Below are 144,179 nucleotides of genomic sequence, written 5' to 3' on the forward strand. Positions count from 1 at the left end.
TGTGTGGGAATCTAGGTCCTTTTGTATGTTTCTAAGAACTTGCTTTATGAATCTGGGTGCTCCTGTGTTGAGTGCATATATATTTAGGATAGTCAGCTCTTCAAATGTTGAACATTTTGCCATTATGTAATGCCCTTCTTGGTCTTTTTTTTTTTTTTAATCTCTGTTGATTTAAAGTCTGTTTTGTCAGAAACTAGCATTGCAACCCCTGCATTTTTCCTGATTTCCATTTGCTTGGTATATTTTCCTCCATCCCTTTTTTTTAAATCTATGGGTGTCATTATGTGTGAGATGGGTCTTTTGAAGACAGCATAACATTGGGTATTGCTTTTTTCTTAATCCAGCTTGCCACTTTGTGTCTTTTAATTGGGGCATTTAGCCCATCTGCATGCAAGGTTAGAATTTATATGTGTAGATTTGACCCTGTCATTGTGTTGTTAGCTGGTTGTTATGCTGGTTTGTGTGATTGCTTTATTGTGTCACTGGTCTGGGTACTTAAGTGTGTTTTTGTACTGGTTAATAACAGTATTTCCTTTCCATATTTATTGCTTCCTTTAGTAACACTTGCAAGGCAGACCCGGTGGTAATAAATTCCCTCAGCATCTGCTTGTCTGAAAAGAATCTTATTTCTTCTTTGCTTACAAAATTTAGTTTGGCTGATATAAAATTCTTGGCTGGAATTTATGTTGAATATTGGCCCCAATCTCTTTTGGCTTTAGGGTTGCTGCTGAGAGGTCTGACATTAGTCTGATGGGCTTCCTTTTCCAGGTGACATGAGCTTTCTCTCTCTTTAATATTTTTTCTTTCATTTTGACATTGGAGAATCTGATGATTGTGTCTTGAGGATGATCTTATTGTGGCATATCTTACTGGAGTTCTCAGCATTTCCTGAATTTGAATTTTGATCTCTCTTCTTCTTTTTTTTTTTTTTTTTGAGACGGAGTTTCGCTCTTGTTACCCAGGCTGGAGTGCAATGGCGTGATCTTGGCTCACCGCAACCTCCGCCTCCTGAGTTCAGGCAATTCTCCTGCCTCAGCCTCCTGAGTAGCTGGGATTACAGGCACACGCCACCGTGCCCAGCTAATTCACCATGTTGACCAGGATGGTCTTGATCTCTTGACCTCGTGATCCACCCACTTCGGCCTCCCAAAGTGCTGGGATTACAGGCGTAAGCCACCGTACCCAGCCTGAATTTTGATCTCTCTAGCTAGTTTGGGGAAGTTCTCATGGCTAATTTCCTGAAATACATTTTTCAAGTTGCTTCCATTCTCTCCATTTCTTTCAGGCACACCAATGAGTTATAGATTTGATCTCTTTATATAATCCCATATCTCTTGACGGTAATGTTCATTCCTTTTCATTCTTTTTCTCTTTTCTTGTCTTATTTGAGAAAGTCAACCTTCAAGCTTTGAGATTCCTTATCTCAGTCTATTCTGACATTAATACCTGCAATTGCATTATAAAATTCTTGTAGTGTGTCTTTCAGTTATATAAAGTCAATTACATTATTTTCTATACTGGCTATTTTGTCTATCATCTCCTGAATCATTTTATGTGATTCCTACTTTCTTTAGATTAAGTTTCAACATGCTCCCACATCTCAATGATCTTCATTCCTATCCTTATTCTGAATTCTATTTCTGTCATTTCAGCCATCTTAGTTCAGGTTTCTGAATCTTTTCTGGAGAGCTAGTGTGGATGTTTGGAGGAAAGACAGCATTCTGGCTTTTTGAGTTATCAGAGTTCTTGCATTGGTTTTTTTCTCATCTTCCTGGGCTGATGTTCCTTCAGTCTTTGAAGTTACTGCCCTTTTATACTATTTGATGACCTTGAGAATTTGATCATGGTATAAAATGGTTTCAGTCCACTGGTTTCATTTATGGAAGACTTTAGGGAGCTATGGCTCAGCTCGCAACTCCTGGACTGCATGCTCTAACTCTGGGGAACTGGTATTAGTCCCAATGATTTTTTCTCTGGCTTCTTGAGGTTAGGAACCCACTGCACTGGCAGTGCTGTGGTGCTCCAGGACTGCTGGGTCACAGTACTCTGATGGGTGGTGCCAGTCAAAGCTTTTTGTATGGCAGCAGCAGCAGGATCTGTCATCATTTGCATGTGCCAGTGGCAGTGGCAGCAGTAACAGAGCAGGGTGCACTTCTTGTCTGCTGTGGCAGGGTGCTAGTGGGTGCTGGCCTCTGAGATGGCATTCACAGTAGCAGTGGAGGCAGCACAGCTGAGGGGGCTCCTGGCAACTATGTGCACAATGGTGCTGGTGGTGTTAGGACAGGGAGCAGGGTACTGGTGGGCATAGGAGCTGGCATGTCCTCTATGCACATTCACATGCAGAGATGTCTTCTCAGGATGGGAAAGGGCCCACTCTTCTCTGTGCCTAGTTTCACTCCCATGGCACTGTTGTCACAGTCATGAGGCTGGCAGGCTCTGTTCCTGCCAAGGATTTAACTGCAATGGAGATTTGGCAGGGGCAGGAGTGTCAGGGAGTATGGTGGCAGCAGCAGGATCTATCGTGGAGTGTACTCATGCCAGCATTTCTTCTTGGTTATCCAGTTTGTTGGGGGTGTAATTGTCCATAATAGTCTCAGAATCCTTTATATGTCTGTTATCAGTTTTGATGTCTCCATTTTCCTCTCTGATGTTGAGTCTTCATTTCTTAGTCCTACTGGCAGGTTTATCAATTTTATCTTTAAAAAAAAAAACTCTTTGTTTTGTTGATCTTTTCTATTGTTTTTCTAGTCTCTATTTTATTTCTGCTCTGATACTTATTATTTCCTTTCTTCTACTAACTTTGGGCTTTTTCCTTTTTCAAGCCCTTGAAGTGAATGAAACATTTAGGTTGTATATTTGAGATCTTTCTTCTTTTTTGATGTAGGTGTTTATTGCTATCAATTCCCACCTTAGAAATGCCTTTGCCGCATCCCAAAAGTTTTGGTATGTTTTGTTTTCATTTTCATTTGCCTCAAAAAATTTTTTAATTTTACTTGTAATTTCTTCATTGACCCATTGGTTGTTCAGGATGTTCGATTTTCATGTATTTTTTAATTTTTTAAGTTCCTCCTGTTATTTTTAGTTTTGTACTATTGTGATCAGAAATGATACTTGACATGATTTCAATCTTCTTAAATTTGTTAAGACTTGTTTTGTGACCTAATGGATGATCTAGCCCAGACAATGTTCCATGTGCACTTAAAAAGAATGTATATTCTGCAACTCTTGAATGAAATGCTCTGTAAGTCTATTAGGTCTATTTGATCTAAAGTGGAGTTTGAATCCAATGTCTTTGTGCTTATTTTCTGTCTGGATGATTTTTTCCATTGCTGAAAGTGGACTGTTAAAGTTCCGTACTGTTACTGTACATACTATTACTGTCTATCTCTCCCTTCAAATCTATTATGTGTTGTATATTTAGGTGCTCTAATGTTGGGTGCATATGTAATTGTCATATCATATCCTCCTACAGCATTAATCCGGTTATCATTATATAATGGCCTTTTCTGTCTTATTTCAGTTTTTTACTAAAGTCTATTTTATCTAATACTCCAACTGTCTTTTGATTTCCATGTTCACACAATATCTTTTTTTCATCTCTTTTCTTTTAGTTTACGTGTGTCCTTACAGCTGAAGGAGTCTCTCATTGGCAGCATACTTACTTAGGCAGGCAGATTTCCTGATCTCAGGAGTTTGAGACCAGCCTGGGGGAACATGGTGAAACCCAATCTCTACTAAAACATAGAAAAAATTAGCCAGGTGTGGTGCTGTGTGCCTGCAGTCCCAGCTACTTGGAAGGCTGAGGTAGGAGAATTGCTTGAACCTGGAAGGCAGAAGTTGCAGTGAACCCAGACTGCACCATTGCACTCCAGCTGGGCAACAGGGCAAGACTCCATCTCCAAAATAATGCTAATACTACTACTAATAAGAATTGTGCTATTACCAGGTACTATGATTGTTTACCTGATTCATTTCGATCCTGTTAAGATATTTTTATGCATGGATAGTTGTTCAAATTGATGTTTCTGCAAGGAGAAAGATCACTAAAAAGTCCTCTTCTGCTATCTTGCTTTGCCATCTTCTCCATTTCTTTTTATTTTAATGTGAATAAAGGACATAATCTACTCTGCCAAACTGGTCCTCTTGCAGAATAAAGACTCAGCAGAAGGATAGTCTTGACCATGAAAGCTTACCAATCCAGGAGCCAGAACTTGTTTAATACATTTGGATGGAGATCTCTCTACATGTTATTTAGTACCTAGTATACAGAATACAGAATTATAGTTTTCTGTTTTCCTAAGCACTGCATGAGTTTAATATTTCACATTATTTTTTAGGGTAGTACTTTTCAATCATTTTTTTAAAAGAATACATTTAAACATTTTTCCTGGAATCTTAGTGTAACAGAAAGAGAGGGTAACTGAGTAATAGAGTGGTAAAGTGTAATAAATTGACAATTGACAAAGGTACAGCAGAGTTAAAAGGAGTCAAAAATGCTGATAATCAGTGTGGTATTTCGCTGGAAGAAGCTGCTGTTGCCCAACAGACTTTCTGGAGGCTGGTTATTGGAGCAATGCACTTGGGGATCAGCTATAGTCTAGAAGCATGAGGCTCTCATGGGGCTAGTCTTACTTTCAGAAAACTAGAGTGAAACTGTCGTTGACTAGTTTATTTTCAATGGCCAATGTATGATGCCCTTGATTGATTTTCAGAGCTTGTGTATTTATTAAAGTCATCTTAAATTAACAGTGGTTACTTGTTCACAACTTGGGGCTTTGGCTAAAATTCGAATAGGCTTTTCCTTTCTCAAATAAGAAATATTAAATACTGTCAAGTTTTACTCCCCATGTTTGGTATTTGTTCAAATCTGTAGGAGAGATAAGGGATTGTTCACATGTTTATTTGTGGAGAAATAATTTTCAGCTGCTGTTACCATGTAAGTAATTTCAGCATCCCACATTACTGTGGAGTAAAAATAGCCCTAATTGCCAATATTCATGTAATTTATCCAGAAAAAGCCTAATAAATACAGGATATTTAGGGGACCCTAATAAAGTCAATACAGTATTCAAGACAAAATACTGTACAAGGAAGACATGGTTGATTTTCTACCTATATGACATTTAAAATGAGATTTTCATTTCCAAGGCACAATTTAAGATGGTTAGAATGTAATGGTATAAGCATAATTGATATGCTAAAATAATTTTTTTACAATGATGAGGATGAGAGTAAAAATAGAAGATAAAAATCATGAAAGGGATTGTTATATACACCATCTGGTTAGAGATGACCAAATGATTCACTCAAGAGAACAGAGCAGGAAGTTTGAAAACAACACCAAGAAGTCTTCACACTAATGCACATATAAGACTATGAACAAGAAGACTTACATACAAATCAGGGTAGTGTAATAAGACATAGAAATCACTGGCATGGTATGATTAAGTTTCTGATTGGAATACACACTTATGAGAAGGAAGGGATAGAGGAGTATACTGAGAGGCTGTATACTTGCAATGAAATTTAGTACACCCAAGGTAAATGCACCGTGGAAAATATTTGGGCAAAGATAGGGGAAATTAGGACACTTTTATGAAAGGACGTTTCAAAACGCCAGGCCAGTTAAAGAAAATTAGTATTTAAGCACACAAGCCATGGCCTGACAGAAGGTGTTCAAGAGAAGCATAAAATACTAAACATAAAGCTGAGTAGTAGAGACCCCCAATAGTCTGGAAATTTCTAATTCTTATTTTATTCCAACTAGAGTTTCTGATGTTCTCACTCATATGTGGGAGCTAAAAATCAAAACAATGTATCTCATGGAGAAAGAGAGCTGAAGGATGGTTATGAGGCTTCAAAGGGTAGTGGGGAGTGGAGGATAGGATAAAGTGGGAATGGGATTAATGGGCACAAAATATAGTTACATCAAGTCAGGTATGATAGCTCACACCTGTAATCCCAGCACTTTAAGAGGCTAAGGCAGGCAGATCACTTAAGATCAGGAGTTGAAGACCAGCATGGCCAACACGGTGAAACCCTGTCTTTACTAAAAATAAAAATATAGCTGGGCATGGTCTTGCACATCTGTAGTTTCAGCTACTTAGGAAACTGAGGCAGGAGAATCACTTGAACCTGGGAAGCAGAGGTTACCTGAGATGACGCCACCGCACTCCAGCCAAGGAGACATAGACTCCATCTCAAATAATGTGTGTGTGTGTGTGTAAAGTGTGTGTAATATACACACACATACTTAGATCGAATGAGTAAAATCTAGTATTTGGTAGCACAAGATGGCTATAGTTAACAATAATTTATTACATATTTTAAATAACTAAGTGAAACTGGAATGTTCTTAACACAAAAAAATGATAAATGCTCAAAGTACTGGATATCTTTTTTTTTTTATTGCATTTTAGGTTTTGGTGTACTTGAGCAGAACATGCAAGACAGTTGCATAGGTACACACATGGCAGTGTGTTTTGCTTCCTTTCTTCCCTTCACCCACATTTGGCATTTCTCCCCAGGCTATCCCTCCCCACCGCCCCCTCCCATGGCCCTCCCCTTTTCCCCCCAATAGACCCCAGTGTTTAGTACTCCCCTCCCTGTGTCCATGTGTTCTCATTTTTCATCGCCCGCCTATGAGTGAGAATATGCGGTGTTTCATTTTCTGTTCTTGTGTCAGTTTGCTGAGAATGATGTTCTCCAGATTCATCCATGTCCCTACAAACGACATGAACTCATCATTTCTGATTGCTGCATAATATTCCATGGTGTATATGTGCCACATTTTCCCAATCCAGTCTATCATCAATGGGCATTTGGGTTGATTCCAGGTCTTTGCTATTGTAAACAGTGCTGCAATAAACATTCGTGTGCATGTGTCCTTATAGTAGAATGATTTATAGTCCTTTGGATATATACCCAGTAATGGGATTGCTGGGTCAAATGGAATTTCTATTTCTAAGGCCTTGAGGAATCGCCACACTGTCTTCCACAATGGTTGAACTAATTTACACTCCCACCAACAGTGTAAAAGTGTTCCTTTTTCTCCACATCCTCTCCAGCATCTGTTGTCTCCAGATTTTTTAATGATCGCCATTCTAACTGGCGTGAGATGGTATCTCAATGTGGTTTTGATTTGCATCTCTCTGATGACCAGTGATGATGAGCATTTTTTCATATGATTGTTGGCCTCATATATGTCTTCTTTCATAAAGTGTCTGTTCATATCCTTTGCCCACTTTTGAATGGGCTTGTTTGTTTTTTTCCTGTAAATCTGTTTGAGTTCTTTGTAAATTCTGGATATCAGCCCTTTGTCAGATGGGTAAACTGCAAACATTTTTTCCCATTCTGTTGGTTGCCGATTCACTCTAGTGACTGTCTCTTTTGCCATGCAGAAGCTGTGGAGTTTGATTAGGTCCCATTTGTCTATTTTGGCTTTTGTTGCCAATGCTTTTGGTGTTTTGTTCATGAAGTCCTTGCCTACTCTTATGTCCTGGATGGTTTTGCCTAGATTTCCTTCTAGGGTTTTTATGGTGCCAGGTCTTATGTTTAAGTCTTTAATCCATCTGGAGTTAATTTTAGTGTAAGGTGTCAGGAAGGGGTCCAGTTTCTGCTTTCTGCACTTGGCTAGCCAGTTTTCCCAACACCATTTGTTAAACAGGGAATCCTTTCCCCATTGCTTGTTTTTTTCAGGTTTATCAAAGATTGTATGGTTGTAGATATGTTGTGTTGCCTCTGGTGCCTCTGTTTTGTTTCATTGGTCTTTATCTCTGTTTTGGTACCAGTACCATGCTGTTTTGATTACTGTAGCCTTGTAGTATAGTTTGAAATCCGGTAGTGTGATGGCCCCCGCTGTGTTCTTTTTGCTTAGAATTGACTTGGCTATGCGGGCTCTCTTTTGGTTCCATATGAAGTTCATGGTGGTTTTTTCCAGTTCTGTGAAGAAAGTCAATGGTAGCTTGATGGGGATAGTATTGATTCTGTAAATTACTTTGGGCAGTATAGCCATTTTCACAATATTAATTCTTCCTAACCATGAACATGTAATATTTCTCCACCTGTTTGTGTCCTCTCTAATTTCGTTGAGCAGTGGTTTGTAGTTTTCCTTGAAGAGGTCCCTTACGTTCCTTGTGAGTTGTATTCCAAGGTATTTTATTCTTTTGTAGCAATTGTGAATGGCAGTTCATTCTTGATTTGGCTCTCTTTAAGTCTGTTATTGGTGTAGAGGAATGCTTGTGATTTTTGCACATTGATTTTATATCCTGAGACTTTGCTGAAGTTGCTTATCAGTTTCAGGAGTTTTTGGGCTGAGGCAATGGGGTCTTCTAGGTATACTATCATGTCATCTGCAAATAGAGACAATTTGGCTTCCTCCATTCCTATTGAATACCCTTTATTTCTTTTTCTTGCCTGATTGCTATGGTTAGAACTTCCAGTACTATACTGAATAGGAGTGGTGAAAGAGGGCATCCTTGTCTAGTGCCGGATTTTAAAGGGAATGCTTCTAGTTTTTGCCCATTAAGTATGATATTGGCTGTTGGTTTGTCATAAATAGCTTTTATTACTTTGAGATACGTTCCATCGATACCGAGTTTATTGAGGGTTTTTAGCATAAAGGGCTGTTGAATTTTGTCAAATGCCTTCTCTGCATCAATTGAGATAATCAGCTTTGTTCCCTTGCTGGTTAGGAGTTTTGGTCCTTTCTAGGAGGCGAGCTGTTCTGGTTTCGGGTGTTTTCCTCCTTTTTGCGCTGGTTTCTTCCCATCTTTGTGGATTTATCCACCTGTCGTCTGTGTAGTTGCTGACTTTTCGATTGGGTCTCTGAGTGGACACCCAGATTTTTGATGAAGAAGTATTTCTGTTACTTGGTTTTCCTTCTACCAGTTTAGCCCCTTCACTGTACAACTGCTGAGGTCCACTCCAGGCCCTGCTTCTCTGGGGTGCACCTATAGCAGCTGCGGAACAGTGAGGGATGCTACCAGTTTCTTTTTCTGCTATCTTTGTCCCAGAATGATGCCTGCCAAATGTCAGTCTTTTGGATATAGAGGGTTCAGGGAGCTGCTTGAGGAGACAGTCTGTACTTTATAGGAGCTCAATTGCTGAGTTACGAGCTCTGTTGTTCATTCAGGGCTGTTAGGCTGCTATGTTTAATTCTGCTGCAACAGAACTCATAAAAAAAGCCCTTTTTTTTTCTCAGATGCTCTGTCTGGGGGGGATGGGGCTTTATTTTTGAGTGTCCGTTGCACTGTCCTTTCCAGCTAGGAGGCAGTCTAGTCACTATTTGCCTGCCGAGGCTCCGCCCTACTGGTATGAAGTTCGCCCTGTTGCTGCAGGCTCTGCCCTTCTGCTGCGGTCTCCACCCTGCTGCCATGGGCTACGCCCTGCGGCGGAGTCTCTCTGTTGTATCGGGTTGCCTCGGCAACGGCAGGCTGCATCAGCAATGGGCGTGTATCTCAGTAGGGGTGGATTGCCTCAGTAATGGTGGACGACCCTCCCCCATGGAGCTGCGCCCTCAGGGAACGTCTCCACCTGTAGCGTTTGGAATCGCCCTTTTGTTTGTTGCACTGCGCTACCCCAAACGCTGTGTCCCTGGGATTTCCTGGGCTGGCTCACTGTCCAAGTCCCATTCAGTCTCAAGTTCAGCCCTCTCAAGTCTCAGGTTGCCGGTTCAACAGGGCACCCAGACCAGTGCACTTTGTGCGGAGTGCTGTGTAGCGGCTGCACCAGCCAAAACCTCTGCCTGGCGTCCCGCATCTCTTTTATACCTGGGAATTTCCCCGTTCTGTGGGCAACAAAGATCAGTCTGGAAATGCGGCCCTGACTCAACTCTCCGCGCATTCACCGAGAGCTTCAATCCTGGGTTGTTCTCACAGCGCCATCTTGAGTCCTCTCCTCAGTACCGGATATCTTAATTACCCTGACTTAATTATTATACACTGTATGCCTGTATCAAAACACATGTACCCCATATGGATACCTATCATGTACTTGTAATAAATAAAAACAAAAATAATTTAAACCCAGAAATTCTGCAAAGCCTTTATATCCCTAAAACTAATCTTTCAGGAAATAGAGAATATAAAAATTGGAGATACTATTCTGGACAAAAAAAAAGACCAGCAAGAGGAATTCGTTGATAAAGCAGAAGGGTCAGGCACCTTGAGAGAATGTGAGCATCTTATCTTAACGTCTATGATACCTTGTGAAAAGAATTCAAGACTGATTTCTTTTCTGCAATGAAAAGTGATCCTAAAAAGAAAAAGTTTGAGAAAACAGCTTCCTTTCTAACAAGCTCAGGTTTTAAAAGGATACACACAAGAATTAAAATACAGTATGTATAGGAAATAAATGTAAAAAAAATGATAATATCTTTAAGGTTTCGTATTAGCTGGAGATTCTTTTTCATGCTAAAGCCAACAAAAAAGAGGCTTATAATCTGTATGTGGAGCCTTATGTAAAGGAAAGGCTGAGGGATGAGACAGAGAATGCATGGCCCAGCTTTCTAAAATCAAGAATAATCTTTAGCCTGAAAAGTAAATGGGGGAAAAAATGGCAAGAAGGAAATAAAATCCAATACTCATATCAAACTAAAACAAATTCCTTTTTTGACGGCATAATGAGAATGATAGGGCATGGAAATAGACCAAATGGTTTACCTGGATTTCAGCAAAGCTTCTGATAAATAGCTAATAGTAATTAAGTGGTGCTGAAGGATTACCTTACATTACAGAGAACATTTAGACATGTTACTGGTTCAATGGATTGATATTGACTTCAAAATAGATTACAGCTTCTTCAAATAGGACTTTGCCCTGGCCCTCTCCTGTTGTCATTTTTATCAATGAGAGTATAAAATTAAAGATTTTGAATTTGTTGATGTCATTAAGTGAAGCAGAATGGCAGCTCTACAAGATGACAGTTAGGCCCCAATATTTTGAAACAGATTTGAATAATGGTGTCAATATAGGAAGATGAAGTTTAATAAATACCAGGCCTTATTCTTGCCTTAAAGAGCAGAAGTGTACATGAGAAATCAAGGAGTCAGTTTTAAATTGTACATTTTATAAATGTAATGGTTAATGTATAAGAGCTATTATAAAGATCATCCATTAATCCTCGAAATCACACTTCAAAGTAGGCATTATCTCCAGTTTAAGGTGAAGAAACAGGGTAAGTGAGATAACTTTCCACAGTTCTCACAAGAAGTTTAGACTGAGATTAAATTTGTCTAAGCCTGACATTCATGCTCTTTCTAAGGCTGGACACTGCTACATCTAAGTTCATATGGGAGACTTAGACCTCACTTGATTTCTAACTCCTATACGTGCTGTGCTTCCATTTTCTTTAATATTGTAATTCTTGGTTCTATTTCAAAATGACATTTTCTTTTATAAAAGGAGGAAAGGTTATCTTTTGATAAGCAGTTTAATTCAATTAGGTAAAACTAATTTACTTCAAACATTCAAATCCTTCCAGTGTGGCACAGAACAAATGTTGGCAAACTATGGTCTGAAGGCCGAATCCAGCCCATCTCCTATTTTTGCTCAGCCCAGAAACTAAGAATGGTACTTAACATTCCTAAATGGCTGAAAAAAAATTGAGAGGGAATTTTACGACACATAAAAATTAAATGAAATTCAAATTTTAGTGTCCATAAATAAAATTTTATTGGAACACAGCCATATTAATTCATTTACATATTGACTATGGCTGCTTTCATGCTACAAAAGCAGAGTTGAATATTTATGACAGAAACCATATGTAGTTCTTTCATTGTTTTGCCTGCTGTTCAACATGCTACAAATCTGTGATGGCTATAAAACTCAACAGCATTTCAAGTGTCATATATATTGTCATACAGACATTTTATTTTTTTATTACTAATTCATATACATCATGTCAAAAAAAGTTTTTAAAAAGTGGACTTTGAGTGATGTACTTTTAAGGCACAGTGGAGTGTGAATTGTTGTACAACTATATGGCAAAGCATTGTGTTTATTATGCAATGACACTTTCACTGTGCTAAAATAATACATTTCCAAACTAAGCACTCATCACAATATTCCCAACCCACAGGAAATCAACAGATAGAACAATTAGAAAACTTAAAACATAATATCTCATCACAGCATACTCTACTAACTTAAAAAACTATAATAAGGGTGTAACCAAAGTAACTTTCTGGGTGGCTCATTTGTTAGCCAAGCAAAGACAACTATATACTGATAGTGAGTTAGAGTCAATTTAATTGTGTTTGATTGTAGCAATGAGAAAGTGGGCCCAGAGAAAAACTTCTTTATTACTACTACCTTTTCAGTAAGAATACTTGCTTGGAGACATGAGGACATGATGGCAACACCAATAGTCAATTAAAAAACAAGGCAAATTATTTTAAGTAGCTTTGCTTGGCTTTTGGTGAGTCAAAAATGTTACTAATATGGCCCTGTTGTATACTTGAGAAGTCAATGGTGAATACGAAGTGACTCAAGAACTAGCCTTTATGAATAGTCTGCATACAATAACTACAGGAAATAATATTTTCAAAGAAGTCAAGAAAACACCAATTCAGTATAAACTGAAGTAGAATCTGCTAAGATGTGTTGCAATTCATGGTGGTAAAAATATGCGTGAAGTGGCAGGAAAAAAAAAACCCTGCATGATTGAATAAATTAGTCAATGGTTATATGCTGCATTATTCATCAGCAGGTATTTGTGGGAAATATTTGAATTATATCATGTCATTGAACTAGTAAAGTCAATGCAATTTTTTGAGCTCAGAACCAAGACTGAAATTGTTATAAATGAGGAGAATCACCCTCAAACTATATTCAAACACTAAATAGCTTTGGAAATTAGCTTTTGCTATGGACTTGATAATGCTTTTTATCAAATTCAACCTACAATTACAAGGCAAAACAGCACTTATATGTGAAATATACTATGACAAGGTCATTTTGATGGCAATTCATGTTGTTTAAATCACAAGTAATATCAATGCGGCTTTATATGTTTCTCATGCTATCAAGGTAAGAAGCAAGATCTCCATTCCCACACAAACTTATAGTGAACACATTTTCCAAGTTCCACTATAGTTCAAGCTGCATTATTGGACCTTGATGTGAGTGCAAAAGACATTTTTCTATTTCAATATTCATTTTAATATACAATTGAGCATCCACCTAACCTTCAATAGGAAGTGATTAATCTGCAATGTAACGACAGCTAAAAGGCAAATAGCAGCAGCAGAATCCAACAGAATTCTATAAATACCTTCCAAAAATGATTAATATGATAAATTAAAATCACACAATCACAACTGATAACAGAACTTGGATGTATATAATCTGAGTGAAAAGATGTTTTCAAAGATTAAATACAAAAAAATGACATTATAGGCCAGCATTACCAAATGAATATTTATAATTTTGAACCCAATTTAGTGAGATACTATTCCCTCAAAATCACTCTATTCTTGTCATTAGTAGCCCTATATTACTAAAAAAAATTCAAGTATTAATATATTTTGAATTTTATCAATAAAATATATGTGAAAAGTTTTCTTTCTCATTACATAAATATATAAAAGCCTCAATTTTGCCTCTTGGCTCACAAAGCCTATATTTTACCAAAAAGTTTCCAACCCTTAGTCTGGAGAAGTGCCAGAGTGTTTGTCAGTTTAAGTGAAATCAAAGTATGATAAATATCCCAAAAACAATTGGTCTAACAAAACCATTTTTATATGCCAATAATACTACCTGATCATTCTTCTATATACAGTCCTTTCTTTGGTTATGATCCATGTCATCTTATGAACAAGTAAATTTCCTAAGAAAATAATTTATGTGGGTCTATATTAGAGCTGGGCAGAGAAGAAACTAGTTATCCTGAACAACAGCAAATCTTTATAATTCTATTTGCACTCTAGTAGAAAAAAATGTTTTTAACTCTTCTCAACCAATTCCATCACCAATGTGTCTCCTAATCAAACTATGACTCAGGCTCAGCCACTGGAAGAACAACACTCCCTTGTCCATAGTAATTGGCTGAGGGGTGGGCACATCAACCAATAAGGGAATGTCAGTCTTAGGCTGCTGTTGGAACTATTGAGAAAAATGGCCCTTTGTTTTTGCTGAGGATACTAACATGGTAAGAGTAGAAGTCTCAAGATGCTGGATGGCCATTTTACCATGACACATGGAAAGTCTACCTGACAGTGACAACAGCAGGGTAGAAAGCAAAACCAAAAAAAAAAAAAAAAAAAAGATATGGAAAAAGATTCCCGTCTTAACTACAGGATTAAGCATGTCTGAAGGCAGTCCTACCACTACCAGACTTTTCAGTTAAATGAGATAATGTACACTCTTATTGCTCAAGCCAGGTTAAATTTCTGTCACTTGCAGAACAGAACTTCAAAGAGTTCTGACTAATGCAACTATACATTCATTCAGATTGGAATCTTAATCTTTAGTCGAATTTTTCTAAATAAAGCCTTTAACAGTTTTGTATCATCTCCAGATTGTTCTCCTAATTCTGAAGGTCTCTGCTGCTTAATGGACACACTTTTCATAGGCCGAGTGTTGGCTTCTTTGTCTTATCTTACCTGTAGCATCCCTCAGTAAGTAGTGCACCATTAATGCCATTTTGTAAAATCCCTTAAAGTACCTAGAACAATGATAAACGATGAGATACTGTTACAAATACGTGCTCTCCATCTGCACTAATTTTAAAGTCATTCACTTAAAACTAGATTAATATTGGTTAATTTCTGTGAATATAATAGTATGATTCCATTTTCAAAAAGGAAAAATGATTCTATTTTCCTTAATTTATCGGAAGACATCTTTAATTACTGCTCTAGTAAACAGAGGAGTATAATTTTTTTTTAATATTAAAGAAAGCTTTTATCCTTTACCTAGCGTGTGCTCTTTACCACTGGATTTCAAGAAAGCAAAACAAAACATAACCAAAATAACAAAAGCATATTCCTTTAACTCTGCTTCTCACATATAACAGACTAAATAAACCAAATTTTTTAAATTCCTATCTATAATTAAGGAGTGGTATTATCTTACCCATCATTACAGGAAATGGGAAAGAGCAAGTTTAAAAAAAACTACGTTTATTTTTTTTATTTCTTTTTCAGTTACATACTTTTAAACAGGGATGTGTTTCATTATTCAGACATTCAGGCAATGTTGACTTCATTAGTGTTGACAGAAAATAAGCATAAAAATGCAAACATTGTTGGCTTAACCTGAACATACCTGCATTACCTATTATTGACCAGTTTGTGTTGCCAAAAGACTTATTCCTTGGCATTAAAATGGAGCACTTAAAAATATTGCTAAAAAGCAAATGTCTACACACTGGTCTTTGCAGCAAATAAGGGTATTTATAGTTTTAAAATATTTTAAGTCCATAATTGGATTAATATACACACCTTCTTATGTATAAGGAGTTCAGATCATATAAACACTGTACAATCCAAAAAACCCTACTGAGAATAAAACTAAATAGGCTTATGATAAGAAATACAGATATCGCATGTATTTACAAATATCAGACACACAAATTTGGTCAAATACTGTAAAGAAAGAAGTGGTTTCACATTATAATGGCCAAAACATCCATCTTCCTTGCTCAAAGCAAATAAAATAAAAACTCAGTATGTAACTCCTGCAGTTTAAGACATCATGACAGTATACAGATAGGCAGAATGGAAACTGTTGACCAAATTATACAGCAAATGTTTTCTAGGTTAAGTGTATGTCTTTAAAATCAAAAAAGATCATTCATAGGATTCATAGCAACAATGATAAACAATGTCCTGATTTGGGATGTTCATGTGGGTGCCTAATTCACCAAAAGCAATGCATTAAACTTTTGGCTAATAAGAAAAATAAATTACAAAGTACGATTAAATCCCTGTAAATGCAATAATGAAATAAAAAAAGTAGATATATTTACTTTAATATACATCTTAAATGTTACCTTGAGACAATAAAAATAAATAAGCATGCCTGGAGGCATACACTTAAAGACAACGAAGAGACTGCATGAAAGGAATAAGTAACAATTTTATAAATGAAAGATGAACATGAGATTTGTTCAAAATAATTATCTTTCTAGCCAGTATTTTTGTTTTAATCCTTCTTGAAAATTCTGGCTAGTAAAATGTGACAAAAGTACATGTGTGTCTTTATGGCTTAAAACAAAGCAGACTTGAAAAGTGAAGTGGGCTTCCTTTTTAACAGAATTTTTTTGTTTGTTTATATGCAGGCACTTCAAAAGACTATGGAGGCAAAGCACCTGACCCATCCTTTCCAAAATATTTTTCAACCATCAAAATTAAGCTAAAGAGTAGGAAAATTCCAGAGAATCAGCAAAGTTGAATATAAGAGACTAATGTGCACAGAGGGCATAGAGTGACCCACTTTTTATTGCTGGGGGTCCTTTTGTTTTTTTATCAAAGAGCAAAATAATTACACAGACACCAATGCATGGCACATCCAAAGTTTTCTGCTTACGGGAGAATGTAATCATTCAGCAGTAGGTTTCAGTGAGATTTCTTTAGGCTTCCACCATATACCTTGCAAAAAGGTTCACATTTACTACTTCTCCTTAGTGTATTTCTTTATAACTCCAACATATATCACTTCTTAAAGTATTCATTTCTTGCTGTCTAACATACATTATTATTTGGAAGCATAAAGTTACATTATACAAATATTTTGCATTTTAAAAAATAAGCGCTTTTGCCACTTCTGCAACACAGTACTTCACATAGTGGTGCAACAAAAGCAGAGCACATATTTACTGCACTACTTAAGATTCATTTTACCACTACCATCTGCTGAACCCATATTGCTTTTTCCTCAGTACCTCTGGGCAGTGACTGTACCATGATTTCACAGAGAGAATGTTAATATGACTTATGAATAACAGTACCATCAGTAATACTGAAATCAATGCAGATGTCACAAAATATGAACTTCTCAAGGAATAATTTCTTTTAAATATTTGGGCAACTTTCTTTTCTCTGTTGTATTATCCGCTGAGAAAAAAAATATTCCTTTTTGATTATGCTCTTACAGAAGTTGTAAAAAACCAGATTCGGTATAAACTGGTTGACATTTAAGATACTGTACTGCTTTCTATAACAGAAGAACTTCTGAAAAATGTTCTATGGAACTGTATTCCTCAATACCACCTCATTGTCCATTCCATTCATTTGATGGGCAAAGCACTCATGTTTTGACAAAACTTTAAAGCTTCCATAAAAGTTAAATTAGAAAAAAAATGAATGTAAGACAACCACAAAATGAAGTATGAAAGTATGACATTTTTGTTTCTAAGAGTGAGTCCTTGAAAATATATGTGGTCACTACAGAGATGATTTTAATCACAAGACAGCAGATGAACGTGTAAGTAACTCCCCAGGATCTGTCTGTGTCCAGAGTCATTTGTGGCGCTGTATAGTTTTCCTTTTCCTTCGTTTGAAAAAACAGCAGCACCTGCAGATGAGGGAAACACTCTTTTTATTTTAAAAGCACTAAAATGTCACAGAGTTGACTTTATTACACTAACTTAAATGGTCATAAAAAGCAACAGGCTAGTGCAAGATAAACAGTGATTACACCAATGAAGCATATGTATTAGTGAAAATGTGGCAGAATTATTACTATTATGTTTCATACACATGCCTTTTAAGAATAGCAAGACATTCTATGCAACATAAAAAGGAGCCATTAAATTCAAAAGGTTTTGTAGTAATACCAACTGAAAAGTTCGTCCTGTACATTATTTCCCTTTCTCCCTGATATTTATATATGATTGTTGAAGCCATTATTAGAAAGGTAAAAATGATCCTAACATTGGGGAGTTTATTCCCACCAAGAATCAGTTTAGACTTCAAAAATAAAAAGACACTCCAATATAGTCAATGACACTTTCCATCATATTTATAAAGTGGAAGACAGAAAATACAGTATATAGAAAGTCAAGATGGGCAATTTTTAATTCCTTAGGATTAAAGAAAGTCAAGCTTATTGAAAGTTTAGTTAAGGTAAAATTATGCTTAATATTTAAAGTAGCACAATTGAGGTGATTCTGTTTTGCAATTCAAAACTACAAAACACTGTAATCCTGACTTTTATTCCTAGGTGAAAAATGAATCTTGGCTGGACACACTGGCTCACACCTGTAATTCCAGCACATTGGGAGGCCAAAGCAGAAGGACTGCCTGACCTCAGAAGTTGAAGAATTCAAGACCAGCTTGGGCAATACAGCAAAACCCTATCTCTAACTCTTTCGCTCTCTAAATATATATATATATATATACATATACATAAATATCTCTAAATACACACACACACACACACACACACACACCGGGCCTGGTGGCACCCGCCTGTTGTCCCAGCTCCTTGAGAGGCTGAGGCAGGAGGAATGTTTGATCTATGATTTTGCCACTGCACCCCAGTCTGTGTGACAGAGCAAGACAATGCTAGTATAAACTGGAAACTGAGAATCACTGATCTGCTCCCATCAAAAAAAAAAAAAAAAGAAAAAGGAAAAAAATTAAATGCACACATATCTTTAAAGTCTCACAATCCTTCAAATAAAGGTATGAAGCTATGGCATTTTCCCTCCAGATATGAGTCAGTATAGCAGAATATACAACATGACAGACACATACAGTCAGACACCTTTTCTTTTAACTTTTAAACAGTCCACCCCTTCCTAAGGTTGAGTTTACTTTTGGCACAGGCAAGCAGGGTTGAGTATCCCTGGATTTTCCATTTAACTCCTGTGTGGGTGTGTGGGTATGTCTGTAAATCATATTTTGTAATAAAAGCAAAGTATACTTATATACATGGTGATTCTATTACCAAGAGCTGTCAATTCAAAGACTGTGTGTAATATGACCTTATAACGATGTTTCTATAATTCTTAGCAATCTGTATTCATTAAAGAATAGCTTTGGCCAGGCACAGTGGCTCATGCCTATAATCCCAGCACTTTGGGAGGCTGAGGTGGCTGGATCACGAGGTCAGGAGTTTGAGACTAGCCTGATCAACACGGTGAAACACTGTCTTTACTAAAAATTAGCTGGGCTGGTGGTAGGCACCTATAATCCCAGCTACTCAGGAGGCTGAAGCAGGAGAATCACTTTAACCTGGAGACGGAGGTTGCAGTGAACTGAGATCAAGCCATTTCACTCCATTCTGTGTGACAGAGCAAGACTCCATCTCAAAATAAAAAAGAATAGCTTCAAGTGTCCCACCCAGCAAAAGATTACAGAAAATGAAATAACTACTAGATGTTTTATAATGTTTTATATACTTCTGTGAAATAAATGTAAACAGAATCTACACTGTCCAGTTAAATTACATAATCTCTCTACCCACATTATCTTTAGTCAAAAATAATTTTGTATCATTTATTACTGATTTCTGCCATAATTATGAAACTGCTATGAGGGTACTAAAAACCAAATTACACAACTGCATTTTTTAAGTGAACCAAAAAGTATACACTGACTAGACCATGGAATGTAAATAATTTAAAACTGTGGATCAGCTGATAAAAATTCAACTAGAAATATATGTAATGATGGATGTTTGTAAACTTTACCCCTATGGAGGTGACTAGCAGAAAGAACTGAAATGAGTTACCCAGTCAAGAGCCTAGAGAAGAGCTGCTGCAGTGAAACAAGACCACAGATTTTAACAGCTTTGCTCTGGACTTTAAAACATAAGTCAAATTTATTTTTAACTGTCAGCTACCTAATATTTCTCAAATCTCAATCACTTTCTAAATGATAAAATCCTTTACTCCAAATAAACCTTTAAGATGTAGAAAAGAGCAGAAAAATATCCATATGGCAGAAAGCAAAACATAAAAATAGGTATTTAGAAGCGACAGACCAAATACTAAGAATATGGCCATATTTCAATGGAAATTATTAACTGTTTGATATAAAGTTGCTTTAATAATGCTCACTATTGTTAGATACTGTCTTTTCAAATTTCAAAATATATTCTTTCGAAAATTTTCTAAAGTTACATTAGCCCTTTGAAATGAGTGATTTAATGTAATACACATTTCAATGAACAAGACTGAGTCTCAGATTTTCTACACTTGTATTAGCAATTTACTTTGCTTAGTTTGTATTTTCAGTATTTGAGAGTTCTGAGAGTTGAGTTCTTTACACTTAAGTAATCTTTCCTTCAACAGCATTTTACTGAACTATGCCAAGCATTTATTTGAGACTAAATAAGATTTTCAAATAAATTCTAATGGCCCTTAAATTCAAACACAATCTAAAAAGGACATCAATTTTTCAGAATTAAATCCCACTAAATAAACACATCCTTAAAACAGATTTGCAAAAGTAAAGCTGGCATGCTATTAAAGTCACTACCACCAGAGGACAGCGTTGCTTTATGTGATACAAATGCATCCAAGTAACACAGACAAGAGAGATGCTCTCAAAATCTAACATACTTACAGAAAAAATAAATTGATGTTTTAACCTTATGGCTTATTTCTTAACATAAAAACAATTACCAAAATAACTAATTTATAGTCTTAGTGATTAAGAAATCAGGTCTCATCTCAATTGCTTCCTGTCCCCAGCACTCAATCTGAAATAGTGCTACTACCATGTAGCCACTCAGTCACAATACTGTTTTATTTTCCTGTAATAACTTACTCTTACTTTAAAATTATTTTATTTGTTATTTGTCTTTGCACTCTAATTTAAGCTTCATAAAGGACTGCTCACAGTTATAGCCCAACAAACTGGTACGAAGTTTGTACTTGTTTAATAACGGTCCTCTCACCTCAGCCTCCTGAGTAGCTGGGACTACAGGTGCTCAATTGGAAATTTTTTAATTTTATTTTTAGTAGAGACTAGATCTCACTATGTTGCACAGACTGGTCCCAAACTCCTAAGCTCAAGCAATCCTCCCATCTCAGCCTCTCAAAATGTGAAGCTATATCCTACTCTAAAATTCGTTGGGAATAAATGTTAAGTCCTACTTACGATGAACTTTAGAAACAATCAGTACAGTTAGGCAACAAACAGGCAATCATAACAGATTAGAATAACAAAACACACAAAACAAACAAAAACACACAAAGGCTTTTGCTATTGACACCACACCACCATTTCTCCTTTGTTCACTGCCATTTTCTCCATCTAATTTGCCTTATTTTCCTGGATATATGTCATATACTTCCTTCTTTCAGATCCACCCAGAAATGGAAGGATGTTTCCTGATTATCTGGACATGACGTTCTTATTTATCCCTTCTAAGATGACTCATTGCACATCCTTTGGTTGAGAGACTGTTGGTACCTCCTAGACCTACCCACATAGGATTCCAGAACCTAGCTTCTCCTGTATAGAAGTATCTTTTATGGAATCTAATCTTTAATTCTTTGACAAAGAATATTCCACTTAAGGTTTAAACCTGAAGTGTAATTTCATATCTCTGGATCTCTTGATTAAAAAAAAAAATGAGGAACCATTTAGTTAAGCAAGTAAAGTTTAGATCAGAGAATAAGATCACCCACAAAATTAATCCAACTAAAAGCCTTCAGGCCCAACTTCATCTAGAATTCCTTCCTCTCTATCCACTTAAGTCTGAAATGACTTTCAATTAATCCCTTAAGTCTGAAATGACTTTCAAAATTTCCCCATCTTCTCATGCTGGCTTAGTTCAGAACTTTTCAACTTTCCTCCACCATTGCTAAGCACCTTTTAAAGGACTTCCCAGTCTAAGTCTCTCCTCTTTCCATCCAAATTGCCCCCATCATAAATATGGCCATGTCCTTTTCATCTGAAATCTCATCAATGATTCTCCATTGACTAAAGCATTAAGTTCACACAGCTCTTCGGAATTTGGTTCCCAACCTATTTCCACTCTCCTCTTAGTCTCATCCTCCATGAGGCTTCCTTCCCAGGTAGCCTATACTACGGATGGAAGGGAGGGAAAAGTAAGAAAAAGCAAAAATCTCCTTGCCCTTCCCAGAACATACCATGTGGGATTTCTTACCTCTTTATCTTTGCACATGTTCTTCTTTCCACTTAAAATCTACATGCTCTCTTCCAAAAAACAGTTATACAGGTTCTGTCACTTTGTATTATGATTTTTATACCTCTCTCTTTCTCACTGAACTGATCTCCAGGAAACATATTATTCTTCACTCATCTTTATAGTTCTAGAGATTATCAAAGCCTTGAACACTTAGTATTATAGAAACTAAACAAATGTTCTGAGACTGTCATCTTAAAACATTTTTTAAGCAACAGTTTGTTTATTAGACACTACTAACCCAAAATACAAATTCTCCATCTAGTTTCATAGGAAAACTTAATTCATATTTTTAAACCATTTTCTGCAATCTGATGAACACCAGGAAGTGACATAAGCCTCATAACTGCTGCTAAATTAATATTCCTAAGGACCAACCTGATCATATTGTTTCTTGGCTTAAAAACTACATGATGCTTCTTGGCTTCCTTTCTTCTGCTGAGACAGATAATGTCCAAATTTGTTTACTGGCTACCAAGGCCCTTTGAGATTGGGATATTATTAGCCTATCTCGGTTTCCATTAATGTGTTTATATATTCTCTGCCTGCATAAGTTACTTCTTGAACTTGATCAATTCTGTCCTTGCTCTAACCTCTTCTCTCTTGACTTCCACCCATTTCCCTTGCCAAATCATACTCATCTTTGAAAACTAGTGTAAATGCATCCTTACCCATGAGGACTTCTCTGATCTTCCCAACTAGAAGGACATACTCCATTTTCTGAACTCCAGTAACATTTATCCCTCTCCTATAGTGCTAACAGCATAATACTTTTTATTAGAATGGTCCTTAACCCTGGCTGCTCCTAGAGTCACTTTGGAAGCTTTTTATGATAAGCATGTCCCACCATAGACCAACTGGTAAAATCAGAAATCTTGAAAGTACAGCCTAAGAATTATAGTCACCTAGGGAGTTTTAAAACTCCCTAGGTGACTATAATGGAAAACCAAGGTTGAGAACCACTGTATAAAAGTTGTTGGTATACTTTCCATCTGACCTAATGGTATACAAACTTTGACATACCTTAATAATCATATTACCAAACACATGATAATCTGTTCAGTAAATGTTGCAAGAAGAAAAGGAAGAGAAAGAAACAATAAAAGATGGTTTCATACTACTTAAAAAGTAAATAATCAAACTAAATTATTTTGTTCTCCCAAATTCCTGGAAAAAAATGATAAGGGTGCTATCATTTGTATCACTTGTCTTAAAATTCTCAACTACAGTAAACAAGAAAAACAAAACCTCATTATTAATAAAGGTAATTAGCTTTTCCATCATTCTACCTATGGGAGAATAGAGTATTTTCCATTATTTGGAAATCAAATGCTAAAATGTGCATTATATACATTCTATTTAATGGCGTGGGGTGAGAGGGATCTCTGACAATTATAGGTAAGAAGATAATGAAACAAATTCTCAAAGAGAATTCTAAGCAGGTCCCTAGTTATGTGTCAAATGGTGGCAGAGAGAAGACAAGTATAAGATGCAATTTAGAAAAGTTGCTGGGTACAGTGGTTTGCACCTATAGTCCCACCTACTGGGGAGGCTGAGGCAGAAGAATCACTTGAGCCCAAGGGTTCAAGGCCAGCCTTGGCAACATAGCAAGATTCCCATCTCTTAAAAAAGAAAAAAAAATCATGCTCAAATTTTTAGTCAAAGATTAAGAGGATATGAGAAATACAATAATAAACCTGTAGAAATGTTAGCATAAACCTAATTAAAGAAAAGAAAAAATCTTGTGTGTTTAAACAGAATGTTTAACAAGCAAAGAGACAGGAAAATTCTGAGAATTTCTGTAACCTACCTAACCCATCTGAAGTAAGGCTTCACTGCTATCATGAGTTGCTATCCTTTTTTTAAAACAACCATTTATTAAGATATAATTCGCGTGTTATAAAATTTATCCTTTGAAAGTATATCATTCAATGGCTTTTAGTATTCAGACTGAGCAGCTATCACCACTATCTAATTTCAGAACATTTCCATCACTCCATAAAGAAATCCCATCCTCCTCTTCTTGCCCTGAGCAATCACTAATCTTTTGGTGCCTATATATTTGCCTATTCTGAACATTTCATTTAAATGGAATCACATTACATGTGGCCTTTTGTGTTTGGCTTCTTTCATTTAGCACAATGTTTTCAATTTTATTTCTTTATATTGTCAAATGGCAGTCCACTGTATGGGTATACCACATTGTTTAATTATTTAGTAATAATGTATTAAGGAACATAGCCACTAGGTATCTGAGGATGAAAAAAATCCTTGTTTTCCAGAAATTCAGTAAGTTTCAAGAAGTGGGAGGTACATAAAGAGGATAACATAGCAAAGGCATATTTAAGGAATCAATGCTATATAAAGTTCAGAAAGGAAAACAGAGCTGTAAAGATAGACAGGGGCCAGACTATGACAGGTACTAGAGACCTTGGTGCCATGCGAAGAAATATGGACATGATGTGACAGGCAATGGAGAACCCTTCCTACAGGAATAGCCTTCCCACCACTTCCTTCTTTCACATCTTCCAATGCCCACAGATAGAGACCCAAACACACACCCACACTCATCCCAACTAAATAAATTACTATGCCATTCTTCAGCGCCAACTCTCTGATCATCCAGGTCAGGAAATAATCTTTATCTTTAAAAACCGTAATCATTTTTTCAATACCCTTTTCATAGTATTAATCATATACTGACATATACTAGTACAACTATAATCTTCCTGCTGGCTTGTAATCTACTTAAGAACAAGGACAGTATCAGGTATTTCAGAAACCTCAGCAGTATAATTGCTGAATGAATAAATAGATAAAAGTAATGGATTTGATTAAAAGCAAGCCTCCAGGAGGATGTAAATGAAGAAAAGCTAGTTTCAGTGAAAAGTGTGGGTATGGAAGTAAAAATATGGGACACTGATAAAAGAGGCACAAGCCTGGCAAGAAGAGAGATGAGAAATGTCATTGGCAGCTGGAAGAGAAGAAATAAATAGGGGTGATAATAGCTATTGAGTACCTGCTGTGTGTCAGACAAAATACCAGCACTTTATCACATTTAATTTTCTCAATCAATGAAGTAGATATTATTAGCTTCATTTTACAGAAAAAGAAACAAGCTTTCTGGAAGGTAATAAATATGTGACAGAAACAGGATTCTTCAACCTATGTTTAACTGCAAAAGATGTGTGCAGTAGAATCTGCCACACCACCACCCTACGTTCCTGTCTTAGGATTGTACCTAAAATTCACAAACATAAGTTGTTGTTTTTGTCTTTGATTTAAAATCATGCAAATAAGACTATACTTTCAGGGATTTATTTCTGCAGTTCATAAAAATACACAAGTATACAACTAGTTATATCCTAAAATACACTAGTCTTTGTCACACTGTCAATAAATTCTATAGTCAAAAGTGATAAAAATGAATTCTTAATCACTGCTCTTTAAGAAAAAAATCCACAAGTTTCCTAATTTTGCAGCCAGCAAATGGGCATTACTTTGAAAGTTATATACAGCGACTTTAGATATGAGTAAAATATTTCAACATTTACTAATCTAAGCAACTTCCTTTTACTCAGTCCCAGTCTGACTCAAAATTTTTTCTGAAACTGAGAGAAGCATTTTAAGCACAGTATTACAACTAAAGGCAAATGTCAGGAAATAACTTAAATCCAAAATTATTCTATTAATAAGAATATTACTTTTCATAATATCATGCGGATTTTTAAAATGACTTTCTCATTAAAAGGTTATCATAAAATTTATCAATATTATGTTCAAGGGCAGTAATTGGTTAGTAAATGAAATATTGTTTTAGTGATACTACTGTGGAGAATGAGATCTGCTATATGTATTTAACAATTGCAAACAGAAAAAAGAAAGCTTAATGCAAAAATCTATCTTTCTATTTAAATAGCAAATAAAAACTATTAGGAACAAACGCACAAGCACAAGCAGGGTTGGTGTATCATCTATGCAATTAAAAAGTGGCCCCGAATCTATGTCACTTGAAGTAAAAAAAGTTGCAGCAGGCAAAAGAGCTCCTCAAACAATTATTTCTTGCTTTTCAGAGCTATCTTAATGATATCAAATACTTTTGAATAACTTTTACCAATTATAATTGCTATGTTGAGAGTTTTGTTTTCAAAAGACACAAAATGATGCTAAATCTTTGAAATTACAGTCAATGGAGCTATTTCTGCCTGCCTAGACTTGAGACTCACCACATGTTCAACACTTTCTGGCAGCTATACACACACAAAAAAAAAATACAAGGGAAAAAAAGAGAGAGAATCAGAAACAGCCCACATTGAAATTATCACATTGTTTTTCATGCTTAATTTTTTCCAAGCAATATTGTTATAATTTATGCTTTAAAAAACAAATGCAATATATTAAAACATGCATTTTATAAAATTAATATGTATTCTTAACACTTACAGAAAAAAGATAGCACATATCAATAACTTTCAGGCATCAACACTCTTAAAACTCAAAAGCTAAAAATATGCTGTTAATTCTAAATAAGAATTTGAGCACAGTTCTTAAATATTTTGTATTATTAAAATGTTTACTGAAACAGCACTATTTTAAACTTACTACAGTGATTTAAATAAACATACCACTTGTTTTGCATGCACCTATTCCCTGAAAAAAAATTCCTGAAATAATTTTATGTAACTATAAATCTCAAACATGCATAATTTAAAAAGAAAATGTTACTAAAACAAATAAAACAAACACATACTTGGTTTCATCCATCACTTCTACTTCAGTAGGGGCTGTGATGGGTGCATTTGAACGTCCTGCAGTGGGATCATCTGTGTTTAACTCTCCATTTGTAGAACTTACAACCTGTTTAAAAAAAAAACATATAGTACACATAAATACCCATAAATATACATACACACTAAATAGGTTATACAAGAATAAACATAATTAAGGTTAAAGTATGTTCAATTAGAAAGTTAATGTGAGGAACACAAAACAATAGGTAGCAACTAAATATAGTAATAGGTCTAGCATTTTATTTAAAGATGAAGGTCATCTAATATGTGCTTTTCAACTTACTTCCTTTCCTTATTGAAATCTCTGTCTTCTGTCTCCTTCACTCTGGTTTTTAAGGCTAACTCCTACAAGTATGTCTCAGTTTCCTCTTATGTGGCTATGTCCTTTGGCACTTTGCTATATCATTAATTACTTTCCTTGAATATAGAAAAACTTCAATATTACTCCTTCGAGTGGATCCCTCACTTCAATCTGCAATTATGCTCAGGTCTCCTTTCAAACTGCCCATTTAAATAGAGACAACACCATTCATTCACCCAGTTGTCCAAATGCAGGGGTCACTGTGATTCCTCTTTAACTTAAACCCCACATCTAATCCATCAATCACAGATCCTGTTAAATCCTCCTCCAAATATATCCCATATCTAATCAATTCTCACCATCTCTATTACTACCAGGACTCCAGTCCAAGGCACTATGATCTCTTATGTGAATAAGAGCAAAAACCTATTATCTAGTCTTCTGCTTTGTCCCTCACTCAAATGTATCATTCACACAGCAATCACGCTGCTCATTTTAAGATGCAAATCACATCACATACAGCTCCCTGCTTAAAACTCTCCAATGGTTGGCTTCCTGTTTCATTTAGAGTAAAAAATCTATACTCCTTATACAAATTGACAAAGTCCCACATGATGTGATGCCTGTCTACCTCTCTGATCTCATAACACCTTCTCCATAGCTCACTAGCCTCCATCCAATATGTCAAGATTCTTCCCATTTAAAGCCCTTGGCATTATCTGTTGTCACTGCCTAGAATTCTCTTCCTACTTATTAGCTCACTTCTCATCTTTCAGATTCTCTGAGCAGGCCTTTTCTATCACATACAAATTTTCATGCTGACTCAGTCTTTTATGTTATACCCTGTTTTAAATTATTTGTACAGTATTTACCAGTGTTCATGTTTTTATTTCCTTATTTGTTGTGTTTCTTGACATCCATCCCTACCTCTATTAAAATTAAGCTCCAGGACAACAGAGACCTTGTACTGTTTCCTGCTATGCCTGGCACAGAACAGGCACTCAATAAATATTTGTGGAAATAAATGAATGCATGTATGCATGAATGAAATCCTGAAACAAGATAAAAATCATAATGAAATTCCCAAATTCTCCCAAATTACCCTGTTTCTGCAAATTTACCTTATTGTTCTATTTCTTCCTTTTCTCTTATCACTAAACTTTTTGGAAAAAAAATATATAACTTACCACTTCCGGATTTATAAAATTTTCCAGTTGTTTATTCCTTTACCCCTTGCAATCAGTTCTCTATCTCTACATAATTCTAATTAAGAGTTATCTTAAAGGTTACCAATGATTCCGAGAAAATATATTCAGTATACTTTGCTCAGTGCCTCATTTTCTTGTACATCAAATCACTTGGCATTAGCTGAACATTCTAGAGTAAGATGGGTCTAGACTCAAAACCTAGCTCTGCTACACCAGCTATGAGACTCTGGGAAAAATATCTTACCTTGCTAAAGTTCTCAAGTACAATGAACAGTAGCATATAATTAACAAGGTTGATATGAGGGTGTGATAATATCAATACCTAAATGTCAATATATAAAGCACAGTGCCTGGCGTATGGGAAGAGCTCTAAATGGTGGCCATTCATCACTAGGTTTCATCTATAATCATGGCTTCAACTATCACCTCTAGATAAAGGGTTCCCTGAGCCTAACCAATCACCCATATATTCACTTTGCTAAACCAAGTTTGGTACCTCAAACCCTGCATTTCTGACGGTAAATTTATCTTCCTCCCTCTGAAATGTATAGCTCTTCCCATAGCTCCCATTTCAGTTAAAGCCCTACCATCTTCTCAGACTTCCAGGCTCAAAAATCTAGGAATTCTCTTTGATGCCCCTCCTACCCAATACCTCTTAAATGAAATAAAAGGTTAGCAACTCTGACATGGGCAACAGAGTTGACAACTGACTATTAGACTTAAAAGTAGTATTTACAGTACCTTATATTTCTAAAATTTAATTAAGTTCTTGCTTTAGTCTACACATGCTAGGCACTGTTGTAGTATTTGGTATACCAAAGGAATACCTTGTAGACCTGATACTTTAGTGTAGAGGAACAGGACCCTCTCCAACTCCAAGGAAAGTACCAATCAACCAATATACTTGAGTTAATTTAGGAATTACGGAAGTTCAGTTTCCTACATCCTATAAGAAATAAGTACTTAGAAATGAACACTACATTTGTGCCTACAGCTGAAAACATACAAAACTGCCTTGATTATCTTCAAAGGCAATCTAAAGAAAAGAATACTCTTATATCTAAGCATGCCTCTCCTTTTTTGGGGCACTTGCTTCCCCTTTCTGTCATTCTATTGAGCTGTAATTTTTTTCTCTTTCTCTCTCTCTGAAAACATTCAAAAATAATTATTTGTTCTAATTATTGAACATAATTTGGTTCTTTATTCTTAATTTTGAAAATGTCAGAGCCTCTGCACTAAACTGGATAGGAGAGAGAAAGCAGTATTCTTATCTCACATATTCTCTACTACCTCCATCCAGAGCCTGTATACAGTACATAATCAAACAGTTCACTGAAAACATTCCAGTGCTCTTTCCTCAACATACTATTCAACGTTTCTTATTCTCCCTTTTGTTCAATGGCCCTAGACAACTGGAGGGATGCCACCTCAACTTACAGGCAGCTCCTCTAGCATGTCTTCCCTTATTTTAAGTAGGATAATTGAAAATTTTTAAAAACCCAGGTATTCTAAATTCTAGCAACATTAACTACATATTTTCCAGCAGCAGTGACCATATATACACTGTAATTATATAATCTGATTTACTTCAGTTCACGGAGGAAGACTTTTTAATACCTGACTTTGGCAAATTTTATTTTATTGAAATGTTTCAAATCCCATTTTACCTGGTTGACCAGATCCAGACCAGAAGGAAGTAACATTTTTCTTTTATGTAATTTTTCCATGGTTTCCCAGATTCCCTGATCCTCTGAGTAGAGACCAGTATCCCAAAGTCAGAATAGAAACACTATGTTAGCAGAGTTAAGACAGGATACTGCTGTTGACCTTCATAAAATTGGCCTATTTAACACCAGTGACTTGAGAGTGTTATCATGGCATTAAAACTATTTTCATTTAAAATTTGTGTCTTTTTGCAAAAGGATTTTACAAAGAAGAAATGAAGATATAATACTCTAAATAATATATCATTATATTCCTGGAGGCCTAAATCAATCAAATACACACAAATTATTCTTATAAGCCAAATTCTAATGAATAGTTCCACTTAGGTGACACTTCTAGAATCATAACTTGAACTAGAATATTAGTCTCTGAAATATTAGTGTTCATCAGGCTGGTTTTTTGGAAGTATATAAAAATGATAGATATTCTAAGGTTTGACATTTCAAAAAATAATTCAGGCATTATACAGGATTGTTTGCCTTCTTAAAAAAAAAATTCCCTCTGACATTCCCAATTTTATAAGAAACACTACAATTCTCATTTTAAGAAGTTAAAAAAAAAAGGCAACTAGACTGCAGTTTTACTGTCAGGATTTAAGAGGGATGTTGGAGAAATAACCCACAAGCAAGTGTGAGACATAATAACAGTTCACTTAACATACGCCTGACAAATCCAATTCCAAAAGATCTTATTCTTTCAGACTTTAGAGTATAGACATAACATAAAGTATTTTTATTGTCAATGAATTTTAAAAGCCAATTAATGTACTTTCCAAATATAATGAATTCATACAAATTAGTTATACTACTGTCTTCCTAATTTCTTTTTTGTTGTTGTTGTTATGAGATGGGAGTCTCATTCTGTCACCCAGGCCGAAGTGCAGTGGCTTGATCTCGGCTCACTGCAACTTCCGCCTCCTGCTTCAGCCTCCCAAATAGCTGGGATTACAGGTATGCACGACCACACCTGGCTAATTTTTGTATTTTTAGTAGAGATAGGGCTTCATCACGTTGCCAGGCTTGTCTCAAACTCCTGGCCTCAAGTGATCACCCGCCTCAGCCTCCCAAAGTGCTAGGATTATAGGCGTGAGCCACTGCACCCTGCCTATCTTCCTAATTTCTATCTGATATCTTGTAAGCAAAATTACCAAGTAAAGCCTTGATATAACATATTAACCAAATATATTAATTAGCCAAATTTTCATCTATCCACTCTATTATAAATACTAAAACATCATATATTTTATTCATGTATTCAGCTTTTTTAAAAGGTATCTATAAGAAAGCACACTGAGATATATTAATAGTTAAAAGAGTGACTTCCAAATCATATATATATATGTATATATATATGGCACAGGTTCAGGAAATTATTTGGAAGTCAGTCTTGTAACTATTAAATATTAATAGTTATATTTATATATATATATACAAATATATATATATGGTTTTATATATACATATAAAACCAACTTCTTTACATATCCTAAAGACTAAAGGTATAATTGATATTTTGATATTCTTGGTATTCCAAAAGATGACCCTAGAGCACAGACAGTGACATGCTTTAGGGTCATCTTTTGGAATACCAGCTCACCAGCTTTGTCCACAAAGATAACCCAAAATGGATTTTCAATTAACTTTCACTTAGGATCATTATTTTCCTTGATCATCCCAGTCTTTGGAGATGTTAATGTAAATGTTATTGTAAAAAAAAAAGTAAATTCATAATACTAATGTACCCCAATGATAATAGAAACTTCCAAAACTAGATTAAAGAAAATGAACTAAAAATTAAGTAATAAAGGCATATAACTATATTCCCACGATCTCTCTTTTGCGGATTTCAGTACCCCAGAAAAGTATGAATAGAAAGATGTGATTGTAATAGTCACTACATTTTGTTCCTTGTTAATAACTGCATTTTCAAATATTTGATAGACTGAAATTAGTAATATTTTAGAACGGTCAGTATTCACAATTAATGTAACTGAAGTAATGGTATCTACTATTACTCTTGACTTTAACACATATGTTTTATTATCATCTCCAGATATATTTGTCTAATCCTTTTCTGTTATCACCACCTGTATTTATTTGTTCGGATGCTTCATCAGCTAAAAGATCAGGTTGCTTATTACAACAATGAATGTTATTCTTTCGTTTTCCTCAACAATGCCTGGTTGTACAACATATCTGCACCATTTGCAATTCTGCCCGTTTTTCTTCCAAATGCTCAGAGTCACATTATTCCTCAAATTCAAACCAAATACTGCACAACTATAAAAGATTTCCAAACAATCGGGGGTATACATAGTACATGTATAAATACATTTTACATGTAAAATTGTTTTTCAGTAGTGTCCTTAATATTTGTCTTCTTCCTTTTGCTTACAGTTGCCTCTATATGGGATCAAATTTTCAGCTGGCACTGAGCTCAATGGATTTGTGCTACAGTGAAAAGCACAGCTAAAATGGAATTAGAGATCACTACTATCTGTTGTCCATGGTATATTTTAAAATCTACTTTTGGAGATCTTGATTTGCCAGGTAGAAACATATCAAAAAGATGTAAAAACTAAACTTTTCCTTTTCCCTCAGCCCCACACCCAACTAAATTCCACCTTCTAATTCTTTTCAAGGCCTTTTATTTCTTGTATCCCTACTACCCAACGTTTTTCCCCAACTACAGACTTTTGAGAGCTGTATTCCTCATTTATACTTGTCTCCTTTCAACCTAGTCTCCAGCAAAAGCAATCTTTAGAAAATACTAATCAAAGTTGTTCTCCTAATTCCCCTGTAGTTACCCAGTATCCTCAGAATAAAGCCAAGTTTAATAACAAGACCCGTTAGATCCTTTGTGATTTACCTTCTGCCTACTTTCTCAGTTTCATTTCTCAACACATACCAGCTTGACTAAATCAGCTTCCTTAATATGTCTCTCACCCCATAACCTTATATTCTATCTTTTCTGCCTGATATACTTCTATCTTGACCCCTTCTATCTTCTTCAGTTGATTAGCTCCCACTGGTTCTTTAGGTCTCAGTTTAGATGTCACTTTTCCCAGAAAACTCTGACTCATCCAGGTTATGTGCTTTTTCTATCAATTCTTCTAGTACTCTGTGCTATCTCTACTTATCACCCTGACTGCTCATCAGCCTTCTCCACTGACTTCTTCATGGACACAGGCACCATGTCTTTATATGCTTCTTTTCACTCGAAAAAACCTACAAGAGCCTAGCACACAACACTTAGATATTTGCTAAATAATGAATGGCCAAGAAACTGAATATGGTAGGTCTGAGTTTTTCGGCCATATTTATTATCACCAATGATTCTAAGAGGGAACTGAGAGGGACACACTTGATTCCCCTAGGAGTTCTCCAGAACACAGGCTAAAAACAATACAAAATAAAGTTTTGAGATATTTGAATATTATTCTTAGTCTCTTGAAAGGAAAAAGTTTATCGAATGTATAGCTGTATCTTTTTAGGCAGTGATTTAATATGTTTAACTAAAGAAAAAAATTAGAAAAATCCCATTTATCAATACTTTCTTTTTTTTTTTTTTTTTTGAGACGGAGTTTCGCTCTTTTCACCCAGGCTGGAATGCAATGGCGCCATCTCGGCTCACCGCAACCACCGCCTCCTGGGTTCAGGCAATTCTCCTGCCTCAGCCTCCTGAGTAGCTGGAATTACAGGCACGCACCACCATGCCCAGCTAATTTTTTGTATTTTTAGAAGAGACAGGGTTTCACCGTGTTGACCAGAATGGTCTCGATCTCTTGACCTCGTGATCCACCCACCTCGGCCTCCCAAAGTGCTGGGGTTACAGGCTTGAGCCACCGCGCCCGGCCCCCAATGCTTTCTTTTGACTGTACCTTTAATAATTCACTTCCCATAGATCAATAAAAACACTACTCAAGTTTCTTAATTCGCAAAAACAATAGATTATACTTACCTAACACTTATTAAGCCTTAATCTCTATGCTAAACACTTTTTTTAATTTTAACAAAACCATAAGGTAGAGGTTTTCTTAATATCCACATTTACTAATAAATAATCTCGGCACAAAATGTGCACTCAAATCTGATTGCAGAGCTTGGGCTAACTTGCAACATCATCAACCTGGTAACACTATGTCTAGTCTGCTATATAATAATTCGGAAAAGCAGGGAGTTCAAATTTAGACTCTGCTAATCATTTCTACTTAAAGCACATCTGAAATAACAAGTATCTGAGGATCTTTCTATAGGTCAAAATGGGAAAAGGTTTCATCTTACATGTCAATTCCAAACAGCTTGAAATGATTTTCAGTGCTGCACTGAGAGCAATGATCAGTTTCATGGAAAAGACTGCACTGACAGATGAGGAGTGAAAGCCATGGTTTCGTCAAGGCTCATTTAACTCACTGTTGATTCCGTTTCTGGATATCCTAAATCTGTATCACACTTTAATACTAGACAGCTACCTATTAATTATGAAAATGTCTTTCCTAAAAAACTATGTAATGATAAACTCTTAGTATGTTTATTTAGAATAATTTTTTAATTGCCATATAAAGTCTTTGCATCTCCTGCAAAGCCAATGCTTGAAAGTTTGTTCAACAGTTGATTTAACAACCATTGCGCAAATAAGCCCAAGGCAAATTCATCTCATACTTTTATATTATAAAAAGTTTTTTTCTCTTTATTTCCTCCCTTTATCAGACAATGAGAATAATATTAATAGAACACATTGTTTCCCTATCTGCCTTCATTCAGAATCAAATAGTACTCAATTATAACAATTATCAGTTCAAATTTTAGGTGCTTTTCTTTGCTCTTATTATGTTTTAATTTATAATTTCATTAGTCCAATTATACAAGTGTTACATTATAAATTTTCAATAACTTTGACAGTGTTTACGACATAAATTATAAATGAATTCATTCTTTATTTTAGAGTGGGAAGGATTCAGGCATGATCCTACTTAGGCTGTTAATGTCCATCATATCATGTGTCAGTTAATATTGTAAAATACATGAGGCCAATGGAAATACTACTTTTTGTTTTACATATGTATTTATATGACATATTACTCAAAACCTATTGATCACTTATTGAATATTAGGATGAAGTCAGATATAGTCTCAGTGGGCTGAAAAGTCTTAGAGAGAAATGAGACATGAGCAAAAGTTTAGATATCTCTGTGAAAACATGTGAGCAAAACAATAAATATGAAGTAATGAAATAATGAGTGAATAATGAAATTCATTAACCCTTTGACAGTCCACAGAAATCCCATGAGGCAATGTTGGGGAATCATGTAAGAGTAAGAAGGGCTAAGAAAATAAATCTGGTAATGGTACAGAAATGGTAGGAAAATTTTATAATAGTGCCTTAATTGTTGCACTGAGGAAAACACCTGGTATAACACATACACACACACTTAAAAACATGTAAATATATACAGATACATACAAAATATAGTTTGTGTTATGCAAATAAAATATAATTTGCTCATTCAGCTTTTCTAACTGTATGGATTAGGTCACAAAAATTTTTACAATTTAGGTACCCTTGCCTCTAAGTCCTTCACCCTAGGCTCTTACAGATCTACTCAAATAAGTCTACCACACATTACTGAAAATTCTATAAACTACAAAATTCTACAAAAGTAATTGATTATATAATTTAAATTACCTCTAAAATTTAATGGTGAGAAAAATCATGATTAAAAAAAATTAATTATGATTTAATTTTTAAAATTCAAATCAAGAAAAAACAGAATCCAGAGTACAGAATCAGTTGATTAAAACACTAAGAAAAATGCAAATTTGATAAAATGGCAAATAATTCAAGTGAAAATATGTAAAGAACAAAACGAAAATGTAAAAAAAATTCTACACTGAAATGTAGTGCGGTAACATTTGTTATCTCACCTACTTTAAGCCGGCTTTTAGATTATCTGAAACCACCATTTTAAAACACAATACAAGCCTCAAGCAATTTTTCCCTGTTTCTACAATATACATAAATCATTAAAATTTACAGGTAGATGGCAGAGTATATACAGTAGCTGTCTCTATGAGTATATAAAAGGGGAACAGAAACAAATTATAAATAAGGAACTGCTTAAAATTTATGTAAAAAGTCACACAATTAATTGAGGGGAGTATTTAATAAACACTTGTCCTTAAAATTTCCTCCATCTGATATTTTCTATTAAGTACAAACAAAATATACTATGATAAAAATTAGGGTCATGTTTATTTGAACAATTAATCAGAAAGTTCATTCTGAGTATTAAGGATGAAAAACGATATTTAACTGATTAAGTTTGAAGGAGGCAAAGTCAATGAATGGAAAAAAATACAAAAATGTTCTATTAGTTAAAGCATTAAAAAAGATTGAGATTATTGGGAATCAAGTTTAATACCTATTTCAAGTATATTACCATTTGTTTTTCTAATCTGCTCTATGACTTAAATATTGTTGCATATACTTGCAAAAATGAACAAAGGAAAAATCTTGGTATTCCTGGTCTTTCTGGACCATATTAATTTTGGTTTTTTTTTGTTTTTTTTTGTTTTTTTTTTTGGTAAATAACAAAGGAATAGAATTATGGAGAGAGTAGTTCAGCAACAAATTTTCCATTAAGATATGAAACCATGCCATGAGTTCCAAAAAAAAAAAAAAAGGGTTAGTTGTATAAATCTGGGTAATAATCACTCATGCAAAAATCAGAAAATACCTGTACCGAGCCACCATGTCTGTCTGCTGCAAGGTGAGCTCTCAAATGGTGGGGATTTGCCTGCTGGGAGTCCCAAGTTGCCCTGTGGTCTGCCGACTGCCATTTATTTAATGCATATGGCATGCATGGAAGAAGAAAAACCCAATATGTTAAACATCTTATCCTCATAATATATAAAACAAACGTATAAAAGGAAATTTAAAATACCCTTGCTGTTCTGAATCATGGTGCAGTTATCTTTGTATAAAGAAAGTGGAGTGATTTTAGTTAAGTTGCCAAATTGTGTAATGATCAACAATAAAAATATAATAGAACCATAAAATTTTAGAAGTAAAAATCCTTGAGAATTCACAGACTCTATCTTTATAAATCAACTAACAAAGAACCAGAAAGGTAAAAATGCCATGATCAAGAAAGAACTCCAAATAAATCATGGGCACACTAAAAGGCCACCCACTACATTTTCATACAGTAGAGGTCATCACTGGTTTTCTGATGAGGAGTTACTTTTAGAAGGTACAAATGACAGCCTTTAAATAACTGTACTTGAGATTCTAGAAATATTTTCTCTCTTGCTTAGTCCCCTATTTCTGACTGTGAAGATAATATGAGAAAATAGAAAAGTTATATGAAAAGGGAGAAGCACTATACAGAATACTATGAGAATAAGACAAAACAATTTTTTTCTAAGTGATAATCCTACACATATGAATCTCTTTGCTTCCTTGATCTCTTTTTATCTGATGCAAGTTAAGAAACCCATTTTTATGAAATAAGCTGAAAATCCTTGATGTTTTTAGATCCCTTGGCAAATCTGCATGGTAACAACAAACATTATAATCTATCAGTACAATTAAGAGTAATTTCTTAATAGGGGTCAATTTCTGTTTCAGAAAAATGTAGACAACACTAATAAAAAGTAGAAAGAAGAATATATTATTTAAGCTTTATTACATGTTTGGTTCTGCATTAGCTGCTTTATATGTTATTGCATTTTGAGGTAGATATTATCACCCCCTTTTACTGATGAAGACAGTGAGACATTAAGCACTTCCATATAGTCACAGAGCCAGCAAGAAGTATACTAGGAACTCCAATTCAGAACCTAATGCTCTTCCAATAATAATACTACCTAGCTCCTTACCACGGTTAAATATATTCTAAAGCCTTCAGTACTCTTTTCTTTCTTTTTCAAACAAAGTCATGAAAATCTTGCCACAAAGTGCCAAGCACATTGGAGTATAGGGACCCTCAAGCATATTGGTGGCCAGAGCAACTTTCAGGGGAGAGATATAAAATTCAAGTAGATATGTGAATAAATGTTCTGGCACTAAGCTTCCTAAATTAAATTGTACAATGCAAAATTACATGCTCTGTGGCATGAAGTATGTCATCAAAACAATTATGATAGTTCTATAATGCCTTTTCATTAAACCCTCCAAATTCATAACCAGAATTAAGCAGCTTTGAAGCTTAAGCTGAAATCAATTAGATGAAGTCAAGTCCAGACAAAATGAAAGAATGAAAATGATGCTAAAATTGAGACAAATATCTAGGGCAATGAGCAGTATTTTGGGATCATGGAACTCTCTAAGAATATAGTTAAGAGCTACACACCCTCTCCTGAAAATAAACAATTGCATGTACGCAACAGTTTCAGAATCCTCTCAACGATTTTTCCTACCATTTATTTAGGCACATTACAAAGGTTTAAGTCATTTGAAATAATCTTTCTTCCTTGGGATTGTGAACTGTAGGTTTCTCATAGAACTTATACTGCTTAGTAGTCTAGAGATATTTAAGAAGAATTTTTTTTAGATATACAATTTTTCTATCAGGATGAAAATCTGTATATTCACATCTCAAATTCAATATATAAGCCTATTCTAAAGAATTGCCTAAAAAAATTATATATATATATATGCATGTATATATATTCCCTACATTTAGTGCAACAAGGACTGGACGAATGAAACATAGTTCCCACCCTCAGTGAGCTTACAATCTAGTTAGCAAGCTCTGAAATCTAGTCAGCATGTCTTACAATCTAGTTAGCATGTCTGAAACACATAGAAAATTAAAAGTCTACAACATTAGATTTATAATTGAATTCAACAATAGAGGAATTTCACTTATTATAATACCTAACAGCTCAAGTAGAGAATTTTAAAGAATATCATACTAATCTTCTTCCAAGTATATTCAAGGAATTAACTCCGGTTTATAAAACACAAACTAAGTCTCAACTTCTGAGCTATTTCTTTCTTTATACAGAATCTTATCAGGGCACTCAAGCTATCAACTAATTTTAATACAGATATGAAGTAATTTGTGTATGAGATCCTTTATGGTGCCAATTTTTCTAAGTCAAAAATTTAATATGAATCTTATAAAGTTGGCCATGCTTTATAGAATAATATTGTTAAACACTCCCTAAAAATAGCATTTTATCGTGCTTACGGTTTTTAACAAGTCACCACTTGTGTTCTTTCTTTTGATTTTCATCCTGTTTTAATCTTCACTTGAACTTTGATGGGATAAACAATGTAAATGTAAAACAGGACAGGACACTGTCCTTCTCCAAAAAGGACTGTAACAGAAAATTTCTAGACACTCTTTAACTCAGTGTGATAGCAAAATTTTTAAGTCAAAAAGAGAGAGAGAGAGAGAAATTAAAATATTGGTCAAAAATTTCAACAGCTTTCAATTCCTTTACTCAGTCAGGAAACATGAACTCTCCACTTGATCAACTTCTATGCATTATCTCAGACTGACTCTCTACTCCTTGTCTAATCCAGCTCTACCTACTCTTTGCTCCAAACAAACTGAACTGTTGCCTATTCCTCAAATTCTCTATTTTTAAACTTCTGCTTCATATTTTATACTATTCAACCTCCCAAAAATGCCCTTATTTCTTCATTTCCCTTTAAAAATTCCATTCATTCTTTAGGCTCATGTCAAAAGCTACCTTTTCCATAAAATCTTCAGAGTCCCACATATGATCTCCTCCATGGCACTTTAAACTCCAGACACAAGAGTTTTGAGCAAATGAAAGCTTACTGTATGCTAGAAATTAACATGCATTATTTCCATTTTATAGATAAGGAAACTGAGGCTTTGAGACATTAACTCATTTGCCCAGGGTTAAGCCATATCCATATTTGCCTGATTCTAGAGATTGACTGAGCTCTTAGCTACCACACTGCTTTTAGTCACTGGTGACAAAATCATTCTTACAGGTTATACAGTCTTCTTTGCTTCTGCATTTATACAATGTGTAGAATAGTAGCTTTACAATAGCAGAAATTCAATAAATAATTTATTGAACTAAACGACAGTTAGAAAGATCAAGTGCTATTACAACTCATTCCAATAGAGTACCCCATTGGAATGAAAATATTCTAATAGAATATCAAATACTGCTCAAAGTTTACACTAATTTGTACCATTTTTATTAAAGATTTTTAAAATGTTTAATAATAGCATTAAAATGTTTAATCATTAAAATGATTTAAACATTTTAATGCTATTATTAAACTAATAAACAGTGAAAATTAAGAGAAAAGTTCATCTATTAAAAACATGTATTTTTAATCCTTCAATCTTTTTTATCTATTGAAGAAAACAGTATATGGTTCAATCATGAAACAAAGAAATATCTTTCATATCTAAAAGGCAGCAAACCTGGTTTTTGGATTGTTGCATCTTATCTCTGTGTTGATGTGCTTCTCTGTTTGATGACAGAGCAGGATCTTGCTGAACTGCACCCACTGGAGTAGGCTACAATACAATAACAATTGGTATTGATACATTCCATTTCAAAAATCTTATTTAAAGTCATTTACTTAGCTGCTTAAAGAATTAAGGAAAAAATAAAAGACTGTTAAACAAACTAAAGTTTTAGGTAAAGACATCATTCTCAAAATGTCGTTAAAGCTAAGAAGGTAAAGCAAAGAGAATACAGCTACTTTTTAAAGTGTTTTTAAAGTATTTAAATTCTTTATAACGTATTTATTTTTACACTACAAAAGACCTTCTAATGCTGTCATTACTTTTAGGCTACATTTTCATATCAAAATGATAAAAATGTATTTGTTGATGTCTCTCATTTCCAAAGCAAACGTATAAATAGAATAAACTTTTAAGAAAATTAAAAGAATAGAAAAATAAAATAATAAAATTGCTTATTTCCAATATTTTGACTTGGAGAGGCTTATAATTTTAATTTTCATCAAGGTATTAAAGTATTAATCATGAGAATATTACACATTTGACATTAAGAACTAAATCAGGATGAAAAGTTAAAGTGTAACTCTTCATGCTAAAAGGCAAAGAATCCAGATGTAGGGCTTTTGAAAAACTCAAAGAATACTAGTACAGCGCTACCTGCAGAAATGTTCTTTAAAAACAATAAAACAAATCATTTAAAACAACTATTTGTTCTCAACTCTTTTCAAATGAAGAAACTATACTATTAAGAAGACAACAGATACTATAAATAATATTTTATTATGTAGAATACAGTACTCACCAACTGTTTACCAATCCAGTCATATTCATAATCAAACATATATCCTTTTCGATCAAACAAGTCAGTAAAAAGCTTTCTTAAGTAGTCATAGTCTGGTTTTTCAAAAAAATCTAGCCTTCTTACATAACGAAGATATGTTGCCATTTCTTCTAGAAATAATATAAAAATTATTCAAACTATACTTTTCTTTAATACTCAATAATAAAATTAGGTATCTAAAAGCACATTGTATTATATATAAAAACAACACTGAAAAACTAACAAAATTCTACTGCCATTTAAATTTTTCTGAGTTTAATTACAACAAAATTAAAAAGAGGAAAAGAAGGAAGGGGAATAGAGACACAAAAAATTGAGAGGTTCAGTTTAACAACCACTATTTTTACTTCATTACATTAGGAAAAGCTAAAATTTTTATTTTATAAGATTATTTTTAATGTTTGGTAGTGTGACAAGTTGAATAAGCAACTTAATAATGCATGATTAATCACAAAGCATCATAATCAGTTTATAAATTTAAAATTTTATTTAAAATACTAATGAGACCTGATTTATATTGGCTCACTGGATTTCCTTTAGAATCAGTGACACATACCAACAGCAAATTCAAATTCCTAACCTTGTCTTTGAGCAGTATTCTAACCAATTACGCTACCAAATGAAAGCTAAAACTAATGTCAAAAACATAACACAAGGGCACAGTGTAAGTCTTCTCTTGATTTCTAGTCATATATTTAACAATTATTTGGCAATATACAAATCTCTGCATGTTATCATAATTCCCAAATGTACTAGTTATATCTATTTTTAAGGGTCATACTTCCCAGAAGGAAAAGAAGAAACAAAAAAATACATAAAACAATGGGTAAAATGGTGAGTAATCAGTAAAGCAGGGCATTTTACCATCAGGACATGGAAAATTATTGCAGTAAGAGATGGTAACTTACACCTAGCATTCACCTAGCTCCAGCCAGAAGGAAAAGGATAACACCCAGCAAAATAGGCAACAAAAGTGGTACACAGTAACCTTCTTTACGTGGTGACTCTCCCACTATTCCACTTTCTAGCTAAATATCTGGCTAATTATTTGGCAACCCCATTTTTCCCACCTTTATACAGGCTCCCTTAACGACACCTATCCCATCTGCGTACACCTAAACTGCTAGTACAACATTAAAAAAAAAATCTACTTCTAGATATTACAGCAAGAAAGGAAAACACATAATTAAAGTTGCTGTCAATGAATAAGATAAACAAGCTTGAGAAAGAGCTACTTTAGATTTTGTTGATAATATTATTATTACATTAATAATGCCAGCATTGTACAGGAAAACTAGGGAATACTAAAGTGAGATAGGAATTCCGTATTATATCTTCAAATTTAGTTCTCTTTTCACTTAATGTCACTGCAAAAATAAATCACATCATTATTTTAATATACTAACAAGTTATTATTATTTCTTAATTTAGAAATCTTAAGTAAATTTTTGTTGGCTTAATTTGAGTTGACACAAATCTACTTGAAAGTAAAATTGTTTTCATAAATGCATACAGCTCCCCCAAATAAAATTAGCCTAAAACCAGTGAGGTCAGTAAGGTTTTACTGACCCTACTTAATTTAAGTAAGTTTAGTTTGTAAACTAAACCAACTCGTACTTCATATACCTCCTCTGACCTTGACATTGATATCCAAATGACACCATATACTAAAACTTTGTACCTGGCATTCCTTAGCAAATAATTTAATTTATTGAAAGTATACCATTAAAGAAAATATTTATTCAGCTAGTACTGATCAACACTTTTAACAGATAGGATTTTCCTTTATTAATACCATTTACAAAGCAAATATACAAAGTGCCCCTGTGGATTAGGCATCAAATGCTGAAATTCTTTATATCATATTTTTAGCTCTTTTTTTAAAGTATAGAAAAATAATTTATAAACTTAAGCAATAAAAATCAGCATTTCTAATTTTCTGTATATAATATATCAACTTCACATTACTCATTACCTGGAAAATTTTCACATAACACTTCTATTGGTGTAGCTCGTTTTGTATCTCCAATTTTCTGATACCTCTCCTTTAATGTATCAGCCTAAAAAAGAAAAAAAAACCTTGAGAATGTGTTAATTTAAAAATTATTTAGCTGGGCTGCACACAGTAGCTTGTGCCTGTGACGTGAGAGCTTTGGAAGGCTGAGGCAGGAGGAGTGCTTGAACCCAGGAGTTCGAGACCAGCAGAGCCCTGATCCCTACTTACAAAATAAAATTTTAAAATATGTAAATTGTTTAGTTGAAAGAGAGGACCTCAGTATCTTAATGTTTTATGAAATTCAATAAAAAAACACAAAAGCAATTACCTTTAAGCCTTGCCAAGGAAGACTGCCTCTCAGAAAATACATGAACATATGACCTAAAGCTTCTAAATCATCTCTTCTACTTTGTTCTGAAATATAAAAGAAATATAAATTTCACTTTTCTCTTAACAGTTAAGAATGAAGAGTTTATTCTTTCATTAGGTATATATTAATTTCCAAAAGTTCAACATATAAATACAAAATACAGATCTAGTACCTGTAAGTGATAAAATTATATCTATATAAATGATGTTTTTATATTAAGATTATTGTACATTTTTAAAATATTCCTTTATTATTTTTAGATGCTATAAGAGATTTATTTATCTGCTTAGATACCTATTCATGGAAGTACAGGCCAAGGGGAAAAGAGTTCCATTGGTCAATCAGCATCACCGTATACTGTAGCTTGGTCTTAAAGATTCAGAAGGTAACGTATTAAAACTTCTGAGAAGTCTAGAGTTTAAAAGGTTTAACTCTTTCAACCCTGCATTTCCTAAAGTTATACGAGCACAAAACTTCCATAACACTCTCCATTAACTTAAACACAATTATGGAGTATCGTGTGTAATATATTTTAAGAAAAACTTGTGTTTGGCATATACCAACATTAATAACCCCTTCACTATCAACAAAAATGCTGCTTGAACGAACTGTCATTTTCAAGTTGTTGCTATACAAAATGTTGTTTAGTACATAAGTGAATAAAGATCACAGACTAAGACTCAGGGAGATACCTATAAATATTTGCTGATTGAATGATATTTCAATTTTTGTCACTGAAGTTAAATACTTAAGATTTCTTGATGTTTCAAAATAATACAAAAATGCTGACTACAAATGAGAAAAAAATACTTTAATAAAAGGATGTTTATGAGCAAGATGTTTTATCCAAATGAACAATCATACTATCTAGGCAGAATTCAATGCTTTCAGAAAAGCAAACTTTGATTCAAAGTATGGATCTGAACTAGGATGAAGGGTCTGAAAACGTTTTGATTGTTACTATGTACTCTCAAACATTCTATACTTGCTGATGTGGTTTGGCTGTGTTCACACCCAAATCTCATCTTGAATTCCCATTTGCTGTGAGAGGGACCCAGTAGGAGGTAACTGAATCATGGCGGCAGGTCTTTATCATGCTGTTCTCATGATAGTGAATAAGCCTCATGAGACCTCATGGTTTTATAAGGAGGAGTTTACCTGCACCAGCTCTCTCTTTCCCTGCCGCCATCCACGTTAAGATGCGACTTGCTCCTCCTTGACTTCCATGATGACTGTGAGGCCTCCCCAGCCATGTGGAACTGTAAGTCCATTGAACCTCTTTCTTTTGTAAATTGCCCAGTCTAGGGTATGTCTTTATCAGCAGCATGAAAACAGACTAATACACTTGTTTTTAATAATACTTGTTATGATTTAAAGATACTATGTTTGTGTTCTTATTTAATCAATATATATACTTCCTTCAGTCTGCAAGTTGCAGTAGAGTGGATGTTTCTTTGGCTCATTATTATCAGGATGCAGTATAATGACTGGCCCAGAGGAGGCACTCAACTCATACTACTGCAATAAATTAATGAATATTTGAAAAGATATAATATTAGATATATGTCCTTTTTCTGTAAGCATCAGGGAAATATCTAAAAGAATAGACATCAAAATTGGTAGTCATTAAGGCTATGAGACTGGCACACTAGAGAAGAGACTTCAACTTCCCATTTCACATGCTCAAAATATGATATAATTATGAAGTTTTTTCTTTCTTGTACTTTTTGTTATAAAATGTAAGTACATGATATTAAAAATAGCAAACTTTTCCAACATAAGTAATGGCCTTCAAGTCCATCTACATCCACTAATGAAAGTGGGGATGAGAATATGAAAAAAACTAGTTATGACTTTTATAACAAAAATTTCACTTCATTAGATTCTGGTAGTCTTAACGGTATAGTTTGATAAGTTTTTACAACACACGCACACACACACCTGCATAACTACCACCACAATCAAGAAGCATTTCTAATGCTCCAAAAGGTTTCCTATGTCCCTTCCTTATTACTCTCCCCCAACCGCCACAGTACCAGCAGCCTCAGGCAGTCACTTATCTGCCTTCATCACTAAAGATCAGACAGGTGCACATGAATGGAATCATACAGTATAGATTCATGCCCAAATTCTTCCACTTACTGTGTTTTCAGAATTCATCCATGTTGCTGTGTGCAATAATAGCTCATTACTTTTTAATGTTGAGTAGTACATTACAATGTGTTTATTCATCTGCTGACAGACATTTGGGTAGATTCCAGTTTGGGGCTATTGTGAATAAAGCTGTTATGAACACTCTTCTTGTACTAGACTATGTTGACATATGTTTTCATTTATGTTGGGTTAATATCTAGAAGGGGGATTGCTACATAATATTGTAGGTATAACTTTCGCTATATAAAAAAACTTTTATACCATTTTCCAAAGGGGTTGTGCCATTTCATATTTCCACCAGCAATGTATGGGAGTTCCAGTTACTTCCAAACCTGTCCAACCTTTAGTATGGCCTTTTAAATTTTAGCCATGCTAGTGGCTATGAAGTATAAGCAGTACTAAATCCTTTGAGAAAAGCAAACTTGAAAGTATGGATTAACTGACTTAATTTGCATTTCACTGGTGACAAGTGTTGAGCTTTATTTCATGTGTTTGCCCATTTAAAAAAGTGGGTTGTCTTATTCAAAAGTTGTAAGAGAGGGCCGGGAGTGGTGGCTCAGCCTGTAATCCCAGCACTTTGGGCGGCCAAGGCAGGAGGATCACAAGGTCAAGAGATCAAGACCATCCTGGCCAAAATGGTGAAACCCTATCTCTACTAAAAATACAAAAAAATTAGCCGGACGTGGTGGCACGCACCTGTAGTCCCAGCTACTCGGGAGGCTGAGGCAGGAGAATTGCTTGACACCAGGAGGCGGAGGTTGTAGTGAGCCGAGATCCCACCACTGCACTCCAGCTTGGTGTGTGGCGACAGAGCAAGACTCTGTCTCAAAAAAAACAGTTATAATAGTTCCTTGTATATTCTGGATATAAGTTATTTTCAGACATTTTTTGCCACTATCTTTTCCCTTCAAGACTATAGCTTGCATTTTTTGTCTTCTTAAGAGCATGTTTAAAAGAAATTTTGTATTTTTATGAAGTCCAATTTATCAGGTTTTTTCCTCTTATTTTTTACACTTTTGAAGGTCCAATCTAGGAAATCTCTGCTCACAAGATTACAAAGATTTTCTCCTATTTTTTCTTCTAGAAATTTTATAGTTATGGTTCCTACATTTAAACCTATTTTCATTTTGAGGTAATTTATTTTTTTTGCTTTTGGTGTGGAATAAGGAGTTAGATTCATTTTTCTCATTATTGAGATCTAGTTACTCTCATATAGTTTTTTGCCAAAACTGTCCTTTCCCTTGAGTTGCTTTTGCACCGTTCTCAAAAATCAATTGATCATCTATGTGTAAGTCTATTTCACACTCTGTATTTTGACCAACTTATCTGTTATCTGCCTTCATATAAATACCACCCAAAATAAACGGACAAAATAATGACAAATGAGAAAATCAATGACCAGCAATGACCAATGGACAATCAGTAATGAAAACCAGTGAAAACAAAAGCTGGATTGGAAAGTTCAACAAAATCACTAATCCTCTTAGAAGGCTAAAAGAAAGAAACACAAATTACCAATAACAGAAGAAACAGGGGGCATCAGAACAGATCCTACAAATATTAAAAGAATGATAAAAGAATATCACAAACCAACCCAATAAATTAAACAACTTACATGAAGTGGACAAATATCTTGAAAGTTCCTAATAACTAAAACTGCCTCAAGAAGAAAATGTGATAGCTCTGCATCAATTAAAGAAATTAAATTTATTATTTAAAAACTTCCCAAAATATAATTCAGACAGCATCACTACTAAATTCTATTAAATGGTTAAAGAAAAATACAAGTTCTACACAAAGTCAGGATTAGAAGAATTCCCAATTCACAGCATTACCCTGTTACCAAAAACAGACAAAGACATTACAATTAAAGGAGACTACAACAAACATTCCTCATAAACACAAACAAAAAATCCTTAAAAAGATAATACCTCATGACTAAGTAAGGTTCATCCTAGGAATGTAGGTTTAGTTTAACTTCTAAAAATCAATCTGTATAAATCATCAAATTAATAAAATAAAATATGAATCATATCATCATCTCAGATATAGAAAAAGCACTTGACAAAATCCAACATGCATTAATGAGAAAAACAAAAAACTCTCAGTAAACTAGGATTCACAAGGAAACTTCATTCTGACAACAATTATGAAAAATGTCAACTAACTTCATTTTTAAATGATAAAAGACACTCCAAAGATCGGGAACAAACAAAGATGTCCACTCTTACCCTTTCTATTCAGTATTGTACTGAAGTTCTTGCTGGTACAAAGAAGCAAAGACAACAAAATTAACAGATATTCAGATTGGAAATGAAAAAGTAAAACTATTGCTCTTTTCAGACAACAGGACTTCATATGCAGATAATTTCAAATAATCTACAAAAGGTCTATTACAACTAGTAGATAAGTTTTAGCAAGGTTATTATATAAAAATCAACTGGGCCAGGCTCAGTGGCTCACACCTGTAATCTCAAGACTTTGGGGAAGTTGAGGCAGGAAGATAGCCTGAGGCCAGGAGTTCAAGACTTCACTTGGACAACATAAAGAAACCCAACTTTACAAAACATTTGTTTTAAATTAGCTGGTGGCTCGGTGTGTTGGTGTGCACTTGTAGTCCCAGCTACTAGGAGGGTGAGGTGGGAGAATTCCTTGAGCCTAGGAGGATGAGGCTGCAGGGAGTCATGGTAGCACCACTCCACTCCAGCCTGGGCGACAGAGCAAGACCCTGTCTCTAAAAACTAAAAATAAACTGGATTTCTATACTCACAATGAACAAGTGAAAACCGAATTTTAAAACCAATGCCTTACAACAACATCGAAAAACATGAACTGTGTAGGGATACATGTATCAATGTATATGTAAGACCTATATAATATATATATATATATGCATATAACATATATGCATATAGTTTAAATAACTTAAAATACAGTACATATAGGCCAGGCATGGTGGCTCACACCTGTAATCCCTGCACTTTGGGAGGCCGAGGCGGGGGGATCACGAGGTCAGGAGTTTGAGAGAGACCAGCCTGGCCAATATGGTGAAACTCCGTCTCTACTAAAAATACAAAAATTAGCTGGGCATGGTGGCATGCGCCTCTAGTCCCAGCTACTCAGGAGGCTGAGGCAGAAGAATCACTTGAACCCAGGAGACAGAGATTGCCAGCCTGAGTGACTATGGGAGACTCCAACTCACACACACACACAAAATACAGTATATATAAAAGTATACTGAGCCCTACAGTAAGACTCTTTGTTAAGGAGAGGAACTCAATATAAAAGGCAATTACTCTTTGAACTCTATCCAAGGGGAGCTTTAGTCACATAGTGCCAATAAGCCATAGTCATAAAGTGATCTCGCCTACATGGTTCTATCAGAGAACAGTATTAGTCTCATAACGCATGAAGTATTTCAAAATTCAAACCATAAATATTAGCTAGTAAAATAAACTTACTACTGAAGCTCAGTTTGAAATACTCTTTACCCTCATAATTCCTTTCTTTGTATTCTTTCACCAACTGACATATCTGGAAATAAATTTTACCATGTAGAAAGTAACAAATTACAGGAAGGCATTCTCTTTGAAACACAGTAACTAAAGAACACCTCCTAGGGTCTTTAACAGTTCTTTTACATGAAAAAAAATCTCCCAACAGTAATCTGGCCCTAACTAAACTGCATTCACATTTTTTAAAGCACTTAACTACAAAGGCCTGTTTGAAAATGAGTGTTTTTCCACAAAGCCAAGAATCATTGTAAGAACTCTTGCTATAAGAACCTAAAGAAAATAGAAAGTGATGATTTTCTTTACAATAGGTATCATTAAAGATTCTTTTAAATAGGTTCTTGAAACCAATTAAAAAGGTACATAGTCAATTAAAATTTTCATTTTCAGGAATATATGTACTACACAAAATAATCAACACATATTAAGAGTCTAATATGTGTCCATGCTTCATGTACATTACCTTTCAAAATTACAGCTACACTGACAACAGTTATTTGTAATCCCAAGTAAGGAAAGCAAAGCTCAGAAAGATTAAGTGACTACTTCAAAACTAGGTATCTAAAAAGTGAAGGGCAAGATTTCAGCCCACTTGTTTTCATTTTCCTCATTTTGGAAAGCATTTTATCACTTAATCAAATGCTGATTGCAAACCTTCTGCAATGCTTTTCTATTTAAAACTTCTACTCTTGTATCTCAACACTATTTTTTTAATCAGATTTCATTTCTCACTTGCCTAGCACTGTTTCTATTTCAACTGAAATTTCAATTCAATTTTCAACAGAAAAATATTCCTTTTTCATTAACTCAAATTTATTGATGCTTCACACAGAAGCAGGAAATTTTCTATGATACATGCATTTGTTTGCAAACTTTCTACTGCATTTTCTACCATAATGAAAAATTATGAGGCCAAAAGACGTGTTGGCTAAGTTAAGTACAGACATGAGAACACAGCTAGAACAACAAAAATTCTCCCTGAAGAAAGATTAAATCATTTCTATTATACAAAAAATAAAAATGATCTACTACAAGGAAGTAAAAGGTTCACTTCATATTTACTTCTTAGATATTAAAAGTTACTTTAGTTGGCACTACTAAAAAAAACAAAAATATATCTTCCTTAAGATTCATTGAGCTCAATTTTCAAAATTATATAACAAAGATGGTTAAAAAAAAAAGAATACAAACCTAAAAAGGAAAGAAAAAAACACAATTATACAAGACAATACACAGCAACAGTTGACTAATCTAAACACCAAATCAAGTAATAAAAACAAAACTTAGAAAGAAAAGTTTTCTGTGCAACTGAACCCAGTACACGCATTCACTTAATTCCTAAAGTTCTCTTGAAATCAAGTTCTCTTAATTTAGACATAATTCTATTAAGTTTGGTGACAAGGTCAAAAGAAGTAAATCAAAAGCAGAGAAAAACAAAGTGTTGCCAGCAGTAGCTATACTGCACATACAACATCAAAAGGTAAGGGATAACACAGGTGAAGGCCAAAAAAAAACAAAAAACAAAAAATATTAAAAAGTACAAATAAAATTTTCTTCAAATTTACTTAGATAAAGATATCCATTCTAACCTTCTCCAACTGATCTTGAGAGTACTGCTATATAACAGTAATCAAAAAAACTAAACCCTGAAACATTAAGAAAGTATCAAGTACATTCATTATACTTCAACAAGAAATTATACACTTTAAACTGTTATAATATGATTATAAAATGTAAATACATGTTTTTGAACTGCAAAAAAGCTGTGTAAGCAGCTTAAAGAGCAGGCCTCAGAAATTTGGACAATTAACCTAGAAATTAAATTATATGAATCACATCACAGAATGCTAGCACAGAAAGAAGCCACTTTTGGAACACCATAATTCTGTGATTCCTTCTCTCTCTTCAGAGAACTTACCACTCAGAAACTTGAAACATCATTCTCCTATGAACACAGATTTTTATTAACACTTACAAAGCAACTCCGAACTTATCCCTCAAATCCTAGTTTCTTTATTCTTGAATAACCGATAAAAATTTAAAAATAAAAGACTTGATTTTTATTTAAAGACTACCCACCAAAGAGAAATATACGTTATTTACTTAGTATCAAATGACTTCAACAAAAGACATAAAGGGGGAAAAAAGTCATCCAAAGGAAGATTATGAGGTTCGAGGCAGCTGACAAAAGTCTTTAAAAAGATATTAGAAAGTAGACACATGGTCAGATCTGGTACAAAAATAACAATATGACAACACTAAAGAAAGTTTTCATGCAAGGATACTATGGAAATCCACATCTGTAACACAAAGCTTTATCAAGACTGCATCTTGGACAGAGACTTAAGCAGATACAAGAAAGGTATAAATGCCTTCTGAACATAAATGACCTAGTTAAATCAATAGATACTACAAGAATAAAATGCTAATTTCTATTATGTGATTTTACACTACTCTTCCATATTATTGTATTAGGAACATCTTTTTTCTTTATAAGTATCAGTCTCCAAAAAGGAAAAATACTTACACATACAATGTTTCTTTGACCAAATATTCTATTTTGAAAAATTCATGTGAGCAAGAAGTCCTTGAGTGCCTAAGAATGAATGGAATGGATGGAAAGATGAACAAATGAATAAGGCTTTAAAAGTAATCACCGGCTGGGCGCGGTGGCTCACGCCTGTAATCCCAGCACTTTGGGAGGCCGAAGCGGGTGGATTATGAGGTCAAGAGATCGAAACCATCCTGACCAACATGGTGAAACCCCGTCTCTACTAAAAAAAAAAAAAAAAAAATACAAAAATTAGCTGGGCATGGTGGCACACGCCTGTAGTCCCAGCTACTCGGGAGGCTGAGGCAGGAGAATTGCTTGAACCCAGGAGGCGGAGATTGCAGTGAGCCAAGATTGCGCCACTGCACTCCAGCCTGGCGCCTGGCGACAGAGTGAGACTGTCTCAAAAAAAAAAAAAAAAAAGTAATCACCAAGATCCAGGCAAAGCAGGGAGTGCAGAAAAAATATATGCACAAATTAAAATCACATTAAAAGGTCAGGTTTTTTCTAGTCCTTTTCCTTCTTTATCTCTTCCTGACTCCTCATAAGACCAAGTACTATAAACTTAAAAAACCACTATGTCTTCCATGTCCAAAGGCATCCCAACTTACAGAATTAAAGCTTTAATTCCTTAGCATCCAAACTGATATTATCTTAGCTTACTCTTAGTTTTTTAAGTAGGAATTCATGTAATCTTGGGAACAAAATTTTTTATCTGTTAATATTACCCATCTACTCCTCAGTTTTATCTGAAAACTGAGAATCAGGGTGTTTATAAACGGGGAAAAGTAAACATTAAACATTTGCTGTTTGCTATACTTGCCAAAGAAATAAATTTTTGTTTTATTCCTGAAAGAGGAGTAAAGAGAGATTTTCACAATAGTTAAATTTCATTTCCCAGGTACTGAGGACTTTTCCTAACAATGACAAACATAACACACTCACTTCACCATTTCTACAAATAGAATGCTGTTACATTTACCATTGTTCAGATAAAGAACTTTAGGCCCTAAGGAAGCTGTGACTTCATGTCTCACAATAAAATGGTGATGAATCTTTGTTAGTTATAAAATAGTCTGTTAACAACTCCCATAAAATGAAAATTTCTCACAGATACTGCACATGTAAATAAATACAAGTGTGCCTAGTTTTAACAGAAGTCACAATCCTAAGAGTTTTATAGCTAGCCAATCATATTTTTAAATCTATTCAGAAAGTCAGTTATTGAAAGCTACCACCTGGAAATATTATCTGAATAAACCTTGCATTTTATAATTTTAAATATTTGATACTTTAAAAAAAAAAACAGAAAATTGACATTTTTCAGGCATTTCAGATGTCTGAAAAAAAAAATGCCATAAGCTTACAGTCAGATGGGCTGTCAGGAAAGATGCCACATCCTATTTGGTTATGATTGAGAGGCAGTCCCTACTATATAGGGACATGCTCTATGCAGTAGCTAAAGCTGAAGAGAATGGTTAGAGAAAAAGCTAAGAATAGGGTAAGATCAGGAGATGAAAGTTGAATTAGATAACTTCCAAGATTCAGTCCAAATATGTGACTGTATATTGGAAGGTATTTTTGAGCAGCAGTGATGGCTATGTACTGATTGGTTCACATTTCTATCTGTTGTGAGATGTCTAATAGTAGCTAAAAGCAGAATATCTAAAAGCAGATAATTAAGTTTGTACCTCCTCTGTGATGAACACTGACTGTGGTAAATATAATCTAGAATTGACTTTTTAAGAAACACACAAAAGTAATTCAATAGGAAAGAATATGATATCATGGAAAGAACCTCAACCTCTATCTCACACCATATAAAAAAACCAATTCTGATGGACCACAGACCTAAAAGTAAATGCTAAAACCATATAGCTTTTAGAAGAAAGCATAAAATGTAACAAAGGTATAGATTTGTTTACCTTATCACATAAAGGTAAAGACTTGTTAGAATTCAAAAGACAATAACTATAAAAAAAAAACTGACAAACTAGACTTCATAAATATTTAATAGTTCTGCTCATCAAAAGATACCATTAAGATGAATAGGCAAGCAAAGATGGAAAAAATTATTCACAATGCATATATATGACAAAATAATTATACCCAAAAATAATTGTTTATAAAAAACTAATTAATAAAATTAACATTAACAATAAAATAACACACAATTCTCAAAAGAAGATATACAAATAGCCAATACATACATGAAACAGATCTCAGAAACAATAATCACAAGGAATTAAAAGACCACCCCATAGCCACTAGAATGGCTACAATGAAAAAGACTGACAACACTAAATGTGTCAAGAATATAAAACAAAATTCTCATTCATTGCTGGTGAAAATAAAAAAAGAAAAGGTACAAACACTCCCGAGGACAGGCAGTTTCTTATAAAGTTAAATAACACCTACTATAGGGCCAAACTGAAAAATATGCCCACAAAAAGATTTGTGAGAATATTATACAAGTTTTATTCATAAGTCAAAAACTCAATCAAATGTCCATCAACATTTGAATGGGTAAGCAGTTTGTGCAATGGAATTTTACCTAGCATTAAGAAAGAATAAACTGCTGATACTGGCAACACCAGAGATGAATCTTACAGACATTATACCAACCAAAAGAAGTTGGATGGTTCCATGTATTTGAAGTAATAGAATTAGCAAAACTCATCTGGTTGTGATAGAAATCAGATCAGTGGTTGCTTCTAGAAAAGAAGGAGAATGACTAAGATGGGTAAAATGGAAGTCTATAGGATGATAGTGTTCTAAATCTTGATAGTGCTATGGGTTACATAGTGTCCATATTCATCAATACAAATTATATAATCAAATGTTATATACTTTACCCAATGAAAATTTTAAATAAAAATTTCAAATAAACAAAGAACTCTTCAATAAAATAAGAATTACAAATGTTATAATTCTAGTGGACTTGCTTTATAAAGTGGTATCACTTGGCAATCTGAAACTACTTTCTGAGAATCCTCAGCTTTTGAAAACAAGTAAATATGAGTAGTGATAGCCAGATTTCTCACTGTTGGTTAAAAAAAAAGATACAAATATGGAAAAGGGATGGGAATTACAAATATAGAAAAGGGAAATACTATTTTGTACTGACAGACTGAAATTAGAAGTATATCAGTATAAACTCAAAGTTTTTAATAGATATTAATGTGTGTGTATATATTATATACATATGTAGGTATATTTCTATGTGTGTGTGTATATACATATATGCACAAACATTTCCTAGTTCTGCTGCAGAAAGGGCCTAGCAGTAACAACACACCACAGTAATGAGCATGTTCAGTGGCCAAATCTTGGTTTCTAAATATCATTAACCGATAAAAGGATTCAGAACTTCTTGGAGAAAAGGATTGATTATGGGGCTTCAGAAGAGAATCTGCAAGATGAGTGTGTTTATAAGAACTTGCTGCACCAGAAAGTAATAAAGTATTCAAAGAATCATGAGAACGTGTCAAAAGGACAGAGAAGTCAGCTTGAAGGTGCAATCAGTGGCCAAATCTGGAACCCTCTGGATATCAAATAACTAATGATAATGCATTCAATACATTACATTAAATAAGAATTAAGTTTATGTAGACATAAGTCAATAACTGAGGTAAAAGGAAAGCTTCTGCTTATATTAGAATATCAACTGACAAGGAAATGTAAATATAAGAAATAATGGAGTTAGAAAATCATCAATGGATGCTAAATCTAGAGGGTAGAAATCTGATGAGGAACAACATATTTACATAATCCCAAAATCTAACTTCAAAATTCTTTTTCATTACAAAGGGAAAATAAGAAACTTTTCAGTAGAGAAATGTGGCAGATAATCACCCAAGCAAGTGACCCCAACATGATGCACAAACAACGTCTCATTTCTATTATATTTGGACTCAAAATGCCTACCCAAATCTAGTCAAAGAGAAATGACAAACCCAAATTGGAGATATCCTATAAAATAGCCAGTGCTCCTAAAAAATATTAAGGTTATGAGCCATAAAGAATGACTGAGGAACTGTTCCAGATGAAAATGATTGAAGGGATATGATAAATAAATGGACCTGGGTGGAGGAAAAAAGCTGTAAAAAAAATTCTGTGAAGTTGATACTGTTTTATTCTTTTTACCAATAAGAAACCCCCTAAAAAGGTTAAACTTGTCCAGAGTCACAGTTAGCATACAGGTAAGCCAGTTCTACTCACTTCTAAGGTATATGCTCTTAGCATTATATTTATTAGGCTAATTGATATTTCTGTGGCTAGCCATATTGGAGAGCTACAGTCTCAATCCAAAATTTCCACATGCACTAAATTCAGTTAAAATTTGGTATTCTCTTATATTTTGTAAAAGAAATAATTAAATGCATCTTCAAAACTGTACCAAAGTTGGACATTTCAAGTTACATAAATACAAAAAAAAAAAAAAAACAGAAAACGGAAGGATAGCTGTTATTCATTTACTCCATAATAACTTATTTTCAAAGAGTTTTATTAAAAAATAAATGAAAGTAAACTCTAGGTAGATGTGATAAATGAAAATTATAATAAAAGCTATTGCAATCTGCAAAAACTGAACCATAACAAATAAAAACACACAGTGTTAGCATAACTGCTGAATTCAAGCTTCCATACTTACAAAAGGTACACATACCTTTTCCTAAATGTGTGTTTATGCTCATATATCTAGCTGTTCCTGTAAGGCTCTTGTGTTCTCTGTAAGGTATGTGTTTCTTTGTCTCTGGATCAATATATTCCTTTGCCAAACCAAAATCTATAATATGAATAACTTGCTGGGTTTTGTTTCCTGGTCGTCCTATTAAGAAGTTCTCAGGTTTTACATCTCTGTATATCAAGTTCTTTGAATGGACATATTCCATGCGAGAAATCTTGGTTTAAAAAAAAGAGAGAAGTTTTATTTTGGGCTTAGACTATCCTAAACAAGAATGATAAAAGCAAGACAGAACTTTCACAATAAAAACATACAAAAGACATAAATCAGAAATTGTTTCAACCCTTTAAAAGTAACATAATGTGTCACCGTGTCGTTCTTCAAATACACTATCAAATTACAATTTAAAATCTTTGTTTTTACTATTATGGTCACTGAGAAACAAGAGTATTTGAATTTTATGAATTCCTTTCATATCAGTAAACCTGATTCAATCAACACTTTCAGAGGATGCTACTTCATAAAATCAAAAAGCCATATTGATACAAGACCTTGAACTCAAAAGTATAAGCAGATATATGCAAAATGTTGCAATATAGTCTTCCTTATTAGTTCAATAATCAAGCAACTTTTATAATTATATTAAAGAAATTTAAGAGTCTAAACTATTAAATAAAAACAACAACACTATCAGTATCTTTTTCTTTTCATAACACATTTCCTTTACTTTCTCCTAGGTATTAAACATTTAAAAATGATTAATCTTAAAGCTAGGAAAGTCTGGAACCCAACTCTAATATTAATAACATAGTTCATTTTTATCAATTATTTCACAGATTTTCAATGTTCATTGTACAAACTATCATAAAATAGAATATTACAAATAAGAACATAAAATTGCTCCATTAGTGATAATCATGGTTAACAATGCAATATAAACATATGGTTACACAGGTCATTCTAGTTTGTTTAACAAACCTTGCATCACATAATATACAATATTCTATGTATATATATTCTTAATGATGTAAGCAGTTAAGATCATAAAATATTCTGTTTTGTTTGGAGATAACTGTTGTTTGGTTTTTGGTAGCTTTCTTGTTTTTTTAAGACAAGGTCCCATTCTGCCACACAGGCTGGACCACATAGCTCACTGCAGCTTCCATTTTCAACCTCCAGGCTCAAGCACTCCTCTTGCCTCAACTTCCTCAGCAGCTGGGACTACACAAGCACACCACCACACATGGCTTATTTTTTATGTTTTATAGAGACAGAATCACACTATGTTGCCCAGGTTAATCTTCAATTCCTGGGCTCAAGTGATCCTCTCACTTCAGCCTCCCAAAGTGCTGGGACAACAGGCACAAGCCACCACACCTAGCCTATGAAACATCCTTTAATATGCACTTTTTAATAGCTGCATATTTTCCTCTGGCTGTTAACTTATTCTGTTTTGTTTGGAGACAAACAAAACAGAATATTCAACTAACCCTGTTATTTCTGCAAATTTGGGTTGCTTCCCATTTTTTAATTATAAACATCCTTTCATATAAACCTTTAAGTACCTATGAATACATCCACAGGATAAATCTGTAGAAGTAGAATTAATCAGTCAAGAATAAAAACAATTTTAAGACTGTTGCAGCACCCTTCTATTGGCATTTATCTCAAAACTTTAAATCACTCTTGAATTATTATCCCATAGATTCCCTGAAGTCTAAGTAATTTATCAAGATGCTCTCATTAGTTTGCTTCTTGTTTTTCAAGGTCATAAAGTTTATTACCAAAATTAAGATTTCATGTTTTTCTGTCTGGGTGCAGTGGCACCCGCTTGTCTGTAATCCCAGTACTTTGAGAGGCTGAGGCAAGTGGATCACGAGGTCAGGAGATCGAGATCATCCTGGCTGACACAGTGAAACCCTGACTCTACTAAAAATACAAAAAATTAGCCAAGCACAGTGGCACGCACCTGTGGTCCCAGCTACTCAGGAGGCTGAGGCAGGAGAATCACTTGAACCCAGGAGGCAGAGGCTGCAGTGAGCCGAGATCATGCCACTGCACTCCAACCTGGGTGACAGAGAGAGACTCTGTCTCAAAAAAAAAAAAAAAAAAAGAAATACATAAAGAATCCATGTTTCTGAGGATTCTCTTTTGAAGTATTCATCTTTTATATAAAAAAACTGCTAGCGACAACAACTTAATTCTCAAACTGAGCATTCTGATCTTAATGCAGTTAACATATCAGTTTTTATACAAATAAAATACACTTGACTCAGTTATTTTAAGTTACATGGATCCCAGAAAGAAAGACAATATGAAAAGTAGAAACATCTGTATTAGGTCAAATGCTCTGTAAGACAGTATCACAGAACTTTAAACTTTTAAGATGAAATTGTGACCAACAACCATGCACTTGTTCAAACAACATCAAATACCCTATTTTACTTACCAGTTGTATAGCTATCATGAGAACTGTTTTAAGAGAAAATGTTCTGTCACACAAGTCAAACAAGTCTTCCAAACTAGGTCCCAGCAGTTCCAGCACCATAGCATTGTATTTACCACAAGGGCCAAAATAGTAAACTTGAGGTATACCATCTGGGGGAAAAAGAAATAGTCATTAAATAATTTCATCATCCTAAATACTAAGGTTTTCCTCCTAAAAATTGATATTTAAAATTTTATATTTTCAAGAACTAATGCAGTACTATTACTTTTCCCAGGTACATACTTTTCTTGGCCAAATCTCCCCACCTCCCAATACACGTTCTCTCTGATGTTCACATTATACCCTAGATATACCTCTATTGCAGCTACATAAACTGAATTACATTATAAAAAGTACTTCACTGTTTCTCTCTACCACCTTACTATTGAAAAAAAGCTAGGCTTTTTCACTTTATATTTCCATGGCCTGGAGAAAGACTTAGCACATACGAAAGATTCCAGTTCTATTGAACAAGAGACACTACTGGCTTTAATAATCTTGTGGTAGGCATACTGCTAAGATCACCCTTCACCCCCAAGATTCTCATCCTCTGGTGGATAAACCTTACATAAACCCCTCCACTTGAATGTGGGCAGGATTCCTGGGATCTCACTATTGTGACTAGGCTAACTTACACTGCAGATGTAATTAAGCCTCCTATTGGGTGACTTTAAGTTGATCAAAAGTCACCTTATAGGAAGAGAGAGTATCCTGGGTGGCCTGATCTATTCAGGTGAGCCTTTAAAAAGAAGGTCTAGAAGTCAGAGATATTGGTAGCAGCAGAGAACTCTCCTGTTGGCCTTAAAGAAGCAAACCACCATGCCATGGAAGGAGACACATGCCAATAGGAATCCTCCAGGAAGTAAGGGCTTCAGTTCTATTGCCATGAGGAATTGAATTCTGGCAAGAATCAATAAATTTGGAAGAGAGCACTGAGGCTCATGTAGATTGTAGTCTAGGCTTACACCTTAATTTCCACATGGTAAGACTCTAAACAGAAGACCCAGCTAAGCCATGCCTGTATTGCTGACCCACAGAAATTGTGAAATAATAGTCTTTCATTTTAAGCCAGTAAGATCTAGTAATAATTAATTACACAGTCATACAAAATAATACAGACTCCAAATATGAAATCTGAATGCCTAGAAGTCATCTGTATTTTATTTTCAGAGCTAACAGATTCCCAATAAACTAAAATATAAGGGATCAATTTCTTTTATGTGGAAGTTCTCAAAATCAAAATGGAGTCACTTGTGCTAAAGCCCTGACAAACAGATCTAGGGAGGGAACTGAAAGGAGGGTTCTCACACATATATATGCCTGATAACAAGAATTATCACAAAAGTGAAAAAACCACAACCTAGAACAAAAGCCATTGCAACCTTACAAAAAATTACTCTGTGAGGATATCTGTCCAGCAACTGCCTGTCCAACCTTGGACTGATGCCATTCTTGTTAATGATCCTTGTAGCCAAGGAGAATTGTCTCAGAACAACTTAAGTGACCCTCCCCATTTTTCCTTTAAAAACTCTTGTCTTCCTTTACCTCCCTGAATATACTCACATATATTCCTATTGCGATGCCCACTCCTAAATATCATTTTTAGAGTTTCCCTATTATTTAGTTTGACACTTAACACTGCATTTATGTTACCTATTAGCATGAAAAAATGAACTTCTTCCACCACAAATGTCTCAGTTTTACTTCCAAGTGATTTTTTTTCAGTATGTTGAGAGGGAAAACAATTCTAATAAAAACTTTTCATTCTTTTTAATAAAAAGTTTTTTAAATATAATATTTTAAAAATATATAAATTCTTTTTAATAAAGTTTTTTAAATATAATATTTAAAAATAATAATTATTTACCCTATTAGTTTGAATATAAATTATTATAGGACAGAAAACACTGAACTAAAAACCAAGACAACTATATTCTTAGTCTAACCTAATATTCATCAGCTGTATGGCTAGCTTGTCATTCAACCTCTCAAGTCGGCCTCAGTTTACTTATCTATAACAATATTAGTGATTTGGATAAGACAAGTATTTCTCAGATATGAATATGAATGAGGCAGCAAAACATCTGCAGGTGGGAACGGAAGATAGTGTAATCACTGTAGTCCCAGCTACTTGGGAGGCTGAGGCAGGAGAATTGCTTGAACCCAGGAAGCAGAGGTTACAGTGAACAGAGATGGAACCACTGCACTCTAGCCTGGGTGACAGATCAAGACTCTGTCAAAAAAAAAAAAACAGTGTAATCAAAGCAGGAATGGGTAAAAACTGAAACTACATACATGATGCCCTCCCCAGAAACGGAGATTCTGATACACTCCAATGCGTATATGTCAGCACCCCCTGCAAACACACATCACACACACTTGTCTCATCTCTTCTTGCTACTGGGAATCAAAACCACACCTACCAAGCTGCTCTTATAGGTATCTGTCATATCTACCCCTCACATGTGTAAAGTGGAAAAAAGGTTTAGAAACAGGGAATGAGAGGCTTGTTAAGTTTATTCCAATTCTAAAATCCTACTTTTGCAATTCTATATACATTAAGAAGCTGGAGATGCAATTAAGATTTACAAACAGCCCTCAGCTACCACAACATTAACAGCTCTCAGCTACTAAGCTTTTACAATTCTTTCCATAATGTTTTTACCCCCTCTATGCCACTGAAAGTTAATTTACATCCTCTCAATTTAACAATCTCTAATAACTTATTCTACCCCAGTTTGTTACTTCTGATATGTAGGGTGCATGGAAGTTAGATCAAATCTTGTTAGAACTATATACAAAATGTAAAAATAAAAAGGTTTTGAACTTCTTCAATGAAAGAACCATCAAAAGGCTTCTCTACTTCCTTCTGAAACACCTTCTATATTCCCGATAGTTAATGCTGTTGAGATATGACTTCTGAATAAGACAGATAGCAGTATGTTTTAGATAATAAAATGACTAGTTTTTTCCAAATGTTTTTAACAGTTTCCAAAACAGGAAAACCATTTAAGGAATTTCACTGTCTTACTTAATTGAACAAATACTTACTGAACATATACTATATCTTTATGGGACTGGGTTAGGCATTATGAATACAAAAGTGAACGAGACACTATGCTAGGGATGCTTTAATCCAGGAATACAAGGTTGGGTTAATATTCAAAAATCCACCTATGCAATTCACCATAATAATAGAATAAATGGCAAAAACCATAAGATCACCTTAATGGATGCTAAGAAAGCATTTGATATAGCACTCAAAAATGTGGAATAGAGGGTTCCTAAATCTGATAAAAGGAATCTAGGAAAAACTACCAGCTAACATCACATTTAATGGTGAAAGATTGAATGCTTTCCATTAACTACTGAGAGCAAGACAAGAAAATCCAATTTTAACTTTTCTATTCAAGACTGCAATGAAGCAAAATAAATAAATAAAAAGCATTTTCAATAATGAATGAATGGACTCTACTACTTCAAGAAAAACTGACATCAATAATAAAGGTTTCAAGCAACTAGAATTTTTATATACTATGATGACCTTGACAGTTTTCCAATACTTAAAAACTTGTTCTGATGAAATTGTGGTGATATTAGCTATTATGATTTAATCTGGGGTAGTGAAATGTGTCAGTACTTGAAATGCATGCGTAACTCAATGAACCAGTGTTCTCCCAAGGACAATGCATGTAGTTACAAAATCACACATGGGTAAATGGTTCAAAGTACAATGGATTTTAATGTATGAGAGTAGAAAATGGTTTTTGATATGATTTCTATACTCTACATTGTAATTGACCTTTAAGAAACAACTACTTGTCAAATTTTGGTGTAGATTAACTTTGTTCTTTGACAAAGGCATATTCATAATTTAAAAATTAATTAGTCAAGATTAACAAAGTTGTGGGTTAAAACATTGATGAGAATAGAAAGTAGTAGGTTTTTGGAGGAAAATTACCCTAACCTTTTATTTTTGGAGGAAAATTACCCTATCTTTTTGCTTTTAGAGGAAAATTACCCTATCCTTTTCAAAGTAAGCATACATGCAAATACAGTGATGTTCAAGCTTCATTGTTTGTTACAGTTGCAAAAAGAACTGGCAGCTACCTAAAAATCCATCAACTCTAGGCTAATTAAACAAATTATTAGCTTGGTGCAACTGTAATTGCAGTTTTTGCATTGTTGGAATTTTCTGCTTGATATTGGAATACATTCTTAAATGTGGTCATGTTACACACCATTTTAATGCATGTTTCTCATTTTATGTATATTTGGTAATGACTTACTACTTGCTGTTTATTTTATATTTATTTTAGACTATGGAAATGATGTTAGACAAAAAGCAAATTTGAGTGATTTCCTTGATTCGAGTTCAAAAATGGTTCATAAAGCAGTGGAAACAACACGCAACATCAATGATGCATTTGGCCCAGGAACTAAACTAACATACAGTGAAGTGGTGGTTCAAGAAGTTTTGCAAAGGAGACAAGAACTTGAAGATGAGGAGCATAGTGGCTGGCCATTGGAAGTTGACACCAACCAACTGAGAGCAGTCATCGAAGCTGATCCGCTTACAATTACACAAGAAGTTGCCAAAGAATACGTCGACCATTCTATGGTGTTCAGCATTTGAAGCAAATTGGAAAGGTGAAAAATCTCGATCAGTGGGTCCCTCATGAGCTGAGCAAAAATTTTTTAAAAACCCATCATTTTGAAATGCCATCTTCTCTTACTTTATGCAGTAACAATGAACCATTTCTTGACTGGATTGTGATGTGAGACAAAGTGTGGATTTTATATGACAACTGGTGATAACCAGCCCAGTGGTTGGATGGAGAAGCAGCTCCAAACCATTTCCCAGAGCCAAACTTGTACCAAAAGAAGGTCACAGTCAACTCTTTGGTGGTCGGTTGTGGTCTGCTCCATTATAGCTTTCTGAATCCCAGTGAAACCATTACATCTGAGAAGTATGCTCAGCAAACTGATGAGATACACCAAAAACTGCAATGCCTGCAGCTGGTACTGGTCAACAGAAAGGGCCCAATTCTTCTCCACCACAACACCAACTGCACACGGCACAACCAACACTTCAAAAGTTGAACAAATTGGGCTGTGAAGTTTTGACTCCTCCGTCATATTCACCTGACCACTTGGCAACCAACTACTACTTCTTCAAGCATCTCAACAACTTTCTGCAGGGAAACGTTTCCACAACCAGCAGGATGCAGTAAAAATGCCGTCCAAGAGTTCATCAAATCCCAAAGCACAGATTTTTATCCTACACAAATAAACTTATTTCTTGGTAGCAAAAATGTGTTGACTGTAGTGGGTCCTATTTTGATTAATAAAGATGTGTTTGAGCCTAGTCATAATGATTTAAAATTCACAGCACAAAACTGCAATTATGTTTGCACCAACCTAATTATGTCAGACCAATTCTATGGACTATAACACAGCCTTCAACTATTTTTGGAGATAACTGTGAAAGACAAATTTTTATTATTTACTTTTTATAATACTGCTGATTAAAATTGTTGTTGTTTTAAACCATGTATTACTTTTAAAATACATTTTTTTTAAATGGAGTCTCATTTTATTGCCCAGGCTGGAATTCAGTGTGCAATCTCAGCTCACCACAACCTCCACCTCCTGGATTCAAGCGATTCTCCTGCCTCGGCCTCCCAAATAGCTGGGATTACAGACGCCTGCCACCATGCCCAGCTAATCATTTTATTATATTTTTAGTAGAGATAGGATTTCCCTATGTTAGCCAGGCTGGTCTCAAACTCTAGACCTCAAGTGATCCACCCATCTCAGCCAAAGTGCTGGGATTATAGCCATGAGCCAGTACGCCTAGTCTTAAAATAAAATATTTCTAAAGAGTCATTGATATGGTTTGGCTGTGACCCCACCCAAATCTCATCTTGAATGTTATCTCCCACAATTCCACGTCATGGTAGGAACTCAGTGAGAGGTGACTGAATTATGGGATCAGGTCTTTCCTGCGCTGTTCTCGTTAACAGTGAATGAGTCTCACAAGATCTGATGGCTTTAAAAAAGGGAGATTGCCTGCAAAAGCTCTTGTCTCGTCTGCTGCCCTGTGAGACGTGCCTTTCACCTTCCGCCATGATTGTGAGACCTCTCCAGTCACATGAAACCATAAATCCAATAAGCCTCTTTCTTTTGTAAATTGCCTCATCTCGGGTATGTCTTTATCAGCAGCATGAAAACGAACTAATACAGTCATTTAACATACATATGAATAGAAAATATAATAGAAGAAAAAAGCAGAAAACTAACATTACTGGATGCACTGGTGATTTCTACTTTCACTTTTTTTTTAATTTTTCCTAATTTTTATTACAAACATATGCTACTTTTGCAATCAGGAAAAAAAAATGCTTACTTTAAAAATTCTGGGACCACAAAGAAAAACTTAAAATGATATTTAGACCAAACTGTAATTTTATTTCCCACAACAAGTCTGGATAGCTTTTTTATCACTGAGCAAACAGCTTAAATTTTTAAGAGGTAAGAAAAACAGCAACTAACAAACAGAAGTTGAAGCAGGTATACCCTAAGCAAAAACAAAACAAAACCACCACAGCAACATAAATGGTACGTAAGATTAGAAGGTAGAGATTTTTTAGAAATGGCAGAGGTAAGGAAAAAGAGGTCACGAGAGGCTCAGAAAGGTTTATTCTTATACCTGGTGAATTTTCAATTATAAACTTTACCGACTTCCAGTGGTTTTAGAATTATTTTTGAGACTAATATAAAAAGCCATCCATTGTGAATTCATCAAAGTTAGTTCCAATAATTTCCAATATATTTAAATTTTCAAGAGAAGTCTATTTTTTCACAAGAAAAGCTCAAGGAGTATGATTACAAAATTCACATATTTAAAAATACAATCTCATTCTCACTCCCTCAAAATTCACTTCATTAAATATTTCATTTTATATGTTAGTATTCCTTTTAAGTGACAAAACAAAATTAAATCACACAAAAATAATACATAGGAAGTCTAACACTGTTAAAGACTGCTTGGGACTTTGTGACAAGTTTTAAAATTCTTCAGTTCCTTACAGATAAGTATTAGTTAAGTAGATCATTAAAGAAATAATATGATCAATTTCACAGTAATATTATGATCCATTTTCAGGTCTAGAGTTCTTCATGTAAAATGTTAAATAGTGATATAGTTTGGATGTTGTCCCCTCTAAATCTTAGGTTAAATTATAATCCTCAATGTTGAAGGTGGGGCCTGATGGGAGTTGATTGGTTCAGCGGGGCAGGTGCCTCATGTCTTGGTGCTATTCTCATGATTGCGAATTCTTATGAGATTTGGTTTAAAAGTGTGTGGTACCACCCCCGCACTTCCTCTCTCTCTCTTGCTCTCACTCCCACCACGTGATAGGTTGGCTTACCCTTTACCTTCTGCCAGGATTCTAAGCTTCCTGAGGACTTATCAGAAGCCAAACAGATGCCTGGCACCATGCTTCCTATACAGCCTACCGAACTGTGAGCCAATTAAACCTCTTTTCTTATAAATTACCCAGACTTGGGCACTTCTTTATAGCAACCGAACAGCCTAACACAAATAGTAAGAATTAGAACAAAAATATTAACAAACTTATTAGGAAACTTAAACTTCATAGCTCTGATTAAGAAAACCTAAATTGGCGGGGCTCAGTGGCTCACGCCTGTAATCCCAGCACTTTGGGAGGCTGAGGTGGGCAGATCACAAGGTCAGGAGTTTGAGACCAGCATGGCCAACATGGTGAAACCCCATCTCTACTAATGATACAAAAAATTAGCCATGCATGGTGGCGTGTGCCTGTAATCCCAGCTACTCGGGTGGCTGAGGCTGGAGAATCACTTGAACCTGGGAGACGGAGATTGCAGTGAGCCAAGATTACACCATTACACTCCAGCATGGGCACCAGGGTGAGATTTCATCTCGAAAAAAAAAAAAAAAAAGAAAACCTAAATCGTGGCTAGAAATGCTAATAGAGAATTATCACACAGTGATTTTTTTAAGGGTAATTTTGCATTAAGGCATTCTTAATCTTTAGCACAAATGCTCATATTCCTAGATCAATGGTTCTCAACATGTGGCCTATAGCTCTGGAGGACAGGGTTGGTCCATGAGACCCATGCAGGAAGTAATATCAAAATTATTTTGTAACAACATAAATATGGATTTTTTTCACTCTCATTCCAGAGACTATGGGACTTGTGTTACCACAATAGAATAAATGCAAAAGATAGGGGAATCTAGCTACTTTCTATTAAGCCAGACATTAAAGAGACTTGCAAAATATGTAAAAAAAAGTTATTTTTCTCACTTATTTTTGCAAGTATGTCAAGAAAACTGCTTTGATTTGAAAACGTCTGAATTTTTATTTTTATTTTAAACAAATATAGCAACATTTTTATATTTCTGTGTTAATTTTTAATACGGGATATATCAACAGCTGTAACTCACAACAACAAAAGTACTCTGAGATACTCAAAAAGTGTAAGAGCATAAAAGAATCCTAAGACCCAAAAGTTTAAAATGTGCTGTCCTAGCTGAATAGTAAGCACTGATATGAACCAACAGGTTCACTGAATTATGAACTTGGTAACAGTTCTTCCATTAAAAGACAACAATATCTGTATTTAGTAGTAAAATTCCATCAATTAACCCCAAATAAAAGAAATCAAGTTATCTCACTGCAAAAAGGAGCAACAATCCTTTCTGTGATTATTGAATTTATACATTTAGAAATTCTTCTAACATTCAAACAACGTTTAAAAAAAATAACATCACCTACAAACAAATAAAAATTTAAATGTTACAAAAACTGAAAAGAATTTAAGTTGTTATCCAATTTGGACCTAAAAAATTTAAGGAAAAAATGGACTCTATGATTCTTCCCCTAGTCTCTAAGCTACAAGCTTACAAATCTTTTCTTCTTACCATGCCTTATATAATATTTAAAGCAAAACTAAATATTAAGTTATCATAATTTTTCATGGTTTTATACTTTCTTTTTACTATTGTGTGAGGAATTACAAATATATATATATATTTAAGAATATTAAATCCCTCATCACCATTTAGTAATACTCTACTCAAAAGTATGGTTTGCTTTTTAAGATTCCTATGTGGTTAATCACTGAAAATACTGTAATAACCACACCACATACAACCACACTAATGCCTGTACCATATAAACCAAACTAAAACCACTATCAGTTAACCCCCTCTTTCTTAGTGATAATGCATAGCATTCTTTAAATGTACACATTCTCCATAAACTACAACTTTAACAGAAAAAAACTGTATACTTCCATCTGCTATGATAGTAGTACCAATTTAAGTATATATTCACATAAAATTAGTAAATGTTTAGCAATGCAAAATTTGTAGAAATTTCCATACAGAGAGATCTTTAAAGAATTAGAAGTATTACATATTTTTAAGACTTCTAAAAGCAATTCAGCTAAAACAGAAAAAGGAATTCTAAGAATATGCTACATAAACTATCTGGGCTGAGATTAAGTTTACAGTACTGATTAACCCACTCATCATATTTTCATTACTTTTGTTAGTATCAAAATATAGTAATATTCTAAGTAGTTTATTCACTTAACTTTCATGCTTTTTACAGTATTTCCTTTCAATTTTATCAAACAAAAGCTTATGAGATATATGGAGCAGAATTTTTTGAATGTCTTATCTAAAACATGGTCTGATAAACTTGATCTGGTAACTGAATTAAATGAGTTTTAGATACTACTGAATGGTTTATACCTACAACTTTAACAAAGTTTGTGCTATTACCCATAAGGCTTCTCAAAAGTGAACAGTACTATAAAATTTCCATACAGTAGGAAATCACCAACATTCATTTAACCAGCAAATAGAACTAAATAGTCTTAAAAAGAAAGTGAAAATGTAGGCATCTATAAACCAGAATAAAAATGTACGGAACACATAAATCTAAACTTTTTAACACAAATCAAGAAGGCAAAAGGATCAGCATAAAGAAGAAAGAGGGAGCTTCTTAAATACCTTTTAAAAGGCAACATTATAAAGAGTTATAATTTTAGTAACAGCACCTGTGGCTACCATCAAATTACGGCTTAGAACTACATAGTCCAAGGAATCTCAAAAATCAAGCTGCTTGAGAAATGATTATCTAACATATGCATGGTATCAAATAGTATTTTTAATGTCATTTCTATAGTTAGAGATTTGCCAAGGATAGTAATTTATGACAGAGAAAAAGATCATTTACTTCTCTGATAAGTAGTAACATATGACAGAATAAAAGGTTTACTTCCTGTGATAAAAATATCAGCTAATTAAGATGTTTCGAGGAATGCATTAATTGCAGTTTCTCCTAATGTAGCCTATTTATGTCAAAAATTAGGAAGTATTATTCAGAATCACAGATCTTCAAAAACAATTTTCCCATAAATTTCAAAATATCCTATACATTTTCATGAAATACTAACAATTCCAATATATTTATTTTCAAGTAAATGAAGAAATTGAGTTAATTTTAATAATTAAAGCCCACCCTTCTCGAGCAGTGATTAATTTTAGATGGCTGAATTGTATAGTTCAGTAAGTTTTGTTTTGTTTTGTTTTTTTAATGGAGTCGCGCTCTGTCACCCAGGCTGAAGTGCAATGGTGCTGTCTCGGTTCACTGCAACCTCTGCCTCCCAGGTTCAAGCAATTCTCCTGCCTCAGCTTCCCAAGTAGCTGAGATCACAGGTACCCATCACCATACCCACATAATTTTTGCATTTTTTTAGTAGAGATGGGGTTTCGCCATGTTGGCCAGGCTGGTCTTGAACTCCTGACCTCATGAGCCACCCGCCTCAGCCTCCCACAGTGCTGGGATTACAGGTTTAAGCCACTGCGGCAGGCCTTTGTAAGTTTTAATACACAACATCCTGCATATCTCTTTGGTTACCACTTCCATTAATTTAAAAATTTCATCAATAATTTTTTCCTCTGATCTCTAGTTGTCTAAAATGAGAAAATAAATTTACCTAATCATAGGATATTCCAAATAAAATTAATTTTTAAAAATTAAAAATCTAAAATTATATTATTTGTCCAGATACAGAATAAACTCAAAATTAACAATAAAATTTTGGGTAATATTAAAATATCAAACTTTAACCATAGGATCACAAAAGTTACAAAACTATAGGAAATTTGAAGATTATATATCCCAACTTCACGTCTAATAAAAAAAAAAGTCTGTTATTGTCATTTAAGAATTTATTGTTTCAAGCACTTACCAAGAACCTACAACTGCCAATTACTCTGCTACCAAGAAGAAAAAGATGAACGTATCATTATCACCGGCCTCAAAGTGTTCAAAATTCAGTGGAGAAGACAGACATAGACAAATAATAATTACCATAGGATAAAAGAAAAATAAAGGTTTCAAAGGTTTTCATATTCAAAATAATATCAGATCAAATAAGAAGAACCTTTTCTGGAGAGGAAAAGATGTCAGAAAATACATTGCTAGGCAGGTGACATTTAGCTGGGGCTTAAAGAAAAAAGGAATTCATTAGAAAAGAAAGATATTCCAGAAATAATACAAATGTGAAAATAATAAGATCTACTCAAGGAACAGTAAGTGTAGTGCAACTAAAAAGTAGGTCAGTAGAAAGAGAAAAAAACTTGGACTTTATACTAAACGATAAGCCCCTAGGTAAAGGTAAAAAGGGAGGTGAGATGAGTTCAGACAATGGGGACTGGAATAGGAGAATGAAGTCAAGAGAGAGTTTAAGAGACAAAATTGACAGAACTTTTTTACTATACCAATATGTCAAAGGAGGCTAACATTTCAGCTTGAATAGATGTGCAACTAATGGAACTCAGTAACCTAAAAGACCAATCAGGAAGGTCTTTTGAAAGACAGAGAAATTGTTGAGCAAATAAGGGGGAAAGAAACTAGGGAATTCAATTCCAGCTATATGAATTTCTGATTTTAGTAGGAACATTCATATGCAGCTAGATTTTAAATATGGAAGCAGGAGAAAAAGAACTGGAAGTTATCTTTACACAAATAGTAATTTCAGTTCTTCCTCCTTTCCTCCTGTTACAAAAGATCCAGGACTGCAGGATGAAGCCACACCCTTAGGTAGGAGCCTGGTTCCTTATTTTAAAGCAGCTGTACCAGCCCTACAATTGCCCACCTCTGAACTCTTTTGTCTCACATTACATCCCTTTACTTGTTTAAGCTACTGCTGTCACAATTTTTGTTACTAAGGGTCAAACTTATTTCTACCCAATGCAATGGTCCTCATAGCTTTGTTCTTGCTATTCTTTTTTGTCAACCTGTACACTCCCCTCAGGGAGATCTCATCCATTCCTTTAGTTTTAAAAACCATCTATGTGCTGATGACTCCCAAATCTAGGTTTTCATTTGACTCAATGAATACTGAGTAGATGTGACAAGACTATTCAATACATCAAATTTTTGCTATCACAGAGACTGATAATGATATAAAATGATATTCTAATTCTATGCAAAGCTAAATAATGTAATATAAAAAGGGATATTCTCAGAGAAGCTACATAAAGGGAAAGAAAAAAGATGGATTTACAGGAGGATCAAAACAAATGGGCAAAAACAAATTGTGTACTTTTTCACAGATACCTCACTAAATAATTCTAAATAAATATATTTTCCAATTTTTTTGTGGTAAAAGACACATCAAATTTATCATTTAAACCATCTTTAAGTCGTACAATTCAGCAGCATTAAGTACATTTGCACTATTGTACAACCATCACCACTATCCATCTCCAAAATTTGTTCATCATCCCATACTGAAACTCTCAGCCGCTTAACACTAATTCCCCATTTCTGCCCTCTCCCCAGTCCCTTAGACACAGGTTGAGGTTGCAGTGAGCTGAGATCATGCCATTGCACTCCTGCCTGGACAGGAGCAAAACTTTGTCTCAAAAAAAAAAAAAAAAAACACCGAAAGAAAACACCATTCTACTTTCTGCCTCTATGAATTTGACTATTCGAGGTGCCTCATGTAAGTTGAATTTATTTGTCCTTTTGTGACTGCCTTATTTCACTTAGCAGAATTTTCTTCCTTTCTTTTTTTTGAGACAGGGTCTCATTCTGTTGCCAAGGCTGGAGTGCAGTGGCGTGATCAAAGCTCACTGCAGCCTTGACCTTCCCAAATCAAGCAATGTTCCCACTTTAGCCTCCCAAGTAGCTGAAACCACAGGTGTACACGATTACACCCAGTTTTTTGTTTTGTTTTGTTTTGTTTTTTTGTAGAGATGGGGGTCTCAGTTTTGCCCAGGCTGGTCTTGAATTCTTGGACTCAAGCAAACCTCCTGCTTCAGCCTCCCAAGGTGCTGGGACTATCGGCGTAAGCCAACAAACCTAGCTTTCCTTTTTTAAAGCTGGATAATATTCCACCTTATGTATATACCACATTTTATCCATTTTTTTGTCAATGTGCACTTGGGTTGATCTACCTTTTGGCTATTGTGAAAAATACTTCTATGAATATAAGTGTACAATTAACTGTTGAAGTCCATCCTCAGTTATTATATATATATATATATATATATATATATATATATCCAGAAATGGAACTGCTAGATCAAATCATAGTTCTAAGTTTAAATTTTTCTGAAGACTCAACATACAATTTTCTACAGTGGCTTTTTTACATTCTTATGGCAATGTACCAGGGTTCCAATTTCTCCATATCCATACTAACATTTGTTTTCTATGTATTGTTTTGTTTGTTACAGTCATATTCAGGGCTATGAAGTAGTATCTCATGGTTTCCAGCTGCATTTCCCTAATGATTAGTGGTGTTTAGTTATTTTTTTTTTTAATGTTTTTCATCAGCCATTTGTATATCTTTGGAGATGTGTCTATTGAAGTCCTTTGCCCATTTTTGAATTGGGTTGTCTCTTTTTTGTTGTTGAGTTTTATAAGTTCTTTATATATGCTGGATATTACTTAAATATATCTATTTTTAAAGATAATATTAACAAGCAAATTTCTATATAAATAAAATTCAGCATGCCATAGGAAAATTATAGTTAAGTTACTCTAAATAGCCCATTTATTAAGAGCAGTCTGAAAATACAGTATTTTCAGATATGAATTCCAAAAATCAAACTGTCTAAAAGCCATTGGTTCTTCCAAAATAATTAAGCATTCTTGCTTTTCTACTAACCTCACAAAGGTACTCAAAAATGTTTTTATAAAATTCACAAATGATAAAAAACAAAGAAAGTATCCCCAAATTCATATGACTCGTACAAAATACTCAAAAATACCCTCACATGTCAGAGCTTCAGAGGCACCATGATGCACACCTTCATATAAGCCCATTTCTATTTCAATCTATGTAAATGACACCCATAGAGCACAGAAGAGCACCCTTACAAATAGAGACTGCACTGTAAATGGTGGTACCTGCAGTTTTGCAACACTGTAGCCCTATGGCATTCAAGTCCTAAACAATGTTTCATTTTTATTCTTACTATCTCTGACACAGTTTTTAAAATATAAAACAGGAAAAAGTTAAAATAATCAAAGTGGACATTTGTTATTCAATTCAATGACTTGCTAAACTCTAACGTGACTTACTCATTTTTATCCAATTAAACCACTTAATCCTATTCTTCCAAATGACAGTTGTACTACTGAAACAGATCTGTTGTTTTTATCACCCTGGCATCCAATCGCCTTTATATAACACATCAATTTCCCAACTCACAATCACCTCCCCCATTCTCAATCACTAAAGTTCAGATAAGCATTTGATTTAACCTGGAGCAATAAAATTCTCAGTAATTAAATCAGGGATAAGCATGACATAAGGCAGTAAGATTGAGTCCTACAACTTTTGTTGAAATATTTAGGGAAGAAACGCTTTCATGACTGATAAGCCTAGGTTACGGGTGGTCACCACCAGCATCTCTTAACGGCCAACCAGAGAGTAAAGCTTACATATACTCAAAGGCATATATTATAGAGACTTGAGATGTTGATAACATTATTTGAAGCACTGGATAGAGCAAAGTCTTATATATCAAGTCATTTCCTTGAATTTCCAACTACATGAATCAATAAATTTGTTTTTTTCACACTTAACTTCTTATTTGCTAGTCTTAACCAATATGCATAGTTTCACATACCATTAGTTTTATCATAATAGCCTTTAAATCCCAGTTGTCAGTGATAATTTGGATATCCCCCTGAGGCCTGTCTGTATCAGACTTAAATATGCATTTTAAGAAGTCTGTAGTGATGACCATATTACTACAAAATTTAAAACTTACTGTCCTTGCAATGACTACTATATGCAAAATATGCTCTTTGAAAAACAGAATGTAAAATTGTTATGAGTATTAAATGGACAGCTCTACCCACTAGAATGTAAACATGCTTACAAAAAAGACACATGAAGAAATTCCTTTTTATTAAATCTGGAGAAACGAAAACCTCCTATCTGTATTATTCAAGAAGCTATACAAGCAAAATCTTTATAATTAATTGATTGGAAGTAGACAGAAAAGTTGGAGCAGTGAGAAGCTTTTAACATAAAGGAAATGTAACACACATTAGAAATTTTTTCCATGAATTTTCTCTAGTGGCATGAAATAATCTCACTTAAATTTAGAGTTTATGTAAAAACATATTTATATTCGTTGCCTAGGGCTGCTGTAATAAATTACTACAAATTGGTGGCTTAAACAACAGAAATTTATTTTCTCACAGTTACGGAGGTGAGAGTCTGCAATCAGTTTCACTGAGCCAAATCAAGGTATTAGAAGGCCACGCTCCCTCTAGAGACACTAGGCCAAAGTTCTAGAAGCCTCTTCAAGGTTCTTATGGATGTTCTGCTCCATAAGAACACTGCCTAATCCTTTTCTGTGTATGTAAAATGTACCTCTGCCTCTCTCTTACAAAGATACTTATGATTGCATTTAAGGCCCACCCAGATAATCCAGAATAATCTCTCCATCTCAAAATCCTTAATTTATCATACCTGTAAAGTCTTTGTCATACAGTAACATGTAAAGTTCCAGGGATTATGATATAGATATCTTCTTTATAGCCATTTTTCAGCCTACCGCTATATTATAAGTCACTCCACAGCTATAATAGTGCCAAAAAGACTAAGAATATGGAAGAGGTATGCATTTTATATTCTCAAATTAAATTTTTCCATAATGTTCTCTACCCATATTAGCATAAACATAAAAAGCTCCAAACCTGTCATATTTAAAATAAAGAAGAGATCCTAAGACCATGGTAAGGAAATGTCTAGTAAACACAGCCTTGTGAATTAAATGTGTTAATTTAAGCCAAACTTAAAATATCATTCCTTGAAACTACAAAGTCATGACAATTTACTTTATTTCAAATTTAAAAATTAATATAAGATTTTACCTCCAGATCCTAACTGCTTATAGAATCTGTATTCCAAATGTAGCTGTGGTGCTCTGGATTTCATGGGCTCCTAATTGAAAAACAAACAAAAAAAGACTTTAAGTTACTAAAAGATCACTAGGCCCCAACACAAATGTTACAAATTTTGGTGTCAACGACTATATTACGTAATAGTCTACTAGGCATCTTTGTCTCTCTAAGATTAGATCCATGTAAAAGTCAACTTTTGTTCAATGTAAAATAAAATGATGCTACAAATCTACATAAAGTAAACAGCCATTAGATCAGGCAATAGAAAAATCTCTTATGTTTGACTCTTTGATGCTGAGGAAAAATATGTTTTGAACAATCATCACTAGAGAAATGATGGCCCTTACACTATTTATCCTGTTCCCCAAATTCACCTCTGAGCTGTGTATTTCTTACATAAAGGTTCTGGATTAAAATTAAGTCATAGGATAGCAAGAAAGAACAAGGATGGTAATATGGAAATTTTGATAGTAGCAACAATGTATTAAATTTTTTTCATTAATGTATAACTCATATGCAATAAAACACACAGTTTCTAAGCATTAAATCCATGTTATCTCCATATACCCCATACCACCACACCAATCTACAGAACATTTCCATCATCCGGAAATCCCTTTTTGACTTCTATTCACCTTTGGATTAGTTTTGCAAGGTTGCTGGATTTCATCTAAATGACATTATACAGTATACGCTTTCTATCATGTCCAGCTTTTATCATTCAACATGTTTTTGAGATTCATATATACACATACACACCACACACACAACACACACATACACATGCACACACACACACACACACAACATGTACAGAGGAAACATGGGTTTTAAATATTAGAAATAATGTTAAATATGAAAACACAGAAGTAAAAAACTGTAATAGGGTACCAGAAAATTTCAAAAGTAATCAATAGAACTTTGAAAATTAAAAGAATAAAATAACTAAATTTAAAACTCACTTTGCCAGCAGATTAACACAACATGAAAGAGAATTTGGAAACTGTAAGGCAGACAGAAAAATTATATAGAATGCATCATGGAGGAAGAAAAACTAGAAAACAGTAGATTAGAGACCTGGACAATCCAGTGAGAAGGTTTAGTATGGATCTGATAATAGTCTCAGGAGGAAAGGAGTCAGAAAAGCAAGCAGAGGCAATAATTGGATAAATTATTGCTATGAATATTCAAAAAATGATGAGGATAACAAACCACCAATTCAAGAAGAATGTCAATCCCAAACAGGACAACTAAAAATAATTTTATACCAACGCATCATAATGAAATTATGACCAACAACAAAGAATTCACATAAGCAAATATTAAGATCCCACTGCAAAACTTAGAAATTTTATTACAGGAGAAAACAATCAGCTTAGTTCTTGAGAGGCAGGATAGTACAGTAGTTAAGAGCACAGACACTGAAACTAAATTGTACTAGTTTTGAATCCTAAACCCTCTACTTTCTAGCTGTGTGATTTTCAGCAAGTTACTTAACCTTTCTGTAGTTTCCAGTTCCCTCATCTGTAAAATTGGGTTAAAACTTAATCTTTCTCATATATAAAGTACTTAAAACAGTGCCTTTCTTACATCTAGCACTATATTACCTATAATTCTTCAGTTAACTATTTCTAAGTACATAACCTTAAGATGTAATAAAAAGATGTCCACGTAAACAACCACAAATGAAATTAAATATATAACATATTCAATCACTAATACCCCTCAGATACAAACAGAGCGCCAAATTTGACTTAGTTGAATCATTTCAACTAGATTCCAGTATTTAAGCAGTAAAATTTTAACACTATATAATAAAAGTCACCTTCTCCAGAATGACATACAACAAGATATAAGGATGGTAGCTGAGGTAAAATTAACAAATCCTGAAACAAACTATCAATCTGAACTAGGGTAATATTAGATAAATGTAAAAATCTTTTTAAGGGATAACGGAGCTGAAAGCAGTCACAAAAGTCTGCTCTCTGAACTCAGGTTATCAAATAATGCCTTTATTTGTGCCAAGCAAAGTATAAAAGCTAGATAGCACTGAGGTATACAGACATAAGATTTTCAAGTGGTTACTGTTAAGGTAGGTCTAGAAAAATGTTATTTGGTGCTAACAGATACAAATGAAAAAACATTTAAGGAAATTATGAACAAACTATCGTTCAACAATATATATGAAAAGTTTTCTGTCCTTCCAATATTTCGATGAACTTGAGGTGAACGTGACTAGATACCACTCTACAACCTCAAAATACTAGAGACATAGATCCAAAAATATTCCTAGTTCCCCCCAAAAAATTGAATAACCATAATAATTACATGTAATGCTAATCGTTATGCTTTAAAGGACAAAGCAGAGAGGAAGAAGAATGTTTCCCCCCCAAAAAAAGGGGGAAAGTAATTAAGAGGACAGAGATACAGCACAAAAATAAACTTAAAAAGTGATATATGTGCATCTATATAAGAAGGCTAAAAGATGACATCATAAATGTTTAGTAAGACATCAATAGTATGAACAAGTTCCAAATCTGAAAGTAACAGGACCTAAGGATCATCACTTAATGAATGAAACAGATAAGGAAAGGTCAGCCCAGAGCAGGGGTTCCTACTTTGACAGGATGGTTTATCTGACTTAACATTTCAGATAAATATCATTCACATACAAAACATGCTCCCATAAGTAGTTTCTCACTATAGGCTGTTGTATGAATAGCACAGACTGTAAGTACTGCCACACTTTTATCCTTGCACACAAGGATTGTTGTAGGTGTGCAAGACCCCTGGCCTACAACGTGAGTAAAGGAAGAATTTCAAAGAAATGAAAGTCAGTGATGCCCATTCAAACAATGTCCAGGCTGGGCATAGTGGCTCACACCTGTAATCCCAGCACTTTGGGAGGCCAAGGTGGGCGGATCCCACAGTTGGCCTCCCTACTGTGATTAATATTTACCAACCTCTTGTCCTGATTATGCTCATGAGAGGACCCTGTAATTTTAACTTGGACTTTCTATGTACATCAGCCTATAGAAAGAAATTTGGGCTTTCTGGACCTGTAATAGTAAAATACTTCATTATTAGTTAGAAATTCACTCTTTCCTGAATCTCTGAGAGCTTGATAGTGTGAACTGATTACTGTGAATCCACCTCTAAAAAACAGTGACAATTGTTGAGATAGCCTAACCAGGTTTTGTTTCATAAGCCAAGAACCAGATCTTAATACTAAGATGGACTCACCTAAGTAAAAGCCAGTCTAAAGCAACATGTCAGCCAGCCAGTCTCTCTTGATGGCACTGCAACCCTACTGTACATCTTTATTTCCCAGTGAAGAAACAATTGTTACACTAAAACTTGGTCTATACTCATAAAGATACTTAAAATTAAATAGTAGAGTTTTTCTATTTCCTCCCATTTGCCTCTTCTCCCAATAGTCTCTTTTATATATTCATTTCACATTACCCTAATAACAGAGGTTATATTGGCAGAGACAAGGTTGACAAAGGCAGAGAAAACCAAGCCATACTAAATCTCAGGAAAACCTGGCTGGCAAACCAGACAGAAAAGTTGTACCAGAAAAAGTATGTCTTATAAAAATAATTCCTAGATCCCAATTCTTCCAAAAGCGATTTCTCTCTGCTTTGCAGCTGTCATACTGGGCATACTGAAGACTTCAGAATAATCCCACGGGAGTTTGCTTTCTTTGTTATCTATCGCCTACCGCATCAAGCATTTCTGAATCCCTGAAAGTCAAGCAATAGCCAGCTTTACCATACATACGAAGTATCAATTTAAAAAGAAATTTCAGAAGCTAACTGGCAGTATGTTTTCAAAGAATATAATCCTGAATACTAAGAACACTTCTGTTTTATCAAACTGTTTGAATCAGAAGGCAAAATCTCGTTAATTTTTAACCAATTAAAATTCCTTCCCTAAATTAAAAATAGGGCCAAGATCCAAAAATTCAGTTCCGTGATGCTGCCAAAGTAAAGGGATTGAGTTTTTGTGGTACAGACAAACATGAATGTCCTACACATTACCATATACTTTAAGAGAAAGATGATGTTAGGAGCTTAGCAACAAAAGATTAGCTATGCATATAACTTTCAAATAAATATCCAAATTATAAATGACATTAAAAACAAAAAATGATTAAAATATAAGTTAATAATGTAAAAAGTAACAAGGAAATAATTAAGAAAAATTAAGAAACAGAAACTTACCAGCTTAATTGCCACATATTCATTTGTGTATAAATTTTTCCCTTGAAAAAGAAATAAAAAATCAGATTCTGCCAGTAATTTATTTTAAAGATACATTATATAAAACTGTACTCTGAAAAAAAGCACGTAATACATTTAATTAAAGCATGGGTTTTGCTTCTGTATCACCAAAAAAAATTAACAAGGAAATATTTAAACTTATTATCAACTCAATGATACATTTAGTATTTCGCTGAGATTCAAAGTAGAAAGTGATACAAATAAACACTGCAGATATTAACAGCCCACTTACAAAAATGGTAAAATTCTGATTTCACTGGAATATTGTATATAACTTAGAAAGTAATCAATTGTCAAATGAATGCTTAAAAAATTTGAAAACCAGAACTCCTATATAAGAATACCAAATTATTCTCCCAACCATGAAATCTATCATTTCATTTTAAATCCATCATTATTATGAGACGTAATCTTACTAAGGCTCATATTTAATCAAGTAAATGTATTAAATACATTTAAAATACCTGAAAGAAAATGAAATAATATTTAAAAACATTCAGTAATTAGCTCTGATAAACTATCCACTTTGAGGACAAAAACAGTTATTGGCGCCTCACCTTAACCAGATTAATTCCAAATATCTTAAGAGTTAAATATAAGCTATAAAACAAGAAAAAATATTTATCGCATCCATATATTAAGGACTTTTAGAGCATAAGAATTAAGATCATGGCCAGGCGCAGTGGCACATGCCTGTAATCCCAGCACCTCAGGAGGCCAAGGCAGGACAATCACTTGAACCTGGGAGGCAGAGGTGCAGTGAGCTGAGATGGTGCCACTGCACTCCAGCCTGAGCAACAGAGTGAGATTCCATCTCCAAAAAAAAAATATATATATACATAAAGATCATAAGGTTTTATACAGATTTGATTACATTATATATTTAATATCACCAGAGATTTAATATCACTAACTCGTAAAGAATTCAAATGAATTACAGTAATCTTTAGCATTGGCAAATCAAAAACAATCTAGAAAATTCCAATTGGTCAGCATCTGTAGACAAAGTAGAGTACTGAGGAGAATTTTGGAAGCACTAAGTATATGAAGATAATTTGATTAATGTGTAAGTACATTAAAAAGAATTTTAAAAAGTACATGATTTCTGAATTTCCAGGATTTTTTCAAATAGCATGTATTACTTTTATAGTGAAGAAAACAGAATGATAATAGTTGTTTTTTTTTTTAACAGTAAGAGTAAATGGCCCTAATCACATTGGCTACTGAACACAGAAGAAGCAATCATCAACTTTGACACATGTGATTTTCCAACATTATAGCCCAAACCTCCTTCCATACAGCAGCTGATGAATGGTAGTAAAACTTCTAGGCAAAATTCCAGCTTTTTATACAAATATTGTAATACTTTTCTGAATTTTGTCCTTATTGCACAAAATTGAGTGAAAAGAAAAAGAAAAAAGAAATATTCATATTAACACTAAGTAATATAGGTGTCAAACTCAACACAGTTGGCAAAAAAAATGGCATTCAATAGAAGTTCCAAAAGTGGTCAACTTTAAGCTCTATTCATATATGTACTGAACCTATATACATATTTTTTAAATGACAGAATATTTCATATTTTTAGTCAATTATTTCAACATTTAGATGTACCTCCATAAACATTTTCAAAAATGCATTATATATGAAAAGTTAGGTTTCCTCTAGTAACCTTATATAGTGAATATTTTAATGATATTCACAATGAAGAACTTAATCTCAAATAACTGTCTAAGTAACAAAGAGACAATTCTGGTTTTGAGTTCCAAGACAGAATTTGTATTTCCTAAACATATTATTATCCTTTCATAACTATTTTGTATATGTTGTCTATTCACAAGTCCACAGGGAAAAAACTTCACAGGACAAGAAGTTAGGTTAAATACAGATCTCAAAGTATCAAAATATACCAAATGCCTCTAAAAGTACCATTTTTATTGGCTTTTATATGTTCCAATGTCTACCTTTTAAGTCACAGCAGAAAGCACTAACTCCTAAAAGGATTATCTTTTTTTTAAATCCTAGACATTTTGCTGAAAGTCACCGTTATAAACATGAACAAAGATTAAGCAATAACACGAGTGCATTTTTGTCACCTAGCATATACCCACAGCCTCACATAGTTGACTTTTAATCAGTATTTGCCATACACATAAACAAACAAATGATGCACAAAATACGTGTTTATGTATGGTGTGAGTGAAAGGGACAGAATGTGCATGTAGAGAGAATCCCATTAAGAGAAAAATCTAAGTAAACTGGTGCCAGTTAAGTGATGTTTTAATCTAATTTTAAAAGACATTTCCAGTAAAGCACTGTGTCATACATATTAAACTTGAAAATATAGTTTTACCGATTTTGTGGCTTTGAGATGGCAATTATCAGAAACTATGTTCTTCAAAATCCATATATATATATGTTTATAGCAGAAACAACTATTTACCCACCAATAGCCATTCTCCCCCTATAGAATGCGCAAGCTTGAAAATGGATGCTCAGCTAAGGCATTTCCCACCTCTCTTCAGCTTAGCGTGGCCGTGTGACTAAGTTCGGGATGTCAGTGAACATTAGGTATGTTCCTCCTCACTTCCAGGAAGGAATGTATATACTCCTGTCCTTTTTTCTTTCTTCTTGCAGGCTGGGAGATGGAAACATCTAAAGCAATCACCTTGTACACAGAGATTGAAGTCACATATGAACGATGCAGAGGTACCTTGACACTTTGGGTTTCTCCCTCTGGTCTGTGTCACGTAAAATAAAAATAAGCCATTTGCTTGAAACCACTATATACTGGATTTATCTGTTACCATTTTACAGTCTATTCCTTAGTTATTACATTTTTCAGATAAGTTTTATAATAGCTTCAGTTAGAAACAGTAGAAAAATCAATAAGCATGAAAATAATGAACCCATCCAAATCTACATATTTATTTGATACATATACTGTAAGGCCTGCAAAATTTTCAACAAAGGAATTATCAAATACGAACAATAAAATAAGGTGTTATTAGCTTTGTAGGAATAAGAAACAAAAAAACAAAAATAAGATGTTATGGAAGCTCCTGTGGTATACTTAATTATGTCAAAAGTTACAATATCTCATTTCAGGTATGGTTATTCATAAACCAACAAGTAATATTCTCTTCTGTGCTTTTTTTTTTTTTTGGCAACAAAGTCTCAGTCTGTCACCAGGCTGGAGTGCAGTGGCACAATCTCGACTTACTGCAACCTCTGCCGCCCAGGTTCAAGCCATTCCCCTTGTCTCAACCTCCCAAGAAGCTGGAATTACAGGTGTGAGCCACCACACCCAACTAATTTTTTATATTTTAGTAGAGACGCGGTTTCACCATGTTGGCCAGGATGGTCTTGATCTCCTGACCTCATGATCCACCTGCCTCGGTCTCCCAAAGTGCTGGGATTACAGGAGTGTGTCACCACGCCTGGCCTATGCTCTTTTATATTATAGTCAGATGTGGCCACAGATTGCAAAGAAAAGTCTCTACGAAAATAAAGGTTATTATACTTACAAATTCTGGAGAAGAAGTCACACTGCATGCCACACAGGGTCACAAGGAAAGCACTAGGTTTTGGTTAGGTGGCAGAAACAAGAGCAAGCAGAGTAACGAGGCCAAACATTTACTGGAGTTTCCAAGGGAAAGGCAAGGCCAGGCAGGGAAAATGGTTAAGGATTACTTAGTTTGAATAATGCCAGTGACCCTTGGGCTATAATAATGGGTCTCTAGCTGCCAGGTGGCCCTGGAGGGATGATAAGGTAAAAGAATACTGCCTCCTGGATGTATGGGTCAGATAGAAAAGGGCTGTGGATTGGTTAATGTGCACATCAAAGGCATGCTCCCAACTGAGTTTTTTGCTAACTCTAAAAATTGGTTAACCCCTAGAGGGGCAATCTCATCCCAGCCAGAAAAAATTTTTAAAACGTCAAAACATCATAATACACAGAAAAATAAAAACACATATGTAATACAATCAACCCTGTATTTTAGCTAGCTATGTTTGGTCTTATTGAGTGACTATCAAAAACATTCCTAGGAGTTTGACCGCCCAAATTGGAAATACATTTACCAATAAAGAATGCAAATCTTACTACCAACACATAAAATAAAACTACAAAAACAGATGGTTCTCAACTATGATGGTTCAATTTGAGATATTTCAACTTTACATAATGATGTAAAAACAATATGCATTCAATAGTAATCATACTTTGAAATTTGATCTTTTCCTGGATAAGGTCAAAATAAGCAATAAGAAGCATGATACTAGCTCTCAATGCTGGGCAGGTGCAGTGAGGTGACACTGTCAGTCACCCACACAATCATGAGGCTAAACAATCAATATTCTACAGTGTACTGCATTGCCAGAATTTTCTGGATATTGTGTTTTGAGTTTTCCAATGTCATTATGTCTATAAAATGCCCATTTTCAACTTAAGATATTTCAACTTAAGATGGTTTTATCAGGATGCAACCCCATCTTAAGTTGAGGAACATTTGCACATCAATTCACCTTCCTTATTTCTTCCTATTTATTTTAGAGACAGGATCTCACTACATTGTCCAGGCTAGACTCGACCTCCTAGAATCAAGTGATCCTCCTACCTCAGCCACTCCAGTAGCTGGAACTACAAGCATGCTCCCACATTCCTGACTGTTAATTTTTTTTTTTTTTTTCATTTTGGAGATAGAGTCTCACACTCTCTTGCCCAGGCTGCAGTGCAGTGGCACGATCTCAGCTCACCACAACCTCCACCTTCCGGGTTCAAGTGATTCTCCTGCCTTAGCCTTCCGATTAGCTGGGATTACAGGCGTGCACCACCATACCTGGCTAATTTTTGTATTTTTAGTAGCGACAGGGTTTCACCATGTTGGTAAGGCTTGTCTCAGCCTCCCAAACTGTTGGGATTAGAGCCACTGTGCCTGGCCCTGTTCAATTTAAAATAAAAACAGAATCCAGATAAAAATGATAAATACATGTATTTAAATGCAATTTAAAAGTAAATAAACATAATTTAAAATTATTATTTTAAATGCTTACCAAGTTTTTTTTAATCTCACCATCATTTTTTTTTTTTGAGACAGCATCTCACTCTATCACGTAGGTGCAGTGGCACAATCATAGCTCACTGCAACTTTAAACTCCTGAGCTCAAGTGAACCTTCTGCCTCAGACTCCTGAATAGCCAGGACTATAGGCATACACCATCACACCTGGCTAGTTTTTTTAATTTTCTGTAGAGACAGGCTCTCACTATGTTATGGAGGCCGGTCTTGAACTCCTGGCCTCAAGCCACCCTCCTGCCTCGGTCTCCCAAAGTACTGGGATGATAGATTAGAACCACCATGCCAAGAACCACAGGTCTGAAGTTTTAAATGTCCTGCAATGCCTGGAACAGTGTTCTACTCCAAAATAGAACTATCCAGCCCAAAATACCAATTGCGCCCTTACTGAAAATCACTTACCTATAACATGTGTAACTTATAGTCTTTCTTACCCAATATTAACCACATAAAATTTCAGTACCAGAAATCAAATGTTCAAGATGTATCTATTAATGAGGTTTTAAAGAAAGTATTTTAAGAATATAAACAAGCTTTTAAGGTTAGTGTTTGTGCAGGTATAGAAAGAATAATGCTCACAATAACATTTTCTTAACAAAGAAACCATCTGGGGCTTTTTGAAAAGCAGTAAAATACCCTTTTAGTAGTCTATGAAAAAGGAAGAATAAAATCATTAGTCTATATCTATATATTATATGTATCTTGTAAGTATATATAAAACACAGACACAGAGACAATACACTCAAATAAATTTATATATATATATATATATATACACACACAAATGTATATATACACCAAAGACCCATAGATAGATTAGATAGGTAGGAAGACAGATTGATATACTAAGAAGCCATCATATTCCTATTCCTGTTTATTCAAACACTGCAAAAGAAAGGGGTGTTTTACTGCTGTTTTAGTATGGTACATATAGTTTCTCACATTGTCCTTGTTAAAATGGTCAACTAGCTTTGTGTGAATACACACACACACACACACACACCTATATACACATGCCACATATGGGGATGTGTGTGTATTCACACAAATACATATGTATCTGTGTATGTGTATAGTTATTTTGAAATAAACCATATGAAGCAGATTTTGAATAAAAATGGCCAAAGTATATGCAAGTATAGTGTCGGTCTTTTCACAATATTATCTAAATTTGATCATCACAATAACCTAGGAAGTGGAAATGATCCCAATATAAAGAGAAATTTGAGGCCCTGAGTCTTTAAATGATTTATGTGCTCCATAAAGCACTATTTTTATATTCTTCCAGAATATCATCAATGCCTAATTGTACCTGGTACATGATAAATATGTAATAGGTATTGGATGTTACTGAGAATTATACACAATAACAGATTATAAACAAGTAATGTTTTCTCTAACTCCAAAGTCTGAAATAATTTAGAGCTTTCAAAGTATCTAATTCAATATCCTTCAAATAATAAAACATAAAACACTGCCCCTTATTTGAATCCCTACTAAATATGAAAGAGTCTGCCAGCAACATCATGTAACAACTAGATATAAATTATATCATTGCCTTATATTGGCTTGCTTCATTCAAATATTTAATGTATATCAACTACACAAAACTAATAAGATGAAGGAGTAACTACAGATTAGGGTACTTCACAAGATGAAATGGAGTAGTAATCGAGTAGATAAACATACAATTGGATTTATTTCTAGCAGCAGGATTGAATCTAAGAGAAACTGTAAAGTCAAATTTTCTTTTTACATCTAAAGTTCACTCTTGGTGGCCCACTGACCAGAGCACTCATGGTACCTGAATACTGACTTCTATACAACCATTATAGCCACCCCACCCTCCTGCTTGGTTTTCTGCAATGGAAAAGCTACATCACTACTGTATTAGGAGTTAAAAGACCTAGATTTTGATCCTGAGCTTGCCATTAAATTGTTGTGAACATCTGACAATTAACTTTCCCTCATTGAGTTCCAATTGCCTTGAATATAGAATTAGGAAGCTTAATTAGACCAGCATTTCCCAAATTCCCCTAATTATAACAACCTGAATCAATACTGAGCCCCTTGTTAAGAATATAGACTCTTGAGCCCCAACCCCAGACATACTTGAAGCAGAAGGGTAGAAAAAACAAAATTAAATTACAATGATGTAAATTCATTAATTGTATGCAGTTTCAGTATATTAACTTGACTTTAAGCCACATCCATGCCCCAAAAGTGATGAATTACTAAACATTTTTGAATCTGAAAAAGTAGTCTAAATATCATTCCTAAAGAAAACTGCAAAGGCTTTACTGGAAGCTATTTCAGCCTACTGGGCCTTTTTAATTGTTTGTTTTCTCATCACCTGGATGATTAATCTCTGGATGGTTAAAGTAGACATTCCTATACTAGAGAATTTCTTACACATGAAAATACAAGCACAAAAGAAATTCCCAACATCTGTATTCTTTAAAATTATCACAACCATTAAACAACTAAACACTTATATACTAAATCATTTTCATTAAAAAGTATCTTCCAATTTTTAAAGTGCTTCTAACGTAATGGAATAAACAAAATAGTCTTACCTAATCGTAATTCTCCAAAATTGCCACATCCAATTTTTTTTCCAACTCTAAAGTTAGGTCCAACCATTAAAACTCCAGACGATGAAGACCCAGTTCCTCGAGTGTTGTGCCCCGATCGACCACTAGGTCGTGCCATTCTATCATCTGATTTGTCCTTGTCTTTCTTTTTATTTTCCATATCAAGTTTGCGGTACTCCACTTTGAATTCTTTAATCAAGACAAGCACACTGAAACAGGGTATTGTGAAAACAGGTACATCACTAGGTAACTGTACCAGATGGGTAATGTTAACATTCAAATTGCAGTAGGTAGTCAATTAACTGGAGCATGTTCATCCCATTCGTAAAATTTTTCTCAGTTGTCTTTTCAGCAAAACATGTCTTCAAAATTATCTTTTCAATGATGTGAGCTGATATTGATAGAGAGCTAGAATATTAAGAAAAGGAAATTAGTCAACTAAGAATTTTAAAATATATGTTTGGGAAATTAGATAACAAAACAAAAGTTTAGGCAAGAATTACTGCTATATGTTGATGCCCATTGAAATCAAACCACAGTACAAACTTTTAAGTTAATCATTATCCTTTATTTATATACTTTAATACCAAAGATAGGACAAAAATAAAACAAAGAAATCACATATTCAACTACTTCTTAAAAATTAAAAAAGGGACAAAATTATATTGTTTCATAACTCAATATACATTCACTAATATAAACCTTTCAGCTTAAAATTATCTCAATTAGACAAACAGTACTCAAAATATTTTTCAAGTCTTTTGGAAGAGTCTTCCCCATTCATATTATCTGGGAATTACCTCAATTCTGTAGTAATTCTGCACCCTTACACGATTTCCCTACTTTTCTATGGTAATTCTGCACCTTATGCGATTTCCCTGTTTCTGTTTGAACAATTTGAGTGGGCTCTTGTTCTTTGCTATCAAAGAAATTATAATTTCAAAATATAGTCACTAATGAAGAAACAAGGGTTGATATCAAATACTTATTCCTATTACAGAAATTTTATAATTATATAATCCAACCACAATAAGGTTTGTAACAAATAGTATTTTCTGATTAATTTTTAGCAACTCACCAAATATGCAATTACTGTTACAAGTAGTGACTAACTGGGGCCGGTAGTGTGGGCAGTAAGGGAATTTACCAACAGTTAGTAAAGAAAGGCAGACTTATTAGAAAAAGTAGGAAAACACTTTGCAGGAAAGCAATGGGCAGATCAGCAAGAGAGGAGCTGACTGAAAAGAGACAAAGGCTTGGCGGGGATTATATAGGATCATTCTTGTGCTGGAGAGGGCTATGTGCAGTATTGATAATGTCAAGGTTGCAGTGAGCTAACCTGTATTTTTCTATCAGCAGAGGGTCTGGTGATAAGTTGGGCACAGGAAGACTGAGTTTTTTCTGCAGAAGGGCTATGTGTCCTGGACAATGAAGAAATTCCAGGTTTTTCTTTTTACATCCCACCCCCCAACGCCCCCCCCATCCCACCAGCCTGACTCCTTTTCCCTAATTAGGATTCCACAATTACTCCTAACAATCTATTTATTAAATTTGTTTTATTTGCCATACTCTTATTTGCAGACGCAACTTTAAGCTTCCGTTTACTCTCCTTCCAGCCATGACAGAGTAACTATACTGAACATCTCTTCCTGTTGTAAATAAGTAGAAAGCTAGACAAAATATATAAAGCATCTGTTTTTAGGCATCAAATAATAGGCAGTACAGACTGTGATCCTTGAGAAAAAAACACAAAAGGTGAGTCTCACCTTCATCCAAGCTCTCTGGCTAGGAGCAATTTCCTAACCACAGCACAAGGAGGCCTCAGGCAACACAGAGTGATCATAGATCAGAACATGCAGCTGTTGAAGTGAATGGAATTTGTAGTACAAAGAATCAAAAATGAAGTAGTTCTGTAGTGGTGTGGGTTAAGGTGGTAGTAGGGCAGAAGGCTAGGCTACACGTGTGCAAGGGAATAGTCTGAAAAACCTAGCAGAAAATAGCTACTACAGTGTTAAATGAAGAATAGAAATACTAGAAGTTTCACAGAACTGAGAAACTTTAAAGTTCCTATTAAGTCATAGAAGAACCTCACTAATATCCCAGGCATTCAGCTCGGATACCACAAAAACTCTCAAAAAAGTCATATCCAACAGTAAAGGCCTACTCTAGTGTGTCCCAACTAAAGTCTAAAACTAAACCTAGATAGGATTCAGAGTAGCTCTGAACACATTAATTGCATTCTAGAACAAAACTTAAGTCTCAAAAAGACAAAAACCCAGACTCTCAACAATACTACTAAAAATTACCAAACATGTAAAGTATCATAAATGTAACCCATGGCCAAGAAACAAAGCTGTCAAAGGAGACAGACCCCAAGATGACCCTGATGTTTGAATTGGAAGACATGACTTAACACTAAAAAATAGCTATGAGAGTCATATTTAACTGAAGAAAAAAAGGGCAGAAAAAAAAATTGAAGAAATAATAGCTAAAAACTCCCCAAATTTGATAAAACAACAAAAACCTACAAATTGACTCAGCAATAATCACATAATAAACAAATTTTTAAAAAAACTAAATCTATGCACATCACAAACTGTTAAAATCCAAAAATTTAAACAATCTTGAAAGCAGAGAGAGAAAAAACTAAACTTGACATATAGGGGAACTAACTACTTATCAAAAACAATGGAGGCCAAAAGAAAAGGGAAGGATATTTTCAAAGCAATGAAAGGGGGAATAAAAACTTTCAATATAAAATTCTTTTTCCTCTTTTTTTCCCCACAGGTGTTGATCAATTCAGAATTCTACATCCAGTAATGTTATTCTTTAAAACAAGGAGAAAGAAAGGCATTGTTAGATGAAGGGAAGCTGAGAATTGGTCACAAGCAGACCTGCACAACAAGAAATGCTTTTTAAATAGTCCTTTAAGCTGAAGTAAATCACATAATACCAGACAGAAATCTGAAACTTTAAGAAGAAATCTAGAGCACTGAAACAAGGAAATGCATGGGTATTCATTTCCTTTAAAGATAAATTACTATTTAAAGCATAAACAATTTCTTACTGTTATATATAACACAGGTAGAAGTAAAATATATGACAACATTAATGGCAAGGAGGGGTAGTTGTAAATGGAATTACATTGCTTTAAGACTCCTTCTTGAAAATTATTAAGAAAGTAGATTTTAAGTGTTCTCACCACACACAAAAAATGCGAGGTAATGCATATGTTAATCAGCTCTATTTAGCTATTCCACAATGTATACATATTTCAAAATATGTTCTACACAATAAATACACATAAATTTTATTCACTATATAAATTAAAAAGAAAATGAGAAAAAGATTGTATTTGTGAAGAATTATGTGGTTCTACATTAATTCTACATAGCCAATGATAAGTTAAAATGCACATTTTAATACCTAGCTCAAACGATAAAAAATGAGTTACAATAGGAATAGCTAAAAAACCAGGACAAGAAATAAAATGGAAGATTAAACATTACTTGGTTGTAAAAACAGAGAAAGAACATACAAGACAAAAGCAAACAAATAACACAATGGACTTTAAAACGCACATAAAATGAAATAGACCAGATTTTCCCCCAAACAGGCAAAAATTGTCAGACTATATAAAAAAAAAAAAAAGACTCAACTACAAACTGTTTACAAGAAACTATTTTAAATACAAAGACACAGCAGTGGCTTACACCTGTAATCCCAGCCCTTTGGATGGCTGAGGTAGGAGAATCGCTTGAGCTGAGGAGTTCAAGACCAGCCTGGACAACATGGTGAGAGCTCATCTCTACTAAAAATACAAAAATAATAAGCCAGGAGTAGTGGCGCACACCTGTGGTCCCAGTTACTTGAGAGGCTGAGGTGGGAGAATCGCTTGAACCTGGGAGGTGGAGGTTGCAGTGAGCCAAAATTGTGCCACTGCACTCCAGTCTGGGTGGCAGAGTGAGACCCTGTCTCAAAATAAATAAACAAATACAAATATACAGATAGATTGAAAGTTAAATAATAGAAAAAGATATACTGTTTAAACAGCACATAAGAAGCTTGTAAGACTGTATTATCATACAAACTAGACATCAAAACAAAGGATTAACTCCAAATTTACAGATAATTATAATTTCTTTAAAATTTTTATAATGATAAAAATATGAATTCAATAGAAAGACATAAAAACAATAAATATGTATGAGGAAACTGAGGCAAAAACAAAACTAAAATGAAAAAAGGCAATCCTTATTAAAAAATATTTTAATCAAATGCTTTCGGTAATCAATAAGGTATAAGAAAAAATATCAGTAGGTATATGGTAGATCTAGATAATACCATCAACTACCTTGAACTAACTGACATTTATAAAATACTGCAAAATAAAATTCCCTTTCAATGCTCACCAAGAAAGATCATATGCTGTGCTATAATTTAAATCTCAAGTAACTAAAATATTACAGAGTATATCTGGTCAAAATAGAATTAAATTAGAAATCGCTGGGCATGGTGGCTCATGCCTGTAATCTCAGCATTTTGGGAGGCCAAGGCGGCTTACCCAGCTTGAGGTCAGGAGTTCAAGATCAGCCTGGCAAACATGGTTAAACCCTATCTCTATTAAAAATACAAAAATTAGCCATACATGGTGATGCATGCCTGCAGTCCCAGCTAATAGGGTGGCTGAGGCAGGAGAATTGCTTGAACCTGGATGCAGAGCTTGCAGTAAGCAAAGATCGCATCATTACACTCCTGTCTGGGAGACAGAGCAAGACTCTGTCTCAAAAAAATAAAAATTTTAGAATTAAATTAGAAATCAATAGCTATATAGCATCTAGAAGAGTCCCCAAATTTGAAAATTAAACACACATTTAAATAATTCATGAGCTGAAAAAAAAAAATCACAAGAAAAATTCGAAAAAAAAAATCTAATTTGCAATTCTAATGCTTAGCAGGAAACCAGAAGCTTTAAAGGCCTACATTAGAAAAGAAGTTTTTAATAGGTGATCTGGGCTTTCTCCTTAAAACAGCTAGAGAAAAGAGCAAATCAGACAAGAGTTGGGGAAGTACTTCAATAGTTATTACTAATAGTTATAAACTTACAGGAAAATATGGTCTTAGTGAACGAAAACAGGAATTCTCAGCTAATAAATGGATAAATACCAGAACAAAGAAAAAAAAGAGACCCTTGAATAAAACCTGTCATATCCGAAATGAAAACCTTCACTAGACACATTCAATGGCAAACTGGATAAAGCAGAAGTGTCAATAATTTCCAAAGAAATTATCCAGAGAAGAAAATCAATAAAACAGAAAATAGACCACAACAGAGAAAATAAAGACAAAAACTGATTTTTGATAAAGGTCAACAAACTTTGTAACCCCTAGCAAAAATGATCAAGACAAAAGAGTATATACGAATTACCAAGAAGAAGAATGAAAGAAGGGATATCAAAATGATCCTATCAATAATAAAGGACAAAGGACTCTAACTTTAGGCCAATAAATTTAATACAGATGAAATGGACAAATTCCTTGAAAAATGTAACATAGGGATACAAGGTGAAGCAAAATATCAAAGGTTCCACATCTATTTCTAAAATTTAATCTATTAAAAAATGTTCCCATAAAGATGATTTCACTGGTGAATTTCATCAAATATTAGGAAAAAGTCATACTAATCTAAAGCTCTTTCAGGACATAGGAATAATCATTTTACTTTGTGATATCAGCACAATCCTAATTCGAAAGCCTGACAAAAACAATTTATGCAAAGAAAATTAAACCTGCATTTCTCATGAGCATAGATAGAAAAATTCTTTTGTACAACATAAGCAAATATGTAGAAAGTTTAACAAATAATAATCAAAAAGGGTTTAATACTAGAAGTGACTTAACATTTTAAATCAATTCACCAAACTAACAGAAAAAAGAAAACCCACAGGGATAATCTTTTTTTTTTTTTCCCTGCTCTGTTGCCTAATCACAGTTCATCGCAGCCTCGACTTCCTCAGGCTCTGGTAATATTCCCACCCCAGTCTCCAAGTATCTGAGACGACAGGCACACACCACCACACTTAGCTAATTTTTTTGGTTTTTGTACAGACAAGGTTTTGCCATGTTGCCCAGGCTGGTCTCAAACCCCTAAGGTCAAGCAGTATGCCCACTTCAGCCTCTCAAGAGTGTTGGCATTACAGCCAATGGGATCATCTCAACAGACAAGAGATTACATTTGACAAAATTCAACCCATGACCAGATGTGGTGGCTCATGCCTGTAACTACAGCACTTTGCAAGGCCAAGGCTGGAAGACTGCTTGAGGCCAGGCCAACCTGAGAAACAAAGCAAAACCCTGTCTCTACAAATATGTATTTTTTTAAATAATAATTTGAAATGGATCATAGACCTAAAAACAAATACCAGAACCAAAATGAGGAGTATCTTGACTATCTTAAGGTCAGTAAAAATGTTCTAGAAGATGCTAAAATCACTAATCATTAAAAATCTTAATAAAGTCATAAAAATTAATTATTTCCCATCAAGCGATAGCTTTAAAAAAACAAATACAAATACTTTAGAATGGGCTAATTTTATATGAGTGTGTATAAATATGTTGCAACTGAACAGTAAGAAAAACAACTATTTTTTTAACTGTACTTTAGGTGCTGGGGTACATGTGTAGATCATGCAGGATTGTTGCACAGGTACATACATGGCAAGCTGGTTTGCTGCCTCCATCCCCTAGTTATCTATATCTGGCATTTCTCCCCATGTTATCGCTCCCCAACCTCCCCACCCCCCACTGTCCCTCCCCTAGCCCCCGACAACAGACCCCAGTGTGTGATGCTCCCTTCCCTGTGTCCATGTGCTTTCATTGTTCAACACCCGCGTATGAGTGAGAACATGTGGTGTTTGATTTTCTGTTCTTGTGTCAGTTTGCTGAGAATGATAGTTTCCAGATTCATTCCATGTCCCTACAAAGGACACAAATTGGGATATATGTGCAGAACGTGCAGGTTTGTTACACAGGTATACATGTGCCATGGTGGTTTGCTGCACCCATCAATCTGTCATCTAGATTAGGTATTTCCCCTAATGCTATCCCTGTCTTGACCTCCCACCCCCCTGACAGGCCCCAATATATGATGTTCCCCTTCTTGTGACCATGTGTTCTCACTGAACAACTCCATTTTTTCAAATACAGAAAAGATTAAACAGACTCTTTTCACAAAGAATATATACAAATTGCCACAAAGCATATGAAGCTGTGCTCAATATCATTACTTGTCATGCAAATATAAATTAAAGCCATAATGAAGTATCATTTCACAGCCATTAAAATAGCTAACATTTAAAAGACTGACAATATCAAGTATTGGTAAGAATGAAGAACTAGCCGGGCATGATGGCTCACGCCTGTAATCCCAGCACTTTGGGAGGCCAAGGCAGGTGGATCACGAGGTCAAGAGATCAAGACCATCCTGGTCAACATGGTGAAACCCCGTCTCTACTAAAAATACAAAAATTAGCTGAGCATGGTGGTCCGTGGCTGTAACCCCAGCTACTCGGGAGGCTGAGGCAGGAAAACTGCCTGAACCCAGGAGGTGGAGGTTGCGGTGAGCCGAGATCGCGCCATTGCACTCCAGCCTGGGTAAGAAGAGCGAAACTCTGTCTCAAAAAAAAAAAAAAAAAAAAGAGAATGAAGAACTAGAACTCTCAAAAAAGTGCTGGTGGAAGTAAAAATTGTATGACTTTGGAAAAAAGGTTGATGGTTTCTTATAATATACACACCTATGGCTTAGCAATGCCACTCTTAGATGTTGACCCAAGGAAATAAAATGCATGTTTACAAAAAGACTTGTTCACTAATGTTTACAGCAGCCTCATTTATAATAGACAAAAAATTGGAAATGATCCAAATCTGCATTAACAGAAGAACAAACAAATTAGTATAGTCATATAATAGATGACTACTTAGCATTAAAAAGGAATGAAATGCTGATACATGCAACAATATGGTGAATTTCTCAGACATTAAACTGAGTAAAAGAATTCAGGCATAAACAATTACCTATTACATGATTCTAGTAATATTTAGCTCTAGAATCAGCAAAACTAAGCTGTGGTGATAGAAATCCTATCAGCAGTTAAGCAGGGTGGTGGGAAATTTGACAGTAAAGTGTCATGAGGAAACTTTCTGAAGGAAAGAAATGTTCTATATCTTAATTGGGAGGAAATTATATGGATATATACATTTGTCAAAACTCATCAAACGGCATTTAAAATATATGCATTATATATAAACTGAACCTCAAAATATGATTTTTAAAAACAATTCCCCACCCCCACACAGATACACAAAACTGCGTATTTCATTTAAAGATGTATGTTTTCCACAGTATACTATTACTATAAAATTTACCTTAAAATGCTACTTTTGTTTTTGTACAAATCTATGGGGTACATGTACAATTTTATTCCAAGCATAGATTGCATATGGTCAACCTCAGGGCTTTTACCATCACCCAAAACATGTACATTGTTCCCACTAATCAGATTCTCATCATCTACTTCCTCCCACCACCACCCCACCCTTCCAAGTCTCCACTTCTATCATTCCACTCTCTAAGTCCATGTATAAACATTTTTAGTACCCACTTATAAGTGAAAACGTGATATTTCACTTTGTTCGTAGCGTAAGATAATAACCCCCTGTTACTGCAAAAAACATGATTTGTTCTTTTTTATTGCTGAATAGTATTCTATTATATATACATACGACTACTTACACATCCATCCTTTGATGGGCACTTAGGTTGATTCTATATCTTTTGCTATTGTGAACAGTGTTGCCATAAATGTAGGAGTGCAAGTATCTTTCTGACATATTGATTTCTCTTCCTTTGGGTAGATACCCAGTAGTGAGATTGCTGGATCCAGTGGCAGTCCTATTTTTGGTTATTTGAAAAGTCTCCATACTGTTTTCCATATAGGTTGTACTAATTTACATTCCCACCAACAGCATATAGGAGTCCCCTTTTCTCTGCATCCTTGACAACATCTGTGATTTGTTTTTTTGTCTTTTTAGTAAGAATCATTATGAATGAAGATATCTCATTGTGGTTTGAATTTACACTTCCCTGATGATTTGTGATGCTGAATATTTTTTCATATGCCTGTTGGCCATGTGCGTTGTCTTCTTTTGAAAAATGCCTATTCATGTCCTTTGCCCACAAATAGGATTATTTCTCTTTTTAATGTCATTTTTTTTAAGTTAATGAACTTAATATTTTATTTTAGAAGTTTTACTTATTTGACATATAATTGCACATATTTATGGGGTACATGTGATGTTTCAATACACATATTATATAGTGATCACATTAGAGTAATTATAATTAGCATAGGCATCATCTCAAACACTTATGATTTCTTTGTGTTAGGAACATTCAATATACTCCTTCAAGCTATTTAAAACTATGTATTACTGTTAACTATAGTCATCCTACAGTGGTACAGAAAACTATAACTAATTCCTCCTATCTAGCTGTAAGAAGCTTTTTTTAAAAAAAAGGCTCTTCTGTACTTTTTTGATACAGAAGTAATTTTCCTTTAGCAAATTTTCATGTTATTTTCAATATATAGCTTTTCATTTATGTTTAATTAATCAAATATCAAAAAAACTCATGCTATATCTAATAAGAATTCCAATAATACAACAAAGTAAAAATATCCCTTGGGATATCCACACCTCTTGTCCTCTATCCCACTTGCCCTTCTCAGAAAGACTCATTACTTTTCATTCAGTGTGTATGCTCCAAAGTTTTTAATGCTTGTGCATGCATATAAGTACTTATGTATAGAAATATGTGTAGATGGGTTGGTTCATTTTACATAAGAGGTCCATATGAAACCTCTGGACAACCAGAACTGTTCCACAATAGAAGCATTTAAAAGCATAAAAAGGACTTTTGCCTTTTCCCTTTCCTATTCCTTCACCCCACATGAACCCTAGAGGAGCAAGGGGCAGCTAATGAATGGGAGAATGGAAGAAAGAAGAATGAAGAAACAACACCTAATTCCCTTCCTCAATAGAGGATCCAGAGTCAAGTGCCAAGTCTGAAACTAGGAGGGAGAGAGAGGAAGAAAGAAGTAATGAGCTTAAAATTGAACATCAAAAATTGAACAAGTCATTTTGATATCTGAAAAGCAATCCACTGAGAAAACAAACTATTCTTATAAAGATACATGACAAGAAATCAGTGAAAATGGACTAGGATATCATTCATGAGTTGGGAAGTGAAAATAATAAAAAATATATAGATGACAATAGTGCTTAGGGAGAAACTAAGCCATTTCCTATTTTATTTCATCTAGTTTTGTATATTCAGGTCACTGTTCATAAACTTGTAATAACATATTTTTTTTACTTTTTAAAAATACTTTTAACCAATTAGAATTTTAATTAAAATATTTTGTAGTAAGAGTCTTAGTATGTTACAGTATTTTTCCCTATCATAGCACCTATCAGGCAGTATTAGAAATGCCTACATGTTTGTCTATACCAAGAGTCATGACACTACAACCTGCAAGCTATTTGTTTATTTTTATACAAACTTGGACCTAAGAATAATCTTTACATTTCCATGTAGTCAGGGGGCAAGAATTATAAGAAGAATAACATTTTATAACATGCAGCAATAAGAAATCCAAGTTTAGTCTTCATATATAAAATTGTATAGGAATCCATGCTAATTTGTTTACATGTTGTTATGGATGCTTTTGTGCTACAAGAGCAGAGTTGAATAGTTGCGACAGAGACCACAAGTGGTATACTTATCATTTCACACTGCTGTGAAATGATAAGAATCATAAATTGCAGTGGCATAGTTATAACTTGACAGCAGTGCCACACACATCACCTACTGCTACACTATACTTACTTTTTATTACCAATGCATATGGATATCAAAACCAATAGAAAGTGGACTTTCACAGTCATGCTTTAAGGCACAGTGGAGTGTAGGTTATTTGTTCTCAAATTAGATGAGAAAGCATTGTGTTTATTATGCAATGGTAGTATGCTGAACAACACAATACCCTTGGACACAACCACATGCATTAGTTTTCTATTACTGTGTTACAACTTATTAAAAACTTAGAGGTTTAAAACAACACAAACTTCTTATCTTGCAGTCTCTGTGCATCAAAGCCTGGGCACAGCTTAGCTGGGTGATCTGCTCAGGCTGTACTCAGGGTACTGGCTAGGACACCTCATCTGGAGGCTGAAGTGGGGAAAAAATCCTCTTCCAGGGTGATCTGCTCAGGCTGTACTCAAGGTATTGGCTAGGACACCTTCTCATCTGGAGGCTGAAGTGGGGAAAAAGTCTTCTTCCAAGCTCCTTCAGACTGGACAGAATTCACATGCTTGCAGTGTATAATTGAGAGCCCCAGCTTTTTGCTGGCTGTCAAATGGAGGCCACCCTCAGTTTCTAGAGGTTGCCTACAGTTTCTAGAAGCTGCCTATAGTTTGCCATGTGGACTTTGCCAAAATGGCTGCTTACTTCATCAAGCCCTTAAGAAAAATCTCTAGCTCTGATTTTCTAAAATTGAGTCTTATATAAGGTAGCATAACCTTCTCTTATACCTAAGTCCCAAAGATTTGTATCCTATTCCAACACATCAATTCTCCCAGGTCTTGGGATCCTTGATAGCTGCTTCTAGACCTCTTTAATACTCCTTGCCAGACTATGTGCTATTATAAAGAGCATAGAATGAAACACAAGTAATCCTGGAATCCCATTTAGATCCTAATTAGCTATATAGCATTGAACAAAACACTTAATCTGTTTAAGTTCATTTTAATAATTATAAAATAGAAGGATTAGACTTGGAAATTTCTAAGGGTGTTCTTATATTATATGTAGTTTTATAATTGCCTGTTGTATTTAATGACAAGGACTCTATTACATGTAACTTTATGATCCCTGAACCTAGCACACTGACTGTACATTAACAAATGAGTTATTTCTGTCTCTAAACATTTCTAGTCAATGAGCCCCATCTGTGTACAGGATCCCAAGAGATTTAAAAAGAAAGAAAAAAAACAGCAGAACAAGCAGAACAGCAAAAAAAACGTAAACCATTTGCCCAGAAATATTAGCCTAATCCCTCAATCACAAATATAAACTGACAATCAAGTACCACCAGATTTCCATCAGGAAAGCAAACAACATGAAAGAAAAACACCCTCTTCCAAAAAGAAAAAAAAAATACAAATTTAAGAAAAGGAAAAAACCTCTGGGGGAAGCAGATCATTTGAAGAACAGAAGATAGCTTTAAAAACAGCAGCAAAAATTAAAAACAATTAGCCCCAAGGGCTTTTGAGAAGTAAAATAACATACAAATATAATTTTTAAAATAGCATTAAAAGGAATAAGCAAGAATAAAGTAAGGGAATAATCCTAATATTTAAAACAAAAATATAAAGACATATAAAATAAAGGAAGAAAAGACAATCCAATGCTTCCAATTTCCAACTAATAATAAAAATCAATAGGAAGGACAGAGAAAATTAAGAAAACGAAATAATCAAAGAAAATTTTCCTGAGCTGGAGCAAAAAGGGGCCACAAAATGTTAAGGAAAGAAAAAAAACTCCATCACATTATTTGGTTCAAAAGCTAGTCATAATACTGTAAGCATAGATAACTGATTTTCAACTTTTAAACTCAATCTTAGCAAAAAAAAATCAAGATAAAAGTTATATAAAAGAATATAAATTTAGCCAACCTTGATAGTGTTAAAATAACACTACAATTGAGACTTGACAGAAGCTCAGCTGTTAATGGGGAATAGGTAAGGTAAAAGGAAGGATCGAGCAAGAGCATCTGCATCTTGCAAAGTACAGTTAAGGGATAACCTAAAAATTCACTAGAACAAGAAATAGAGATGTAAGAACATTATTTGAAGCATCAATGGTAAGTAATAGTTGAAGTAAACGTAATAACTACCCAAACGCTTAAAGACAGAAGGGAAAGTAGGAGTATGTGAGCTAAAATTTCATTCTTAGTGGAGAATTAAAAGATAATACAAAAATTTGACACAATATCAAAGAGAAAAGTGTATGCTTATTATTTAGAATTCATAAAAGTAACCACCTGAAGCATTTTAAAACTGAAATAACTAAAAGTGGTTCTATCTACTGAAAAATTCAAAGACTAGAAATAAGGGGCAAGAGACTATTGCTTATGTTTCTTTTCCATATACCAGCATTAAATTAATAGAATTATTAATTCTACTATCAACAAATGAGTAACCTGCATCCTAAAGATAAGTAAAAAACACTGTCAAATTCAAAAAGAGTATTTCAAAAAACTTAACAGTATAAAGTATTAAGTGCCTCTACAAATCAGTTTTTGCTTTGGTTTGCTTGCTTTTAATGAAAACAGACTCCATCAATAATAGTGTACACAGTTGTGGAGTTCTTTAACCTGAAATCCATAGAATTCCTGAGAATTTTCTAAAGAGAAAATCCATAGCTTTCAACAGGTTTGATATCGAAAGATTATGTGAGCCTAAAAAAAAGTTAAGAACCACTGAAAAGTATACTGTTATTTTTTCCCTGAATTCCTTTATATAGTCTTATAAGCAATCTTTCCTAAAAACTTAAGTAATATCTGTACTTTATTTAAAAGCCAACCTTGTTATAAAAAATTATTTAGGGCAGTTTATAATACAGGCAGTACAAAAAGGATGAAGAAAAGATTTACATAAAGAAATCAGGAGAGAAGTAAAATCATCTTGGAAACAAAACTATGTAATACTAATATACCATGAGTTTCAGTACCCATTCAAAGCAAATTTATTTTTGCACTTTCTGGTAGTCAGGCAAAAACAAAAATATTGTTAGAAATAGAATTGGCTACAAAATTCAGAGTGTACATTAAAATTATACCAGTTGCTAAAAAGTCCTACCAATAATCTTAGTATTGTATTATACCTGCAGAGGTAGTCAATGATAAAAACTGAAAATTTCCCTCATGGAAGCTATAGATTCAAAAATAACAAGAGAATGGAAAAATGCATCTTGAAAACTTAAAAATTAGGCATCCATTAAAATAAAAACTACTGAGAGAAGATTCACAGAAATATGCCCTGCTTACAATTTTTTGTAACACAAATAATTACTTATACTGCCTTTATATTTTAATTTTTACAAGAGATATTGCCTTTTTAACTGAAACATTAATCCATCTACTACTAAAAATAACAGACATACATTTAGTTAATGCAGCATGTAACCACGTTTGAATAAATGGTAATAAAATATTTACAACTTCTATTCCAGTCTGTAATTATTCTCAGTTTACTAACTTACTTAAATATCTACATTAAAAAGACCAGAATTCCTCAAACTAATGCTTTTTAAAATTATCTTTGAGAATAAATGAACAAATGTAACTAAAGTACTTGCTTTAGCAATTACAATTTTGATACAGTAATATCTACTAATAAAGACAAAAATGAGCTGCTAAATACAGAAAATGTTAGACGTAACTGATTATATGAAGAGAAACGTAGGCCACTAGCATACTTATAGTTTGGTGACCACTGATGAATCTTCAAAACATAGAACAGAAAATCAGATTCTCTCATCCACATGGCCCAATAATTTAGGACTTGACAGAGCCAACTGATCTCCTTAGACTGCAAACTAGATAAAACCGAGAAAGTAGTCTAAGACTGTATCAATATTAAGCACTTAAGTTCCTATAGGTATTTTTTTCATTTTTAGCATGTTATTCAATACTGTTTACATATATAAATTTATAATAACTGGAAATTTAAAAATCAAATTTTATAGTCAAATGTTACTTATTACAGCATTGTTTTCCCACTGCTTTGTTATCTCAAATGAAAAACTCCAAATTTAGTATATGAAACAACTCATCAGTGTTTCAAATGCTTTATACAGTCTCTATAAAAATTATATTACCATACATGTCTTCAGCCTTCTCCAAAATTTAAATCATTAAGGATATTTGTGATGTGATGGCTAGCCGTTACATCACATGCTTCTATTAGCAGCAAGTGTCCCAGTTACTGGTTTTCTGGCATTAGCTCAACTGTGGTTGTCTAAGAAAAGAATAAACACTTATTTTTAAAAGCTAAATCATTAACTGTAATGTCAAAAATGGAGATCAATTTTGGTAATTACATACTACAGAAACTTTTTTTTATCCCAGAAAGATTTAGAAACTATCATCTACAACACTTTATATTTTTGAAACTTGATTTCAGGGATGTCTTTGTACATTCCTATTAAGACCCAGGAATTTCTAGCTTTTAAAAATTATAACCATGTTTTGTTTAAACAACGTTCTCCAAACTGTGGATCAGGGCCCATTAGTGGCCCATTTAATCAACTTAATGGGTTTCAGACAACAGTTTTTTAAATAAAATAGTACCAAACTTATTTTATTTTATTTTATTTTAAATAAAATAGTATCAAATATTTTACTTACAATTTTTTTTTTGTTGAAACAGGGTCTCGCTTTGTCACCAAGCTGGAGTACAATGGCATGAACATGTCTCAAAATAGCTGGGCCTACAGATGCATGCCATTACACTAATTTTTGTATTTTTTGTAGAGACAAGGAAAGAAAATGGAATGCACATATGTAATAAGGGTAAGTCATGTTTAACAAGATGTGTAGGCTTTAAATGAATGTACATGTATCACTGGGTCAGTAATCAAAAAGTATTTCTACAGTTTAAAAGCTACTGTACTGTGGCACAGGAGTATCATCAAAACATACTATATCGTAATATAATTAAGTCAATTATTAAATGAGAAACCTTATTAAAATTTAAATTTCCTACGTATAAATATTACTGGAAGTCTAATTAAATTAATATTCTAATTATTCAGATTTCACTGTTCTCCAGTAACTACAATACGACTGTTTCACAGGTCCTCAAAATGGTTTTTATGCCTTCTATGCTCATTTCCACAAGTGAATATACATTCTGATTTGTAATACCCTTTATCATAGCCCATGTTTCTCAATACTTGGAAGGGGAGGAAATATTTTATTTACGATTTTTTTTTTTTTTTTTTTGAGACAGGGTCTCACTTTGTCACCAAGCTGGAATGCAATGGCATGAACATGTCTCAAAATAGCTGGGCCTAAAGATGCATGCCATTACACTAATTTCTGTATTTTTAGTAGAGACAAGGTTTTGCCATGTTGCCCAGGCTGGTCTCAAACTTCTGAGCTCATGCAATCTGCCAGCCTCAGTCTCCCAAAGTACTGATATAAGCATGTCACTGCACCCAGCAGAAATATTTAATTTGAAAATGCACACCCTCCTAAGCATGTATTATACATAAACACAGAGAAGCAAAGAGTACCTTCATCTTTAAGAATGACAGGAATCAAAAATCAAGCAGAGGTCAAATTAAATTTATATTACTGAAATATTTACCATACCAACCTCTGTGAGCAGGTCATCTCACTATCTATAATCAGAAATTACACTGCAAACCCTAATCGTAACTATGCTACAAAATTTAAAGTGTAAGCAATCAAGGAAATTTTGGAATGCTTATTTTCATTCAATAAATATTTACTATTTACCATCTACCAGACATAGGTCTAGGTGCTAGAAGTACAGTAAGGAACTTGCCCCCAAAAAGATCTCACAGACTCTTAATGATCTATCTACTTCCATTACCCACAACTTTCTGTAGTACACTTTTAATACTGATTTTAAAGAATGTCCTTTTTTATCTCAGGAAAACCAAAAACCAGCTGATTTATCAGCAGTTATGTTTTATAAAGTTACCACAAATACTGAACCACTGCTCCCAGGAAAAATACAGAGTTATATTCCTGCCAGTCTCTGGTCACAAGATTTTCTCAACCAATTGAAACATAGCTTTGCTTTATGTATGTTTCTCTTTCAAGACACTTAATATATAACTCTGATTCATTAACATTGCACTAACAGCCAACAGCATTATACTCATGCCTGAACTCAGCTTATCTGACACATGAATTTTTTCCACAAGCCTTATCACACCTTTCTTGCACTTAGGACCACTAGGCAGCACATCAGCCGTAAGATTGGAGGCCATTTTAAACAGTGAAATCACCAGGAAAGAAGTAATAAAAAGCCTATATAAACTTTGATTTTCCCAATGGCAATAAAAATAATTGAAACTGAATCTGATCAAACCTCTACATGTCACTGCCAATTTAAAGGAAAGATATGGGACAATGTTTTCACTCTTTAACATTAAGATACTCCATTTTTTAATCTTATGTCCTCAAGGAAGAGTCATTTCATTCAATTCCGTCTCCCTGTTATCTATCATAACACACAGCAGTCAACATCGATTAAAAGTTTCTTAAATAGTGAATAAATGAATGAATGACTGAACAATCTTTTAGAAACTTAGGAATATTAATTAATATAATCACCACTTTTTCAAATAAAGGAGAAAGAGGTTATGGGCAGACAGGCAATTTATAGCTCTAAGAGATACTACAGGTAGAATAACACTCCACAAATCAAAGGTCATTTACACAGTGATTTCAACTCTTCAAAACAAAGCTATGAGCCAGAAGAAAAAGAAATTCACTAAAGGAGGTCACAAAACACATTCTCTTCATTAAACAAGAAGAGTCCCTAAACCCCCCACTTAAGAGAAAGTTACTTTTATTTTTAAATAATTCTAATAAATAGATAATAGAATGCAAATTAAAAGGGAAAAACTGAAGTGACTGGAAAAATTATGACTGAGAACAAGGAAGACAAACAACCTTATCCTCAGCAACAGATTTGCAGACATTTCTGCATAAGAGGTTCAGAATGAGAGCCCTAAACTAACAAGGAAAGATTTGAATATGTTTAGAAAACACAGAGAAAACAGTACTACTTTGTAAAGTTTGTCACTAAAATAAAAAAAACTAAAATAAAATATATTTTGGTAAAAGGGTATGCTTCAATTTTCTAATTTATCTATCAGGTCATTCCCTATAATGCTAACTAAATGAGAAAGTACATTCAGAAAAGTCAGTGGCTGTATTACACATGGTTCTCATAACAAAAGTTACATTCGTTCTTCTCAACTTCAGTGATAATTTTCTAACATATAAAAATACAGAACTACTAATATATAGCCTAGCACATGCAAAGCCCACAAATTTAAAAGGTTCATGTAAGGGTAATGATGTTTGGGTAACTATGACGTTAACAGTGTCAACTCTCATCATGGAACAGACTTAGCAGTATAACTGATTGTTAATTATAAATAAGTTAATAACTCAAAGTGGGGGAGGAGGAAGAAGAGGAAGAAACGAGAAGAGTCAGAAAGTATGGGAATAGGAACTGGAGGCAAATAATAACAATAAGCCAAGGCAGATATAAATATATTTGCCATGAAGTCTTAAAAACAATTAAGGAAATTTAAAGAAACTAAAACGGAGGCATTGCAACCACACCCCTGCTTCTTCCTATTATTAAAAAAGGAAGTCAAGATATGTAAAAGAGAGGGCTGCCAGTAGGTGCTTTGGTATGAAGTTATCATGTGCAAAGGTAAAATTATGTAACCCCAAAGACTAAAAAGTGTGTTCAATGAATACTCAGGTATGCCAAAGTTACCCAAAACATTTTCCATCTCAAGCATCCTAATTACATAACACTTCTGGGACTACAGTGGGACCCACAGGACCAAAGTTAAAAACTTAGTGTCAAAAACCCACTAGAGCTTTCAACAACTGTTAAAGAAACGAACACAGATTCATATAAAATGCCACTTTGCATTTTTATATTTACAAGAAAAAAAGCAAAAGAAATTTACTAGCATCTTACTGAAACTCCACCTCAGAGAAGTATAATATGGACAAGTTCTATTAAGGGGTTGATTCAGGTCCATAGTTCCAATATTCAGGCAGTTAAATATGTCTTAGAATTCAGAATGCCTGGAGATTTTTGACAGGTGATATAGTGTGTATACACTATATATTTAACAAAACCTCTAGAGAAGGCTGGGATAGCACACTATAATCAAACATTTGCTATTTCCACAATGAAACCTTTAAATATATGAAATAAAGAGAATAGCTAGGAACATATTTTGTGAAAAAAAATCAGTTTGTGCCAAACATACAGAAAAAATTTTGGTTTCCAGAGTGTTGTGGATATTAGAGCTATTGAAAAGGAATTATGGTCCTACAGAATAGTACTCATTACTCTTTATTATGTATTAATTTTATTGTGGTATTTTGCTGAATCAAGAATAATTCCAAAAGTCTCCTAATGGTTCACACATGTCCTCTAAACCCTAACCAGTGCTAAATTTCTGTACCACATTCTCTTATCAGAGCCGTTCTCAGAAATCTAACCCTTGCAATTTATAGAACTGCCAAATCCAATTTTGCCACCACACAAAAAATGTTCATTGAATTGAATATATTGAACTCATCCTAAAATGGCTTTGTCTCATTTTGTCACAGAAAAAAAAACACTGTAACTGCTGAGGGTGTTCCTGACCCAGGAAGCAACATCAAATCAATCACGAAAAGGACCCCAATTTTGTCTTAAATATCAAGATACAATAATCCTATGAAACCCTATTATCATAGTATATTTATGTGTATATATTTGCAGACTATATGCAATATAAACTATATGCAATAAACATGATATACTATAACTAAGGTAAAATATTTCTACTCGGGGGGACAAACAGAGACCGTTCCTCATCAACAGTGGCATAAAAAAGAATAAAGCAGAAGTGCACTTATACTAAATAATCTTTCAGGTCCCTTCTATCCTGATGGCCCATAAAAAATACAACCCAATGATATTGTAAATATGATCAATATAACCTAAAATGAGTAACTTCTTATTAGTAACACTTCTTGCCCTCTTATAATTTATAATAACTTTAAAGATATCACTTAGGTCTCCTAGGATTTCCAGAAATAACTGAATTGATGCCTTAATTTATTTTTGATAAATTTCCCTGTAACAAACTTTCCAAGCTTTAGAACTTCTCTAACCTTTGGGGTTATACTTACCAAATACTGCTAATGAGCAATTAATACAGTGGCCTTACTAAGGATGCTAAGTACAATTCACCCTCATTATCTATGGGTTCTGCATCCATGGATTCATTCAACCAACCGCAGATTGAAATATTAAGGAAAAAAAGCATCTGTACCAAACATGTACAGACTTTTTTTTTTAACCATTATTCTTTAAAGAATACTTCATAACAACTATTTATATAGCATTTACATTGTATAGGTATTATAAGTAATCTAGAAATGATCCAAAGTATAGGGGAAGATGGCAAAGGTTATAGGCAAATATTGGGCCATTTCATATGAGGGACTTGAGCACATCCTTGGATTTTGGTAGCTTTGAGGGGTCCTGGAACCAATACTGAGGAGCAACTAACTGTATGAAGCTATGAAGAGAAGCCACTACTTTAACTTGATCCTCTTGCTAATATTTTCTTTGCATTCTTTCTGTGTTATCTTTGCATTTTTTCTGTGTTATCATACCTCCACACCAAATTTTAAAAAGACAGTTGGAAAATAAAAGAAGTCATTTTTTTAAAGGGCTAGGAGAATATAAAAGGAAGAAGAAACTAGTTATTTTCAACCCTGTAGCACACTGGAATCATCTGTAGAAATCCTAATATATATCAATGCCCTGGCCCTTTCCAAGCCCTACTGATTATTTATCAAATATAAATTAGCATGGGCAGGATCCCAACATCCATCTTCTTTTCTTAAGCTCCCAAGAAAATTCTAATATGAAGTTAGGTGGAGAACCACTAGTAAAACTGTTTTCTCAACTTCTCTCCTCTCATATGTTTAGTTAAGTGTCAGCATTCCCAGCCCATAGCAAGGACTGCAGGAATTATCTTTAAAATTTTCCATTTTATTCTTTCATTTACTCTGTCACCACAGAAAAATTACTAATTTTCAACTGGAAATTTTTAAACATGTATAGTAAAATTAATTTTAGCTTATTGAATATTCTCATTTCCAAATGCTCAGGATTTCTCTTTCCGCCTTCAACAAACTACCTTCATTGTCAGGGTATTGAGGTAAACAGCAAAGCATACAATAAGCAAACACACATTACAGTTATCAACTTTCAAGAGCTATCAGAAAATACTCAAAACAATTATCTTAAGGAGGTGATTATATTTTGATACTTTATTAACTACAAACATTACCAGAATCTCAATTATATAAAGACACATTAGCTACAATATATCCTGATCCTCATACGACAGTTAAAGTACTCAGTAACTACCCATTTTTTTTAATGAAAACTGACATCACAAGATTCTACATCTTTAAGATTTAAAGATTTACATTTTTGGAGTGTGGAGAGTCAGACTGCTGTCAAATTCCCTAAAACAAACGTAGAAAAGAAAATAATGCTTTATTTAAAATATGCATCTATAAATACTTTTTTCAATGTCATCTACAACTGAAACCTATTAGTTTCATCTCCAAAATAATACTAGACTATTTTTATAGTCCAAATTAGAATTTTATTAAAAGGTCCTGTAGTCATAAATTTGCACACCCTAAGACTTATAGAATATCATGGATTTTCTCTCTTCTGTGCTGATTATATTACTTAATATATTTGCCTGCCACTTGAAAGTATTCATTGCTAGAATATACAATAAGTATTTCACAGAAATAGAAAATAAACATGACACGGACTGGGTGTAAAGGAAAAAAAAACATTTTCACTTCCCTATTTACTAAAGGAAATTCTGAATATAATTTTAACTCTAATACGTCACAGTCTAATACACTGCCTATGACTTCAGTATCCCACCTGAAGTCAAACCAAACAAATTTTAAAAATAAACACAATAATTTCAGAATATTCAGAAGTTCACTAATTTTATAATTTGTACCAAAAGATATGTGGCCAATTTCAACTTAAAACTTTAAGATAAATAATTTTAATAAATCCAATTTTAAACATAAAGAAAACTGCAAAGTGTCGATACATTTGAGGCACACTTTATTTAAGGTAATATACAAAGAATGCAAAGTTATGTATTAAAATCTAAGCTGGTAGAAAATACCTCCCACCCCAAGATTCTACTCTCCTCAAAAAAAAAAAATTACTGTTTTTTTCTGATGGTAGAAATAATGCACAGTGATAGCTGAAAACCCAAACACTATAGAGAAGTATATGTAGCATAAAAACAAAAATCATCCTAAATCTCACCATTTATAAACAACTGTCATTAACATAAATACTCTTTCAGAAAATGGATTTACTCCATATACTTAAAACCTACACATATATGTATCTATGAATACATGTATAGTATATATGCACATATATATTCCTTTCATTTACATATATTGAAGGTAAAGAAATGTTTAACATCATTTTCTTGAAAATAAAATAATACATTGTCCCAAACACTCACTCAGTCTGCTTCTGCATTTTCACTTAAGAAAGCTAGGTTTAAGATTATTGCGTGTGTGTGTGTGTGTGTGTGTCTGTCTGTCTGTCTTTCTATGTGGTATTGTCATTACTGTTGACTGCTTGAGGTAAGTTGAAAAATTTTGTCAGTTTGCTTATTTTAAAAACCTCTGGCTACACTTTTTCCAAAGCCTAAGAACACAGGTATCTGTACTAAAGATGATTAGCTGACTGATTTACAGTGGTAGCCCATGGTCCTGCAAAGTAGACAAGATTATTATGGCCTCCTAATTCTTATTCAGAAAGAGCAGTACACTAGTAATTAGGATATGAGAGTTCTACTAATCAGGTGTGTGACTTGAGCATTTCAATCTTCCTATGATTCATTTTAATTCTAAAATTCTATGGTTCTTCCCTTCCTCCCCATTCCCCTACCATCTTTGCTGCTCTCAAAATATGTGAAAAACCATCCTTTCCTCCTATTTCACTGAGATTCCAGGATTCAAAATAAAACCTCTGACCAACAAACTCCCATTTTCTCAATGCACTTATTCTCCCCTAGATATGAGAAGCAAAGTAATTGATGAAATCAAAGGTACAGGCAACTTCACAGTGAGGAAAGGCAACAATGCAGAAAAAAAAATTTAAACAAGTTTATAGAAATAAATTTTTAATTTAAAATTAGATAGCTTTATGAGCTTCACGGAAAAAAAATTATAATCTTTTAACATAGATCACCTATTTTATTGACTCAAAGTTAGCCAATAACAAAATAAAGTACTGTTTTTAGCTCACAAAATATTCAGACTCGGCCAGACACAGTGGCTCATGCCTATAATCCAGAACTTTGGGAGTCCGAGGTGGGCAGATCACCTATGGTCAGGAGTTCGAGACCACCCTGGCCAACATGGCAAAACCCTGTCTCTACTAAAATACAAAAATTAGCTGGGTGAGGTGGTGAGTACCCATACTCCCAACGAGGCAGGAGAATCATCTGAACCCAAGAGGCAGGGGTTACAATGAGCTGAGATCATGCCATTGCACTCCAGCCTGGGTGACAAGAGTGAAACTCTTGTCTCAAAAAAAAAAGTAACTTGCCAGGCATGGTGGTTCATGCCTGTAATCCCAACACTTTGGGAGGCCAAGGCAGATCACTTGCAGACAGGAGTTTGAGACAAGCCTAGCTGGCATGGTAAAACCCCATCTTCACTAAAAGTAAAAAAATTAGCTGGGTATGGTGGCATGCACCTGTAATCCCAGCTACTCAGGAAGCTGAAGCATGAGAATCACTTGAATCTGGGAATTAAAGGTTCCAGTGAGCTGAGATTGCACCACTGCACTCCAGCCTGGGCAACGGAGTGAGACTCTGTCTAAAAATAATAATAAAGAAAAAAAATTCAGACCTGACCGTATTAAAGAGGGCAACACAGAAGCAGCTTTCGAATCTTTCATCCGTTACATTTGTACAATACTTTAAAGTTCAAAGTACATTCATACACATTATTTATTTTCATTCTCAAAACGGTAGATATAGTGGTCACAACTGATCATCTCTCTAACATCCAACATCACCCAAATTCTTCCTTCCCACAATTTTTTAAAAATATCCTTCCTCCTCTATCTAACTCAGAAAATGTGATTCCAACACCAATTGCAGAAGGTATCTCCTGATTAGTAGAAACCAACCATGATAACCTTACTTCCCTTGTGATAACTAGTTAGGAAATGCATGTGACCTAATTCTGGCCAATAACATGTGAAGAGAAAAGTGGTAGGTAGGCTTATGCAAAAGATGTATTTGCTTTTCCAGAGACAGAGACAGAAACAGAGAGAGATCCACTCCTTCCTCTGGCCAATGCATACCTAGATTTGCTCTTGCAGCTGGCCTTAGGATGACTCCAACACACAAAGGATGCAGAGCCAAGAAAATCACAAAGAGGCAGATCAGAGCTCTGAAGAACTAGCTTGGAGCCACCCACCCTACACCTTCATACTTCAATGTGCCATTTCAGCATCTACTGTAATTCAGCAAGCAATGTGGTTACACCAAAATAAACAGCATACCACATATACCTCTCCTTCTCCAACCTGGACTTCCTCCTCCTTCAAACTGAAAGTTCTCCCTTCCACTTGGACTGTGCTGAGTTCTCCCTTCCACTTGGACTGAGCTAGGAGAGACAGGAGGTTCAAGTGCTCCTGGTATATATCAAGGATGTCAAATTTCCTCTTCTAAAGAACAATCTCCTCTACCCCAGCAGTAGGGACTCCTCTATCCCAGCATTCCCAGTTGGATTGAGGAGATGTTGGAACTACAAGAAGGCTTACCCCTTCAACCCTGACAGTACCTAAAAGCTGAAAGGTAGCTTATGAAATCAGGATAGGGACCTTATTGGGAAATTATGTGAGAACCATAGATTGATCACCTAACTAGATAATTAAACAATTCACTCTGAGAAATGAATCTCTGGGAATATCAGAATCTTTTCTTTCTTAAAAAGGATGCTATTAAATAAATCTCTAGGCACTAAACTAGGAAAGATTTTATTTTAGAAGCAGACAACTTCTTTAATATATTACAATTAATCAATGGTTCTTAAGTTAGCCTAAAAAGGAAATAATTTCTCAACATCTACAAACTCTATACATTTTACGACAACTAAAACAAAAATGTGCATTCATAAGACAATCTTATAGCATGGAGCCAAGGCCACTTCTTCAAGTATGGGTCTATCGATGAAAGTTCTATTTCATTTTTCTTGCAAAAACCCATAAAATAACACCTGTGATTTCCAGTTTCTGTTTCTTAAACACAGAAAGACATTTTACAAACTTGTGAAAAATAAACCTATTGCAGATTTTTTTTAGATTTTTAGGTTGTTTTTTTTTTTTCTAAACATTTAAGATTATTTCACCCTCATCTGTTGCAACGATAATTCATTTTGGCTACTCGATCTTGAAGCAGCCAACTGGTTCTCATATAAACACCTTTTTATCTTCAAAGTTCACTGAATAATAATTCATTAATTATGTGATTACAACATCAAGTGACATAACAGTGTGTTGGGTACAAACACGAATGTTTCTTGGTAAGTACAGAGTAACTGGAGGGAATAAAATTTCAAGATCAAACTAAATAGTCATCTACTGTCACTCAGTGTAGCATTAGCATCAGTCAGCAAATTCTACAGAGAGCATGAAGACCATTATTTAATCTCATGAGTGGGTTAAGCAGAGGTCAGTTAAGAGAGATTCTCCTGTAACAGGATGCTCCCAAGAGTCTTTGCTTGTCTCCACCAATCAACCCTCTAAAATTCAATCAGCAACTTCTGAAATAAAGGACAGAAGATTTATACAGTGCCTACTATGTGGCAGCATCACACAGTTCTTGGCACTTTATATGAATTTCCTCCATTTTGATGAAGAACATAATGGCAGAGTAACAGGGTAACTCTCTTTCCTTGTTTTCCAAATGCAGCTATCAGCTAAAGAAAGTACATCCAGGTAACATAAAGTCATCTAAATAAATGTAATAAATGTGAATACAGTTTCAACCTCACATTACTACCCTTGAGAAAAAAACATTAAACTTTGTATTTAAGAAAAAGAGTATCATGAGACTGTATCTCACTCTATTGAAAGTTATAAAAAATGTGGACATGATTTAACCATGTGGACATAACTTACCCATAATTTTCAATAAATTATACCTATAACCAAAAAAGTACATCTTATCTCTCCAATACATAAACACTTCAATTCATTGTTAAGAATTATTTCCTATAACTAGGATAATAAGCACGAAGTGTGGCAGGAGAGAATATAACCAATCACTATGGTCTAAGAACAAATCAATACACACTTTCTTTAGGTTTCATAATAGAAGGAAAGCTCAAACATTTATAGTTGCTAAATCTCAGCTTTCAGAGAGAGCTTAAAAAAAAAGAAAGAAAAAATGTCAACAGCATCCTCTACTATGTTGCTAAAAGTTACATATTTCTACATTTATGTCTCATTCCACATTTCCTGAGCAGTTCAGACATCCTTGAAAATCACTTCACATTAATAGATGAGGCACCTTGTTACCAGAACCATACTGTCTGCACCTACAGAATCCCACGATTAAAGACAGGTATCTCAAAACCACCACTTTGAAGAAATTACATCATAAAGAACCAACACTCACACACATTCTGTGAATTAATAGCACTAATTGCCAAATGCTTGAGAAAAGACCAAAAAAAAAGATGAAGATGGAAGATTAGAAAAAAATAGATTACTGATGGCTTAAGACTTTGAAGCCAGAAAAAAAAAAACCGATTCAAATATGCACTCTGCTACTTCCAAGATGTATCTATCTTCAACAGGTTACTTAAAGTCTAGAAGACTGCTTCCTGCTCTCAAAAATGGAGGTTACACCACCTAACTCATAGAGTTGTCTTAATAGTATCATTTATGGCCTCTATACAGAGTAGGCACTTAATTATAAGAGGTATTGTTGTTGTTACTGGGAGGTTGAAGGGAACACAAATTCAGTTACAAGTCCTTTTGGGCCAGGTGCGGTGGCTCACGCCTATAATCCCAGCACTTTGGGAGGCCGAGGCAAGTGGATCACGAGGTCAAGAGATCGAGACCATCCTGGTCAACATAGTGAAACCCCGTCTCTACTAAAAATACAAAAATTAGCAGGGCATGGTGGCGCGCGCCTGTAGTCCCAGGTACTCGGGAGGCTGAGGCAGGAGAATTGCTTGAACCCAGGAGGCGGAGGTTGCAGTGAGCCGAGATCATGCCATTGCACTCCAGCCTGGGTAACAAGAGCGAAACTCCATCTCAAAAAAAAAAGAACAAAGAAGTCCTTTTTGAATACTAAGAGGGGAATAATTAGAGAAGCTGAGAAGGGAATAATTAGAAGAAAAGAAAACTTCAAACAATTTTCCCTATAACATGATTTTACACGCACTTATAAACTGATACTTAATTTCAAGCACTCCTTTGACAACGATTAAGTGTGGGATTACATTGTTTTAGGGTCGTCTAATATTTAAGATGATTTAAAAACCTCACATACATTTATCTGAAACTGTGAAGTGTCTCATCTTATCAGCCCTCTGTTATTGCCAATTTTCTCCATGTACAGATTCTTTCATTATTACTTCATTAAAACCACTTTCTGTGAAAATATACATTCTTTAAATTTCATTTCACCATAGCAAATCTCACTATTAATAATACAACTACTCAATGACCTATATTTTGTTTTGTTATTTAATACTTCAGCATTCCTTCTATTTAGTTTGATACATCCTTTTGGGAAGCCCTTTGGAACAAAACTACTGCTTGTCCAATTCCAAAAAATATCTGAACCAATAAACTATATCAGAATAAGTCTACTCCGAGCATGGAGTGAATTACAGGATGGATCACAGGAGACACAGAGAGATAAAGGGAGAGCTTCTCATTTCTTCCCGAGTCACATTTTTAGAGTCTGGATTGATTTCAAGCAAAATCAATTACTAGATTACTAGACACACCCATTACATTTACATTCAAATGCAAATAAAGAAATATAACAAAACCATGTATAGATTGTTTTGGATTATATACTTTCCTGCTTTCCTTCAGTAGTGCCAATGATAGCAAATTAACTATTTTGTTATAATTTGTTTCCTTAAACTTACTATCCTTATTTGCCTACCTACTGTACAGCATGGGGTCTGTACGTTTGGATTACAGGCACGCACCACCATGCCCAGCTAATTTTTTGTATCTTTAGTAGAGACGAGGTTTCACCATTTCGACCAGGATGGTCTCGATCTCTTGACCTCGTGATCCACCCGCCTCGGCCTCCCAAAGTACTGGGATTACAGGCGTGAGCCACCGCGCCCGGCCGACTCATCTTTAAATACACGGCATTCTGGACTTTCATGGCCTGATCTCCACCTACTTTCATAGCTTCTCCCACAAAGACCTCCTGGCACAACAGCCTTATCTCCAGTTCAACAAGCCCTATAACACAATCATAGGCCTTTGCTCAGGCTGTTCCCTTTACCGGGAAAACTACTCCCCCCACCACCCCCTCAGCCCCCATTTTGCCAATTAAAATATGTTAGGGCCCAGATGGAGTGTTACCAGCTCTACATTCATTCAAAATTTCCCAGTCAAAACTTAGTAACTCACATACACACCCCATGCTTCCAATGCACCTCCAATAAAACACACGGGAATCTCTGAATTACTTCTGTGTATGTCTGCTTCTCCCTTGAAGGTAGTACTGAGTCTCATTCATCTTCATATTGTACTCACTGTTCCATCCTTACACAGAGCAAAGGGCCTAGTTGAATTAAACTATTCCTTGTTTCCACAAAACCCAGTCCTTTATTTTCAAGGAAGTAATAAATGTCTTTCATGTATTGAAGATTTTGTTAATATATTGTAAATGCTTGCAAATCTAATGGTGAAAATGTCAATAATTACATAACGCATTAATGTTTAAGCTGATGAATGGCAGAAGGGGATGGATGACTACAATAAATCATCAGTAAAGATAATCGTTTCTCAAGATCCCCAAAAAAAAGTCATTCATATCAATATTAAAATTAACCTTTCTGACCCCCATTCTAATAACTACTTCTATCTAATGCATATTCAGAAATGCAAGGTCACACAAAGCAGAAGTGTCTGCACATTCTGCTAAGAATGTATGTCAAAGTCATACAATGTATGTGATAACATCTTTCATCCAATGTCCATAAATGTAATTTTTATCTTTTGTGCAAATATAAAGGTGAACGTATACAAAATAAGAAGATAATTTATCTTAAGATATAACTGGAGCAAAGTTTGTAAATAATTATAAAATACACTAAGTACAACTCAAAAGAAAAAGAAAAAGCAAAAAAGAAAGTTATTAAGAATGTCACAAACCAGATCTGATTTTTTTGGTGAAAAATGTTTTCTTAAACTAGTTTCACATCTTTCTAATTCCACATTATTCTCACAATTTCTGTAATATTTTTCTTTCAAATTTATGAGGAAAGCCAATATTCTTCAAAGAAACACACAGACCTTTTAAAAGTATATAGTTTTAATGTTATATCCCATCTTAGATGTAGTTCACCATCTTTTATAACTGTCGGCAAATGTCATTTGAATCAGAAGAAGTAATTGCAAAAAGTAAAATAAATAACGACTTATTTTATTAAATCATTAACAATAAGTACGTTTTTAATTCTCTAACTTAAAGTAGATGTTCTAACAGAAGGTTTAAAAGGGCCCACTGACCTGCCTGGATACTTTACACAAAAGACTGAAAACTAATTCACACAGTATATCAACAGTAGCTCTCTCTCACACACAGGCACTCTCTCTCCCCCACTTGAACCTTCCCTCCCTAAAACATGAGGTGGGAGAAGGGGAATGACCATGACACAGGCCTAACTACCCCCACCCCACGGGCAGACACACATCTCCCTCCTCATCCTGCTGAAAAGAAATGTGGAGGCTGTGGACCAAGAGACCTGACGCTTCTCAGTGTCACTTCCCCTGCATGTGGGATAAACAAACAAACCGGCACCATGAGAATAACCATCAGAGTAATTTTGTTACCTTTGACTAATGTCTTGGTTAAGTTTTGAGCTGAGTCAAAGCTCTAAGAAACAGGTAAACACCTGAGTCCCCCCACCACCCAATCCTTTAAAACAAACACTCCAACGGGAAGTTTATCCCTGAACTGAAGGCTGGCCCCGTCGCCTCCTCCCATGCCTCCTTCTTCCCCGAACCCCCTACCCCGAAGGTAATTGTCTCGATACAGTCAAAGAGCTCCGTGGGCGACCATTCCCACCTCCCAATCCGTCCTGAGGAAGCCCCCGCCGGCCCAGCTGGCCCACCTCCCTCACCGCCGCACTCGCGCCACACCACTCCGGCAACTTTTGCACCCAGCCCGGCCCGCCACCCGCGGGCCCCCGCTGCCCCTAGCCCTCCGCGCCCTCAGCCTCCAACCGCGGCCCCCTCCGGCCCACGCCTCCGAGCCGCCCACCCGGGTCCTCGCCCACCCGGCTCCTCGCCTACCCCTCCCCCGACACCCGCGCCTGCTGCGCCGCCCTCGCCGCACCCCACACCACCCCACCCCGCCCGGGACCCCAGCCCCACCCGGGAGGAAGGGTGCCGCGGCAGCGCCTAGGCTGCCGCGGGGCCGGGGCTGGCGGCCGAGCACTGACGCGCAGGGGGCTTTACCTCAGAGGCGCGGCGGTGAGCAGCGGGGTCGGTCCTGGGCGCGGGCGGCGCCCCCAGTCAGTCAGTCAGCGCTGGCGGGGGCAGCGGCGGTGGCACATCACACCCGTCGGCGGCCGGAGGAGGAAAGAGAACCACGCAAGGAGAGAGCAAGCGAGGTTGGGGGGAAGGAGCGAGAGAGGGAGGTCGCAGCGCTGCTCGGATTCGGTCCCTACACTGCCGCCGGTGCCTCCTACCGCCGCCGCTGGCCGGAGAGTCGCCGCCCGAGCCGCTGCTGTCGCCACCGATGCAGCCGGGAATGAATGCACAGTGGAGCCTCGTTTATCCGGAGGTCAAACATCCTTCTGCCTCGGGCATCCGGATCGACGCCGGACCCGGAAGTGAACACAGAGAAAAAAAATTAAAAAGGAAAGCGTCTCTCTAGCGGCGGCGGCCCCCTAGCTACCCGCATCAGCGAAAAGAGCCGAGTAGAGCCGAAGATTGCACCAGCCTTCTCGGATTGGTCGGATCGCTGACCGGAAAGGAGACGGTGCGGTGATTGGCTGGCAAAGTCTATAAAGCCTAAGCCACGCCCTCTCTCCGCCTCGCTGGAGTCGTAAGTGAGGGAAAGCGAGGAGCGATTGTGGATACGAGTGTTTCTCTGGATGAGGCAGTGGGCGGAGAGGCATACATAGCAAAGTCTACGCATAGAACTGGAAGAAACACCCCCTTGTTTTCAGAGAGCTATTAAGAATTGAGTGAGCGAAGAGCCTTAAGGGTGCCATTGTGCCAAATCAGGGTGCTGAGGCTTTCCCTGTTGTGCTCAGTACAGCCCTCCAGGTTCCAAAAAATCTTAGAGCCCAGCCTAGGAGTATGACAACACTGGGTTGACATTTCCCCCACTTCTTTGTAACCCCAGTGCTGTATCAGGGCTCCAACTGCTCAACTGCTTAGAAATATGAATTATGGCTCACATTTGCATCTCATTTGCTGTTTGTTAGCTGAGGTAATCCTCTAAACTGTATAGTGTGGTATTATCTTTTTCAAATTCGCCTCCCAAAGTTCTGAGAAGCTAAACATCACCCAAGTCATCAAGTTGTAGCGCACAAACTGGAATCGGTGTTTTCTGACTCGCACTTAAGTCTACTCTGCCTACATAGAAAGATTAGAAGATTGCATTCCTCTCATTATCTCTCTTGCAGTTGGTTCCCTGGGATGGAGATAAGATTTTGGTAGACTTCTATGGAAATTGATCCACCACGAAGGCATTGTAGAGGACTCTGGAAGTATATATATTTTTTAATTGTTATTCTTATGTCTCAAGTCCTTTCAGAAGTTAGGCATTAAGGTGTGCAGGAAGAAGAATCATTGCCTGGTGCCATGTTTTTTAAATGTTAATTTTATCAAACACATTTATATTCTTGACTGGTATCAAGAAATTTGAGACTTATCTCTCTGTCTGTCTGCCTCTCCAAATGAAAAGACTAATGAGACAAATGCACTCCTTGCTCACTTTCCTCCCTACTTTGCTAGATAGATGGTGTAGCTAATGGGTTACCTTCGGAGGGGTAGTTAGTATGGAAATCTGTGTTTGATTTTGGTTTGTAATACAACAGTGCCTTTTTTTTTAATCTCTCTTCTCACTTTCTTCCTCAAACTGGGAAGTTAAGAAGTGACTAGCATCACCAGTCTTGGAAGGGGAGTGATAAGAGCTCTGTTTCATGTTTACCACACCATCATTCTGTAGGGAACTCAAAAGCAGCTAAGATGTATGCATGCTCAGAATTGTGAATTACTTGCCTAGGCAGATGACATATCCCAGAATTTCTGATCTCTCCCAGGAACCACTACTAGGCAAGAAACAAAGTTAACATCTCACCCAATAGAGGAGAAATGTCTGCAACACAGGAAACTCTAAATATTGTCCTCAACTCCCAACAAACCATTTTATTCTCTCTACCTCAAAAGCTCAGTTTTGATAAAGAACACCCACCCTTCTTAGTTTTCATAAATGTTTGAGAAAGTCAAGTGTATAAATATATGATCCAGTCACATTTTAAATTAAAAATGGGCTGGTCCAAGAACAGTGGTGTTTACAACAAATTGATCACAACCAATTACAGATTTCTTTATTCCTTCCCCACTCCCACTGTTTCACCTGACTAGTATTTTTTAAATTATATTAGAAATGGATGGGAATACATGTTTACATTTTTACACTGCAGGGAAGACTTTTAGTTAAAATTTGGCCTATAAGTTCCTATAGATTAAAATTGGCAAAGCCTGGTGTAGTGGTGAATGCCTGTAGTCCCAGCTACTTGGGAGGCTTGAGGCAGGAGTATCCCTTGATCCCAAGAGTCCAAGGCCAGCCTGGGCCACATACTATGACCCTTTCTAAAAAAAAAAAAAAATATATATATATATATATATATATATATCAAGTAACCTAGGTTGGAGGGAATGAAATTTTCAGGTTATTCTATTAATTTATAAGAAAAATTGCTTTGGGAGGCCGAGGCAAGCGGATCACCTGAGGTCAGGAGTTCAAAACCAGCCTGGTCAATGTGGCTAATGAAACCCGTCCCTACTAAAAATACAAAAATTAGCCAGGTAACAAGAATTGTGCACCGTTAATCCCAGCCACTCTCTGGAGGCTGAGGCAGGAGAACCACTTGAACCCAGGAGGCAGAGGTTGTAATAAGTGGAGATAACCCCACTGTACTCCATCCTAGGCGACAGAGTAAGACTATTTAAAAAAAAAAAAACTTATAAGAAAAATTGGCAATGTGAAAACAGCTTATATTAATGAAGGAAAAGCCAAACCACAGGCATCACAAGCAAAACTCTTTATCTTGTAGCATGATATCTGAACACAAGCAGCCAGATTATACTTTTCCATCTGCTATATTGCAAATCAAATACAATTTATTTGTTGTGTCACCCCTCATTTCCTGGCATTGCCACTTCAGGTATTTATATTCCATTAATATTTTTCATTATGATTATAGTGTAAGTTCATGTGACACTGTTGTCACAATTTTTATAGTACATTGGAAACTTGCATTTATCAAATTTCTTTTTTGAGAAAAGCTTTCTCCAAATGTCCTACAGATGCTTTGTTTGAGAGAGAGAATGGTATGTAGATTTTGTGGCATGTAAAGCTGGCCATTTTTGTTCCTTGTAAGCAGTAAAACTTAAAGTGGGAGAAAGATGGAAATGAAACTCTTTGATTACGGTATTAAGCAGGAAATTATGAGATTAAGGTATTTACTAAGACTTTTCAAAACAAAAACAGATAAAACATTCACTTTCTTCTTCCAAATACTTTGTTAAACTATAATGGTAAACCTGGCATGGTGATTGACTGGTTGCCAGGATAAGGCCTGAGGCATCACCAGATTATATTTAATTCTTTATTTTTCAACATTATTTTAAAGGAAAAGTACCTGGGATAAAGATGTAATTAAGAAGTAAATGATGAGTAGAAAGAGAATGGATACAAAATGGAGAATTGTAATGATAGTCAGGGCTGGGAGGAGAGCAACATATTTTACTAAGACCAGAAAAGTAATTTCTTCCCCCGTCAAGCCTGCAGTCAAGGGGAGGGACAAGAAAGATTCCGGAGAACGCAAGTTACAAACAGCAGCTAGATCAGGTTTTGGGTAAGCTATCGCTTAGCAACCTTTCTTTCAGATTATTACATGAGTACAGCTCAAAAGAGTCAAGACACTGTACCATCCTTAGAAGGATGGTTTGAAGCATTCGGTAGGTGGGAAAAAAATGTGGGAGAATCACAAAACTTTTCTGAGAGGCCTTATTACATGTTATAATATTGATCTTCAGAAATGTTTAATAAAATCACATTTCCAGAAGTCCTTGTCTTAGCTCAGGTTGCCATAATAAAGTATTGCAGACTAGGTCGCTTACACAATACAGATTCATTTTCTCATAGTTCTGGAAGCTGGAAGTCTGAGATCAGGATGCCAGCATGGTCAAGGTCTGGTGAGATCTTTCTTCCTGACTTTTGGATTGGCACCTTTCTCCTGTGTCCTCACATGGCCTTTCCTCAGTGGGTGGGCATGGAGAAAGAGGGTGATCTCCCTCTCTTCCTCATCTTAATCCTATAGAAGGCTCCACCTTCAAGACCTCGTCTAAACCTACCAAAGGCCCCGTCTCCAAATTCCATTGCATTCAGGATTAGGGATCCAACATATGAACTTTGGGGAGACAAAATTCATAGCACTACTCAAAGGAGTATTTTCCATGCAGAGAGTATATCATCTGTAAATTAAAGATAAAGGTTAGACAGGATATTAATAAGAGAAGACAACTTGTAGACCATGTTAAAAACTCATGGAGAAGAGAATACATTCTTAAGAGAGAGAGCTTCCACGAAGAAAATGCTCTATAGGGAAAAGCTGAAACACCATAAAAATGTAAAAGTGCCTTGCCAAAAAGAGTGACTAAATCTTTAGCTAGGCAATTTAATTTTTGTTTTTTTCCATTAGCAGACCTGAATTTTGGCAGTTTCTAAGTAAGTTTGGCTATCCAAAGAACGTTGTTTTGTGATAAATGGAAGAGTTAGCTAAAGCTGTGATTTTCTTGTAATGGTTTCCAGAGAAGCTTGAATTCTGAGTAATATATGAATCTAAGGTTTGGAGAAGGTCAGAATAATTAGCCTCTGTTCCATTTTCCCTCTTCTTGTCTTCTTTTGCTCCCCATAGTTTTGTGGGGTTTTTTTGTTTTTTTGTTGTTGTTGTTGTTTTTGAGGCAGAGCCTTGCTCTGTCTTCAGGCTGGAGTACAGTGGCACAATCTCAGCTCGCTGCAACCTCCGCCTCCTAGGTTCAAGCGGTTCTCCTGCCTCAGCCTCCTGAGTAGCTGGGACCACAGGCATGTGCCACCATGCCCGGCTAATTTTTGTATTTTTAGTAGAGATGGGGTTTCACCATGTTGGCCAGGATGGTCTTGATTGCTTGACCTCGTGATCCGCCCACCTCAGCCTCCCAAAGTGCTGGGATTACAGGCATGAGCCACCATACCCGGCCTGCTCCCATAGTTTTATTTCCATATTTCTACCTCAGGAATCCTTCCCGGCTCATGAACCAAATCTGATCAAGACTAAATGTCTCATGAGCCCCCAACCATAGGAATCATGCAGCCCTCTGAAGATGTAGAATGCCAAGTAAGAGTACTGGATTACAGATAGACTTCAAGCTGGTCCACTCCCCTATATCCCTGATATTTTCCCAGTCTATGGCACTCGACTTCTCCTTTGCTTTTCTTTCATAGTTAGAACTATATCATTTCTCCAGCTCTCAAGTAATGCGAAGGTTTAAGGTTGGTTTGGAAAATTTTTCACTAGTCCCAGTTCTGACTAGATCCTAGTTCATTGGATAGGAGACTGTTATGATAGATTACCCTCAAGCTACTGAACTTCTTGAAACATCACCCACTGACTAAGCTTCCTGGATTACTATAACCTGCTGGATAGGACTGCACTGGTACCATGGGTTGTCTGTGCCATGTCTGAACTTCGTGTACTCTGTGGACAGTGAGCAAGGGCCTACCTTGTGGGGATCAGCCTCTGGCTGATGATGTTTCTTTAGTCTCGGTCGTGCTTGGTTATGCTTGGCCTCAACATCATCCCTTCCTTCACCAACTAGTACTGCCGAATTCCTGACATGTCTTCATCCTCCCACGTATGCCTATTGTGATATCAATGCCATATCTGTCTGAACAAGATCACAGGGTCAACATAAAATTGATGTGAGAGGACATTTTAGTTAAAATTCTCACTTTGGTTTAGTTCTCATTCTACTGCTGTTATAATTAAGACTATACCACTTTTTTGCTTCCTTCTATATTCCTTCCTTATGCAAGCTTTTTAAGTAGTCTGTACCTCAGTTAGCTCATCTGTAAAATGAGGCAATAATATCTACACCATATTGATATCGGGAAGATTAAATGAATGATATAGATGCAATGTACTTATCACAGTGTCTGGTGTATAGTAAATAATAAATAAAGGGTTGTTGTTAGATACCATAGGACCCCTAGAAACCTGCATTTTCCAATCCAACATAAGCAGTAATTAGAAGTCAAAAAATATCAGATCCCAACCTATTCCTTAGCTTTAAGAGTCTAAGACTTGGAACCAGATTTGTAGTTCTGAGGCAAAACATTATTTGAATTTGCTTCAAGCCCTTTAAAATTTATTTTTTACCAAGTACTTATAGACATTTGTGGTATATTGGCTGTCCAGCATCTATTTACCCTTTCCTAATAGCATTCAGGTTTCCCGATGATGAATCTTTTTCCATCTCACTCTATTCAGTGACCAGCTAATTGCCTTTCACTAAATTGTATTTGATTGCATTACCCAAAGTATATTTCTTTTGTTAGCAATTGAAGGATCCTGATCACCAGATTTTCATTCTTAGCTTTTGGTTTTCCTCCTCTCGCTCTCTCTTTCTCTTTCTCCCTCTCTCTCTCTTAATCTCTCTCTCCCCACTCCATGAAGTACTCTTTCTATTCATAATCTGGTTCTGTGTCCACATGAACATTTAAATTCAAAGCTATAGTTCGACCCTATTTCACTTCTTTTGCTTCACCCTAATACAATCTCTGACTGTCTCACTGTTGTGACGCTCCCTAGCTTCAGGTCTGTGTTCTAATTGACAAAGCTAGCCACACCCTCCCAAAGCTTTGTATTTCAGTGCAGCTGCCTTCTGTCACCAGGCAGCCCTACCTCAGCTTCTTGCTGAAACTCTGCCAATTGCAGACCTAACCCTTTGGACTGTGACTTAATGCTTTGTGTTCTGCCAACTTCAGTGACCTGATCTAACTGAGAGCAAATTTCAACCAAATGCCAATGCTTGCTTTCTAGAACTGTTACTTTCGTATCTATTAGTGTATATTTGTCAACTTATATTCATAATAATAAAATCCAATATAGTCCTGTATCTCATTTCCTTTACAACCCTACCTATGCCCTTCTGATACTGTTGATTCATATCAGCCAAGATAAATCAACTTGGTCTCTCTATAATGAAAACAATTGTGTGTTATGAAGTATAGCAATTTGGATACTTGGTGATGGGGTAACACTTGATTTTACAAGCTGCCTAATCAACTCAGTTCTGGTTTTCAAATATTAAAGAGAATGTAGTTGTGAAGTGTTTGAGCTACAAACCAAAGCAGCAGTCCTCAACTTTCCCCTACATGCCTTTAAATCAGACACTAACATCTCACTGGAAATCTGTCAGTGGCGAAGAACAGGCTACTCTGCAGAGTCATGATTAAGTTTGCAAAAAAGAAGCTGGCTTTAGAATTCATTTCCTCATACCAAAAAATCCAATTGTAAAACATTAAGTGATAAAAATGTTAATTATTATTAAACTCAATAGACTAAAATATTGTTCAAGGCAATAAAAAGAATAGGTAGCAGATACCAAGATTATGACTGGTCAATAAAGGGAAAAAATAATGATTTTATCCTGCACATATAAAATAATTTTTAAAAGATCATAATTCCAAATGACTTTTAAATGTTGTAACTTGTATATCCCTAGTGGGATTTATCATAAAGACAAAAAAATGACAAAAACTTTTTTGACATTTTGGTAGTCATATTGTTGGTGCTCATACTCTTTTTTTCTAATACTGTGATATGTGCAATGTGGGATAAAGCAAAATGAGTTACTATAATATATTCTAATTCTGTTATTCTTGACATTGACATAAATGAAAAGAGAATAAGCCACCTATATTTGTAAATTTGTATTAAAAGTATCATCACAAACTCACAGTATTTTATACAGATATTTCCTAGTTCAGTAGACTGAAAAGGCCCAGAAGCAAGCCAAACTCAGTTACGATGAGTATCTTTAGCCCCTACACTTCAGACTTCATATAGCAGAGCCTTTGGAAGAGAGAAAAGTAGAATATGGTACTGTATTCTTTTCCTATTGCTGCTATAACAAATTACCACAAATTTAGTGGCTTAAAACAATAAAAATTTATTATCTTACAAGTCTGGAGGTCAAAAGTTCAAAATGATTCTCACTAAGCTAAAATCCAGGCATTAGCAGGGCTGTTCCTCCTGGAGGCTCTAGGAAAGAATTCATTTGTTTGTGTTTTCCAGCTTCTAGAGGCTTCCTACATTCCCTGGGTCCACCTTCAGAGCCAGTATCATACCACTTCGAATTCTGCTTCTATCATCACATAATTTTTTGTCTCCTCCACTGCCCCAATAAATACCTTGCATAGACTGGCTTACCAAAACGTGCATTTTCCTCTGACTCTCACTCTGTTACTTCCCTCTTTCACTTAGAAGGGATCCTATTATTACATTGAGCCCACCAGGATAATCCAGGATAATCTCCCTGTCTCAGAATCCTTAATTTAATCTTAATGCAAAGTCCCTTTTGCCATGTGAGATAATATATTCATAGTTTCTGGGGATTAGGATGTGGACATCTTTGGGAGAAAGGACATGTTTTGCCTACCACAAGCACCAAGTCAAATAGAAGGGATTTAGGTTTCAAAAAGGGGTTAAGTCTAACCACAGCTGCTGAGATAAGACTTAATACCTACAAATGCCACATCTGGCTCTTAGAATAATTTTATCAGTATTGCCCACAAGCCTTGTATAATGGCAAATTGCATGAAATAAAACTAACAACTAGTGAGTCCCTAACTGAAGACTTTAGGCATTTTCTAGAAAACATTTCTTAATCACCATAGGTAGGAATCATTTTCTCTTTTTTTGTAAATGGGGAAAGTAAGATCCAGAGTTTAAGCCAAGTGTTCAGGTCATTCACCTAGTAAATAACAGAGCTACAGTTTCTATACAGATGTGTCTGACTCCAAAGTTCATATATTTACCCTATTTTTCATGATGTGGTAGGAGGGGTGAGTTAGGAGATCCTGGGGCATACTATCAGACTTAGGGATTACTTATTATAATACAGTGTCTCCAGGTTGAACCTGGAGTGCAATAGCACGATCTTGGCTCACCACAACCTCTGCCTCTCAGGTTCAAGTGATTCTCCTACCTCAGCCTCCTGAGTAGCTGGGATTACAGGCATGTGCCACCACGCCTGGCTAATATTTTGTGTTTTTAGTAGACACAGGGTTTCTCCATGTTAGTCAGGCTGGTCTCAAACTCCCTACCTCAGGTGATACACCCATCTCAGGTTCCCACAGTGCTGGGATTACAGGCGTGAGCCACCATGCCCAGCCTTTAATCAACTCTTATTCCAAAATGTCAGATCCCACAGAATGACATATTCTTTAAGCTAAATAACCAATATTTACTTGTGTATGACTGGCTCACTTACATAAGTGATCCTTTCAGTCACATATGTACACAAATGATTATTAATAATTATTTTTAGTAAACATTCTCCAACCTTTAGCTGCTTACAACTCCAGGTTCTCTTTTCAGCTACTTTATCCTTGAGGATTCAGTAGGAAGTTGTATTGTTTGAAATTAGATAGTGTCTGTTCTAAATGTCCTGGTTAGGCTTAGCTTTGATAAACATGTTGTGAGTTTAATAATGGGTCTGCCATTAATTAGTAAGAGTTGTTTAAGAGTGTAACCTTACACTGCCTTGTCAGATAATACTGAAAACATTTGAATAAAAAATATTGTGGAAGGATTTTCTAAAAAACATGCAGCCTTTCTATTTCTACAGATATCTCAGATTTATGCTTTGATTTAGATACATCCGGCCTACATGATTTTGTGTCTCCTCCACTGCTCCAACAAACACCTTGCATAGACTTGCTTACCCAGATGTGCATTTCTGTTATGGATAACTTTTTTTTTTTTTCAGATTGCCCAGGCTGTAGTGCAATGGCGTAACTTCAGCCCACTGCAACCTCTGCTTCCTGGACTCAAGTGATTCTCCTGCCTCAGCCTCCCAAGTAGCTCGGTATGTGCCACCATGCCCAGATAATTTTTGTATGTTTAGTAGTGACAGAGTTTCACCATGTTGGTCAGGCTGGCCTCAAAGTCCTGACCTGAGGTGATCCACCTGCCTTGGCACCCCAAATTGCTGGGATTACTGACATGAGCCACCGTGCCTGGCCTCGTTATGCATAACTAACTGATTACATTGTGGGACAATATAAGAAACTGTCCTATGAAACTTATTATAGCAATTACTGTAGGAATAATTTAAGGGTGATATTTACTCCATCACACCATATCTTCAACATGAGGACCCAAAGAACAAATTTCTTTTAAGTTACAATATCAGGAAGAATTATGCTTTTTTAAAACAGCTGATTTGTTTTAATCTTACAGGTGCCATAAATCATTTAACATTTCTATTTCCTTATGGTGCTGATTGCTAGGAAACCCAGAGCCAACTTTGCAGTCTAGCTCAAGATAGTCTATGTATCTTAAAACATACATTTTAGTTAAGCAACTCTGGTGGTATAATTTTGTCTTGTATACTACTCTTTCATTTTTATCTTATGCTATATGTATTTCTGTAAACTGCCTTGATTCTTTAAAGCACAGTATAGAAAATATGTTGGGGAAGTTCAGTTTCTCTTTGTCTAATGTGTCAGAGGCACATTGCATGAAAACTATTTTTTCCCCCAAATCTGGAGAGTATCATTGGTTTGGTCTGGCCTAAATGTGACACTCCTGAATTTCACACCAAGGGTTTTCAAGGGGCACCTCAAGGAGAAACACATTTGTCTTCTAGAGCAGCCAAAACAGAGGAGCAAGGAGGTCAATATGACTTCTAATTGGGAGAAATATACTATTAAATTAAGGTGTTTGGGTAAGAGGAAACAAGCAAATAAAGCTTAAACTCAAAAGAAGCAAGTGCAGTCAAGTATTGGCACATGAAGCCACTTTTTACGTAGACACTCCCCATATGCATATTGCTCCAAAATATATAATGTTCCTATAATAGCAGGAATTTGTCTATTTAGCCATAGTTAATCTCCCAAACAACATCTTCTGAATGGTCACTAGTAATTGAAAAAGAATTACAAGATAACTGTCAACTCATTACACATTGAAAAAATATAATTGCAGTGCTACCACTGAACATTTATTGAGTGTCTACGCTATATACCGGGCTCTGTGAAAGTACTTTACCTGCTTTATCTTATTTAATTTTCAGAGTCCCAGTAAGTAGGCACTGTTGTTAGTCCATTTTACAAATGAGAAATGTAAAGGAAAGTCACTAGAGGATTTAAGTAGAAGCTTGAAATAATCCGATTTATATCTGAAGACTCTGGTTGCTATGAAGAGATTCAACTATAAGGGCAGCCAATTTGGAGGCTGTTACATGCACAGCATGCTGACTAGGACCAGAATGGGATAATGGGATAATGGAATTGCTGAAAGGTGTTAGATTCAGAATATATTTTAATTAACATGTGTGAGTGTCTGTGTTGTGTGTATTTGTGGTATACCACTTTTCTTTCTCAAAGCCAATAAATGAATTGAAGGTTATCAAATGTCAGTGAAGTTCCCCTGTCATTCTTCTCTGCAGAGGGTAAAGCTAAGGCCTATTTTTCTGGTGATTTGATGTTACCAACTAGACCACCTTCCAATAAAAGGCGTGTGATATTTGTTGTGCAAAGAGAGGAAGAAAATTGCTGGCTTCCTTATTCTGTTCCCTTTTGGTGAGTGCTGTGTCAGCTCTCCTTAGAGCAGATTGTCATACTCACTGTGTCAGGGAACTTGTAGCAAGAAATGTTAGGAAGTCAAAAACTTGGAAATATATTAAGGTCCCAAGACTTCTTAGTTCTTTCTTGACTTTTCCCTTCTACAAGCCTTCTCTCACTTTATTCAGAGCTTTTATATGTAAATAAGAGCAGTGGGGCTTCTAACAGCCGGGAAAGTCTGAGGTAAAAATGTGAGAATCAGCTTAAATCCTTGCCAGGTCTCAACACCAAGGTAAGTGACTAAAATGAATTTTTTTGTAGATTACTAAATCCGTGTTCCCCCAAAACAAAATATATTTTGAAATGACCTAGCATGACATAGACATTTCACTCCCACCAGAGTTCTAATTCTTGCCCTCTTCTTCTTGCCTTAAACATATTTTCTTCCTTTATGATCTCCTCATTGTGATCTCAGTAATATGGCTTTCCCGGTAATGTGGCTTTCCTATGTGTCTTTCAACCATCTGCAAGTAGATTGTATGTTTTCTGGCCTCTCTAATGTGACATGAGGCTGCCACCATAATACTGGGCTAGCCTGAACCAAGATTCAAGATGGGATGGAGCAGTCATAAAGGGTGTCACTGTAAGTTTGCAGCTAGTTACATTCTAAATGTGTGTGTATATAATTTAGATAATATATAATATGTATACAATACAATTTTATATGTATGCATATGTATATCTTAGAAAATAGGTAGTTGTTGTGCTGTAGGTATGTTTATTTTGTATGTTATCCATCCTCCAGCTTCACCCACAACACACACACATGCACTTTTAGTGACATTGATTCTATTTTGCTTTATGTGGGCAAAGTCAACTCCTTTACCTCCAAAAACCTCCTGGTCCACATGCTTTTCAGACTGAGGTTTTGTTGCTCTCTGGGGAAGTACATGAACTTTTTCACCTTTAATTCCATGTCCTTTTACAAATGGTAGATTCCTAGATTACTGTGATGCCCGTCCTGAAGAGCCTCACATGCCCTCAGATTGGATTATGATGACTGGCTTGGTAAAGTTACTGGCAATAAGTCGCAGAAAGCAGAGAGTACCTTTGCCTTTGGAAGCTAAGTCAGATCTAAATGTTCCGAAATTAACTACACTTTAATTCTGCTTCCAGAACCTGAGCTCATTCCAATTCACCTTTTGGTTCAAATCATCCACATCAGGGGTCTGAAGGACCTACACTGGAATAAAGTCCCTAGGATAATTTCCCCCTGACTTTTTTACTCATTTGTCCTATTGTCCCTTCCCAAAGTATCCAATTATGTAGAAGGAAATGTATTGCTAAGGTGACCCTTGGGCAAAATTACTTAGCTTTCTAAATATCTTCAAGGTAAGGAGTAGAAGCAGCTTTCCGCAACTACTAATTTCTAAACATCACTTTCCCTATCTTATCTTTCAGATCTTATAATATTTTTGTTTTTTAAAAAAATCCTTTCATTAAATCACCTGTGTTTGGAATACCTAAAGTAGTTTCTGTTTTCCTGATTGGGTACTGGCCCATAGAGATCTGAAATAGCACCTGAGAAGATTGCCACTCCTTAGGGCTGAACTGATACACAAAATTGGTTCACACCCTCTCTTTTTTCTTAATTGGTAGCTTTGTCTTTGGCACAATTCCTAGTCTTTCCTTTGATATTCCAGTTTCTCCTTCTGTGCAGTTTGCTACTTACACACCTGGTTCTATTTTTTGGTTTCCTGGTTGATTAGAACCATATTACCCATTGTTGGAGCAGCAGTTCATGCTCTACAGTCTTCTCAAACTTCCATTTCCCAATCCAAATTAATTGCATTAGTCCATTCTTACATTGCTATAAAGAAATACTTGAGACTGGGTCATTTATAATGAAAAGAGCTTTAATTGGCTCATGGTTCCATGGGCTGTATAGGAGTCATAGCAGCTTCTGCTCAGCTTCTGGGGAGTCCTCAGGAAACTTTTAATTATGGCAGAAGGCACAGTGAGAGCAGGCACATCTTACATGGCCAGAGCAGGAGCAAGAGGCAGAGGGGAGGTGCTACACACTTTTAAACAACCAGATCTCATGAGAACTCACTATCATGATGATAGCACTAAGGGGGAATGGTGTTAAACCATGAAAAACCACCCTCATGATCCAATCACCTCCCATCAGCCCTCACCTCCAACACTGGGGATTACAATTCTATATGAGATTTGGGCAGGGACACAGATTCAAACCATTTCACCAATTTAGCCTGTATGCCAAACTTAGTGCCTTTTTCCCCTCTGAAACATTACATAGCAGAAGAGACATTACATTTTTTTCCTCTGATACATTACAAAGAAGTTGGAGACAGAAGACCTAAGTTTATTTATCAGCTCCACTATTAGTGTGTGACTTTGGACAAGGGAACAAATCCATTGGAGCCTCAGTTACCACACTTGTAAAATAATAATAAAACTTGCATTATAGGATTGTTGTAAACATCAAATGAAATCAACCATGTTGAGGGCTTTGTAAACTACACAAGATTCTATGCAATTTATTGTCCTTTTCCAAGTCATAGTTCATTATCAGGCAGACTTTCTGGATACAATTCTTCCGTCTAACATTGGTCTATGATTATTATGAAAAACTAATTATTTTAGAGAAGTAAGAGACCTCTTTCAGTTTCTCTTCTTAAATTTAAGAAGCTACTTATTCTACCAATATGTGAGTACCCAGGGATATGCTGGTAAAGATTTAACAACAAGCTCTCTGGGGAGGGACTGAACTATGATTGGCATAATATGCTAATTTGCATGGTGTAAATATTTCCACCATGCCCAATTTCAATCCACCAATATGACATCAACTATCTTGCAAAATTCCTCATTATTTAACAATTGGCTCTCTATCACACCACTGTTTCAATCATCCGTGTTACCATAACAAGACTAGTTTTCCATGTTAACATAGGTTCTAGAAAAAAATCTGGATATTTGTGTTACTCAAGATTAGCTTTCAGCCAGATTGGGTGGCTCACGCCTGCAATCCCAGCACTTGAGAGACTGAGGAGAGCAGATCACAAGGTCAAGAGATTGAGACCATCCTGGTCAACATGATAAAACCCTGTCTCTACTAAAAATACAAAAGTTAGCTGGGCATGATGACACGTGCCTGTAGTCCCAGCTACTCAGGAAGTTTAGGCAGGAGAATCGCTTGAACCCGGGAGGCAGAGGTTGCAGTGAGCCAAGATCATGCCACTGCACTCCGGGCCTGGTGACAGAGTGAGACTCCGTCTCAAAAAAAAAAAAATCTTGAAAATGAAGCCCTTGTTTTATTTTCCTTATTAGTAAAATTGCACTGTGATGATAAGAATACAATTTAATTTTAACTTAATTAACTCTCAAGAGTTTAAAGTCTGTGAAGTACATTTTTGAAAGATTAACATATAATACAATGACTACTCAAAGTGAAAATAATAGAATTTACAATGCCTGTGAAATTAGTACTAACTACAGAATAATACTAACATGTATTTTAAAAATATTAACTAAGGTCTCTGCATCTTGGATATTGAAGTATACTTTTGTATTTGCTTTGTATTTCATTGGCTGACAATTCTCTTATGGTTGATGTTATAATGAGATGATCACCATGGAGAGATTGTATTGGCAATGCGCCTGTGCTGCAACTGCACACATGCTTCTGAGAATCGATCTGATTTCCACTGACTCTTGGAGTAGGAGTGCCAGGAGATTTCTGGCTGACTCAGACCATTTCCAATTGAAGGATTTTTAGGCATGTACTTTCTTGCCTGCTGTGGGTTTGAATTAATTCCACTGCATTTTTACATATTATTATTACATTGTCGTTGTTGTGATAGGATCCTTCTGCCACCCTAGACCTACCCCAGATCAGAATTCGATCCTTAAATAGACAGGGTGTGGTGGCTCACAGCTGTAATCTGAACACTTTTGAAGGCTAAGGTGGAAGGATCACTTCAGGATACAAGTCCAAGACAGCCTGGACAACAAAGGAAGACCCCTTCTCTACAAAAAAAATTTTTTTAATTAGTTGGGCATGGTGATGTGTGCCTGTAATCCCAGCTACTCAGGAGGCTGAGGCAAGAGGATCACTTGAGTCCAGGAGGCTGAGGCTGCAATCAGCTTTGTTCTTGCCACTGCACTTCAGTCTGTGTGACAGATTGCGATCCTGTCTCAAAAACAAAAATCCTTAAATAAATTTCTACAGACTAGAAATGAGCAAGATCAGAACCTCAGAACTAAGCCCAAATGGAAATCCTGTTACCACATCATGGCAAAAACCATATTGACACACCAGGCCATTTGGCACACTGTTGGACAGAACTTTATCATACCTGTGGTCTGAGTATCTTCATGTATTCATATTCTGGAGAAAAAAAAGAATGTTAGTACAAATTGCGGTTTTACTCTGTCTTCTCTCAGCTTTCTTCCAATCCTTGCTAAGGACAACAGAAGATAAGGTATCTTATAAAGCATCATACAAAAAAACTACATTTGAAATTTGCTATGGAATGCTGCTGACAATGTGCTGAAAGAAAGATTGGACAGGTGACTTTTTTGTATACCTCAGAATAATATTTATGTGTCTTACACATATTATGATCTAAACAGGAGAAAGGTTGGGCTGAGTGTGGTGCTCATGCCTGTAATCCCAACACTTTTGGAGGCCAGGACAGGAGAAGCGCTTGAGCTCAGGAATTCAAGATCAGCCTGGGCAACACAGCGAAATCCAGTCTCTACAAAAAATACAAAAATTAGCAAGATATTGTGGTTAATGCCTGTAGTCCCTGCTACTTAGGACGCTGAGGTGGGAGAATCACCTGAGCTTGGGAGTTTAAGGCTGCAGTGAGCCACGATCATGCCGCCGCACTCTAGCCTGAGCAACAGAGTGAGATACTGTCTCAAGAAAAGAAAAGAAAAAGGTGGCAATTTGAGGACTTAATGTCTCAATGTATTACATCATGACTTGTTTCAACACAAAAATGGAAAATAGCCATTGCATTTGGCTATGTTGTTCTCATATTTATATTTTTATTTAAAATTGTATTTTCTTGAGATGACCACAGAATTTGAATATAATGAGAGTCCTCCTTATAAACTAAAAGTATTTCAATAAACTTGAACATACGCATGAATTTTTCCTTCAAAAACACCATTCGAAATTTTCAGTTACTGGTGTTAGAAATAGCCAATTTTCAAATACTATATGAAATCTCTGTCAGAGACACTAAGAAATATTTTTGGAAGAGCATGAATTCCTCTAAAACTTAGGTGTAGTGATGAATCCCAGAATTTTCTCTTCTTTTTCTTTTTTGGAGACGGAGTCTCACTCTTCCACCCAGGCTGCTGTAGTACAGTGGCATGATCCTGGCTCACTGTAACCTACAAAGCTTCAAGTGATTCTCTGACTCAGCCTCCTGAGTAGCTGGGACTACAAGCATGCACCACCTTACCTGGCTAACTTTTGGATTTCTAGTAGAGACAGGATTTCATCATGTTGGTCAAGTTGGTCTTGAACTCCTGACCTCAGGTGATCCACCTGCCTTGGCCTCTCAAAATGCTGGGATTACAGACGAGAGCTACTGCATTCAGCCACAGAATTTTTTAATTACCTAGAGGAATCCTTTGTGAATGGATCCTCTACATAAAATTATTTCAAATTATTTTACTCTGCCCATGTTTTCAGCTTCTGAAATTAAACCACTGTAAGGTTTGTAAGTTTGCAACCAACTTCTTTTTAATTGTCCTAAACTTACCACCCTCAAGTACCAAGCTGACTTTGACTTTCTATTGAAACTTTTACTGAAATAATTATGGATTCACATGCAACTGTAAGAAATAATACAAAGAGTTACAGATTCCTTGTACACTACTCCCAGTTTACCTAAATAATAACATTTTGCTAAATTATAGTATATCATAACCAGGATATTGACATTAATAAAATCTGCCCATTTTATTCAGATTTCCCCAGTTACAATTTAACTCATTTTTGTGTATGCATGTGTGTAAGCACTATGCAACTTTATTACCTGTGCAGATTCATATATCCACTGCCGATTATATAATCCTAATTGGATTATTTGGTTTTTTACTATTGAGTTTTGAGGGTTCTTTATATATTCTTCATACCAGTCATTTGTCAGGCATGTTGTTTGCAAATATCTTCTCCCAGTCTCTACCTTGTCTTCTGATTTTCTTAACAGGATCTTTCTTGGAGCAAAGGTTTTTATTTTGATGAAATACAATTTATCAATTTTTCCTTGCATGGATTGTGCTTTGGTGTCAATTCTAAGCACTCTTTGTCTGGCTCTAGATTCCTCTCATGCCTTTTTACTATTAATAAAAGTTTTATGATTTTACATCTTACATTTAAGTCTGTGATCCATCTAGAGTTAATTTTTGTATAGGTATCCTCCAGCACCCTTTGCTGAAAAGTCTATCATTCCTCCTTTGAATAGGTATTGCCCCTTTGTCAAAATCAGTTGAGCATATCAGTGTGTGTGTGTTTCTGGTTTATCTATTCTGATACATTGACCTATGTGTTTATCCCTATGCCAATATCACATTCTTGATTATTGTACCTACACAGTAAATCTTGATGTCAGGTAGAACAGTTTTTTCCATTTTACTACTTTTTTGTTATTTTTTAAAGCTATTCTAGGGCCTGTGCCTATCCATATAAATTCTCAAATAAACTCGTTTATGTCTACACAAATTCTTGCTGTGGTAGAGATTTCATTAAACCCGTAGATAAATCTCAAGAGAATTGGCATCCTTACTCAAAGGAGTCTCCCAATCTATAAATATGGTATGTGTCTCCATTTATTTAGGTTTTCTTGATATTCTTCATTAGCATTTTCTTATTTTCATCAAGCAGATTCTATATGTGTTTTATTTAGTGTATACCTAAGCGTTTAATTTTTTGGGGGGCAACTATAAACTGGTATTGTGCTTCAAATTTAGTTTCTGCATGTTTGTTTATTATAAGTGCACATAAGATGATTGATATTTGTGTTGATTTTGTACCCTGTAATCTTTCCAAACTCCCATACAAGTTCTAGGAGTTTGTGGGAGGTTTTCGTTTCTGTTTTCCCTTTGGAGATTTTATGGTATTTTACCTATAGACAATTATGTAATTGACCAGTAGAGATAAATCTGTTTTTCCTTTACAAATAGTATACCTTTTATTCATTTTCCTGACCTTATTGAAGTCATTAGAACTTCCAGTACTATGTTGAGTAAGAGTGGTGGGAGTGGATATCTTTGCCTTCTTCCTGTTAAATATGATATTAGTTGTAGGATTTTTTTATAGATGGTCATTATCAAGTTGTGGTAATTCACCTCTACTACTAATTTGCTGAGAGTTTAGTCATAAACATGTGTTGGAATTGTCAAGTGGTTTTTCTGCATTAATTGATATGACCCCATGGTTTTTCTTCTTTAGGTTATTGATATGGTAGATTACATCATTTGATTTTTAAATATTTAGCCAGTTTTGCATACCTGGAAAATTCCCACTTGGTTATAGTGTATAATTTTTTAACACATTCTTGAAATTGGCTGGCTAATATATATTAGCAAGCATATATATACACACACACACACACACACACACACACACGCACACACACACACATATTTTTATTTTTTTTATTTTTTAATTTATTTTTTATTGGATTTTAGGTTTTGGGGTACATGAGCAGAGCATGCAAGACAGTTGCGTAGGTACGCACATGGCAGTGTGCTTTGCTTTGCTTCTCCCCTTCACCCCCATTTGGCATTTCTCCCCAGCTATCCCTCCCACCACCCCTCCCACTGGCCCTCTCTTTTTCCCCCCAATAGACCCCAGTGTTTAGTACTCCCCTTTCTGTGTCCATGTGTTCTCATTTTTCATCACCCGCCTATGAGTGAGAATATGCGGTGTTTCATTTTCTGTTCTTGTGTCAGTTTGCTGAGGATGATGTTCTCCAGATTCATCCATGTCCCTACAAACGACACAAACTCATCATTTCTGATTGCTGCATAATATTCCATGGTGTATATGTGCCACATTTTTCCAATCCAGTCTATTATCAATGGGCATTTGGGTTGATTCCAGGTCTTTGCTATTGTAAACAGTGCTGCAATGAACATTCGTGTACATGTGTCCTTATAGTAGAACGATTTATAGTCTTTTGGATATATACCCAGTAATGGGATTGCTGGTTCAAATGGAATTTCTATTTCTAAGGCCTTGAGGAATCGCCACACTGTCTTCCACAATGGTTGAACTAATTTACACTCCCACCAACAGTGTAAAAGTGTTCCTTTTTCTCCACATCCTCTCCAGCATCTGTTGTCTCCAGATTTTTTTAATGATCGCCATTCTAACTGGCGTGAGATGGTATCTCAGTGTGGTTTTGATTTGCATCTCTCTGATGACCAGTGACGATGAGCATTTTTTCATATGATTGTTGGCCTCATATATGTCTTCTTTCGTAAAGTGTCTGTTCATATCCTTTGCCCACTTTTGAATGGGCTTGTTTGTTTTTTTTCCTGTAAATCTGTTTGAGTTCTTTGTAAATTCTGGATATCAGCCCTTTGTCAGATGGGTAGACTGCAAAAATTTTTTCCCATTCTGTTGGTTGCCGATCCACTCTAGTGACTGTTTCTTTTGCCGTGCAGAAGCTGTGGAGTTTCATTAGGTCCCATTTGTCTATTTTGGCTTTTGTTGCTAATGCTTTTGGTGTTTTGTTCATGAAGTCCTTGTCTACTCCTATGTCCTGGATAGTTTTGCCTAGATTTCCTTCTAGGGTTTTTATCATGCCAAGTCTTATGTTTAAGTCTTTAATCCATCTGGAGTTAATTTTAGTGTAAGGTGTCAGGAAGGGGTCCAGTTTCTGCTTTCTGCACATGGCTAGCCAGTTTTCCCAACACCATTTGTTAAACAGGGAATCCTTTCCCCATTGCTGGATTTTGTCAGGTTTATCAAAGATTGTACAGTTGTAGATATGTTGTGTTGCCTCCGGTGTCTCTGTTTTGTTCCATTGGTCTATATCTCTGTTTTGGTACCAGTACCATGCTGTTTTGATTACTGTAGCCTTGTAGTATAGTTTGAAATCCGGTAGTGTGATGCCCCCCGCTGTGTTCTTTTTGCTTAGAATTGACTTGGCTATGCAGGCTCTCTTTTGGTTCCATATGAAGTTCATGGTGGTTTTTTCCAGTTCTGTGAAGAAAGTCAATGGTAGCTTGATGGGGATAGCGTTGATTCTGTAAATTACTTTGGGCAGTATAGCCATTTTCACGATATTAATTCTTCCTAACCATGAACATGGAATGTTTCTCCATCTGTTTGTGTCCTCTCTGATTTCGTTGAGCAGTGGTTTGTAGTTTTCCTTGAAGAGGTCCCTTACGTTCCTTGTGAGTTGTATTCCAAGGTATTTTATTCTTTTTGTAGCAATTGTGAATGGCAGTTCGTTCTTGATTTGGCTTTCTTTAAGTCTGTTATTGGTGTAGACGAATGCTTGTGATTTTTGCACATTGATTTTATATCCTGAGACTTTGCTGAAGCTGCTTATCAGTTTCAGGAGTTTTTGGGCTGAGGCGATGGGGTCTTCTAGGTATACTATCATGTCGTCTGCAAATAGAGACAATTTGGCTTCCACCTTTCCTATTTGAATACCCTTTATTTCTTTTTCTTGCCTGATTGCTCTGGCTAGAACTTCCAGTACTATATTGAATAGGAGTGGTGAGAGAGGGCATCCTTGTCTAGTGCCAGATTTCAAAGGGAATGCTTCCAGTTTTTGCCCATTCAGTATGATATTGGCTGTTGGTTTGTCATAAATAGCTTTTATTACTTTGAGATACGTTCCATCGATACCGAGTTTATTGAGAGTTTTTAGCATAAAGGGCTGTTGAATTTTGTCAAATGCCTTCTCTTGCGTCAATTGAGATAATCATGTGGTTTTTGTTTTTGTTTCTGTTTATGTGGTGAATTACGTTGATAGACTTGCATATGTTGAACCAGCCTTGCATCCCTGGGATGAATCCTACTTGATCATGATGAATAAGTTTTTTGATTTGCTGTTGCAATCTGCTTGCCAATATTTTATTGAAGATTTTTGCATCTATGTTCATCATGGATATTGGCCTGAAGTTTTCTTTTCTTGTTGGGTCTCTGCTGGGTTTTGGTATCAGGATGATGTTGGTCTCATAAAATGATTTGGGAAGGATTCCCTCTTTTTGGATTGTTTGAAATAGTTTTAGAAGGAATGGTACCAGCTCCTCTTTGTGTGTCTGGTAGAATTCGGCTGTGAATCCGTCTGGACCTGGGCTTTTTTTGAGTGGTAGGCTTTTAATTGCTGCCTCGACTTCTGACCTTGTTATTGGTCTATTCATAGTTTCAGCTTCCTCCTGGTTTAGGCTTGGGAGGACACAGGAGTCCAGGAATTTATCCATTTCTTCCAGGTTTACTAGTTTATGTGCATAGAGTTGTTTATAGTATTCTCTGATGATGGTTTGAATTTCTGTGGAGTCTGTGGTGATTTCCCCTTTATCATTTTTTATTGCATCTATTTGGTTGTTCTCTCTTTTATTTTTAATCAATCTGGCTAGTGGTCTGTCTATTTTGTTGATCTTTTCAAAAAACCAGCTCTTGGATTTATTGATTTTTTGAAGGGTTTTTCGTGTCTCAGTCTCCCTCAGTTCAGCTCTGATCTTAGTTATTTCTTGTCTTCTGCTGGGTTTTGAGTTTTTTTGATCTTGCTCCTCTAGCTCTTTCAATTTTGACTATAGGGTGTCAATTTTGGATCTCTCCATTCTCCTCGTATGGGCACTTATTGCTATATACTTTCCTCTAGAGACTGCTTTAAATGTGTCCCAGAGGTTCTGGCATGTTGTGTCTTCGTTCTCATTGGTTTGGAAGAACTTCTTTATTTCTGTCTTCATTTCATTGTTTACCCAGTCAACATTCAAGAGCCAGTTGTTCAGTTTCCATGAAGCTGTGCGGTTCTGGGTTGGTTTCTGTATTCTGAGTTCTAACTTGATTGCACTATGGTCTGAGAGGCTGTTTGTCATGATTTCAGTTGTTTTGCATTTGTTGAGCAGTGCTTTACTTCCAATTATGTGGTCAATTTTAGAGTAGGTGTGATGTGGTGCTGAGAAGAATGTGTATTCTGTGGATTTGGGGTGGACAGTTCTGTAAATGTCTATCAGGTTTGCTTGCTCCAGATCTGAGTTCAAGCCCTGGATATCCTTGTTGATTTTCTGTCTGGTTGATCTGTCTAATATTGACAGTGGAGTGTTAAAGTCTTCCACTATTATTGTGTGGGAGTCTAAGTCTCTTTGTAAGTCATTAAGAACTTGCCTTATGTATCTTGGTGCTTCTGCGTTGGGTCCATATATGTTCAGGATCGTTAGCTCTTCTTGTTGTATCGATCCTTTTACCATTATGTAATGGCCTTCTTTGTCTCTTTTGATCTTTGTTGCTTTAAAGTCTATTTTATCAGAGATGAGAATTGCAACTCCTGCTTATTTTGCTTTCCATTTGCTTGGTAAATCGTCCTCCATCCCTTTATTTTGAGCCTTTGTGTATCCTTGCATGTGAGATGGGTTTCCTGGATACAGCACACTGATGGGTTTTGGATTTTTATCCAATTTGCCAGTCTGTGTCTTTTGATTGGTGCATTTAGTCCATTTACATTTAGGGTTAATATTGTTATGTGTGAATTTGATACTGCCATTTTGATGCTAAGTGGCTGTTTTGCCCGTTAGTTGTTGTAGATTCTTCATTATGTTGATGCTCTTTAGCATTTAGTGTGATTTTGGAATGGCTGGTACTGGTTGTTCCTTTCTATGTGTAGTGCCTCTTTTAGGAGGTCTTGTAAAGCAGGCCTGGTGGTGACAAAATCTCTGAGTACTTGCTTGTTCGCAAAGGAGTTTATTTTTCCTTCACTTCTGAAGCTCAGTTTGGCTGGATATGAAATTCTGGGTTGAAAGTTCTTTAAGAATGTTGAATATTGGCCCCCACTCTCTTCTGGCTTGTAGTGTTTCTGCCGAGAGATCTGCTGTGAGTCTGATGGGCTTCCCTTTGTGGGTGACCCGACCTTTCTCTCTGGCTGTCTTTAGTATTTTCTCCTTTATTTCAACCTTGTTGAATCTGACGATTATGTGCCTTGAGGTTGCTCTTCTTGCGGAATATCTTTGTGGTGTTCTCTGTATTTCCTGTATTTGAGTGTTGGCCTGTCTTGCTAGGTGGGGGAAATTTTCCTGGATGATGTCGTGAAGAGTATTTTCCAGCTTGGATTCATTCTCTTCGTCCTCTTCTGGTACACCTATCAAACGTAGGTTAGGTCTTTTACATAATTTTTTTTTAAGAGACAAGAGTCTTGCTAGATTGCTCAGGCTGACCTCAAACTCCTGGGCTCAAGGGATTTTTCCTGCCTTAGCCTCTCAAGTAGCTGGGACTATAGGCATGTGCCACCACACCCAGCTAGTTTACTAATATTCTGTTGAGGATTTTTGTGTGTATGAGATATTTCTATTCATGAGAAATATTGATCTGTAGTTTTTGTTTGTTTGGGTTTTGTTTGCTTTATGGCGCTGCCTTTGCTTGCTTTTGCTATTAGGGACATACTGGCCTTATAATATAAGTTTGGAAATGTCCTTATCTCTTCTATGTTCAGGAAGAGATTGTGTAAAATTAGCATTAATTCATCTTAAGAAGAGATGCCATTAGTGGTTTCTCCCTATTCCCACTTCCACCTGCTGCTCTGATGTCTCTGGGTTTAGGAGGAGAGTCTCAGGCTTGTGGAGACAAAGAAGAGTCCTAGATCGGGCTGCTGGGTCTCTCCTAATAGTTCTCTCTGCCTATTTTGGTATCTTTCTATGGAAAGGAGAGACTCTGGCTCCTCCATTCACTTATTTCCAGTGAGTTTTTCAACCCATCCCCTTTGCTGGTATTGTCAAACTTGCCTGATGTTGTCACCGGGATTCCAATGTGTTCCAGGGAAATGAATGAGCCTGTCCAGGTTGCCTCCTATTGCTAGTTTGACTTTTAATATAGGTCTGGGTGGCCTTTCTCTGTTGGGTAGGGTATATAAGATACCCTGTCACTGTGATATTCCTACAGTCTTGGGGTCCCACACCACCTTGCCCTCTATTATTTTTTTTCAGCTATTTTTTGGTACTGTTTCCAGAGATTATAGTTGAGCTTTGTGGAGAGAAGCAGAAAAATCAGGTCCAAACCATCTTTTCCAAATTGGAAATGACCTTTACTTTCAATCATAGATGCTCAAGTACTCACTCAGTTCCAAAAGATCTTGAGTTGCTTGAAATCTGCCTAAATGAGCAAGGCCTTAACGTGAAGGTGAGGAAGAGGAAAAGACACAGCCATAGATATTTGGAACTGATTCAATCTAGTAAGGCGCAAATCACAAAGAGAACAAAACAAGCCAAAAACATAAAACTGGGAACAACATATTTTTCTCTGTAATAGACACTGGCTAGCTTGTCTTTTCTTGATATTTACCTCTATGTTTCATGTTTTTAATGAAAAGCAAAGTTTTTCATCCAATACTTTAATATGTGGACGGTGGAAAATTTGTAAAACTTGGGAGCAGTTGTACTATTTGAGAAGTTAGCTCAAATTATTGAGTAAACATAGAACACTTTATCATTTATCAGCCATACATTAAATGAAACATCAGAATGGAGATAATCAGTAACGTGTTGTTTCCTTATTTTACTACCTTATCTTCCTCTTTTCTTTTTAATCATCAATTGTAGAAAAGATATATTAGTTCCTTAAGAAGTATTACAGAGATATATTTTTCTATCTTGAATAGAAAAGGTTCCAGTTTCATGCCTGCATTATTGATCAATATCACCTGTAAAAGTAAACAAAATGCTATTTATTGAAACTGTTTATTGAAATTACGTTTAATAGGCCAATATTTATCATTTGAGGTTCTTTTTTTTTTTTTTTTGAGATGGAGTTTCGCTCTTGTGCCCAGGCTGGCTCACTGCAACTTCCACCTCCCAGGTTCAAGCAATCCTCCTGCCTCAGCCTCCCAAGTAACTGGCATTACAGGTGCAGACCACCACACCAGCTAATTTTTGTATTTTTAGTAGAGATGGGGTTCCACCATGTTAGCCAGACTGCT

General features: G+C 35.3%; 1 protein-coding gene across 17 annotated transcripts; it reads right to left on the reverse strand.

The window, feature by feature from the left end:
* Positions 1-15,107: 15,107 nt before the first annotated feature.
* On the reverse strand, positions 15,108-118,779 carry CSNK1G3 (casein kinase 1 gamma 3). 17 transcript variants are annotated; one of them, XM_078364986.1, is made up of 14 exons: positions 118,374-118,779; positions 87,636-88,061; positions 79,923-79,963; positions 75,667-75,736; positions 59,159-59,307; positions 56,692-56,926; positions 43,764-43,849; positions 43,415-43,499; positions 41,401-41,546; positions 40,554-40,649; positions 36,876-36,965; positions 26,860-26,966; positions 26,336-26,359; positions 15,108-17,519 (listed from the first exon to the last, which is right to left on the reverse strand). In XM_078364986.1, exons 2-14 carry the CDS (start codon positions 87,811-87,813, stop codon positions 17,465-17,467), a joined length of 1,362 nt encoding a protein of 453 aa, XP_078221112.1. In that variant the 5' UTR covers positions 87,814-88,061; positions 118,374-118,779; the 3' UTR covers positions 15,108-17,464. The 17 variants fall into 17 exon arrangements, with proteins under 17 accessions (XP_078221112.1, XP_002744697.1, XP_035146887.1 ...); XM_002744651.6 differs by having other exon boundaries at positions 36,870-36,965; XM_035290996.3 differs by having other exon boundaries at positions 41,401-41,549.
* Positions 118,780-144,179: the final 25,400 nt, after the last annotated feature.

Source organism: Callithrix jacchus, chromosome 2 (assembly GCF_049354715.1).
Source record: "Callithrix jacchus isolate 240 chromosome 2, calJac240_pri, whole genome shotgun sequence".
NCBI lineage: Eukaryota > Metazoa > Chordata > Mammalia > Primates > Cebidae > Callithrix > Callithrix jacchus.

Bases quoted from the DNA above. Each gene is read 5' to 3' on its own strand.
- CSNK1G3 (XM_008991605.5), bottom strand. From the start codon at position 87,813: ATGGAAAATAAAAAGAAAGACAAGGACAAATCAGATGATAGAATGGCA. The intron at 43,500-43,763 runs GTAATTGCTTTT...TTTCTTTTTTAG, and splicing joins TTCCTTGGCAAGGCTTAAAG to GCTGATACATTAAAGGAGAG. The intron at 26,967-36,869 runs GTATTTTCTGAT...TTTTTTAAACAG, and splicing joins GACATGGTGGCTCGGTACAG to GTTGTAAGTTCTACAAATGG.